Below are 140,783 nucleotides of genomic sequence, written 5' to 3'. Positions count from 1 at the left end.
AGGAAGAGAAATTATTGACTGGTTGCCTCTCACACACCTCCAACTGGGGACCTGGCTTGTGCCCTGACTGGGAATCGAACCAGTGACCTTTCAGTTCTGAGTTCAATGCTCAATCCACTGAGCCACACCAGCCAGGGCCCAAATTGTCTTAAACATGTCTTTATACCTCACTCCCCCCTGTTGTATAAGAGTCTTTGGAAAACTTACGGCAAATCCATCTGATCAAAATATTCCCCTTACCCTTCCTCTGTCTGGCTTGTGCTGGGGACACAGGGGTGACCAACAAGAGCCCCAGCCCTGCCCTCCAAGGGCTCACAGTCCAGTGGGGGAGACAAACCTGTCTCCAGACAGTGAGGGACTCGTGGCCAGAGGAGGACGGAACAGAGGGCGTCTCTCGTGTGAGGGGTCGTCAGTCTCTACCAGGCCCTGCCCTGCTCAGGGAGCTTCGAGGATCTTCGTCCTCCCCAGCATATTCTGCTGAGTCCCACAGCCAGGGTTGTCAGGCCGGCCTTATGCTCTCTGCTTGGAGTGGAAGGCCCCAGTCAGGTGCACAGGAAGCCAGAGAGGTGCAGGTTCGAATCCTAGCTTCCCTGCAAATGGGATCGATGGTTCCTGAGGCTCAGTGTTCTCATGTGTATAACGGGTTGATCATCTCTATTGCACGTGCCTGCTGTGAGGGTTAATTACAGATCAGACCACACCTCTTCTCAGAATCCCACAGTGCCTCCCTCTCTCCTCTCAGAATAAGCCAAGTGCCCCCAAGTGCCGGGTCCTGCCACGGCGGGTCTCAGGGTCCCCGAAGTATAGACGGTGCAGGCGAAGAATGCAGAGTCGGACACCCAGTGGGATGTCGGAGAGCAGCCAGCCCTCGGGGGTCTGACCGAACTCTCACAGTTTAATCAAGCTTTATTTTTATAGGGACTGTTACATGACGTCAAAGGAACAGGTGCATGACATGGTTTTTCAAGCAGAAAGGTCTATACAGAAATACCAAGAAAACGTACAGGAAGTTCTACAGATTAGAGCACGCTGAACAAAGGTTACTTAGACCAGCAGGGCCATCCATCAGACAACCACGAGTAACTACGTGTACAGCGTTTCAAAGGGCTATTGATCATTTGATGTCTAACAAAGTTTACAGAATTTGGCAAAGGTCAAAACGATATGCTAGACTAGACAGGGGTGCTGTAGGAACTATTAAAAGACCTTTGTGGTCGGATTGTCTAGCTTAATCATCTGTCTTCCTGTCTAGGTTCTTTCTTTACACACTTAGCGGGGAATGGTCTTTGTGTTTGTTCCCATGTACTCAAATCATAATACGTCACCCATTTCCCTTGCTTTTTTACCCATCTAGTTCCGTCAGTTGTTACTCCTGTCCAAGGTATAGAGGGGGTTGTCCTAAGGGGGACATCTAGTAAAATTTTTCTCCATTTTTCGGGCAGCTGGTCTGCCCATTGTCTAATATTAATCTTCCACTAGGAAGGGGAAGTAGGCTGCGGAGGGGTTATAAGGGACTTTCGTTCTATGGCCAAGAAGGCATTTTGTACAATTGCACTGGAATTCTGCAGATCAGTGGGCCCGAAATACAAGTGCTCAAAAATCCCCCCACCTAGTAATAGCAAAGACATGCATGCAAGAAGAGATAGACGGGAAGTCCAGCCACAGCTGCCTCTGCCGTGCAGACGCATCTCATCCATCCCAACTGTGTCAAGCAAGGGTCAGCTGCTGGTCGGCTCCCAACACCCGAGGCCCTAGAGAATCCAGCCTGTTTCCTCCCTGACCACGTGTCCCCCACCCCGCCCCTCCCTCACTCTGCACCAGCCACGCTGGCCTCCTTACTGCTCCTCAAACACCTCACAGTCGCCAGCCCCTGGGCCTTTGCACAGGCAAATTCCCTTTCCTCCACGTACCTGCAAGCCTCAGTCCCTCACTTCTTCCAGGTTTCCCTTCAAATGTCTCCTCCTCAGAGAGGGCTTCTCTGACCCCTGTTTCAGACATGCACTCTCGCCTCATTTTTCCTTCTTTAAACATTGTTTTACTTATTAATTTTAGAGAAAGGAAGGGGGGGAAGAGAGAAAGATTTGTTGTTCCACCTATCTATGCATTCACTGGTTGATTCCTGTGCGTGCCCTGACCTGGGATCGAACCCTTAACCTTGGTGACCTCTCTTACCAGAGTTATGTTTCATTTATGTATTCGTTGTTTATCTCCTCTGCTAGAGGCCACGGATTTTGTGTCTTTTCTTCACTGCTGTATCCACAGTGGTGTAACAGTGATTTTATACGATACGCATTAGTGTGCAGATACAACAATGCTGACGGCGGTGAAAGTAATAATTATTACAAGAGCCCCTTGCACATTCAAGCCGTCAGCCCCCTCCCTGAGTTCACCCCGCTGACTCTGGCCCTCGCTTCCCTGGGTCCCAGCATGCTCTGCAGCCAGGCCAACACGGCTTCTCCTAGAAGATGCCTGTTAATTGGCTCTTACCATCTGCTGATTCTTTAAGCTGGACCATCAGGGAGAGGAAATTCAAGAATCCACTGGGCAAGCTTGCCACGCTAAAAAGTGAATTTTCGTGGCAAGGCCTGATACAAGCAACGGAGTTTTTGAAAATGTGTGTGTGGGGTAGGAAGAAGGGGGTTGAGCCGTGAATACTCCAACCTTGATCTGACCAGGGAGACCCGAGCTTAGAGAGAGGAGGTAGAGAGTTCAGATTGACAAGTTTCCCTAGAACGGCCGCCCACAGGGTTTGTGGCCACGGGAGTGACTGGCCTCATTGACTGTTGCTGCGGGGAGACCCCTCCGAGGCAGGGGAGAGCGGGAGTTTTTTGTGTGGAGTTTACTATTTACATGTCTACACTGATGAATAAGGGCTCCTTCTGGCTCCCTTCCCAGCGCTGCCAACAGAAATGAATTTCTTGTTTCTTATTTCTTTAAAAGAGATTTTATTGATTTATATTTAGAGAGAGGGGAAGGGAGGGAGGAAGAGAGGGAGAGAAACATCAATGTGTGGTTGCCTCTCACACACCCTGCACTGGGGACCTGGCCCACAACCCAGGCGTGTGCCCTGACTGGGAATTGAACCAGTGGCCCTTTGGTTCGCAGGCTGGTACTCAATCCACTGAGCCAACGCAGCAGGGCTGATAGCCAGCGGGGCACAGGCTTGGGTTGCAGGTCGGGTCCCCAGTAGGGGGCGTGTGAGAGGCATCCACACATGGATGTTTCTCTCTCTCTTTCCCCCTTCCCCTCTCTCTAAAAATAAATAAATAAAATCTTAAAAAAAAAAGAGAGAGAGAGAGAGCCGTGATCCCTGACCACCCTATTAAAAGAAGAAGAATTTTAAAAATATATACACAGGAAGATAAATATAAACGCAAAGGTAAACCAGGGAGGAAGTAAGTGGAAAGGTAACCCTAAACCCAAAATGCGGAGTTGGGTGGAAGGATTGGGGCTGCCGGGTGTTGCTGTCATGGAAACCACAGCGCCATTCATTGTCATGGAAACCACAGCTGCTTCTATCAAGGATGCTTCTAAACTATTTTTAGATCTCCTGGTAATCAGGGCGGCTCCTTGCTGGGAGAGGGGCAGGCAGCTGCCTTCATGTAACACCCACACGTGCATACACACATGAACATATGTATGTACACACGTGCACATAAATGCACACACACCTAGAGTTGTCTATTTATAAGTGTGCATTTATAGATAAACAAACAAACATCTTAAAAGGCTCTCTTAAACATATATTTATCTCCTAAGTATTTTGGAATGCTTAATGAACACACAGGAATCTGCTTCTCTGGTGGAGCCCCGATTCATACACTCATGGGCACTGGTGCCGCGAAGAGCTCCCCAACAGGCCTGGGCTGTCCAAACCCTGCACGTTCCAAAGAAACGGCTCTTGGATAACCTCTAAGCCCCCAGAGCAACCTGTAACAGCAACACGATTGATGGTGGGGGCCTTGGGCCACATGGGGTTGGTTTGACCTGTGGGGGGGCGGGAGGCTGAGCAACTAGGGCAGCCAATCGGGTAGGTGCTCCACGCGTACTGTACGTGAGCCACCTGGGATCAAAAGCCTGTGCTAAGGAGCTGCCCGGGTGGGCAGCATCCATAGGCCTTGTCACGCGCTGTTGCTGGGAGGATTGCGCGCTGTCTTTGTGGCTCCGATGGGAGCGGACCACCGGAAGTTCGTGCCTGGTCTCTCCTGGGCCCTGTTCTCTGCACCTTTTCCCTTCGCTGATTTTAAACTGCATCTTTTTGCTGTGACAAATTATAACTGTGAGGCCGATCCTTTTTCTGAGTCCCATGAACTCTCCGAGCAAATCGTTGAACTTGAGGGTGGCCTTGGGCATCCTCAACACAGCATCTCAAAATCGACATGGCCTCGACTAATTTTTCATTTGCCCCGTCCTCTTTTCTCCAAATCTGTTCTCCATCAAACCCACTCCAGGTCACAATAAGTGACATCCTCTTCCTTTTAGTTCCTCGTTCCAAAAACCTAGGAGCCACAGTTGCTTAATTTCCGGTGCACCTCACAACCAATCCCATAGGGAATCAGCAAAGACTCTTAGTACAAGTTACTCACTTAAAGGTGCACGTATCACAGGCACGGAGCGTGCACTTTCACAGTCTGAACACCTGTAGCCAACACCCAAAACAAGAAGCAGAACGTTGCTAGCTCTCCCTTGCGCCTTGGACGTCCTGCGTTTCAAGTCATTCGACATTCCACAGGAAACCACGGTCCCAGCTGTTCACAGCGTGGGTTCATTTTGCCCGCTTTTGTTCTTCACATAAATGAAACCACACTGTGTGCGCTCTTGGGTGTCTGGTTTCTTTTGCTCAACACTGTGCACAATGCATTTATATTGTGTTGTTGTGGATCATTCAAATTATTTGGTATTTTATTGTGTGAACATGGCACAGTTTATCCTGGCACTTGGGCAGCTTCTAGCCCTTGAATATCAGTATCCATTGTGGATATTGCCGCGGTGAATATCCTTGCCGTGGCTTTGCGTGAACACACTTCTGTTGGGCACGTGCATCTGCATCGACGTACGCCCAGCAGTGGATTTCCTATGGTGTAGGGGTCGCATATGTTCTGCTTTAGTTGATACAACCAAAGAGTTTTCCCAAGTGGTTGCACTAATTTATGTTGCCACCTGCTGTGTACATGTATGAGAATTCTAGTCTTCATCAACACTTGGTGTCTTTTTTCACTTTTCTTCTTTAAAACGACTTTTATTGATTGATTTTAGAGAGAGGAAGAGAGGAGAGGGAGAGAGAGAGAAACATCGATTTGTTGCTCCACTTACTTATACACTCACTGGTTGCTTCTTGTATGCGCCCTGATGGGGGATAGAACCCACAACCTTGGTGTATCGGAACCATGCTCTAACCAACTGAGCCACCTGGCCAGGGCTTCACTTTTTCCCATTTTCTCCATTCTCAATCAGCAGATTTACAACAGCCCTGTGCTGGCGCTAGATTTTAGTACAAGTTGCCACAATCTTCTAACAAGAGCATCTCACTTGGTAGCAATTATACCATATCCTCTTGTTACTTTCCTGGACGCAGTGGTCCAACCATTGCAGAACCAGCTCGAGGCCACTGGAAAGGTGGTATAAGAATGCTGCTCAGCCCTGGCTGGTGTGGCTCAGTGGACTGAGTGCAGGCTGCAAACTAAGGGGTTGCTGGTTCGATTCCCAGTCAGAGCACATGCCTGGGTTGTCATCCAGGTCCCCGGAAGGGGGCGCTCGAGAGGCAACCACACATTGATGTTTCTCTCCCTCTCTTTCCCTCTCTCTAAAAATAAATGAATAAAATCTTTTCAAAAATGCTGCTCAGCAGTGGGAAGGCCCTCAGATCTCTTGCCTTTACAATCATAAGGCAAATTATAATCATAATCATAGCTGACTATGTGTCAGGACGCGTTTTGACAAAATATTGACTTGCTGAGTATTAGGTCACAGGCAAAATCACCATCATAGAAAAAATTTTAAGGAATAGAAGGATGTCTAAAGTTACATCAAACTTTTAAATTTTATCTCAATTAAAAAAAAGACTAGTAGCTAGTCTAATTTCATAGCACCGTCAGCTACTAGCGTGTTCCTCTGGCCACGCTACTGCCCGTTCGTGGTACTAAATGAGTCATGAAGGAAGACGAGATTTCGACCAGCTCCGCTGATGGGAACACGCCGCTAGACTCTTCCTTCCTTATTCAAAGTAACTGCCGAAAATAGAAGGTTTATCTCCTTTCCAACCCACAGGCTGGAAGAGCTGTTTGATGGTGACGAGGCGACTGCACTGAAAAAACTTCCATGAACTGAACCTTTGAGCACCTGCGAGAAAAAGCTGCTCTGGGGGGTCTTTTCAGAGGCGGACTAAAGCAGGCCGGTCATCTTCGATTACTGCCGCATTCTACCTTTGCAATGTCTTCACTTACCTGATGCTCCACAGTAAGCCACCCCAAAACTTGGTGGTGTAGAATAACAACTTTTTTTTTTTGTTATAGTCATTGGTTCTATGGGCCAGGAATTCACGCAGAGCAAAGCATTGATGGTTTGTTCTGTTACCTCATATCGGGGGCCCCAGCTGGGAAGATGTAAATGGTTGGGGAGTGACCCAAATGGTTGGGGGCTAGAATTATCTAGCAGATTCTTTAATCGCACATCTGGACTGAGATCATGTGAAGGCTGGGCTCAGCTGGGAACTGTGGACCAGAGCACACACGTGTGGCGTGGGCTTCTCCACAGCATGGCAGCCAGAGGACAGTTGAGCTTCTTACTTGGAGGCTTAGGGACCCAAGAAAGACTGTGTCCCAATGCACAAGGAAGAAGTTGCTTGGCTTTTCATAACCCAGCCTACAACATCACGTAGCTCGCTTCCAAAATGCTCTCTTGGCTCACTCATTTCCCTTCTACCTCACTCTCTGTTGGTGAAAGTGAAACCGGAAAAGACACCGGCGTTCGGGCTGCCTGTCACTACCAAACCCAATAAGCAATGACAGAGGTTGAATCTTTATGGACGCTTTATTCAGATGGCCAGCGATCTGAGAAGATGGAGGGTTCACACCCTAACAGACGGTCTTGTCTTATTCTTTCTAGGCCAAGGTCTTTATAGCAGGGAATAAGCAAGGTGCGGCGAGGGGTTTTGAAGTTAAGGGAGGATTGGGTGTAAGAAGCTGCAACGTTCCTGTCCTGGGCAGTTAGCTGTTCCCAGGGGCGGGTGGTCCTCGGTCTCTCCCTGGAACACAAAAGCCCAGATGCCTCCACTTGCCCCAGGTGGTAATCTTTAGCAGTGCCCCAGGAGGTTAGCTGTTTTCCCAGGAGCCAGGATAGGATGGGCCTTATCTCTAGTTTCTGAAACGAAAGCTTTAACATGTACATTACTTACTAGGCTTATAACTTTTCACCTTAAACTAAAATTTCCCAACTCTTGAGTCCTCTATCAAAAGCAGTTACAAGTCTGCTCAGATTCAAGAGGAGGGGACACAGATTCCCACCTCTCAACCAGAGCAGTGTCAAAAAACTTAGGGTTGTGTTTTAAAACCACTGCGTAAAGGTATAGGTTCACCCTTCAGCTGCTTGACAGAACTGCAACATAGAAATGGGCGCACGAGATAGAGGTGGGAGGAGCCAGATGATCTGATTCAAGTGCTTTTATTTGATGCTGCGGTTACGTGCAGGCTGAGTCCAGACCAACAGCAGCCCGGGGAGGCGGGGGGGGGGGGGGGGGGGGGGGGCAGGAATCGGGGTGTTAAAAGAAAAAGCGCGGGGCGGGGTTGCGCGGGGCGGGGGCGTGGGGGAGGGGTTAGTCTCTTATCGCCCCTGCGGGTGCCTCCGGGTGGCTGGAGCCAGCTGTCTATTGTGGGAGGTGGGAGAGTTTTGAATACGCTGCAGGCCTTCGAGCGAGTCTGGATAACTGAGTCGTGAGCAGGCCAGCGGGCTGGAACACTGGCCTGACCCTTTCATAAACAACGTGAAATTCTTAAACTCTCTTTATAGCTAAAGTGTTTAACATTTTGAATGACATTTTTTTCCCCATGAAATGTAACCAGAACTTGGGCAATCACACAAATATATCGGTTAAGCTCAAGTTCAGGGATGGCTGAGATGACCGTCAGAATGGGTATTCGGCAGGTGGGCCTTGCCAAGGCCGATTCCCAAACCAAAGTCCAAAGAACAGGTTCTGGTTGGAGACCCAGGCCAAAGCTGTGCTTCACGCATCTTTCCTACGTGGTCTCCCTGAATCTTCAAAACGTCCAGATCAGGGAGGTTTTTATTAATATTCCCATTGTGGGGAAGACGACGGGGCTCCGAGAGCGGAGAGGACTTGTCTGAGGCTGCACGGCCTGGAAGCGCATCGCCATGGGCAGGAGAGGCCCTGGCAGGAACCGGGGCAACTCAAACTGAGTCACTGTGTCTGATTAACAACTAACAAAGCTGTTGCCTGTGGGCTACAAGCTGAGGAAATCAAGGAGGAAAGATGAAAAATAATCCCCAAACTTTGGGGCTGGGGGAGCAAGAAGTTTCTATAAGTTTCTGGAAATGTCTGGAATCCAGGAATTGCAGTTTAAGAGAGCTCCTGTCAGGAGCTGCGGCTTTCATTAGAGGGTGCAGCGGGATTAAAGCCACTCTCCTTATCGCCCTCTGATTTCTGGGGTCTCCAGGAGTCACGACGACTGAACCCCGCAGGGTGGCAGAGGATCGGAGGGCTACATGGTGCAGCCGTCGAAGCCGGCCCCCCACCCCTGTACCCCGGGCCCACACTGAGCAGAGGGGGCGGAAATCGGAGAAGACGCGGCCCCGCGGCTGCGGGAAGAGCTGATTCCATCCAGTGCCGCCAAATGCTCAACATCTTTGAGGCTGAGGACACTTCTCACATTATATAGCAAGAGGGGAAAATATTCTAAAAAGTCGGCCGTCAGTTTCTGCCCTCTGAATAGACCACATTACCCCGTGGCCTGTGTAAGCGCGGAGGGGGTGGGGGGGGAGGGGGGACAGGCTCCCTGAGGTCATTGGTTTCCAAACTATCCTGAGGAGGCCCAAGGAGTGCTCAGAGATGTAATCAAATCTATTTTTTCACGTATTAAAAAAAGAAAAAGATTACCAACTTTACGTCACCAGCCAAACCCATCACATCGGAGACCATCAAAATATTACTTTTATCTCATAAATAACTTGTTTCTGTACAGGTTTCGAATGAATTGTTCTGCCGTTTATTTGCGTATAAATGATTTTTTTTTTTTGCAAGTGGGACAGATGAGTCAGTCTTGTCAATGTCACTGACGGTGCGCTCAGTCCCGCGCATGCGCCCTGCGCTAGAACTGATTCACATGTCCCGCAGCTGCGGTTTTCAGTTGTGTGAGAGCGAGTGAGTGCGCTCACGTGGTTCATAGTAATAATACTCTGTCAGGGAGAGGCCAGCCCTTTGCGTTTTCAGTCTCGCCATTGACTTCAATTTTTGTGATAAAGAATGTGGAGTTGTTAGTGATTCATCGTGGAAAACACGTGCCGTGACAATTCCTTTCAAATTCCTGCATGAGTCTTGCCAAAGAGGCAGGAAAAAAGAAAAAAAGCGGTTTCCACTTGCTACTCTCCATCGGCGCGCATCACGGTTTTCCTTGGCGTGTGAAGAATGCAACACAGGAGCGGACTGGACTCTCGGCGACGCAAGCCTGCCGCGTTCCAGCGCCTGATTTCAAAATCAGGTCCTTTTGGGCTTCATCGTGTGGACAAATTGACACCATAATCAGTAATTGTCCGTGTATATGTTATGAAATAAAGTTTAGCAAGTTAAATACGGAGTCTCTTGTAGGAGGAGGGGACATGGACTGTTTAATTTGGGAAAGGGTTCCCCCTGCTGGATAATGCACACTTGTCTTAGACTTCCAGCCAGGTGTCAGACCTGCATTTAAACTTCCATCTTGTAAGAGAAGAAACCTTTGAGGTGTCTCTCCTCTTTGCTCTATGCCTTCCGCCAACGGGAAAGGCTCTGCAACAGATCTTGGGCTTCTAGAAGTTTCTAGACCAGGTAACTGGTGATGTGAATTATCTGGAAATGTATTTTTAAAAGCAGCTGCATGATGAAAAATCGCCTCCCCTTCCCTCAGACGGAAGCCGAGGTCTTCAGCTAAAAACTTAAGTTTTCTCCAACTTCATCTCAGCGCCTGCTAGGGACTCCTGAACCAGGGTGGCCACTCCATCAGAGTCACCGGCTCTTTGCTAAATGCCATTTCTGGGCCCCACGTGCCGAGTCGTGATCCCTTGGGCATTGTAACTATATCCAAAACCTGTATCTTAATTTCTCCGGAGAATTCTATGCATCTGTCAGTGAGAGAGCTCCAGGTGGAGTAACTGACATTTGAGGAAGGGGACGGGTCCTGAGGGGCCAAGGCTGGGGTTCTGTGAAAGGTGAATAGAGGTTGTCAGGGAGGGAGGGCGTGTAGGAGACCAGAGGAAAGCTGGACGTGGAGGACGGCAAGCTAACGGGGCGCTGGAGTCCTCGCCGGTAAACCCAGGGAAAGGGTTCCTGACTGGGGCCTCCACCCTGCCCCCACTGTGGGAAAAGCCCTATTGGGTCCAGATCTTAAAGTCCCTTCCCGAGGTAGTCACTCCTTCTACTTACACCTAGCCTGTCCGTCCATCAACTCGGCAAGTCCCCCAGGGCCCCAGGTCGGGGGAGATCTGGGAATGGGACCAGATGAGGCACAGTTCTGCCCAAGCTTGACTTTTCCGTAAACAGGCCATCCTGCAAAAAAGGTGTGTGATCATCCCTTTGGTGAATACTTTTAAATGGAACTATGATACATTAATATCTTAATAAATGCACATAGATATATTTGTTTCAGGGAATTACAGGTATATACACATACACACCTATATATTTAATACATATTATAAATATATATATATTTTTTAAAGATTTTATTTATTTTTAGAGGGGAAGGGAGAGAAACATCAATGTGCAAGAGATACATCAATCAGTTGCCTCTGGCACACCCCCAACTGGGGACTTGGCCCTCAGCCCAGGCATGTGCCCTGACTGGGAATCGAACGGGCAAACCGATTCAAGCCGATTTCTTTTGGTTTCCTGTACTTTGTCAATTTCTAACTATGCACACACTGTTCTCATTTTTTTAAGTAGTAAATATTCGGCCATATAAAGCAACGAAGTTCCGATACCTGCCCTGATGTAACAAACCAGGCACAAAAGGCGAAGTACTGTAGGATTCTGCTTACATGAAGCTTCCAGAACAGGCGAACCCACAGAGACAGGAAGTGGACTGGTGGTTGCCAGGGTTGGGGGGGATGCAGAGTGAGTGCTGGTGGGTACATGGTTTCCTTTGGGGGTGATGGAAATGTTCTGGAACTGGACAGAGGTGGTCGTTGCACAGCATCGTGAATACACAAAATGTCCCTGAATTGTACACTTCAAAATAGTTCATTTTATGTTATGTGAATTTCAACTCAATTTTTAAAAAGTCTGCCAGCTGAATCATGCACCTGTTTTGAAGGAGTAGGTGAGGGTTTGTCGTGCTTTGCTGCATTAAAAAGGTCACCACGCCAAACACGCACGTTAGACGTGGAAACCACGCTACCTTCACGGCAGGTGAATTAGCGCTGCTGCAGACCTCGCGAGACCGCTCTCCCTGTCTTCCAGAGACTTGCGTTTGAATAAAATCTACCTGGTTTTGGGTAGCAGAATTTTGGCTTCCTAAGGACCAGTTTTTAACTTTCCAGCCTGTGGTCACCCATTCTGGCATAACTGGGGGAGCAAGGGCGCTGGGACAGTGTCCACATCTGGTCTGGGCCAGTAAAGCACAGCCCCGCGGCTTGGCCCGGCGGGAATGTTCTGGAACAACAGTGAATGTGTAGCTCATGCCAGCGACTGTAGTTTGCTTCCGTGCTTCAGGCGAGTTCTGAGTGACTCTCCTCTGACTTTCACCCTTAGGTAAGGAGTGTGAGCACCGACAGAATGTTCGAGATCACAACTCCTGAGCACGAATTCCCTGCTCCTGCTTTCGAGATTCTGGATGTGCTTAGCTGAGGCATTTTCTGTCAGTGCGAGGTGAGCTGTCAACGTGTGAGAATAGGGAGGAAAGGTTGAAATAAATAACCAGAAAATGGAGAGAGAGGTCAGTAATAAAGGATTGGCTCTGATAAATATTAAAATGTAACGCTGTGAACCTCAATAATGAAAACAGCTCAGTACTGACCGAAGAATGGGGGGGGGCGGGAATTGAGGCTGGAAACAGCTACATAAATATACGATTACAGTTTATGGTATAGACGGGTTTCAAATTGGCGTGAGAGATGAATTATTTAGAAAACGGTATTGGGACAACAAGCTAAACATTTGGGGAACCAGAAGCTACCCCCTTACATCAGAATTAATTCCAGAAAGGTGGTACACTTGTGAATGAAACTGTAAGAGGTGCAGAGGGAAAGATGGGTAGGTAATTGATCACCTTGGAGGGGAGGCAGCCTTCCAGAGCCGAGTGCACTTGCGTAGTGCAAAGGCCTGATCCCCTCACATCAAGGGAGGCCAAAGCTGGGGCCCAGGGCAGGGTCCACTCTCATGTAACCTGAAACCATCAAAGAAAACTGGCTACTCAGCCAGCCACTGTGACCAGAAAAGTTAATTGCTTAAAAAAAAAAGATTGTATGCATTCATTTCTAGAGAGAGAGGGGGAGGGAGGGAGAAAGAGAGGGAGAGAAACACTGATGTGCAAGAGAAACATCCATCAGCTGCCCCTTGTATGTGCCCCGACTCAGGACCGAACCACAACCCAGGCATGTGCCCTGACCGGGAATCGAACCTGTGGCCTTTCACTTTGCAGGATGACGTCCGACCAACTGAGCCACCCCAGTCAGGGTAAAAGTTAAAATTTTTTATATGAGAAAAGGCATCAAAACATAATGACACACTGGGAAAAAATAAAGGTTTCCTATCTTTTTAAAATTTTTAAATAGAAAGCTCATCTAGGTGTTCAAGAAAAAGAAGCAGCTGCTGAGAAAAATGTTTAAGGGACATGAATAGGAAATTAACAGAAAAACACAGATCAACGACATCGAAAGATGCCCGACTTCACACTTAATAAAGAAATGCACAGCAAAACAGTCGTGAGGAGGAAGGCCATGGATCAGCGGAGTGGAGCTGAGGTTCTAAAGACAGCCACGAGATGCCACTTATCTACGCAGCAGTTTGGCAAAAAGTTCTGAGAGCTGCGCATGCCCAGTGCTGGCGAGGCCGTGCTGAAACAATCCCACCCGCTGTGGTTGGCCATGGGCACTGGTCCCGGGGCAGTGTGTCAATAGCTGTCCAGTTTTCAAAGTCACTTCTGAGTTAGGTTCCCGGGAAGCTGCGACTAAAAGTTTTCTCTAACGATATACTCTCAAATACACGTGAATGCCGTACAAACGTTTGAGATTACAGGTGAGTGTTCGTAGGAGTGAAGAACGAAAGTAACGCAGGGTTCGTCAGCCTGGGACTGATTGCATGGACTGTGGTACAACTGGGGGAGGATGGAACAGCCTGTAGACATGGGAAAGAAAGGGTCAGATGTCTCTCACTGACCTGGAACAGCTTGGAAAACATTTTAAGTGAAACACACGGAGGGGCAGTAAGATGCAAGGAACCAGCTTTCTAAAGAGGAAAAGCAGCCCTGGCTGGTGTAGCTCAGTGGACTGAGCACCAGCCTGTGAACCAAAGGGTCGCTGGTTCAATTCCCAGTCAGGGCACATTCATGGGTTGCAGGCCAGGTCCCCAGTAGAGGGCGCGCGAGAGGCAACCACACATTGATGTTTCTCTCCCTCTCTTTCTCCTTCCCTTCCCCTGGCTCTAAAAATAAATAAAATAAAATCTTAAAAAATAACTATAACGTGTGGTGGGGGACAGAGTAAGCCCTATTACATCATAAAATGCATTATAAATGTGGACAGGATGAGACAGAAGTAGGTTTACAGCTGTGAGTACAGAAGCAGAGTTTAATCTTGTAGTATTATTTATGAATTATTATATTATTTTCCATGTGAACAACTGTAAACTGACTTTTTCCCCACCCTGTATATTCCTAACAATTTGGACCCCCCCCCCAACCACCCCGAGATTTTCGGCTTTGATGAAGGAAGTGGTGTGAGTCGGCGGGACCAAGGGATGAAACCGTTCTTTGGAGACTAAGGGGTTAAAAAGCTGGATTCCTGTGTTCCTTTCACCAAAATAAATTCCAGATGGGTCAAAAATTTAAACGCAAACCATGCAGCCATCAAGTGCCAAAAATTTGGGGGAGCGAATATATGCTCTCAGACATGGAAGAAATATTTTTCTAAGCAGGAAAAACTTAGCAGCTGTGAGGGGCAAGCTTGAATCATTGGAAATTGAAAGCTAGCATGTGACCAAAGAATCGTCAAAAAAGCTACGAAACCGCCGAACCGGGAATGCCTGCATTTGAAATCATTCCATTGATGTATTTTTTTCTCTGTTTCCAAAACGTTTTCCTTATTGTATTTTTCTGGGATATTTTAATGTTTCTTAAACATGCTTGGTCTCATTTCCTTTCCGATCGCGTCCTGGCTTGTGTGGCCCGGTGGTGGTTTTTAAAGAGCTGCCTGCTCTAACCTTGGTCACACAGGTCCAGAATAATCCACAGAAGAGGATTTAAAAAGCGATCTGAATGGAATTGTGACCCTCTCGTCCTTTTTTACCACGGATGAGAAAGCGCAAGGAAAATACCCTGAGTTGGCCAGCATGAAGCCATCTAGAATAGCAAGCCCTTGTGTCCGAACTCATCACACAACCATCTGTTTGTATAACGCTCTGTGTCACCGAGGCTGAAGGGATCCTTGACGCATGCTCCGTCATTTCTTGGAGCCTGAGGAACGTGGGCAGTGGCAGCTGCCGGGCTGCACAATCTCACACGTGAGGACGTGCCCGGCCCGGATTTCAGTAAGGGCTGAAAAGTGACTCCGTATTCAGTGACAGATTTACAAGAGCGATCAGGCCTGCGGGGAAAGGAAAACAAGAATCAGCGTGGCTGCGGCCTATACTGTGGGCGTGGCTTCTAACACGTGTTATTTTTAGGTCGTGGGAGTTGGTTTTGTTGAATAAGGATCCACATAAAGAAGAAAATAAGACAGGACCCGTAGTCCCACTGCCCAAGTCGCCCCTGGGGACATTTTTAAATAAGGTCTGCAGAGTGTTAGACATTCAAACAGAGCAGGATTGAAAATAGAACACGCCACCCCACCCCACTTCTTCTTTACCTGCCCCCAAAGCCAGGACAGGCTCTCATTTTTACTTCCGCAAGAGTAGAAATGCTTATGTGTGTGCCAGCGCACTGTCCTCTGTATGTGTACACACGCATGTCCATGTGCCTGCATGTTTGTGTAGAGACGCATGCAAATGCATGTACATGCTTCCACATGTGTGTATACATGCACACACATGTGCATGCATTTACATGGGCAGTTGTGTATATCTGTGTGCATTTGTGCATATATGTGTGCAGAGATGTGTGTGTTCGTGCATGTAAGTATGTATTTGTGTGTGTGATTGTGTATGTGTGTGTGGCAACAGCAGGAGCAACAGGTCCCTAAGACCTAGCCCCAGAAGTCACACTGAGACACGGTCAGTGCCACACAAGTTGGAGAATCGACCAGGCGTGTCGCTTGTGAACGAAACCGATGGATGAAGTGGCCCAGACAGAAACAAGTGTGTCAGTGATGAGAGCAAGGGCTTCACGAGTGACTGAACTCTCCGCATTGAGGTCCAAGATTCAAGAGAAAATTCCCTACTTCCTTTCATTCTTCATAATCTGGATCAATGATCATTTATCTTGGGTGTTAAGGTTGATCTTGGAGTATTTCCCCCAGATTCTGAAGTAACAAACTCGACATTCTGCCTCTCCTTTCTAATCATTTTTCCTGACTAAGTCGTGGCTTAAATGCAGTGAAAGGACTAAGCGTTAAATACAGTTGTTTTATTTTATTTTTATTTATTTTTAGAGAGAGGGCAAGAGAGGGAGAAAGGGAGGGGGAACATCGATGTGTGAGAGGTACATCAATCACTTGCCCCTCAACCCACATCCCAGGCATGCGTCCTGACAGGGAATCAAACCGGTGACCTTTTGCTTTTCCAGACAATGCCCAACCAGGTGAGCCACACTGGTCAGGGCTAGACACGGTTTTTAATAGTTATTTTATGTGACATTATAAATGTCAACACACTTGAGAATTCTAAGAGATTAAAATCATAATAAATTCAATAAAATCCAATCTCTATAGTTTATTCTTTTATTTTTTTTAAATATTTTATTCATTATGCTATTACAGTTGTCCCATTTCCTCCTCTTTATTCCCCCCTGCCCTGCACACCCCCCCTCACCTGCATTCCACCCCCTTGGTTCATGTCCATGGGTTGTACGTATAAGTTCTTTGGCTTCTACATTTCCTATACTATTCTTAACCTCCCCCTGTTTGTTTTTTACCTACCATTTATGTTACTTATTCCCTGTGCCTTTTCTCCCCTCCCCCTCCCCCGCTGATAACCCTCCATGTGATCTCCATTTCTGTGATTCTGTTTCAGTTCTAGTAACAACTGTTGATAGTTGTGAGTCTGTTGTCATTTTACTGTTCATAGTTTTGATCATCTTCTTTTTTCTAGAAAAGTCCCTTTAACATTTCATATAATAAGGGCTTGGTGATGATGAACTCCTTTAACTTGACCTTATCCAGGAAGCACTTTATCTGCCCTTCCATTCTAAATGAGAGCTTTGCTAGATAGAGTCATCTTGGATGTAGGTCCTTGCCTTTCATGACTTCAAATATTTCTTTCCCGTCCCTTCTTACCTATAAGGTTTCTTTTGAAAAATCAGCTGACAGTCTTATGGGAACTCCTTTGTAGGTAACTGTGTCCTTTTCTCTTGCTGCTTTTAAGATTCTCTCCTTACCTTTAAGGATGATGTGCCTTGGTGTGTTCTCCTTGAGTCCAACTTCTTTGGGACTCTCTGAGCATCCTGGACTTCCTGGAAGTCTATTTCCTTTGCCAGATTGGGGAAGTTCTCCTTCATTATGTTTTCAAATAAGTTTTCAATTTCCTCTTCTCCTTCCTCTTCTCCTTCTGGCACCCCTATGATTCAGATGTTGGAATGTTTAAAGTTGTCCCAAGGTTCCTAAGCCTCTCCTCATTGCTTTGTATTCTTTTCTCTTCATTCTGTTCTGGGTGGATGTTTCTTTCTTCCTTCTGGTCCACACCGTTGATCTGAATCCTGATTTCCTTCCCTTCACTGTTGGTTCCCTGTGCATTTTCCTTCATTTCACGTTTCATAGCCTTCACTTTTCCCTCTATTTTGTGAACACACTCTACCAATTCCATGAGCATCCTATTACCAGGGTTTTGAACTGTGCCTCTGATAGGCTGGCTATCTCCTCATTGCTTAGTTGTATTTTTTCTGGAGCTTTGATCTGTTCTTTCATTTGGGCCTTTTTGTTTGTTTGTTTGTTTCAGCACACCTGTTACGCAGTACGGGGCGGAGCCTTAGGCATTCCCCAGGGCAGGGCAACCCACGCAGCTGCGTTGTGACGCTGTATGGGGGGCGGAGGGGGGGGTCTGAGAGGGAACAATGCTGCTTGTTCAGCTCTCTGCCGGCTTTCAGTCACTTCCCCCACTCCCCACAAGCAAATTGGGCCTTTCTGGTGCTGATTCCTGGGTGGGTGAGTTTGTGTACTTTCTAGAAACCTGTGGGTCTCTCCAACAAACTCTTCTGTGAGGCTGGGACTTTCTCCCACTGCTGCAACCCCCACAGGTGTTTTCAGTCAGAGATTTGAGGCTTTATTTCCCTGCGCTGGAACCCTGGGTTGTGGGTCTGTCTCACTCCCCAGTTGTTCCTCCCGGTTTATCTGTGCGTGAATGTGGGACCACCTGCTCCTATAAAAGCAGGATCTTGTTCTAGGACACAGCCTCAAACAGGACAGCCTGCCCAGCGTGGTCTAGGTGTCCCTTATCCACTCTCAGAGCTCCTGGCACTACTCGTTTTATTTGTATTGCTGTCTGTAGGACTCCTGGACACAACCCCCGTGTTAGTACAGGACTTGGGCTAGAGCTTGGAACACAAACATAAATGTATGTTTAGACAGGATTAGTTGCTCAGGGCCCGCAAAAATATATATTCAGCCCTGGCTGGTGTGGCTCAGAGGATTGAGTGCCGCACTGCAAATCAGAGGGTCACCGGTTCGATTCCCATTCAGGGAACATGCCTGGGTCATGGGCCAGGTCCCCAGTAGGGGGTGCGTTAGAGGCAACCACCCATTTATGTTTCCCTCTCTTCTGACTCCCTTCCCCTCTCTAAAAATAAATAAATAAAATCTTTAAAAAATATGTATTCAGAAATCTGTGTCCTCCAACTACAGTACAGTCACCTGACTGGCAAGCTCCTATAAATGCTGGCCTTCAGTTATGTCATTAAACCTCCCCACCCTGCGGGTCCCATCCCAGCCAGACAAAAGTCCCAAGTTCCTGCCATGGGCTCAAAGTGCTTCAAGACCTGGCAATAACCTCCCCTGTCCCTCCACCTGCTCTTTCTCCAACTTTCTTCTGAACTCTCCCTCCTCCTCTCTGCCCCCCCCCCAAGTCACACCAGCATCCTTGTTGTTCCTCAAACACACCAGGCAGGCTCCAGCCTCAGGGCCTTTGCACTGGCTGCTCCTTCTGCCCGGGACACTGTTTCTAGTATTCACACGGTCACTCCCTCATCTCCTCCTAGTCTCGCTCCAACATCGCCCCGGTAGAGCCGCCCCGCCCCTCAGCACCCTGGGAAACTGCAACCCCGCAGGCGCACGGTTTCTCTCTACTCGCCTTTCCGGCTTTATTTTCCCTGTAACCAACCACTCACTATCACCATGTAGTGTATTACATGCCTTTCTCACTCACTGGTGTCTTCCTGCCTGCCCGATAGAGGGGCGGCTCTCAGGGGGCAGTAGAGTTTGCTGCGACCGTTGCCGTCTCTGCAGCCCCCAAACCCAGCTATCAAGGAACGCAGTTACGACACACGGTGCAGATAGTACGCTACCTTCTTTCATCTGTAAAGCTTTTAAAAAACATTTTATCTATTCATTTTTAGAGGAGAAGGGAAGGAGAAAGGGAAGGAGAGAAAAATCAATGTGTGGTTGCCTCTCACGCACCCCTTACTGGGGACCTGGCCTGCAGCCCAGGCATGTGCCCTGACTGGGAATAGAACCGGGGACCCCTTGCTTCGCTGATCGGCGCTCAATCCACTGAACCCCGCCAGCCAGGGCTCATTTGTAAAGCTTTCTTACTTCTCAGCAAAAACCAAACAGCACCCCCAATTTTTAAAAATTGGGTAAAAGATATGAACAGAAAACCACAGAAATATTAAATAAAAAATTTAAGAACTCGCTAGCTGTGTGACTCTAGGTAAGTGATTCAATCTCTCTGGTCCTCAGTATTCCTGGCTGTAAAATCCAGGAGCTGCTCCGTAATGTGTGTTGAGTGAATGAGCAACTGAATCAATACAGTAATATCAAATGCATGGAGTGTTATGAGAATCACGTGACTTAGTGCAGATGGGGGACTTGAAATATTGTCTGGCGTGTAGCATGCCCTATGTGAGTGATGCAAAGCCTGCTTTTAAAAATAGTACTACTGCCCTGGCCGGGTTGCTCAGGGGCTTGGAGTGTCGTTCTGTACACTGAAAGGTTGCTGGTTCGATTCCTGGTCAGGGGCACATACCTAGGTTGCAGGTTCAATCCCTGGTGAGGGAGCAACCGGGAGGCTACTGATTGATGTTTCCCTCTTATGTCAATGTTACTCTCTCTAAAATCATGGTTATTATATAACCTTCCTTCAAGATCCCTTCCAGTGTCACCTCCTCCAGGAAGTCTACCCTGGTGAGGCCAGATGGGATCAGATGCTCAAGGTCCCCAAAGCACTTTATGCAGTTCTCTGTTTAAACTTTGGCAAAGCAGGCCCTGGCTGGTGTGGCTCAGTGGATTGAGCGCCAGCCTGCGAATCGAAAGGTCCCTGGTTTGATTCTTAGCCAGGGCACACGCCTGGGTTGTGGGCTGGGTCTCCAGTTGAGGGTTTGCGAGAGGCATCAGATCCATGTATGTCTTGCACATTGCTGTTTCTCTCCCTCCCTTATCCTCTCTCTAAAAATAAATAAATAAAATATTAAAAAAAAAAACTTTGGCAAAACACGTTCCAATTAGCATATTCTGTATTCCAAACCCCACACCAAGGATGAGAACACACCTTCGTGATAATTATGAGGCTTCCCTCCCTGACTGTAAACAGGTCGGCCCAGCCTGCTGCAACCGCGGGGCCGAGCTCCTCAAAGCAGAGTCTGTTTTACTCACCCAGGCATGTCCAGCACATCTCCCGGAGCCTGGAACAAGGAACCGCCTCAGTCGAATTGGTGGGTCAAATAAATGCACCATTCTGCCGCCTGCTTCTCAGTTTGGACCAGCTCAGATGTGTGCAACGGAGCCCCAGGGCGTCATACACCCCTGGCAAGTTTTTAAAACACTCATCACCACCCTGAGCTACAAAGTTTTTTTCTTGTTTGAAGATCTACTCTCTTAGCAACCTTCAAATATGCAATGCAGTAATATTAGCTGTAGTCTCTGTACTGTACACTGTGTCCCTAGGGCCTGTGTATCTTGTACCCGGAAGTTTGTATCTTTTCACCACCTATGTCTCTCTCGCCCACTCCCTCCCTGCCTCCGGCAGCTGCCAGTCTGTTCTCTGTGTCTGTGAGTTTGGGTTTTTAAAAAAGGATCACACAGGCAAGTGAGACTGTATGGTATTCACCTTTCTCTGCCTGTCTCGTTTTGCTTAGCATAATGCCCTCAAGATCTGTTCATGTCGTTTCAAAGGACAGCATTTCTTTCTTTTTTGTTGCTGAATGATATTCCCTTGTGCAAACACACCACTTCTTTATCCACGTGCCCATCGGTGGACACTTAGCTTGTTTCCATGTCTTAGCTATTGTAAATAATGCTGCCGTGAACACTGGGATGGATACCTGTCTTCTCAAATCGGTGTTTCCCTTCCTTCAGATAAATCCCCCAAAGTGGAATTGTTGAATCATACGGGAGTCCTATTTTTAATTTTTTGAAGGACCCCCGTGTTGTTTTCCACAGTGGCCACACCAATGGCAAATATTCCCCATGGCAAATATACATATTCATGTATATATGTTTAATTCTCACCCAAGAATTCTCTTGCCACCTCCGACCTCAGTTCCACATGGGACCCGCAGGAGAAGCTGGTGTCACCCTCATGGAGCTTCCCAGGCGCCTGGCCCCAAATTCATGGAAGCTGGAAGAGGACAGCCAGCAAGTGCAGGTGGGGCTGAGGCCTGGTGCTGCCCCAAGCCAACAAGGGGGCCAGCAGGGTGGTGACAACACCCATGAACATTTGCAGTGCCTGGGCCCTCCACAGAGCTTCCCACCGTAATGGCGGCTGCTTCGTGCCTGCCTTCTAGGACTCATGTGAATTTCTCTTTTAGACAACTCTCAGCCAGAGCCGCCCGGGGAAGGGTATTCTAGAATACACAGGCCTGACTTAGCATGGAAGGAAGTGTGGCTGGGCCATTCACTTTTATATTTTGTGCTCTCTTTATTATGCATGTTGCATTTGAATTAAAAAGTTTTTTAAAAAATAAAGTTTCAGCTCTGGCTGGTGTGGCTAAGTGGATTGACCACCTGCCTGCGAACCAAAGGGCCGCTGGTTTGATTCCCAGTCAGGGCACATGCTGCAGTTGCAGGCCAGGTCCCCAGCAGGGGGCGCTCGAGAAGCAACTACACATTGTTTCTCTTCTTCTCTTTCTCCCTCCCTTCCCCCTGTCTAAAAATAAATAAATAAAATCTTAAAAAAAAAAAAAAAACGTTCAGAGGGCATAAGTGCCAGGTGTAGTTTGACCCGCAGGTTCGCAATGGCATCAGGAGGATGCCATGGTTTCTGATGACTCCCTGAGCTCAGCCTTCCTCAGGACGCAGAGCTCATCCTCAAAATGGATCCTCTCGTGGTTCCAAGATGGGCGTCTTCCTCATAACTAGTCACAAAAATCCTGAGCTTCATTCTTTTTTTTTTCCTCCTTTCCCTGAGCTTTATTCTAATTATGCTGAGTTCACAGTCCAGCTCTTAAGCAATCTCTTGACTAGGGAATAGAAGGCACCGATTGGCTTAGGCCCTGGTTACCTGGGTGACCATTTCTGACGCAGTCACTCAGCAGTGACTGGGGAAGTGGCTCAGAAGTGGCGAAGGGGAAGGGTCAGGTGGATTAATTTAAGTCACTCATCTCCGGAGCTAGGAATCCGGAGACTGTCTAAACCAAACTTTATGGCTTTTATTCCTGGCGCAGGGAGGGGAGGAATGGACGTTATGAAGACGGCCACATATACTACATTTAAAAAATCCCCACCCAGGATTTTATGCTTATTGATTTTAGCGAGGGGAAAGGAAGGAGAGAGGGAGGGAGAGAAACGTCGATCAGTTGCTTCTCGTATGCGCCCCAACCGGGGACCAAACCCACAATCTAAACATGTGCCCTGCCCAGGAATCCCGCCTGTGAGCTTTCCGGCTGCGGGAAGACACTCCAGCCACCTGAGCGATACCGGCCCGGACAAGACATTTCTTTTTTATTAAATTAAAAAAAAATCACAAACTTATAAGATAGTTGCAAGTATGGTACAAAGAACTCCCCCCCCCCTCTGAATCCATTTTGAGAGTAAATTGCCAATCTGGTGGATCATTCTGGATATTACCCTTGAATATCATAGTGGGTGTGTCTTGCCAACCAGGGCATTCCACCCTAAAGATACTTTTGTTCTTTTTGAGTCACAAGTTATATAGGAGATAATGTAACAACGCATTTTCCTCCAACAAATTTTGCATTCGTCCATCTACTTATATCCACAGTTATAAGTAAACTCTTGGATACGAGTATCCATGGATACGAGTATCCATGGGCTCATGGACACTTATTTTATTGAAAGGGTTATACCGTTACCCCCAATGTTAACGTTGTTGCTCCGAGTGTCTCAGATTTGTTCAGCGGGAGCCCTTCAAGCTAACTCAGTGTCTTTCCACCTGTTATCATTATTCTTTGAGCATTTCCTCTCTTTCTGACCCAAGAAGATGTTTCAGGCTCGTCTTGTATCTTCCCTGTCCCCTGTCCCTCGGAATCAGCCATTTCCACCCCCCCTCCCGAGGATAAAGGGGGTGGGTACTTCTGAAAGCTGGTGGCTGACCCCTCACCTCTGCATGACCCCCTCGGACTCTGATTTCAATGCGGCTGGGCCTGGCCAATGGCAGAGGCGAAGCTCTAGTGGTTGCCATGGAGACCTCTGGGCCGCAGCACCGAAGGAGGCAGTGACGTCACTGCGGGAGCAAGTGCAGCGACCACATCCCGCTCTTAGCCTGGTCCCGGGGCACCCAGGGCAGCCTGTGGGCCAGGCCTGACACCCCGGTGGCAACGACCCCAGGGAGCTCGGCCCCAGATCTGCTGAGACCTTTGGAGGCCACCACCAAGAAGGCGCACGCAGCATCTCCAGACCTTGCCTGGCTCAGCCTCGCCCAGGAGCCACGTGCCAGCCGGCAGACACCCCCCCGCTGCTTCCCGCGGCGTGAGCCCCTGGGAATTCCCACGAGGCCTCTCCCGGGGGTTGTCACCGGGGACTGAACACCGGGCAGCCCAGCGAGCAGCGCCCGGGGCACCCTTGACAGAGGCGGGCACACTGGGGCCTGTGAGGCCTCTCTGGAGCGTGGCCTTTGGGAAGGGATCGTGGCATCCTGGATCACTTCGTGGATCCCCGAGGCAGCGCCGGTGTGCAGCAGCGGGCATTCTGCTGCCTCCGAGAGCTGGGCAAGATGCTGTTCGGGGCGAAGGACCTCGCGCTGCTGGAACATGGGTGCAAGGCCCTGGAGGTGGACAGCTACAAGTCCCTGATGATCCTGGGTATCCCAGCGGACTGCAGCCACGAGGACTTCGAGGAGACCATCAGGGCCCCCCTGAAACCTCTGGGCAAGTTCGAAGTAGCGGGGAAGGCCTTCCTGGAAGAGGACAGGTCCAAGGCCGCCATCATCAGGCTGATGGAAGACATCGATTACTCCGCGATCCCAAGGGAGATCAAGGGCAAGGGCGGCGTGTGGAGAGTGGTCTACATGCCCCAGAAGCAGGACACTGAATTCCTGACCAAGCTGAACCTCTTCTTGCAGAGCGAGGGCAGGACGGTGGAGGACGTGGCCCGGGTCCTGAGGCAGGAGCTCTGCCCGACCGTGCCGGGCCCCAGAGAGCTGCCTGCCAGAAAGTGCGGTGCGCCCGGGCCGGGGGACAAACCGGGGGCTGGGGCCGCTGCCAGGCTGGACCGGGTGCCGCCTCTGGACTCCGCGGAGAAGGACGGGCAGGCTGGAGACCGCAAGAGGGGCAAGCGGAAGCCAAAGAAAAACCGCCGACGGCACCACGCATCTGACAAGCAGCTGTGAGGTGACATGGGGTGGGCGTGGGGGCAGATGAGTGGGTGTGGGTGACGCCTGGGGAGGGGGGTTCCATCTGAGTGAGTTTGGGGAACGCGAGTGGGTGTGGACCGTGGGGGTGAGGGTGGGCGTGGCATTTGCATCGGAGCTAACTCGTGGGCGACCTCGGAGGGAGCGTGGTTAACACCTAGTGGAGTGTGGGTCACTCATTCATCATCCGGCACACATTTGTTGCACACCTACTACGTCCCGGGCCCTGCTCTAGAGGCTGGGGACACGGAGGGAACAAGTCCCGCTTTCATCGCACGCATAGTAAGTGGGTGACATTTGAGTTCCTCGGGTACACTGAGTGGGCGTGGGCACCATTGGGGTAGATGCAGGAAGTGTATGGTTGAGTGCGGTCATTCATTCATTCAACAAACATTTCCCGAGTGTCCACAGTGTATCCGGCACTGTTCCAGGCACTGGGGACACAGCGGGGAACAAAACAGACCCAAACCCAATCCCCACGGCACTCATGTTAAATACTTGAGTAGATGCGGGTGGCGTCTGCGTTACTTGAACACGAGTGCGCGTGGGTACTGTGTGAGCGTGTGGGTAGCGTCTGCGCATGTGTAAGATAGGAGTCGAGTGGGTAATATTGGCGTAGTTGTGGGACTGACACGGGAGTGAGTGGGTGGGTGCTATTTGAGTGGGCGAAGATAACTTTTGAGTGAGGAAGGATCTCAAAGACCCGCAAACAACCGCTAACAACCCGCAGACCCCGCAGGACCGTCTGCGCAGTCGCAGTGGGAGCCCAGCAGCGCGTCAGACTGTTGCTATGGAGGCCGCGAGCCGTCCCCAGCACTCCTGAGGTCTGCAGGTGTTGGCTGGGAAATGGCAGGAGAGAAACCCGGTCCCGCACACCGAGGTTCTGCAGAAGGTCTGCTAATGGGGTTGAAGACAAGCCAAGCAGGAAGAACATGGCAGGGTGCGGGCTCGGCCGTCCCCTTCGCCACCCCCACCCCCCACCCGCCTGTGGCGTGCGTGATGTTGTGGACAGCACCTCTTGCTCAGTGTGTCCTGTGGGGAAGGAGGCACGGATCCCCTCCCTCTAGCTTTGATCCCGGCTGGAAGTCCTGCCATTGCAAAGCCTAGAGTCGTTTTTCGTCTTTTCAAAGGATGTATTTTGGACGTACCTATGGCACAGACTTGCCCGGAGTGGGCCACCCTGGTTTGCACATGACAAGCAGAAACCGTGCCTGCCTGCTCGCCTTGCCTGAGGACCTCACTGCTCTGTGTGTGACTGAACAGCTGTCGCTGTTCTCTATTGGCCGGGTCTGCCCTGCAGGGCTGGTCAGCGGGGGAGGGGCGAGGGGGGCACTTCTGCTGTGGCTGGAGCCTGAGGAGGATGGGGTTCTCTCCAAATTAAACCCCAGAAGCTCTGACTTGGGGGGAGGGGCACACTCCACTCCCTAAAGAACAAAAAGCGAGACTTCCAGGGAATGGTCCACAGGGAGGTAAATAATTGAGGTCACGTTCAAGAGTTATCCATTAACAATGTTAAGCCCGAGCCTCCAAGTCCCCTCTGATGATAAAGAACAAAAAAGAAAAGAAAAGAAAAGAAAAAACAAACTCATTCACATTAAATTCAAATGCCTGTGAGTAGACAGGGCTCTTGTTCAGGGCGTCTTACCTGAGAATTTGCGAACTTTCATCAGTTCAGGGATCTGCAAAGGTTTGAACTGATTTTCTTTTAAAAAATGTAACTTCCGCGTGCATGTTCAGAGTCTTACCTATCCAATTGTAACACTGGAGACCCCCAGTGTATTCCTGCGGTGGGTAATCATGTCTGTGAATTCCAGTGTCCACCCCCTGTTTTATTTCTGAGAGGCCACCCCATTCCCCCCACCCCCCAGCAGAGCCAACAGGTGGCGGTCTCATTCTACACCCCCACCTTGGCAGCCTGGGAGCCGATAAGGGACCACCCTCAGGCAGTTGGGAACTGCTCTGGGACCTTGGATTCCCAGCAGAGGGTCAAGACACAGAAGGAATGTTCAGAGTTCACTTGAGTTGAAATAACCTAAAACCCAGAAGACCGATTTCTGTCTATTCCCCAAGCTGACTCTCTACCCTCGAGCCTCGATACTTTTTCCTTTTGTGCAATGGGTGGGCCAGAGCTTTTCCTGCTGTCCCCACACCTCTGTTTGAACTTCTTGCGAAAGTAGAAGTTTACTAGTGTAGAAGTTTATAGCTCTCTACTGATCTTTTTATTTTGGGTAAATTTCTGGCCTGGCCACTCCCACTCATGGAACATTGTATCACTGTGGTCACTGTTTCCTCAGAATCGGGGGCTTGAATAACTGTAACACAACCTCAGGCATACTTGTTCATTGCATGCGGTTCTCCCATCAGGGTGTACTCATTGTATAGTAACGAGGGGCGGTGTGGCATTTCATATCATCATATTGCGGTACTAAGACTGTATTCGTGCTTATTGTGGGTTTTGGGTGCTTCCCACACACCACGTGAGTGGGTTCAATGTCACCCATAAAACCCAAGTCTCCTACCACTGCTCTTTGGAGTTTTCCTGGGCCAGCTGAAGAGTTTCCTGAGATTGCAATGCAAGCTGTTGTGCAGAATGGGGACCATATGAAGCCACTTATCTGTGTGAACCAAGACATCGCTGGTGTAGCAGATCCTAAGCAAAAATTCCCAAGTGCGTGCTGACGGAAGGCTGCAGCTGGCCTCTGCGAACCCCCGCTTCAGTTAACGTGGCTTCAGCTAAAACTCTTCATTGTCCTTGTGGTTGATGCTGTATTGTATCAACATAAAATAAATGTGAGCTAATGCAATTAGTCTGCTCTTTGATATGTTGGGGGAACCATGTTAAATTTAATTTGGAAAAACAATCTGGCTGCTAAGAAACGCTCTGAAAACCGCTTCATTGCATTGCATTATTTTAAAAAGGGGTGTCATCAGAAGAGCTCATGGCCAATAGAACGCACTATTCCGCGGGCTTCCAGCCCCTGGTAGGACAGGTGAAACCATTTACCTGGAATAAGAACCGTAGAGCTATCCTGTGTTCCGTGCAGCGCGCACGGCTCTCCACACCCATTCATTCATTAGAACTTCTTAACTGCAGAGGTGGCGCTCTGGGCCCAGAAATTCTTATCGGAAATCCTTGGGCCAGATGTGGTTTGGAATTCTGGGTTTTGGAAAAATGATAGAGTGACTGTACCTTAAATTGTGTAATTCTCCCCCCACCCCCCAGGGAGGTTTGGGCAGCTCCCATAATCAAACTCATTAGAATTCTGCAGGGAACTGTGGGATACTGACATTCGGTGACATAAATTAGGACTATACACAGCCTCACATCAGGCTACGTCATGCCTCCCCGAGCTTGGGGAGGGGGGGAGTTTGGGTGCAAAGCTTTCAACTTTTCGACTTTCAGAAGAGGAGATAAGCAGTTGCGAACGTGCGCTGCTAACGTGACAGTCATCTCGTTCCGTGGATGAGAAGGTGACACTGGGAAGGGCTCAGGGACTGGCCGAAGGCCACGCAGGAAAGCCCGAGAGGGGTCGAAATCTAGGTGATTCTGCAGATGACAGTCTGTGCTCCCAGACAAGGCTGGGGCTCTCAGGGGCTGGGGCGCATCACCGCTGCGCTCTCGGGAAGCAGTTGGGCAGAAATGCTTCAGGATTCCCCGAGAAACAAGCGGGAGACAGGCAGCCTCAGAGGGCCTGCCTGCTCCAGGCCTAAAGGCCGCCGTGGCTGGCGTGGCTCAGTGGACTGGGCGTCGTCCCGCAAACAGAAAGGTCGCGGGTTCCATTCCCAGTCTGGGTCACGGGCCAGGTCCCCAGTCGGGGGCGTGCGAGAGGCAACCTATGTCTCTCACGTGGATATTTCTCTCCGTCTCTTCCTCCCTCCCTGCCCCTCTCTCTAAAAAGAAATAAATAAAATCTTTTTAAAAAACCAATTACTGATATCACTAAGTGAAACAGCAAACCTCTCTCAAATCAATAAATAATTGAAAAAAAAGTGCGGGGGTTAAAAATCTGAGGAACCTAAGTGATTCAAAGCTCAGCTCTGCCACTTCCTAGCGGCGTGGCCTTCTTTGGCCTCAGTTTTCCTCATCTGGAAAATGGGAACAATACTTTCTCAGGAAGGGTTGAAAGGGTTAAAAGAGAGAGCACAGGGCCAGGGACAACGACGTGGGGGCTCCGTCAAAGCGAGTACTGCCAGGCTCCTGCCTTTCTGGGTCACAGAGGTGGAGGCTGTCACGAATAAAAGAAGCCGGGGTGCAGACCAAGACAGGCTAGTAAGTGCAAAAAAAAAGAGTAAGTTTTATAGAGATAGATCTAACGCAATCCATTTGTTCACTCCCTCAGTAATTATTCGGAGCACCTGCCGGGACCATTCCAGAGGCCGGGGGTTCAGCAGCGAACAGCCCGGACAGATACCTCTGTCTCCACGGGGCTGAAGGTCTAACACGGGGAGACAATAAGGAAATATATAAGAAAAGAAGAAGTGGCAAGTACCGTGGTGAAAATACCTTAGGAGACTGAAAATGCGCTAAGGGGAAAATCCTAAAATTACACAGATGTTAAAGTAAGCTTCCCCCGCCCCCCCCGAAAAGTACAGATATTTAACTGTGGTTACTCTGGAGGGAGCAAGGCTGGAGGCTTGCGCGGGGGCGAGGGTGGGGGGCGGCTTGTTTTTCATTTTACACCTTTCTGTAACTTTGGCGTTTTCTTAATGTGTGTGTGACTTTTAATATTACTCATTTGCAAATCATGGCCATTAAGTGAGGCTGAGTGGAGAGATTTGGGCCACGTTTTGTTTCCATCCCCCGTTCTTTTCTGATTTTTGCGTTTCTTTTCAACAAACACAAAACTGGAAGCTATAATTATCCTTTTTCCCTGGGGCGGCTGCAGGAGGATCTGGGCAATTAAACCACCCCCAGCGGAACTGCTCAGGGGCTCGCGAGGTTTGTAAGGATGTTGAGCACCTGAGGTTTTCATTTCTAGGATAACCCTCCCCTCCTTCCACCAAAAAACAAACAAAAGATAAAATTAAAAAACAACCCAAATGTCTCATCTGCAAAGTCATTTCTTGACTTCTTTGACTTGGATTTTTTTTAAAATAAAGATTTTATTTATTTTTAGAGAGAGGGGAAGGGAGAGAGAAAGAGGGAAACACCAATGTGTGGTTGCCTCTCACGCGCCCCCTGCTGGAAACCTGACCCCCACACCAGGCAGGCGCCCCAATTAGGAACTGAACCTGTGACTTTTTGGTTCACAAGCCGGTGCTCAATCCACTGAGCCATAGCAGCTGGGAGTTAGGTATGGATTTTTAAGCCGTTATTCCTCCTAGGGGTTTTTATCTTAGGTCCTCTACGAAGCAGTTTCCCAGGGAGGACGATTTAGGACGGGATGAGGAGCAGAGAAGAGGAGCTGCCCGTCCCTCACCCTGAGCCGGGGTCTCACCCCCTCAGAGGAGACTCGTGCTTCGGAACGCGTCTCCGCGTTGCCATGGAGACCACTGGGAGGCGGGGCGAGAAACCGAGCAGGAGGGGCGCAGTGGGGAGGTCTCGGGAGACCCAAACGCGGAGTCCCGGATGGAGCTGGTGAGGAGAAGGAGAAAATCCAGCGAAGCCTAACGATCCAGCTGTGCAAACGGGACACAACCGGAATGAGCCAGCAATTGTGCAAAGGCCTCGCGGAGACTCTAACCTTCCCCCAACCCCCACGCGTCTTCCTTCCCTCTTTCCCTGTTCTCCCTTTCCTTCCTTTAAGTTCTTTCTCCCTTCCCTCTTTCTCTAAACCTCTGCCTGCTTCCTTCAGGAGTTAAATAAAGTCGCACGTGTTCATTTTTATATCGTGTGTTAAAGTCATTACTTTACGGGGCTTTGTTTTGCTTTTGTTGCTGTTGTTGGAAATTCACTGTAATTGGTTTCCTTTGTAATCTCAGATGCAGTTCTGTGCACTGAAACATTTCATCTTGGAAAGGGTCGGTGGCCTGGAAAAGGTTAAGGATTCCGGGCTATGGAGGGGGGCGGGCAGAGGGAGATTGTCAGAGGAGGTGAAAGCTGAGCGGTTTGGGTGGCAGCAAGTGCAAAGGCCCTGAGGCCGGGGCGGGAGCACAGTGTGTTGGAGGAGCAGTAAAGAGCAGGCACATGTGGCGAAGTGGAGTGAAGAGAGGAAGAGAGAGGGAAGTGGGGGAGACCTGAGAGGGCTTTGTGGGCGGCGGTGAGGACTTTGATTGTACTCTGCCTGAGATGAAGACTTTATAAACACTAGAGGCAGATCTGACTTAAGTATTTAAAAGGTCCCTCCAGGTGCTAGCGTGGGAATAGATTGCAGGCAGTGAAGGTGGAAGAGGCGTTTTTGAGGATCCAGGCAACTAACTGATGAGGATCCGCTGTGTCTTCCGAGCCTGCCTGGCTGGTGACCCCAGAGCTTACGTTCACCTTAGAGCTGCGCAACATCAGGCCAGCCTCAGTTTCCCCATTTGTAAGAAGACAGCTCTGAGGACTCACAACGGCCTATTCATCACATAGCAAGGTGTCTGGTTTCAACAGAATCTTCCGCACAAATTTGCTGTTATTGTTACTAATTGTTGTTCGCCTATGGGTGCTGAGCCGCCTGCCTCAGCGACGCCTGGGAAACTGGAAATCCTGGCCCCCACGTCCCAGGTATCCCGACCCACTAGGTGTGTGGCCGAATCTGAGGACCTTTGGTTTAATTTAATTTAATTAACATTGTTGATTGCTGAAACCCCAAGGAATCCAAAAAGGATATGGATTGAAAGTGTCTGTCTCTGCCCCCTCCGTGGGTCCCCAGGCCCCTGCCCAGAAATAGCCCTTGTCAGTAGTGCTTGTAGGTGTACACACCTTGGCTTGCTCTCTCTCTCTCTCTCTCTCTCTCTCTCTCTCTCACACACACACACACACACACACACACACGCCAGAGTGTTTCAGATTCAAACCATCACCTCCTGGCCGTGCGAGTTGAGCAAGTGATTTTATTTCTTTGGCTATAAAACGGGAATGATTGTCATATTCTATTGCCTGTCTCATAATGTTATGGTGAGGACTTCATAAGAAAGCACTTAAGGTGGAGCCTCATCCTCAGGCACCGCCCCATAAAACTGGGCTACCCTTTCTTTATAGCTGCTCGGTATTTCACTGTGAGAGGGGACCCTAAAATTGAGTCAGTCCCCACTAGTGAACAATTAGGTTCATTCATTCACTTCACTCAAAAATATTTACTGCGCGCTTACTGCGAGCCAAGCCCGCGCTAGGGGCTGGTGCAGTAACGCCCGTACTGCCTCCTCCACCCACACGTCTGCTACCAGAAGTGACTGATGTCAAAGGAAAGTGGTGATACACGGGGTCAGGGGCTCTCAGGGGGCGGGCCCACTGGCACACCCACCTCCCGAGCTTGGTTGTTTAGGATGGCAGGTTTGGAAACTGCGGCCTTGCTCGGAGAAGGTGCTGACGTGGGCCTCCGCGCGCGTTCCGCTTGGAAGCGGTGGCCCCCGTGAGGCCCGGGGCGCGGCCACACCCCCGTGCGGGAGGGGAGTAAGGGCGCCACGGGAGGACTGGACAGCCCCCCTGTCAGTCTTCCCGTGTCAGGGAGTGTAAGATGAGAAGGGGGAGGTGGGTCTCATCCTGGGGGAGGGCGAGGAGAAACTTCCTGCCCCGGAGCTCCGAGGAACGGCGCGCGTGCTGGGCCAGGGGGACGGGAGGCGCGTCAAGGTCAGCCTGGACGTGGGTAGCAGCCTGCCGAGGAGCGGGAGACCCTCCCGGGGAGCTGGGCTGCCTCCTCCAAGCGCCTCGGCCATATTGAGTAGCCACGGCTGGGCCGTCTTTGTCTGCGAAGTCCTCTCCCAAGTTCCAGGCGTGCGTCCCTGGTGCTCGGGGCAGGAGGAATCCCGGGGAGCCCATGCGCCCCAACTTGGGGCCGAGACACCACGTTTTCAGCTTGCAGTGGGGTTTGAACCTCAGGACTGACCTCACCCCGGCTCACGAAAGCATCCTGAAAATTGATTCCCACCAGTCGTTGGAGGGAGCCGGCCTTGGTCCAGACGGAAACTTGTTGCAGACAGAGAGATTGGGAGTGTTGGCTCGTCCCTGCTGGAGAGGTGAGACTCTCTGGGCCGCCCTGCTGGGACGCCGCCCCAACTCCCACCCCTATAGTAGGGGCTTCTTGCAGTTTGGGCACGTTGGCCTCCCCACCCCAGATTTCACCCTGGAGATCTTAAAGACCCCTGAGAAAAGCCACGTGGGGGGCTGGCTCCCCTGGGGCTTCCTCCCGTCTCCCGACTGCCTGATCCTCTGGAGCGTCCCTGACGTCTGCAAAGATGTGGATTTGGATGTCCTCGTGGAAGCCTTGAAGCCTGTGGGGACCTTTAAGAAGATCGGCAAGGTGTTCCACAGGGAGGACTCCACCGTGGGGATGCTGCAGATTGGGGAGGACGTAGACTGTTTGCTTATCCCCCGCGAGGTCAGTCTGGCGGGGGGCGTCTGGAGGGTCATCTCCAAGCCTGCCACCAAGGAGGCGGAATTTCGGGAGCGCCTGACCCAATTTCTGGAGGAAGAAGGCCACACCCTGGAGGATGTTGCCCTCCTCATTGAGAAGAGCACCCCGCACCCACCCCAGCACCCCCCAAAGCCCAAGGAGTCCCAAGTGAAGACGAGAGTGCAGCAGATGGTGACCCCTCCTCCCCAGCTGGTCGTGGGCACCTGTGACGGCAGCAAGGCCAGCGACAGCGAGTTCAGCGACTTCGAGGCCTCCAGAGAGAAGGGTGAGAAGGGCCGCCAAGGCACCGGGCGTGGCAGGATGCCCGTCAGTAACCTGGGCAGCAAATTCCTGGGGAGCGACCTGGAGAGCAAGGACGAGGAGGAACTGGTGGAGGCCTTCCTCTGGCGCAGGGAGAAGAAGCCCAGTGTGCAGCCCGCCGGCCGCCCGGTGAACCTGCCGGTGCCCGTGTTTGAAGACAACCCGGGGCCCTCGCAGTCCAAAGGGGACAGGTGGCGAGAGTATGTCAGCCAGGTGTCCTGGGGGAAGCTGAAGCGGAGGGTGAAGGGTTGGGCGCCCAGGTCCAGCTCTGGGGTGGGTGAGGCCCAGCAGGACTCTGCCGGGGTGGACAGGGAGGGGGTGCCAGGTAGCACCAATCAGGGGCATAACGTGGGGAATGCAGGAGATGGGCTGGTGCCTGAGCCCCGCACAAGGCGGTGGAGGCCCAAGGTCAACTGGGCCTCATTTAGGCTGCGCCAGAGGGAGGAAGCAGCATCCACAGCTCAGGGGGTGCAGGCTGTGGATAACCAGAGGGCGGAGGCCATGGCTGACCAGGGGGCAGATGTGCATAATCAGAGGTCAGAGGCTGCGGATGATCAGAGGGTGGAGGCTGTGGATAACCAGAGGGTGGAGGCCAGAGCTGACCAGAGGGCAGAAGATCCACATCATCCAGGGGCAGAGGCCCCAGCCGTCCCGGACGCTGAAGCCTTAGCTTCTCGGGGAGCCCCAGGAGCAGCCCCAGGAGCTAGGGCCCGGAAACAGGTCAAGACAGTGAGGTTCCAGACCCCTGGGCGCTTTTTGTGGTTTCGCAAGTGCCGGAGAGCCTTCTGGCACACTCCCCGGTTGCCTGCCCTGCCCAAGAGAGTCCCCAGGGCAGGCGAGGCCAGGAGCCTCCGTGTGCTGAGGGCTGAGGCCAGAGCAGAAGCGGAGTGGGGAGAGCAGGAGCAAGGGGACCTGCTGTGAGGAGTGGGCACAGGAGCCTCGGAGCACCCTGCCACCTGCCACTTTATAAGCCACTCAGGGTGTGTCTCCCGCCCCCCCCCTTCTGCACTGGGGCACAGACGCTCTTTCTGCTCCACACCTGAAAGTGGAGTAGAGGGCCAGGCAGCACCCCGCACATCTCCACCGAACACCCCTCTTTCCTTGTTAAATTTTTCTTTCATGCATTGATTTTTAAAAAATACAGACTCTTTATAAGTAACCCAAGGAATGTAAAGAAAGAAACCCCGTACAACAGGGTCACATTAACTTCCTCAAGCACAGCTCTCGGCGCCCAGCTTGAAACCCGGAGCCAGGCTGGGGAGAGATTCCTCCCGACCCCCTGCCGCACCCCCTTTCTCCTGCACCTTGACAGTCTCCTGCAACTTACAACATGTAAATAAAAGTGTTTACAAACTTCTTGGCTTTGGACTTGGCAGCTGAAGAACGCTCCAGGGTGATTTCTTCACACACTTGTGTCTCCTCCACCTTCCGTGAGGGTGACCTGAGTTTATGTGACTTCGACTGCCATGCCCACACTGCTGGGTTCCTCAGGCCCCAGGGGTCCAGGACCTGCGCTTCCCACGCTTCACAAGGCACAGAAGGCTCCCCCGGGAAATGTGCGGGAATGCAGATTCTGGGGCCCTTCCTGCCAGAGCTGTGGGTTTGCCAGCACTGGCTGGGCGGCCCAGGAATCTGCTTTGATCAAGCTCCACGAACGTCTGGGGCAGCTTGACCGCTGGACAAATCATTGCAGTGGAAACAGGCCAAAACAGGGTGAGGGAGGGCACGGCAAGGAGTAGTGTGGAGTGTGCTGTGATTACATTTGGGAGAGACTGGGTGGCTCAGGGACATCTCTCTGTATCGTTTGTGTGTGTCCCTGCCCACCACCTCCCACCCGGAGAAAAGTAGGCAGCAGGGACCATGCAGGCCAGCTCTGTCCTCTTGACGCTGGCAGCTGCCTGGCCTGAGTTTCTCAGTTTTTCCCCTTCGAACTAAAGAACCATATGACTTCTCCCACCCCCTCCTCCGGAAGTGGCCACGTGGGTGCCACTTGCTGGTGGGGTGAGCACCCCTTGTACTGGGCGTAGTTCCCAGCTCATAGGCCCCAAGAAGGAGCCCCCAGCGGGCTTTCAGCGCCACTGGGCGGGGGGGGGGGGGGGGGGGGATGTGGGGACAGGGCGCAGAAGTGGAATAACTAAACTGGGTGGAGCTGTCTCTGAAGTGGCCAGTGAGGACTCTGGAAGCCAGCTTGGTGGTGGCAGTGGGGGCTGGCTGCGGCTACTGCCCATCTTGGGGAATAGCAGCCTCCGGCCTCCTTCCGGGGGTGGGGGAGGGGTCTGGCCTGTTTGGGATGCCGGAAGGTGAAAGGAGCTGGGAGCAGAGATGGTGAGAGGCACCCAGAGAGGCTCAGAGACTAGGCAAATCTGTACCCCCACCCTGCTGATTCTCAGTTTGTCCTTCCTGTCCCCAGCGTCTCCAGCAGGAGCATCCAGCCAGGCCTTGGAGGCGGAAGGACCCTTGAGTAACCTGAGATGGTACCAGGGCTTTTAGTATTATTTTCAACCCAAGGGGGTTTCAGATGGTGCCAGTGGAGGCCCAGCCCCCAAATGCAGCCTGTGGGTGCCTCCTGGGGTGGTTTCAAACGTGCTGGGATTTTCAGGGAGGAAGTCCGCAGAAAACTCCCCCCTACCCACAGCTCTGGAGCTGGGTAGAAGCCGCACCAGCCGCGGCGCCCACGGTGCCCACCAGAGGGCGCGCCAGGAGCTTTTTGTCTCCAAACCAGCCTTTCTCTGTGACCTCAGAGAAAACAATGGAACACGGACATTGAGATGCTTTCGCGCCACAGGCGGGGACTTTCTGGATCCCCCTTCCCAGGCCCCATGATGGAGTGACTGGAAGAGAGGAAATCGTTAGGGGGACGGAGTGAGGAGGGATTTGGAGTCAGGCTGCCCATCTCACCTCCAGCGCCCCCCCACCCTGCAAGCTCTGTGACCTTAGGCTGGTTACTTGACTTCTCTGTGCCTCCACATATTCATCTGAAAGAGCGAGCATCATAGAGGTTTCCTCCTAGGATGGCTGAGAGGGTTGAAGACCTGATGTGTTGGAGCTCAAGTCGGCCCCAACAGATGTCATCTCGTCTTCCTCCTGTTATATTAATATATCAAGGAGACATCTCAGCCCAGATTGGGACTTCTAGGGCAAGGGTTCCCATTCCTGGGTGCTGCAATGACCTGGGAGCTTTCAAACACGCATGCCCGGTCCGCACTCTCAGGTTCTCATGGAACTGGTCCGGGGTATGGCTGGGGCACCGAAAGCCCTAAAGCTTCCAGGGTGATTCCAATGTACCCTAGTCAGACCTGGTCGTGCATCAGAATCAGGATCACCTGAAGGAACTTTTAAAACACGAATTGCTGAATCCCAGCCCCAAATGGTTTCATAGGTCTACGGTGGACCCAATAACAGGCATTTCTATCAAGTCCCCAGGTGATGTTAATGCGACTGCTACCAGGACCTCACTTGAAGGAACGTTGCCCTCCAGGAATGTCCACTTTTCCCAACCTGGTGGTCAAAGGCCAGGTGGAGCCTCTGGCTCTGGGCCATTCCTTGGCTAAAGCGGATTTAACGGTCCTGGAGCGCCATCGGGTGGACGCCGCGGGCACTGCAGCTGGTGCGGGCTGTCTTCCCGGCTCCTAGGTGGCGAAGAGAAGGCGCTGTTCGCTGCCCCCGGATCCCCTGATCTTCCCTCTCAGTAGTTCCAGGACTTGACCACACTCGGGACTGTAGCGGTCGAGAGGCCGGGACAGAGTCGGCCGGGGGTGGGGGCGAGTTTGGGTAGGACATAGGGTTCTGATCCAAGGCACCCCGGTCGCTTGCTTTGGGACAGTTATGCGGTTTTGCGAGGGAGCCCTGGGGTAGGACAGGGACTGAGCGCCCTTCCCTGCCTCTTTGAGGCTCAGTTGCCTTTTCTGAGAAACAAGGGTGAAAGCCTGCCTTCACCCTATTTCCCCAAGCCTGTTCTAACCATAGAATCAAATAAAGACACCCCCCCCCCCGCCATCTGTTTATCCCAAAGACTCCACGGAGATGCAAGCCCAGCACGGAGGCCTGGCTCCGGAGGGGTCGGAGCCGACCCGTGCTAACCCCCAGCATCTCAGCCCTAGCTCCGGGCTGTCGCACCGGCTGTTCCCGCCCCTGGGCGCGCTTCCCTCGGGTGTCCGATGCCTCGCCCCGCACCCAATGTCACCTTCCCAGTGAGGGCTTCCCCCAATTGCAAACCCTCCCGCCCCACACCCGCAGGCCCCGCGCGCCTGCTTCCTCTCCCCGCGGGCACCGCGGTCTAACGCCGCACCCCACGCTGCTCTCGGAGGCTCAGTATCCGTCCGCCACGCCCCGCCCCACGCTCCGCAAGGGTCTGCCTGTGTCTGCCCTGCTTGCCGCAGCAGCCCAGCGCCCAGCGCGCACCGGTCCTCCGCCTCCTCTCCCGACACCGCCTCCTTCTCCCGCCCGAGGCGACCGCTCTCCACTCCGCCCTCCCCCGGGGCCCCGGCACCTCCCGGCCCCGCGGGGACAAACCCTCTGCTAAAGGGCCTGGGGGCTCCTCGGGCCGCCCCTGCGGGTGGGATCTTTACACGGCTGCCCCTGGGACCCAAAGCACTGCTCCTCACGCCCCAGGCTCCCTCCCGCCGGGCCCGAGCGTCCCCGCACCTGCCTCGCTGGGCGCATCTGGGTCGGGTTGGCCAAGCCCGCGCGGTCCACCCGGTCCGTCAGTCATTCAACAACCGAAAACAGCAGCCACCGTGTGCGGGCACCGGGCACCCTCCCTTCTGTCTAAGAATAAAGTATTTTTTCAAAAGGGTCAAGATGGTAAATTCTGTTATGTGTATTTCAATAAAAATTAAAAAAATAAATGTAAAAAATCAGCCCAAGTGCTTCAAACAGTCCTTGGAATATGGTAAGAACTACAGAAAAAATGTATTGTTATTTTTGTAATTAGTGTTGAATCTCAGCTCCTCACTTCAGAGCGGAATCAATCTGGGCAAGTTACTTAGTCCCGTGCACCTGAGCACCAGGAAAGCGCCCTCCACCGCGCGTCTCCAACCAGTGTTCCTGGAGCGCCCCCTGCTGGGCACCGCGTGCGCTGCGACTCGCGCGGGCTGACGCCACTGCAGCGATCTTTGCCTGCTGCGGGGGGCGGGCAGAGGCTGCTTTCTGTTCTCGGGGCCCTCGTCACCCCTCCGACTGTTGTAAGCGCTGGTCACACACGAGGGAGTCGGGGGGGGCACCCCTCACCATGCCTGAGCACGCCAAGAGGCCGTGACAGGGTCAGCCTCAAGGGGTGGTGTGTGTGCGGGGCTGGGGAGGTTAGGTCCAGGCGCGGGAGCAGCTCCGCGGCATCAGCCTCGGGGATCCGCTCTCCTCCTCCCGGGGGAATGGGGGCGGCGATGAGAGAGATCCTGAGGTCGGGCAGACCCGGTTCGAGCTCTTCTTCTCCACCTCCTGAGCCTCAATGTCCTCACCCGGGAAGTGAGGGAGAAAACCTGCCTTCGTCCTTTCCCCCAGTGTCAGCCCCGAAAAGGCGCCTGGCCTGGCTTCCGCTGGCGGGTGGGAAGGTGAAGCCGCGAGAAGGGAGCTGAGCTGGGAAGTAGGGTTTAGGTAAACCTACGTGGATTTCCTTTAAAAGAGTAGTTGTCCCTGAGATTATTTTCCATCCACTCTTGGCTTCCTTTCTCCACAGGGGTTTTGTTTTTATGTTTGTTTTCATTTGTTTTATGCCACAAGAGAGGTTCGTGACCTTGTACTTGGGAGGCCGCAATATGCAGGGATTATAGGGAGAGCAACACCCAAATTTTGGGACCCTGTTCAGGACGTGCAGACTCCCGGTGGCGACTTCTTTCAGGGATAAGAGCAGGTGTGGTAGTTTTAAGATGTGGAGTAGGCCCACGTCAGCCCATGTCACAGTCCCGTGAATGCACACTCACTGACACCCAGACACACGACACAATTACACACCCAGGCACACACACTCACACACCTTGCACACTCACACACACATCTGCTAAAATCCTCTCACAAATCCGCAAACCCCATCACCCACTCACACACACAGACCCAACTCCCTCCCACACTCATCTTTGTCGTGCGTGGGCGTGCACACGCACGCCCATTCTCCCCCTTCCCCGGTTGGTGCCAAACGTTTTTTTTTTCTTGTCACCCTTGGCAGATACGGGCCTGTTCCAAGGGCCAGGACTGCTGTGGGCACTGGGGAACCTGGACCCTCCTCCGGGCTGAGGGGGGTGCAGAGGGGAAGTCCAGGTGGGCCAGCCTCTGGGCAGGAGTGGGTGTGGCCTCAGACTGGAGACCGCCCCATTCTCCCTTAGACTGGGAGTGGCCTGGAGTCTTCCGTCTCTGGGGAGCCCTGGGCTTTACGCTGATACCCCCCTCTCTCCAGGTCCCCTCCTGTCCAGGTGTCCCCCCTCCCCATCAAACTTCACATCTGACCCGCCCTTCCTCTGCTCAGGTCTTACCATGGCTCCTCAGTGACTTCAAGAGAAAGCCCAGCGTCTCATCAAGGCCCAGGAGGTCCAGGAAGGTCTGGCCTGTCCTCTAGGTCTCACTCCAGTCTAAATGCCTGGCCTAGGTCAGGTGCCTCCTCTGCGCTGTGACTGTCTCCCCCTCTGAACTGTGAGCCCCGGGAGAGCGGGCCCAGAACTGTCCCGTCATAAATGGGTCCACAACACCACCCAGCACGAAGGGGCTCAAGGAAGTTGGTTGAACAACGGAATGAAACAATCGTCGGTTTAAACTTTGGGGCCCTATTCCTTTTCCCTGATCTGTGGCTCCTTGTGCCCATCAGAGGGCGCTCTGACCCAACAAATATTTAATTCAGGGCCTAGGCCATCTCGGCTTTGAGAAAGGAGTAATAGTAACACCAAGTGCTAATTCAGCCCTCCTGCCTGCTCCTGTGCCGCTAAGTGATCCACACCCAATCTACATCAACAGCTAGATGAGACCTAACCGAGGCAGACGAGGAAAGCAAAGCTCAGTGAGCTTGTTTAATTTTCCGACGTCACACATCTAAGCTGTCGATAAGCTTAGAGGCTGGAAGTCACAGGGCTGGACAATGTTATTAATATACCCACTTTATGCCCTGGCTGGTGTGGCTCAGTGGACTGAGTGTGGGCTGCGAACTCAATGGTTGCCAGTTCGATTCCCAGTCAGGGCACATGCCTGAGTTGCAGGCCAGGTCCCCAGTAGGGGGTGCGTGAGAGGCAACCACACATTGATGCTTCTCTCCCTCATTCTCCTTCCCTTCCCCTCTCTCTAAAAATAAATTCTTAAAAGAAAAGAAAAGAAACTTTAGCCCTGCCCTTTTAAAAAAAAAATACCTACTTCCCAGATGAGAAACTGCCAAGCCCACACAGCTGGGCAGTGGCAGGACAGGAAGCGAACACAGGTTTTCTCAGACTTCAAACCCTGGACTCCACAGCTACGTCAGGCAGCCTTTGGCAGCGGCACTCCAGCCATTCATTCATTCATTCATTCATTCATTTTTTTCCCCATCACTCCATCCATCCATCCAACTGAGCACCGGTCCCCGATGCATACAGTTGTGATCAAGACAGGTTCGGTCCCCCTGACGGTGTTAATCCCACAAACAGCTGTTTGACAGCTGCGTCAAATCTACAGTCTGTTGGGCCCCAGGGCACTGATCTGGCAAATGGGGAAAGAACAAGTTACGAGGAGAATGTGTCTAGTGCGGTCATTTGTTATCAATCAAGTACAGCCAACACCTGTCAATGACTTGCTAATCATTTTCGAACATGTATTTTAAAATATTCTCTATTATATAATAAAAATGTTTGGATGTGGTGGGGAAGATCATTTTTAATAAACACTGGTTTTAGGGGCATGAAAACAAAGTAAGTGTGAAGTCTACCATTTGAGGCGACCTGCATTTTCCGTGAATGTTCTTATTGAAAGTGGGACGGAAGCTCAGGACTGGGCCCTGAAAAGAAAGGAGGCCTCACGTGGGCCCAGCAGAAAAGCTTGATCTGAGGAGACACCTGTGAGGATTAAACCAAGGTCAAGGGAGGTGGAAAAAGCCGGGCTCGACCTTCCGAGCAAAGATACCCCTGGCTGTCTCTCGTGTGTCCTTCCAGGTGTGCACACGTGTACACACAAGTACGAGCCACATGCTACCACACAATGACATCGCGTTCTGCACACTCTTCTGCTCCTTGCATTTCCCCTTGACGGCATCTCAGAGTTGATTTCTTACCAAGACATTTAGAGCTATGTCTTGATCACACTAACTTTTCTTTTTAGAGAATTTCCCCTTCCCTTCCTTACTTTTTTTTGGGGGGGGTGGGCAATAACAGCTTTGAGATAATAATTCACATACAATTCTGTGGCTTCCAGTATATCCACAGACTTGTACATTACCACGATAAAGTTTTTAATATTTTCATGACACCCCCCCCCCCAAGAAACCCTATACTCATTAGTAGTCAATCCACATCCCTCCAAGCCAACGGCCAGTCTGCTCTCTATGGATTTGTCCGTTCAGGGCATTTCATAGAAATGACGTCACACAATATATGGCCATTTGTGTCTGGCTTCCTTCACTTAACACGATGTTTTCAAGGCTCATCCACATGGAAGCGTGTGCTAGAACTTCATGTCTATGGCCAAACCGCATTGCATTGTCCGGAGGCACCATTTTGTCTATTCATTCATCAGTTCGTGGATATTTGGGGTTGTTTCAGCTTTTTGACCATTATACATCCATGTACTAGATTTTGTGCAGACAGATGTTTTCGTTTCTCTCGGGCAGATACCGAGGAGCGGAATTGCTGGGCCATATGGTGCACTAGTCAGCTCAGGTTGCCACAACAAACACCATAGACTGGGTGGCTTAAACAACTGCAACTAATTGTCTCACAATTCTGGAGGCTGGAAGTCCAAGGTCAAGGGGTGGGCTTCGAACAGCAACGGTTATCACCACACAGTGTGTGTGTAGGGGTCACCGAGTGGTTCTGTTGTTCTCGCCTGTGGCCGAGGCTGGTGCCCAGGACACCAGGGTTGGTTCTCCAGGTGGCCTCTCTCCCTCCATGTGATCTTTCACTATTTGGTACCGAAGCTTGAGCTTCCTTGGAAAATGGCACCTGGCTTCCAAGAGAGCAAAAATGGGAGCTGCCTGGTCTGATAAGGCTTAGGCCCTAAATTGACTCAGCATCACTTCCACTGCATTCTATTGGTCAAAACAAGTCAATAGCCCACCTGGAGTCATGGGGAGGGGGGGTCGAGTGCCCCTAGTGGTGGGAGGAGTGACACGCATGGACAGGAAGCAGCTGTCTGGAGGCAACCAGTGTCTGGATTTTTAGGGCATCTGCACTGGTCAAGCACATTTCATAATGGAAAACGTATGTTCAAAATAGTATGGTGGATTTTGGGAAGATGTTAGCTTGAATACGAATCCATTGACAAGTAAGAGTTCTGCCCTGACCGGTGTGGCTCAGTTGATAGGCTTTCCTTCAGCAAAGCCAAAGGTCGCCTGTCCCATTCCCAGTCAGGGCACAGGCCTGGGTGGCAGGTTCGGTCCCCAATTCAGGGGGTGGGGTGTGTGAGAGGCAACCGATGGATGTTTCTCTCTCACATCGATGTTTCTCTCCCTCTCTTGCTCCCTGCCTTCCCCTCTCTGAAAATGAAATCTTAACTTAAAAAAAAAAAAAAAAAGAGTTCTGACTACAGGCCACGGTTGTAAGGTCGTTCTAATGAAAATCTGTGAATCTCCTGTGCACCGTGTTCGGTTCTGCAACTTCCTTTCACAGACAGCTGGAAACCAACGGATGTAACGGAGCGAAGGCGGCTTTGTTTAAAGCCTCCTGTTGATTCCATCCACCCAGGCCACTGTCTCTCATTACTGCAGCATCTCTCATCAAATTTTCATTTTATGATTCCCAGGCCACTCATTTAAAGTTTTGTGCAGAGAACATAATAAAGCGTCTGCTGACTGAAGCCGGAGGAAACCCAGGCCTGAGTCTCCTTGGGGCTGACAGAGTGCAGTACAGGGCGAGCCCCTCCGCGGGAAAACGAGTCTGTGCTCCAGGACCGTGAGCGCCTCGCCTGGGGGTGAGGGGGGCTCGCGCCGCAGTTTCACCGGAGGGGGGGAACTTACAAGGAGCTGAGTGAGCACCGCCTCACGGCCAGGCGGCTCACCAGGCCACAGCAGATGCTTTGTCGCTCCAATCTCCAAACACTTAAGTGTATTTGAATTTTTACAGGTATTTCAGACCCGTGGTGTCGGGCCACTCTTGTTACCTCTAATTTTTTACCTTCATTAGTTTCTCCAGCGACCATGTACTATTTCTTCATGTTGTTTGATTGCATTTTTAGTTTTATAGATTCCACATATTCCCCTGTCCCCTATTTAATACCTACATGCAAATGCACATCGTACCCAGGGCACAGTTATTCTGAAGCCTAAACATAAAATAGTCTAGAGACATGTAAGACCCCAATTCTTGAGTTTAGGTTTTTTTTTTTAATCCTCACCCAAGGACATCTTTTTTCATTTGCTCCTTTAGAGAGAGGGGAAGGGAGGAAGATGGATGTGAGAGAGGGATCAGTTGGTTGCCTGTGGACGCGCCCAGACTGGGGATCCGCACCGGACCAGGGATCACGCGCGTCCAGAGTGGGGGTCGCACTCACGTGTGTCCGGTCCGGGGATGAACCCGAAATCTAGGCACGTGCCCCAACAGGGAATTGAACCCACAACCCTTCAGTTATGGGATGACATTCCAACCACTGAGCCGCACCAGCCAGGGCTTGGATTTAGCTTTAATTGGGGTGAAGAGTTTGAGGTGAGGTGAGGCCAGGATGTTCCGGGGACTCTGCAAGGGTTGATCCTGTGGACGCTGTGGCCATGGGTTTGCCTAGAACAGGGGGAGGGCACCCTCAAGCCCGTCTGGAAAAGAAACCAGGGTGGCAGAGGCTGAGCCCCGCCCCCCTCCCGGGGCAAAGGTGGCAAAGATGGGAGGGTGGCTGCTTAGAGAGCTTTATGGGAGAGGGGGAGGGGGAGGGAGAGGCCAGGACAAGGCTGGGACCATGCATGTCCTGGGTGACGGAGAGGACAGGGCAGCCACCCCTGAGGTGGGGCAGGAGAGGAAGCTGGAATGAGAGGTTAGGTCAGTTTTAGATACAGTGAAGGTTTTCCTATATTCCTAAATATAGTAATAGATTTCTTACTTTTTGTCTCAAAAGTAATATACGCTCACTGAATTTTGATAACTATAAAATCATAAAAAATTAAAATAAGCTAAGAGTCTTTGGTCAGCAATAACTCCCATTGGTATTTGGTTGTATACTTACATGTCCACACCCCACTGGGACCTGCAACTGTGACCTCCTTTGGGAAAAAGACCTTTGCAAATGTTAATTAAGGATCTCAAATGCGGTCACCCTGGAAATCCAGTTGGGCTCTAAATTCAATGACTGGTGTCATCATGGGAGACGGAGAGGTCAGAGAAAGAAGGCCATGTACAGCTGCGGGAGCTAAGGAACACCGAGGGCCAGGAGAAACTAGGCAGCAAGAACCGCCCCCTGCCCCCCGCCCCGGGGCCCTGGATGGAGACCGCCGGCCTTGAGGGTTATGGAAGAAACATCTGTTGTTTCAAGCCATCCAGGTTGGGGCGGATTGTCCCGGCGACCCCGGGGGACTAACACGAACGTGGGCTGGGATCCGGATCTGGACCGGCTGTCAGCAGACAGGGGCTCAGACAAGGGCGCAGCTGCAGGTGTGGCTGCAGCTGCCCATGCAGATGGACGTGGGTGTATGAAGATGGGGTTACTGCTGCGGTTACACTGGAGCCGACCCGGTCTAAGGCCCCCGCAGGTCACTGAGCGTATGGGCCTGGGGACGCCGGAAGGGCAGCAGCAAGGGACAGACTCAGCACTGGGTGCCTGGGAATACCGCGGCTTCTCCCACAGCTCAATGCCCTCCGCAGGTCTGAAGGGCTCACAGCGCTTCCTCATGGGAAAGGAACGAGGCTGGCCCCCGGGACTCATGCTCTTTCCCTTAGGAGACTCTAAACCCTGTGCACAGCCCCAGGGGGGGCCCACACGTCCCGCAGCGCTGCCTTGCTTTAGAGAAGGACTCTGCCCGCAGAGTTCCCCTGAACGCCAACACAGAATTAGGACTGAGGTGGCTTCATTTCTGCCCCAGGGGAGGCAACTGGTGGGGACAGAGTACTCACCTGACTCCACCCTCTGTCCACTGCCATCTACCTGGAGACAACCCCTGGGTCTACGTCTCCCCAGAATAAGGTGGGTCCAGGAGCGCTCAAACTTGAAAATAGGAATAGTAGCAGAGGGCCCAGGGCCAGGCCGGGCAGACTGACTGGGAGTCAGAGTGACCTCTGATGGAGAACAGAGGGTGTGGTGGGAATACCTTCGAGCTTCCTCGTTGGGTGGAAATGTCTGCCTCGCAGTGTGATGTAAGAACCAAGGCCGGGCCTGCTGGGACAGGGGTCTGCCCCCCGAACTGTGAGAGGCCCAGGGCACAGTGGTGGCGCTCAGTGGCCTCAGGAAATACTTGCCGCCAGGCTGGCAGAGGAAAGCAGTTTCCTGCAGCTTCCTCCCTGACCGGCCTAGCGGGCCCACCCTTCACTGCGGTCTGTGTGTGCTGGTTCTGCCGGGTTCTCCGCCCCAGGCGGCAGAGCCCTCCCTGAACCTGGCTGGGTAGCTCCAGGGTGCCCCAGAGAGATGGGAGAGGAGGGGGTGGGGTTCTGCGGCTCCCTGGCTGCTAACGAAGCGGTCACCCTAATCCTAGCAGCTCTGGAGACTCTACCATCAGAGACAAGCTGACTTACAATAATGACTTTATTTTAACATATTTAATTACAGACATAAAATAGCTGGGGGAGGGGTGAGCCCCAGCCTAGCCCCACCCCAGGGCTGCCAGGAGGGGGTGCAGGCGAGGCCTCCCTGATGACCCTCCTTCCAGGGTCTTCCTATGGCGGGGCCCTATTGCTTTAGCAAGGGAGGGGCCATGCAAACAAAGGGGGCGGGGAAGCCTCTGGGCCCCTCCCCTCCCCACAGCTGGCCTCCCTCGGAAATGCCCAGGACAGCGCCCCAACCCAGCCTCTCCACCTCCCCCTTCTTTGTACAGGGAGCAGACCCTCTGGCCAGCCCCCCACCCCCTCTGCAAACCTAAAGGGGAATAAATACAAACTTTACAAAGTAAAAGGGGGTCCAAGGTTGCCCTGGGCGAAGCCTGGGGGCGGACGGGGCGTGGGACCCCTGCTGCGCGGGCCTCACATCATCCCTAGATGCAGCAGTGTGCTGGCGTAGGCCATGGGCTTGACGTCGGGATGAGGCTGTGAAGCAGACACACGTAGACAGGCAGAGTCAGGGGTGGGGCCACTTTAGGGGCAGCGTCCCTGGTGCCAGATGGGGACACCCACCTGCCCCCCCAGGCTGTTGCACTGCCCCTGTGACCCCTCCTGATCAGTCCTCAGCTGTTTCCTCCCCAGGCAGAGTGGGGACAGAGGGGCGACTCACCACTGCTGTGAACTGGTGGAACTGGGGCCGCAGGTCGGAGCCCCGGAGGTGGATGTAGGAGGCTTTGTTCCCCATCTGGTCACTGTGGGGACAGGGGCAGAGTGGCCAGTCAGGGGCTGCAAGGGGCTGGGGGGTAAAGCAGGGCTGGGAGAGGAAGTAGAGGGGGCAAAAACCGGTGGGGAGAGAAGACGGGTGGCTGGGCAGCAGAAAGGCTGGAGGGCAAAGGGGGAGGGTGGGACAGAGCCCATGCAGACACTGACGGAGACAGATGTTGAGAGATGGAGAGTCAAGGACACAGAGGACAGAGACAGCAGTGGGAAGGAGGAGTACAGACAAAAGGGGGGGGGCGCAGGGAGCTGGGTGGGGCACCCGCAGCCCCAGGAGACACAGGGGACAGACGGATGTGGTGACCGGCCCCCGAGACTGGAAGTGCCCTGGTCCAGAGTACAGGCACCCCAGCAGGACGAGGGGCCTGGTTTCTTCAACCAAAAACTGGCAGATGAATGCGGAGCTAAGGAGGCTGAAATGCAGCCCTTGTCTGGGCCCTGCTTGGAAGAAAGTAGCTGAAGACAAGTTTATGAGACGGGTTTATGGTACAAACTCTGGCCGGGGTTGGGTGACCTCTAACGAGGTTTCACAGCACTGCCAGGCGTGCGCAGAGGCGGCCGTTCAGAAACACGGCGCACCAGTGGGTGGGAGAGGTCACGCCCGGGTTTGCCCGGGGTACAACGGCCCGGGGTGGGGAGCGCTGGAGAGCGACCTGGGTTGGTGCAGTTGAGCCTGGTGATGTGGGGGTTCACTATACTATTTTATATGCTTCTGTGTATCTTTGGAATTTCCTGTCATTAAAAGTAAGAGACAGTGGGCTGGGGAGAGAGGCTTGGATGTGTGGGGGCGATGCGGACGCACCAGTAGTTGGGGGCAGAGAAGACAGTGACACAGCGGCCACCGTGTGCCACCTCGTAGCCCTCAGCTTTGACCTCGTGGCTGCGGATGATGTAGTCCAGGTTGTTCTCCTCCAGGAAGGCCTTGGTGACGTCGGGCCCAAACTGGCAGCTCACGCCCCGCTTACTGACCGAGCGCCCGTTCTAAAGACACAGGGAGCTTAGGGTGCCTGTCCACCCACCCAGCCCCTGCCCGCCCCCACCGGCCACAGCCCCAGGCAACTGACCTGCGGCTGTGGGTCTGACCAGAGCAGGTCACACATGGGGCCTGCGGGGAAGCAGAGGTGTAAGTCAGCGTCTGGCCCGCCTGCCCGTGTGCACTCACGGACCACTGCCGTGCCCACCCCACAGCAGTGCAAGGGGGCGTGGCACTCATAGGGTGGGATTGTGAGCTGGTTGCCAGCCTGTCTTCTTGCTGGGGCAGCACCCCAGCCTCCCTGATGAGCCCCCTCCCTCCAGACTCAGGTCAGTCCATTCAGGCCTTGCAGCCAGGAGGGGCTGACAGCGCCACTCCGCTCAGGACCCGCCCCGCCCACGGCCTTCCTCTGCCACCCCGGAAGGAAGGCCAAACTTCTTGCCCGGGCCTGAGGCTCCACAGGCTCCACAGGCTCCAGCCTGGTCAACCCCTCCAAAGAACCTCCCTGCTCTCCCCAAACCACTGGCCTCCCAGCTGCCCCTCCCACCTGCCAGGCCTGCCCCTGCCTTGGGAGCCCCGTGCTTGCCCGGGACGCTCTTCTGCAGGGCAGGTGCCCCCTCATCTTGTGTCAGCTGCAATGGGCATCGTCGGGGAGGCCCTTCTGACCACCTGTCACTCCACAAACCTTCCCAGAGTTGTGCGTGCGCACGGGTGTGACTGCTCTGCTGTCCCAGTCACGAGAGCGGGTGCCCTACTACATCACCACTCCGGGGCAGGGGCTGGATGCAGGAGTAAATAAACCCTGGGCCCCGGACATTGCTGCTCCCTCACCAGCGCAGCCCCTGGAGCAAGGTGCACCAACCCAAACTACAGTTAAGGAAACCGAGGCCCAGCCTTGCCATCCTGGCCAAGTGCACGAATGTCAGCGAGGGCAGGGCCCTGGTCACGGCAGCTCAGATCCGAGCCCAGGAGGCTCCTCTCTGCTGGAGACACTGAGGACCCCCTGGGGCGGGGCGGGGGAGGTGCTATCACCTGGCCCATCCAGTCACCTGAATCTGGAGGCTGCCGATTCCGCTCAATCTTCCTGATATCGTCCAGGGTGACGCCGTCTTCACTGAACAAGCCCCCGTGCATGATCTGGGGTTTAGGTTGGGGACAGCTGCGTGAGGGGGGAGGGCCAGCCACATCCCAGCCCTCCGATTCGCTTCGCCAACACACCTGCCCAGGTGGAGCCCCTATGGGTGGCGGGTGGGGGAGGAAGCCCGGGGGGGCCCGGCGGCCTTCCTCACCAGCACTTTGCCGTTGATGCACTGCGCCAGGGGGAGCCACTCGAACACCTCGCTGAAGAGCTCGTACATCTGGGCTGTGTACTTGGCCTTCACCTCGCCCTCGAAGCCGTAGATCTGGTTCATGTTGTCCGTCTCGTGGTTGCCTGGCCAACAGCAGGACAAAAAGAAGCCTCAGCTCCCCACCACTGGGGGCCTCAGCCGCCTGGGGGCCCAGGGAGACCTGTGTAGTGGCCTCACGCTGATGACATTCAGGCCGCAGCTCCTTGGCCCCTCACAGAAACCAACGAGGGGCAGACACGGTTCCCAGCTTGTTTTCTGGAGGAGCACGTGGGCCACGAAGTGCACAGGGGCATGTGGCCACAAGGCTGACACGTGCAGTAGTCGCCACGGGAGTGGCTGATGTGTCTTCTCAGCCACAGCCGAGCCATGTCCAGAGCCGGGCCTCTCATCCCCTGGCCCATACCCTGCTCTTTCCACCTGTCTCCCCTGTCCGTCCACGGCAGCCAGTGCTCCAGCCCTCACCCTGGAGCACCCCCGCTCCGGCCCGCCAGTGAACACTCCGGACTCCACCTTACAGAGAGCCCAACCCAGCCCCTGCCCGCCCCGGGCCCGCGCCAGCACATCCCCGTGCTCCTGTCCTTGGCCCTTGGTCTGTCCACCACAGGGAGGCCCAAGGGATCCTGGTACCACCCGAGTCAGCCCCTGGCCCTCCTCTGCTCAGGGCCCTCCCTCGACCAAAAGCCCCCAGAGCTCTGTTTGTGTGACGCCAGTGTGCAGCGCACAGCCCACCCGACCTCACAGGGCCACCCGAGCGTGCGCACAACAAATGCACGGCTGCCGCAGCACCCCTGCTTCCCAGGGGCGAAACCGGAGGCTCACCGAGGAGAAGGCCACTGCCCTGCCCAGGGCCCTCGCCGCCCCCGCCCCTGCTGCTTCCCGGCTGACCTCGGAGCAGGTGGAAGTGGTCTGGGTACAGGAGCTTGAAGCCGAATAGGGTGAGGATCACTTCTACGGAGAAGGAACCGCGGTCCACAAAGTCACCATTAAATATCTGCCCTGCTAAGGAAAACACAGGCAGGCGCCACTCTGTCCCAGCCTCCCCATACCCCACAGCCCCCGTCAGCGCCTCCCCAGGGAGGAGGGTGTCAGCAGTGCCCAGGGATCTGGGCTTTCGTCCCTCTCCTCACTGTGCGGCTCCGGCCCCGCCACTTGGCCTCTTGGAGCCTCAGTGGGATGCGCTGAGGTCCCCAGCCTCACATGTTTTGGGGGAAACTGATGACGGTAGGGCAGATACTAAATATTCAGGCTCCCTGACATACTGGCCCAGAGCCACAGAAGCAATGGGATGCCTGTCCCCACCCAACGCTGCCCGGGCCCGGTGGCCTAGAGTGGCCACTTATCAAGCCATCACCACATCAGCAAACACCCAGCACTGACTGCGGGCACTTCACACGCATTAACTCATTTACTCTCGATAACCCCACGAGGTGCGCCCTCTTATCACCCCCATTTTGCACATGAGGAAACTGAGGCCCCGACAGGTGAAGTAACCCGCTATGGTCACACAGCTGGGCAGTGGCAAAGCCAAGAGGGGCCCAGTGTGGGCAGTGGCAGATGTCGATGCACCTGATCTCGCAGCAGCCCCGTTTCACGATGAAGAGAAGCTGGCGTTCAGGGAGGCCGAGCACCTGCCTGGGTCACAGCATGGGGGACCGGCCTGCACTCCACCCACACCCTGGGGCCCGAGTAAGTGCTCCGGCCTCTCCTTTGCTAGGCTCAGGCCTTCTCCTCTGCTGAGGGCTCCTCTCCCACATCCAGGTTGGGTGGGGGGCGGTGATCTGCTCCTCTGAGGAAGGATACGTAGGGGTTGGTCTCTGAGGGTAAACCATTGAGTTCGAATATGTTGAGGAGGTCATAGAACTGGCCGTGCGTGTCCCCGCACACTGTAATCTTCTCTGTCTGGAAGGAAAGAGGCCGCCGGAGAGGGAGGGGCCAGAGAGAGACGTGGGGAGGGGGCAGGGGGGGAGGGAAGGGCAAGAGGTCACGGCAGACCGAGAAGAACCATGCAAAGACACAGGCAGGGGACACAGATACAAAGAGGGTGGGACAGAAGCCGAGAGGCCAGGAGAAGAGGGACATCGGGGGGGACAGACATGGGGTCAGGGAGAGAGGGAAGGCAGACCAAGCCAGGTGGGTCTGTGAGTTTCTGAGCTCCACGGCCCCTCCCCAGCCAGGGAGCCCCGCCCCCGGCCCGCCCACACCCCCGCCCCCGGCCACTCGCACCTCTTTCAGCGTGGTCTCCACCAGAGTGCTCAGCTTGGAGAGGACCTCCTTGACCTGTACCAGAATCTGGAAGGCAGGGCAGGCTGTGAGCGGGCCTGCCTCCCACCCTGGACTGACGGGGGGTGGGGGGGGTGGCGGAGATGAGAGGGATGGGCAGGGCAGGCCCAGGCAAGTGGGGTGCTGGCTAGGGCCGGAGGTGTGCCCCAAACTGTGACCCGAGTGGCCTATCTGGCATTTGAACATCAGAATCGAGATCCTTAGTTTCTCTTTAGAAAATCAGCGCCACGAAACACACGGGTGAATCCAGATGTGGAACACGGTATAGAACTGGCCTGGGCACATCTGTGCGTCAGGGCACTGAAGAGCACCGCCCCCCCCAAAAGGCACGAGGCTCTTCTCAGTGAAAGTAAGAAGGCAGGTCCCGTGCAACGCGCGATCCGCCAGTGGATTCTGGATTTTAAAGGAACAACTAAAAAGGATGTTTGTAAGAAAACCGGGAAAATTTAAGTGTCTGCCTAGAAATGTAGAAACATTAGTTTTTGCTACTTAAACACGGCCGTGACGACGTCACGTGTGTTTGACCGCGTCCCCACACTCCGCTGCCGGTCTGCGGACTGCCTGCATCCGTCAGGGGCGGCGTACCAAGGCCGCATTTCTGAGGCGCAGCAGCTGAACCGCAGTCATGCAGGAGGACGTCCTGTTTTTAGGAGGTACAGGTTCTCATGCAACTGATCCTCAAGTGGTTTGGAAAAAAGAAGGACCTTCACGGCTGGCGAATCTTGGTGAAGGGCACGTGGGAGTCAATTGCTCTTTTGGCTTCTCTGGAGGTTTGTCAATTCTCAAAATAAAAAGCTACGGAAATCGCTAAGTGTTAAAAGTAGATGTCCACTCTGGTCGGGGCGTATGAAGCTGTACAAGACTGTCACTCACGCCCTGATGGTAAGAACAAGTCAAAATCCCCACAAAATTTAGAAAACAGAAACCAAAACCAAAACACATCTGCAAGCCGAGGACACAAAGAAACCTAAGTTAGTCCAACGGCAGACAGTGCCGGGCCACCCTCGGGGGAGGAGACGGCATCGCTTTCACCCCGGGCACCCCGGCTGCGTGGCAGGAGGGCAAGTCCGCCACGGCTGAGTGAGGGGGCACCGCAGACTTCACGGGACAGATGGGAGCCCCAGAGAGCCCCAGCCACGGAAGGCCTCGGCCCTCGCCCGGAACTCTCTCGCAGCTGTCACCAAAGGCAAGGCGTAGGGCAGCGAGGTGAGGAGAGACTTCCTGAGGCACAAAAGTGGAGGGGACTGGCGAGCAGAGCACTCCCCAGCACCCAAAGCTCTGGCAGGGACCTGGAGATCAGAACGATCCCCGCTCCAAAAGCTGGCGAGTTGACGACACGAAGACCTCACTGGCTTCCCAGCCCTGGTGAAGGGAGACCCTGACTCCGCCATGGAAACAGGAAAGCCGGTGGTGGGCTCAGGCAGCCACAGCAGCCCCGAACTGCAGGCGGGACCCACAGCCCCTCACACCCCGGCCCGGCAGAGGGAGGTGTATCTCAGCCTCTCTTACACAGAATGTCCGCGGGCAATGAAAAACCAGGACACGTGGGAACAGACAGCAGAAGCAGATCCAGAGAGGACCCAGATGGTGGAATTACCACCCAGAGACTTCAAAATAACTCTGATAAATGCGTTAAAGGATCTAGTGGAAAAGGGAGACAACATGTGTGAACATATGGGGCAGAAGGATTAAAATGTTTAAAAAAGAAATGCTAAAAAAAAGTATCAGAAATAAGAGATTCGCAGTGCCCAGTGCACCGCTAGTTCTCCAAGTGTTAAGCTACTGTTGCTACTCTCCCCGCGACCTGCCCCTTGTGGCTGAGCTTCGGCACTGCCGGCGCTGTGCCGCTCTCCCGGGTCACAGGTGTGTGGCACTTAACAGACGTGTTACCTGGTAGGCGCATTTCCGGTGCAGTTTCTTCTGGTCCTTGTACCACTGCATGAGCTCCTTCATGAAGGTGATTGTCACCTTGCCGTCCTCCAGCTTGGGCCCGCTGTACTCGTCCTCGATAGCTGGTGTGGGAATGGGGGCTGCGTCAGGGGCAGAGGCATGTATTCGGGGGGACGGGGGTGGGAGAGCCTGGCTCCCAGGCACAGGGCAGGCGCAGCTCTGGGCTCGCGGGCTCTGACGGGGATGGCGGGAGAGAGGACTCCACTCTCAGCCAGGCCCTCCCACGGCCCACTCCTCCCACTCGGCAGGCTCTGAGGCCCCGAGGCCCCCCACACCCCTCCACCCCCGCCATGATTCTATAGCACTTCACACTGTGAATTCACTTCCTGACCAAGCATCTCTCTCCCCACTAGAACATCAGCCCATGGGGGCAGACTGCTTTGTTCACAGCTACATATACCCTCAGTGCCGAGAACAGTGCCTGGCATGTAGCAGGTGCTCAATAACTGACTGAGGGACAAATGGCTGGACTATCCGAGCGCCCAGAGGAACCGGAGGCTCAGGAAGCCCATGAGGGACGACACTACTGCTGGGGTGCTGCACTGGGGCAACAGGAGGGGCTCGCCCATGTCTCCCAAAATGGGCAACACAAACCCTGAATCTGGACAGGGACAAGAGGCCACCTAATCCCGCCCCCCCCCCCCACCCCCGCGGTGTGCACAGGGAACGGAGAGGCCCACGCAGGGATGGGGAGCATCCCGGGCTGGGGGAGGCGGGCCACCCAGGCCCGACTCACTCATGCTCTCGATGTCCAGCGAGTCCACGACGGAGCGCTTGTGCTCGTCGCCCGCGATGGCCCGCTCAAAGGCCTTCTGCTTCACGATCTTGTTGCACTCCTGGTACTTCATTTTAGCATCCTTGTCGTGGGGCTTCACCTTCATCACCTGGGCAGCAGGGGGCAGAGGGAGGAACGCAGAGGGGCATCAACGCTCAGAGTCAGACCGGGGAGGGGGCGGAGCAGGGAGGAGAAGACGGTCCAGGCCCTAGTGCCCTAGTGGTGTAACCCCAGACACCTCCCATCTCCAGGCCTTGGTCTCTGCACCCACAACCCAGACACACAGGGCTGCCATGAGGGGAAACACAGCAACCCACACTGGTGCGCTCTGCCCCCTTTAAAAAAAATCCTCACCCAAGGATGTGCTTAGAGCGGGGAAGGGAGAGAGAGGGAGAGAAACATCGATGGGTTGTCTTTCATATGTGCCTCGGCTGGGGATCAGACCTGGCAAGCTCTCGGTTTCCAAGACGACACTCCAACCAACTGGGCCCCATCCGTCAGCTGGGACCCACGTGGGCGCTCCTAATGAACCTCAGCTCGGACGATCATCAGAGTCGCACCGCCCCACCGAGGGGCGCATGTCCAGCCCAGGTCCCTTGTGGGCCCCAGGGTAGGTGGAAGCGCCTGTCACTGCCATCCTCACAATGCGTCCAAGCTCCGCGGGCGGGACTGACGGGAAAGGTGGGCTGGGTCTGAGGTCGTGATTAACAGCCCAGACTTATCCGGAGGGCCGGGGACTTGCTGGGTGACCCAGACCCCCTGACCCTCAGTGCCCTCTTCTGTGAAATGGGGAAGAAGATGGGCTCCACCTGCAGGGCTCAGTGCCCGTGTGCTCCTCGCTCCACCCGGGGCTTTTGGGGAGACTCAGGACAAATGGGTCCCCTCTCCTGAGGGGAAGTGGGCCACAGATCCAGGCTGCGTGGGTTCAAATCCCAGCTGACCAATCATCTGCTGAGTAACCTTGGGCAGGTGAGCCCGCCTCCCTGTGGCTCGGCTGCCTCCCCTGGAAGACGGGGCAGTGCTAGTGCCCGTCTCTGAGGGCTGAGGTGAGGACTAAAGGAGCAAGCACTTGGGCGGTGGGTGCAGCAGCGCCAGGTCAGAGCCAACCCCACGTAAGTGCCAGCTGCTCCTCAGGGCCCCTTCCACGAGCTGCCGGTGGTCAAACCAGCTCACACGCAGGAACACTGCTTCGCTTTGGGGCGCAGCATGTCCTCAGCAACAGGAGCCCCTCTCCTCCCTCCCCCCACCTTCTGTACGGCCTCCCACAGACTCGGGTCCCCCAAGCTCAGAGGCAAGAGACGGCTGGATGCAGATCCCGGCTCTGCCACTGGCTCACTGTGTGACCTTGGGCATGTGACACTGCTCCTCGGGGCCTCAGACAGTTTATCTATTTGCTGTGAGTGGCCCCCACAGCTCTTGTGCCCAGGTGTGGAGAGGGGCGGTGATGCCCCCCCCATACCATGGAAGGCCGGCAGAGGAGGTCAGAAGCCTGTGCCAAGGTGCACTCACTAGCCCCAGAGGGTCAGCATGGGTCATCCACCCCAGGAATGGCTGTGCGGCCCGTGTGCAGCAGAAACGGGGCTGTGGCTGGCTGGCAATGGCTTCTTCCCTGCCTGGGCAGGCCCGGGCTAGGGCACCCTGCCAGGCAGCTCCACCTGGGGTATAGGTGTGGTGCAAGGCTCGGGAGGCAGGCAGCACCAGACATCCCCTGGAGTCCTTCCCAGCAGGGAGGGGTGGTGAGTCCACACCCTGGGGAAAAGTGCAAACTACCACTTGGGCTGGCTCACGGGAACCCGCTTTCTGTTTGCCAGCACTGCCCGCCAGGCCAAACTCCCGAGTCCCCACATGCGCCACCGGCTCTCACCCCAGGCCGGTACAGCTGCCCCTGGCCCAGAACACCTCTTCCCACCTCCAAGTCTGTCTCGCTCCTCTCCTCCAGGTCCCTGTTGGCCCATCACTCAGGCTGGGTCAGGCAACCCCTCTGGGCTCCCTCAAGCCCCTGTATGGCCTGGCCAGCCCTGAGTGATGCTGGACAGGGGCTGTCTCCCAGTCTCCCGCCCAAAGGTGGCCCTTGAGGGCGGGGCTGCGGCAGGGTCACGTCAGGGAGTGTGTGCCCACTGGGCAAAGGGATGAGCCACCCAGCTTTCCCTCTGCACCAGCCTCTGTTCTCGTGTCACAGGCAGGGCGGGGGTGGAGGCAGGGGCGGGCCTACCCGACAAGGGGGGGGGGTTGCAGGGGAAGAGGAGCAGGAGCAACCCTGGGAGCAGAAGCGAGAGCGTGGCCAATTTTCTGAGCGCTCCCTGTGTACCTAACTTACTCTCCTTATCCCCAAAGCGGCTCTGGGTGGTGTTGCCCAATCCCGCCCGAGGGACGAGGAAACTGAGGCCCAGAGGGGTGTCGCTGACCCGAGAAGCCAGGGTTCCGTTCTCTCCCTGTGGAGTCTCCTGACTTCTGTCACACATGCTAAGACATTTCCCTCCCCTGCCCGATGCCACTGTCCCCTCGCACCCCGCATGCCCTCCAGGGAGACAGGGTGGGGGTCCTGAGCGCCTGCTCTGGGGTCAGGCCTCCAAGGGCGAGCAGCCCTACCTCCTGGTGTTCCCTCAGCTTCTAGAAAGTGGGGGCGGGGGGGGGCGCGGCAGCAGGCAGCAGCCCTGTGGCGGGAAGTGGGGGTGCTGAAAATTTAACAGCAGGCCCATCACAGGGCCTCGCAGTGAGCCAGGCCTCCCTCCAGGGACTGTTACCGCTTCTGGGGAAGGGGGAGTGGCCCTGCGAGGCTCCCGCTCTGGGAGGCCAGCGGCGCCTCAGGAGCCGAGGCCCGCTGGGTCAGGACTTAATGCTGGGTCCGTCTCTACAAAGCGGAGCTGGGCTGTACCCACGTCAGTCTCCTGGCTGTGGTAGTTACGTAGTCATGCAGTCATGCCAGACATGTCACTGGGGAGCCGGGGAGAGTGGGATCTTGGTATTACATCCCAAAGTAAGAAGCTGGTTTTACAGGTTCTGTGCTGGAGTCGGTGAGAGGACGGCACAGGCCCGCGGTCCCCCTGTGCAGCCGCGGGGGCTGCGTGGGTGCTGGGTGTCAGAAGGGAGACACGGCACCCCTAGAGCTCTGAGTGGTACCCGGTCATCACACACACTGCTGCTTCTGCAGCAGAACCTCTCGTCGCACTGCATGGGAACAATGAACACCATCAACGGCCTCTATTAGTTCAGGTGAGTTTGCCACCAAACTTACTAGAAAAACCGTGGTTTTCTGATCAGCTTGGGTTTGGAACTGGGGGTGAGGGACTACAGACCAGCAGCAGGAGCTAGGCCCCACTGCAAGTGCTCCTGACCTTAGGGGACCCACATGACAACATGTGATGGGTACTGTGATCGTCTATAACGACACAGTGACAGATACGGCCGGACAGCTGCCGGCCCGCCACGGCACAGACAGCCGGAGGGAAGCCAGGTTTCTCGGGCAGGCACTGCGCCGCGCCGGTCTTAGGTCTGACACTTGGGTCCTCACCCCACAGGCGGAGACGCTCTAGTGAACCGATCCAGCCAACATCCCTCTTATAATGACAGAGAGAGAGAGACCATAGAAGTGCACAGCCTGAGCTGGGGCAGGAACTGAGCCGAGGGCAAGAACTGAGCCCGGGGCAAACATGGTCAGGAGCCTGGCTCTGGCACCAGGCTGTCACCTCCGGGCTGTGGGGCCTGGGGGAGTGACCTACTCTCCGGGCCTCAGCTTCCTCATCTGTAAATCAGGGACAGTAACAGCCCCACTGCGCAGGGCGCTATGAAGATCACAGGAGCCATAGGACATGAAGGTCCCCGCCATGGTGGGCGCCTTACGAGGATCTGGCTGGGACCACCCCTGTGCTGTCACGTGTCCGTGCCTCAGGTGCACCGGTGCTGGTGCGGGCTCGCAAGGCAGACGCATTTCTAACCAACTGCGTTGGACTATGCTGTGAGAGACCCAAATGCAAACCACATTACAAACCAAACCCAACAAACCCTCCCAGAAGGGGTAGGGGAGTGCAGAAGGAGCCCCCCAGTTCCCGCCTGGGCCCACGAGACCAGCTGAGTTCCAACCACAGACAGAAGGAGCACAGGTGGGGTCTTCTGAGAAGAGGAGCCACTGGAGGGGCAGGGAATCATGAAGCAAGGATGGCCTGAAGGGGGTAACTTGGAGATGAGGGAGCATGGGGGTGGGGAGTCACCATGGACCCATGGAGAGGGAGCTCGGTTCCTGTGGAGGGCCTAGGGCTTGGCCCTGGAGAGGGGGCACACAGAGACACCCCAGCTCCCAGACCCTGACAAGGTCCTGCCCCCCTGACATAGCCAGTGCTTCCCCTGACACCCCCAGGAGTGCTCAGTAGGGGCGGGTCCCCCTCTAAATGTACTGATTGCCCTCGTCCTCACACGGACACCCTGGGGCAGGCCCCACCGGCCCCCTTTCACAGATGAGGGCGCTGAGCAGGAGAGCAAAGCCCTCAGAGCCACGCAGCTTGCGTGGGCGGGGCGTGCCGACCCTGGAGCCAGCGACCTGCACTCTCTGATCGCGACTCACAGCACGGAGTACATGCATTTTACATCACACCCAACACACATCTACATCCACGCAAACGACATCCTTTCACAAAATACATACATGATTTCCCCCGGATAACGACCTTTTTCCTTCTTCGCTGTATTTGATGGTGACGCAAGCGCTGCTCTCCAACCACTAAACCAGCTCCACAGCCCTCCAACAGTTGTGAGCACCAGCTCTGGGTTCAAGTCCCAGCTCTGCCACTTCCTGCTGAGCGACCTTGAAGGAGGGGATCCCCCTCTCCAGACCTATTTCCTTCCTGTTAAATGAACTGAACCCACGGATGTAAAGAGCTCAAAACAGAGCTCCAGCCCACGTGAGGATGCAGATGAGGAAACTGAGGCTGAGGAAGAAAGAGCCTTGGACTCGTTTGTTCAACCAAGGTCACAGCTCGGCTCCGCCTCCAAGGGTGTGCCCCAGCAAGTAGCAGGACGGCTCCACAGGTAAGAGGTGAAGCCTCTGCATGAGAAGCCACCCCAGGGCCCGGAGAGCCTGATGCAATGCATCAGAAGGGAGGAGGGCGAACAGCCTGTAGGCATGCGGGTGGCTGGCGATGGTGGGCCAGACCCACGTCCAGCTGGGCAAGGATCTCAGGCTCACATAGGGACTCCCCAGGGCTGCTGGCAGAGCCCCCACGGGGAAACGGGTCGTGACAATGAAATGTGGGCTGGTTTGAAAAAGGCTGTGGACCAACCCCCCGCCACCCCCACCAGCCCTCCAAGACACCTGCAAGGCCTGGGATGAAGTTCAGGTTTGGCACCCACACAAGATGGCTGGAAGGACCATCTCAGCCTCATGGGAGACTCAGGGTTAGGCCCCAGTCTGGGCCAGAGCCAGAAGATCCCTGATCTTCCCCCCAGGGAAAGGCTTCCTGGCCTGCAGCCTGGGTGGACAAAGACCCTGTGGCACACCTGTGCTCGGGTTGCACCTCAGTTTCAAATGCCCCCCTCCAGGACTCCCCAACCCGGTACCCTTTCAGAAAAGCCCCGCCCCCACCCAACCCCAACTGAACTTCTGGGTCACTCGTTACTGAGCCCTGCCACCCCACTGGCCGCTACTCACACCACTTCCGCAGAGCCCCACAGACACTCCGCTCGTGACCGTGCTCCAGAGGTGGACACCATGGACGGACGAGGGACGTCTGACAGAGCAACGGCTTCAGAGCCGAGCTTACAAGGACTCTGTTCTGCCGCTCCTCCCCCATCCTCCTGGGTGTTACCCCCACGTCCTCCCCCATGTTGCCCCTCAGTCTCTACATTACGCCCTCCGGCATGCCTCTGCCCCCACCCACGCAGGCCCGGGGCTTGCTTCAAGCTTTCCCTGGGCCTGCAAGGCCCCCTCCACCCAAGGCCAGCAGCCAGCTGCCAGCCCCAGCAGGTTGACCGGGTCCCTCCAGCTGCAGCCTGCGGCTCTCATTCGTTCCACAAACACTGACCAAGCCCCTCGGCGCACCCTCCCGACGAATGGAACAAACGAAACCCCGCCTCGCAGGGAGTCACCTCTCTGAAGTGGAGGAGACAGGGGCCACAGGGCCAGGCTGCCGGAGCTCAAACCCCAGCTCTCCGTCCTTCCAACTCACCGGCTGCATGTAGGCGGGCGGGTGACCTGACCCCTCTGGGCCTCAGTACCAAGTGTACGATGCAGTGACCTGTTCCCACCTCACAAGGCCACTGCAACAACTCATTCGGCTGGTCGACGTGAAGGCTGGAGGAGGTGTGTGGCGTGAAGGCATGAGCTCTGGACGCCCTCCCACTGCCACGATGATGCGCAAAGAGCAGCAGCAGCACTGGGAGCAGCAGATGGGTGAGGGGACTGGCAGGGCCTCGGCGCTCTCTGGGCCTCCTCTGTCGTTGCCTCAGCACAGCGCGTCCCCTGCTTGCTGTCCCCCCGAAGCACACCCGGGTCCCCTTTCCTCCCGGCTCTGCCCTCCTCTGCTCTGACTCTGTCCACCTGTTCAGTGACTTGGGGCTGGTTGCTGCTCTCCCCTGGACGAGTGGCTTCCGTCCACCGACCATGACCACCACAGAGACCCCACGGCTCATCGGCACGGAGCCCTGCCTGCTCCCAGAGCTGTGATTCACGTTCGGAAAGCGGAAACACTCATCCTTCACAGCAACCCGCACAGGCAGGTCTCGCTGCTCTCCCATTTCTCGGAGGGGGAAAAGGAAGTGCAGAGGGCCAGGTGACTCACCCAGGTGACCAAGTGAGTCACGGCTGAGGCGGATGTGAACCCAGGCGGTCAGTCTGCTACAGGCTAAGGGGCCTCCCGGGCATTTGCTGGAGGAGTAGGTGCTGAGTAACGGCCCCCCCTCCCCCCAGGCACAGGGAGGCTGTCCTTCCCCGCCCCGCCCCCTCGGCCCTCAGCATCCACCAGGCCCAGGGAGCAGGCCTAGTCCCCGAGGCCCGGCTCACCGGCTCACCGGCTCACCGTTTCGTAGTCACGCAGGGCGGCTCGGAACTTGCCCAGCGCCATGTTGCTGGCGGCCCGGCGGTAGTAGCCCTTAATGTACTTCTTGTCGATCTCGATGGCCCGCGTGGCATCAGCCAGCGCATAGCCGTAGCACTCGGTGCGCAGGTAGGCCAGGCTGCGGTTGCCATAGTAGATGGCATTGCTGGGGTTCAGCTCGATGGCCTGGCTGTAGAACTTGATGGCGTTCTCGTAGTCCTTGGCTGTGGAGACAGAGGAGGAGGAGGAGGAGGAGGTATGAGGCAGGGCTGCTGCCACCCAGCAAGAACAGGCCCTAGGCTGGGGGCTGACCCTGTCTCCCCATTTACAAATGGGGAAACTGAGGTCCAAAGCTGGGCTCATAAAGGTCTCTTCAGCCTGCACCTTTTCCCTGTCTGAACCATCCCACCTTAGCACAGGCCTTGTCTCTTCAGGTCCAAGTCCCCGGGCCCCAAGGTCACTGCCACACACCTGCCCACCAAACCAACCGTCACTCCTCCAGGCCCCAGGCTAGGTGACACTTACAGGACTTCAGGGGGGTCTCTCTGAGAGAGGACAGTTCCTGAGCTATAACCTAGCCAATCTGGGCCTGCCCTGAGCTCCCTGATTGTCTGGCCCCCAAACAAGGACACAAGTCCAAAGAGGGGGTCCAGAACAGGAAGCGGGGAAGGAGAAGGAACCGACTTAGGCCTCAAGAAGGAGACATCAGCCAAGATCCAAAGGCAGTCACAAACCGGACTGAAGAGCATCCCCGACAGGAGGAAAAGAAGGTGCAAAGGCGTGGGGGACGGGAGGGGGGGGCGGCGCAGGCGGGCAGGGCTTGAGAGGCTGGTGTGGCTGGGGCAGATGAGGAGGGGAGGCTGCCAGGCCACAGCCACAGGGGGTCTGGACAGTGATGTTCTAAGCGCAGAACGACAGGATGCTAACATCGGGTCAAGGGGAAGAGATCGATCTTATTTGAAACGAGCTATGGCTGTGCCCTGTACTTTATTTGTTCATTTTTATTTATTAATCTTTAGTGAGAGAGACAGAGAGGCACTGACCTGTTGTTTCACCCATCCATGCATTCACTGGTTAATGCTCAGAAGTGCCCTGTCTGGGGATCGAACCCACAACCTTGGCATGTCAGGAGGATGCTCCAACCAACTGAGTTACTTGGCCAGGGCTGTGCACTTTATTACCTGGACCTGTGGAATCCTCACGTTTCCACAGCATAATCACCGTCTGGTGCTCACTTTACAGCTGGGTCATTAGGTCTTGTTCAAGGTCAAACACCCAGTCTATATTCCCAGAGCCAGGCTCGAACCCCTCCCATGTGGCCATTCAACTGGCAGACGACCAAGGCTTGCCAGAAGTGAGGGACCATGATGCACTATGTGCCCTCCTGGTACACGGGCCCCTCACCGAACCCTCACACCGATCCCGAGGACAACCGCATTACCCCATTTATCAAGTGAGGGGACTGAGGCCCAGAGAGGCAAAGCCTGTAACTGAGGTCACACCAAAAGTGGCAGGTGGGAACTCGGGGCCAGGCCGAGACCCAATGCCCCCACTCTCTTTCACCCTCCACGCCTGGTAGGCTCTGGGGGAGCCTGGCACAGGGGCTGGAACAGACCCAGGCAGGCAGCCTGGGCCCCTGCCCGGCTCTGCCTCTCACCAGTCGGGTATCCCTGGGCAGCTGGCACCTGTCCTTGGGACGTGAGTTCCAGAGTCCTCCTAACACCTGGCTTACCATGGGAACGCCTACCCCAATTCCTGCTTTACTTCTCTCCAGCGTCATCTGGTAAACCTCCTGGGTTTTTGTTTGTTTTATTTATTTGCTTATAATCTATCTCCCCAATTTCAACCTAAGCCCCATGAGGGCAGGGGTCTTGCAGTCTTACTTCCTTTTGAGTCCCTGCCGTGTCTCAGGACACAGCAACCCCACCCTGGCCCTGCCCCTCCAGGGCTCACAGTCCAGTGGGGAATACGGAGGGGGGACGACACACAGACCCATCCCCATGAAGTGGGAGCCGAGTGCTGAGGGCTGGGGAGCCAGGGGGGATGTTGGAGCTGAGACCTGGAGGCTGAGAACGTGAGTCAGGTGAAGAAACAGAATGGAAGAGGGTTCTGGAAGGAAGGAAGGAAGGAAGGAAGGAAGGAAAAGAAACAGACAGATAAACCAACCCAACCCTAGAGCAAGAAGCCAGGTCCCAGGGAGATGGCCGGGAACAATACAATGGTTCCTTCTGCAGGCTAACATCCAGGAATCTTTCAAATGGCTTGGTGTCCCCTCCTTCGGGAAGCCTTCCTTGACCCCCAGGCAGGGTCAGGTACCCCTCTGGGTTTACCAGTCCCAGCTCTGCCCACTCTGGGTTGTCAGCATTCTGTGACGGGTGTGTCCCCCCAGGCCTGTGAGCCCCGGAGTGCAAGCCCAGGACTTCCCAGAAACAAGCACGGGCAGCACCAGGCAGCCCAGGTCTGACTGACCCTCCCCGGATGCCAGTGCCTCCGAGGACTCCTTCCAGCCTCCTGGCCGTGTTCCAGAGCTGGGATGGCCCACTCTCCCATTGGGTGAGATGCTACTGGAACGGCCGCCTGGTGTGGCGCTTTAAGCCTGGTGTCTGAGAGTCTGGCATCCGGCTCTGAGGTCCACGCGACCTCAGGCAAACAGCCGCCCCTCTCTGAAGCCTTGGTTTGATCGCCTGAAACGGGGAGTCACAAACGGCCCCGCCTCATGGGGTGGCTGTGAGGGCTAAATGAACTCACGTGTGAAACGTGGCCACAGCGGACACTTGTGTAAGGAACAAATGAATGACTACGCGAAGGGAAGAGAATGGAGCAGAGGAAATGGGAGGGGCCCTTCACACACACATCCCGAAGCACCACATCCTGTCCCTATTCCGTGTGTTTTACAAATAGGAGCGCACTGAATCATCAAGACAGTCCCCAGTGTAGAGATGAGAAACCGAGGCACAGAGAGGTTAAGTCATTTGCTCAGGAGTCACACAGCAGGGAAGAGGAAGAGACAAGATTTGAACCCAGGCAGACGGAGCTCTAAACCATGTCTACAAACTCTTAGACCTGAAGGCTTCCTTGGGAGTGAAACACCACCTCCCCCACTTTACAGAAGGGGGCTGATAAGGCCCAGAAAAACAGGGAAGAGAGCTGAACAACATCGGGGACCGGGCCTGAGCTCACAGAGGTGACCCAGCCTTGGGGGTGGGGGGTGGGAAAGGTGGGCAGGGGGTCTTCTGACCCCTGCAGGGAGCCAGGATGGTCAGGGAGAGAAGACTCTGCCTGTGGGAGCCACGCATGCGGTGAGGAAGGGGGATATCCGGCCCTGCGGCTCACACGCTCTGACCTTGGGCACGTGGTTTTGCTTCTCTGCACCTCAGCTTCCTCTATAAAACAAACAGGGCGGCTCCCACTTACCTCCCAGTGCCCCAGGGAGGATGAAACAAAGTGGTGTACCTGGCCGGCACAGGGGCTCAATTAAGGGAGCTGCAATTATTCTTGTTACTGCTATTCCAGAGCCTGTCACTGCCTGCCACACAGAGAGGGGCCGGGACCAGGAGGGGTGTTCTCCTCCATGCCAGCGCAATGCCAGGACCCCCGGCTGCTCGCCCAGCCCCGCGGCTCCTAGGAACTCAGATCCCAGGTCCTGGGGGACGAGGGGCCTCAGCATCAACCCCCACACTTGCTGCTTCACCCAAGCCCATTTGAGGGATGACCCCATCTGCCATGTCATCCGCAGCTGGAGACTGGGCCTGATGCTGGACACCACCGGCTCCCTCAGCCCCTGAAGCCAGGCGGCCATCATGTTCGGTCTAGACGGCCTTCTGCACACCTCTCAGATCTACTCATTTCCGTCCCTTCCGCCGCACCCTGCCCAGGTTCCTGCCCCTCCACAGGGGTCTTTCGAAAGCACAAACCCGACTCTGTCCTTTCCCAGAACCAGCCCCGGCTCCCCGGAGTCCTCAGCAGAAAGTGCAGGCTCCTCCCTGCAGCCTCACCAAACTAAGTCCTCTTGCCTCTAACACGCCAGCCCCGTTCCGTATGTCGGTGCCAGGCCTTTGGGCCTCTGCCATCAGTTCGTTTTGCCTGGAGTTCCCTCTTCCTTCTCTTCAGGCAGCCACTTGGAAACATTCCTTGAGTCCGTTTCTGTCTCTCCAGCCTGGCTGGCAGCACCACACCTTTCCCCTGCCCACTGTCAGTCTCCTTCCTGGTCCCCGCTCTGACCCTTGCGTCCAATCTCCACAAGGCAGCTGGGGGGTCTTTTTCAAACACTAATCAGACCATGGTTGCTCCTCTCTTAAAACCTCCCGTGGCTCCCTGCCACCCCAGGATGACATTCATTGTCCCTGACCTGGCCTTCACGGCCCTGTGTCCCCATCTCCCACCAGTGCCACCTCCCCCTGGCTGCCTCAGCCTGATCAAACTTTCCTACTCTTTGAACCTGCTTGTGCTCCCACCGAAGGCCAATTCTCTCTAGGGCTCCAGATTCATCCCACGCCTCACCCCTCGTCCAGGGCTTTGCCACTGCAAGTCTCTCCTCTCTCCCGTAGGATCAAGGCTCCCTCACATGCACCAGACTCTGGTCTCTTCCATCCTTAGGAAAAAGGCAGCTCCCTCCCCCATTTCTCCACTCCCCTTCAGAACCCAAATCCTCGCAACACTGTCAACAGTGGCTGTCTCCTCGTCCACACCTCCCATTCATTCTTCAGTGCCGCTGCCCCATCGCTCCCCGGAGACTGCTCTCGTCAAACTACCACCAACACTTGTGGAGCCGAATCCAAAGGTCAATGCCCCGTGACCCCCTTGGCAGAATTTGACCCAGGGCACAGCCGTCTCCTTCTAGAAGCATTCTCTTCTCTCACTTTTCCTGATTTTCTTTCTACTCACTGACCCCCCCCCCCCCACCTCCTCTGCCTCTGCCTCTTTTGTTCTAAATATTAGAATTCCTCAAGGTTCTGTCCTGGGCCCCTTCTCTTTCGAGATGACCTCATCCCTTCCCGGCCTGTTCTCTTCCATCTGTAGGCTGCTCATACCCAAATCCCTCTCCTGGGAGCTCCTAGCTGGCCTATGCATCTACTCAGTGTCTCCTCCTGGAGAGCTGAGTAAAATCCAAACTGGTCCTTGCAATGATGTATGAAATCCTACGTAGCCTGGCCCCTGTCCCAGACTTGTTTTTATCGGTCTCCCCACTAACTGTGCTGAAGTCCCAGGTCCACCAGTGTCCTTTCATTTCCTCCCTCCGCTCCTCTGCCCCTGAGGCTCCACCCACCTGGAGCACCCCTCCCCAATTCTCCTTCTCAACTTAAATGCCTCCTCCTCAGTAAGGCCTTCCTTGACTACCTACCTAAAGCAGCCTCCAACCCTTATTGTCTACTTCACACTCTGTAGGGTTTTTTTTTTTCTTTTTCAGAACACTCATCACAACTTCTGGGTATTTTATTAATTTGTGTAGTTACTCATTGCTTGAGTCTCCTGCTGCCGTTAGGAGCTGAATAAGGGCAGGGCTGCATCCTTCTCATTGGTTGTTGTATCTTCTGAGCCCAGCACAGCCCTTAGCAGGCGCTCAACAACCATGCTGAGTGAATCAATGAATGAGTGCCCCCACATCTTTCTCCTTCTCATGACCCAAAGTCACACTATTCTTGGGATTCCCTCACCTCTACTCGCAGGGCCTTCCACACATCCCTTTTCCTCGTGCAACCTCACGCTTCCTACTTCCTCACCCGCACGATTCCCTACTCTGTTGGAGCTGTCCACCCTAACCCCCACCGGGTGCCACCCACCCCGGGTCTCCCAACTGGGTAGAGCCATCACCCCCCCCCCGCCCCATGTCAAAACTTGGTAGCGTCCTCTTCAGGTCTCACCAAAAAGCTGGCACCTCTCGGGGGCTCACATTTGATGGAACCTTCATTCCCCTCCCCTCTCCCGCCCCCTCCTCATGATCCCCAGTTTGTAGCATCCGCTCCGTCCGCCAGTTCCAGGTACCACTTTTCCTCTCAGAAGCCCCCTTCTGTCGCCCCTGGGTAGCGCCAACCTAGTCCTCCCCACGCCTGGTCACTTGGTAGTGCCGGGCCCGCGCCCAGGCTGCCGCTCCGCGTTGCCATGGTTCCGCGCGGGCCCGGCACCCCCCGACCCCGGCAGCTGTCCACCCACCCTGGCCCCCTCCGGAGCGGGCGCACCTTTGAAGTAGTCGTTGGCCTGCGTCTTGAGCTCCTCTGCCCGCTTCAGAGCGCCATCAGCTGGAGGTTCGTCTTGGGGGGGCTCAGCACACTCAGCCCGTTCGCCCTCCGCCATCGCCATGCCGCAAAGCGACCCCCACCCTGGCAACGGCCGCCAGCGGCACCCGGCCGAATCGTCGCGAAGGAGTGCCGGCTTACAGCCGCCGCTGCTGCACAAGTGTCGTAAAGCGCGGGCCGCGAAGGCTGCCTTAGCGCGCCTGCGCAGGGCTCTTCTGCCCCAGACTGCGCGGTGGACAAGGTGACCAAGAAGGCCCGCAGTGTCCCCCTCCCTAGAACGAGCCCATGAAAAGGTGCAAACGGGCGCACTGGGGAAGAAAGGCCCCACATGGCCCCCGCTCTCAAAGTTGCCACGTCCGGAGACCGAAGATTCTTGGGGTTTAAAGTGGGATTTACCCGCCGTCTTGCGGGATTGGTGGCTACGTGTGGCTGCTCTGCAGGGCACACCAAGCCCAACGCGGGACCGGAGTCTAGCCCAAGTGTCAACTACCTGTATGACCTTGAACACATCTTCCTCTCCTCTCTAGGGTCTGTTATCCTTCTGAAAAATGGGTGGTTTCTCAAACCAGCAGAATAAATTTCCAACTCTGAGGCTCAGTGTTTCTGAGTTATTAACTCAAGGTCCCCTAAGGCTCAGACGCTGGCTGCACCGTCTTCTTCCTCACCGCCCCCCACCCCCACCGCAGTCTTCCATAGCTCCTCGTGCCTTTAGGAGAAAATTCGAGCTCTGAGGACCCGAGAGGCCCTGCATAGTGTAGCCTCACGCAAAAGGTCCCCCAGCCCCCGCACAAACGAACTTGCAGACCACCTTTTCCAAGTCTTCAACTGCTACTCATGCCGAACTGTAGCGCTAAACCCTTTAGGGCTCTTCTTGCGGCAGTCTGACACCCGCTCCCCACAACCACAGCCAACCGTCACCCTGGGAGATCTAGTGTCATCTCTGCTTTACAAATGACACAGATGTGCAGAGGTCAGTGCACTCGCTCAAGGTCATACAAGAAGAACTGGCAGAGTGAGGACTCGGCCCTATGCTGCCTAACCCCGGGGCCCTTATTCCTACTCTGCTGTCTAGTGCCCACCTTTTGGGACAAACTTTTGAGGTTATTTTGGTGTGCGGGGGGAAGGCTGACCTAATGGATTTGGATTCTGGATTGATGAAGCTAATCGTCATGCCTAGTGTGTAGGATTAGAGGAGTTTGATAAGCCCACCAGTAAAGTGTTTGGCAGAGGGCCTGACACAGTATGTACTTTCTACAGTCACTCCATTACAAATACTCAGACAGAGGACCTAGAGCTGTGATGGGGACAGGGGGGCTCTCAGGAGGCTGAGGATCTCACCCAGCTGGGACAAGCAGGGAAGACTCTGTGGAGGAGGGAGTCTCGGAACCTACATGTAAAGTGTGTGTAGGAGATAAACGAGTGAGGAGAGCGTGGAAGAGAGAAAGGCATTGAAGGCAGAGGGAGCAGCAAATGCCAAGTCTGGAAAGTGGTTTTTGTTCTTTGAAAAGATCCCTAGGTGGGTCGCAGGAGAGGGGTTATCAGGGTGATACACAGAGACCGGAGAGAAGAGGCACAGCCATCCGAACATAAAGTTGTAGACACACCACATCTCTCTCTCACACACACACTGAAGTGCAGAGAATCATATCACACAGACATCAGTGCACAGAATTATGGTGTCAAACAGTTCTACACATGTACATAGCATCTCAACACCACACACACACACACGGACCAAAAAATAAATAACAACCAAACAAACCACAATACCTCCCCTAATCAGGAACACAGAAACCCAAAGTAACCAGAGACATATTGGGCAGAAGCACTTCACTCAGGTACTAACACACACGGGGGAATTACAACCTCTCCACAGGTTCACAGAATTATGTCCAAGACACATATATATATACAGAATGACAATATCACCAGACATACATGTCACATAGACCCACACAGGAAGACAGAATCCCATTATTATGCATAGAATCACAAAGTACCATGGACAACTGCCACCCAGGGCACCCACACATCCTGAAGCGACCCCACAGATGAGTTGACACAGAGTTCTGGTGCCTATCAAGGCGAGGTCTTTATGGTGGTATAGAGACTAGTGGGTTTCAGAGCCAGCATGGCTGGCCGTGTCCCTTCCCGTCCCCCAGCCCAGCACAGTTCTCTTTACTGAGGGCCCAGGTCATCCCCTGAGGGAAGGAGGGATGAGCTCCTTTTCCTCCCATAGAACCAATCTGGACAGGCAATTCCCTCCAAAAAACAAAAACAAAAACCACAACAGTGAAAAGTCCCTTTTGGAAAGGGAGTGAATTGGATTAAGAGAGGAAGACGTTTTTCTGTGGGAGACCAGGTATAGCACCATCGTAGAAAGGGGGCTGGGGACATATGGGTGGTGGCAGAGAACTGAGGAGTCTTAGCCTCTCTCCCCAACTCCTGATAGGTGGATAGGGCTGTGCGTGTGCCTGTGCGGCTGGGGAAGTCTCCTGCATTGTGAACCCCCCAAAGGGGGTGAGGGAGTCCCAGGTTCCCCAGGTACCTGGGGTCAAGGTAAGTGCATATCTGGAGGGCTGAGGTGGGGAGTGGAGGGGGTTCTAGGACCGAGAAATTTTAGGGATATGAGATTGACAATGGAGAGGGTGTTTGAGCATGAAGTCCATGAACAGCGAAACCTGGAGGTTAGGAATCTGGAATGGGAAGACTTAAGAAAGAGAGGAGGAATTGGGATAAGTTGAGCAGAGTGGGAAGGCCAGAATAGACTTTGGGGGTTGGATTCTGGAAGCAGGGAGTCAGGAGTTGTAAGATTCAGAACCAAAGGAATCTATAGGGTGAGGTTCAGATTCTAGAACCAGAAGCATCTGGAGGCTGAGTTCCAGAACCAGAAAGATTTGGATCTGAAATCAGAGGCAGTTGGCAGCTGTGAGGCCTAGAACCAGAGGGATGTATAGAGTAAGGACTAGAATTAGAAAAAGCCTGAAGACTGAGTTCTAGAGGGATTTTGGAGTCCTATGAATCAAGAGTTGGGAGTTGTAAGGTCTAGAATCAGGTAAATTCCTAACGCAAGGTCTGTGATCAGAAGATCTTTGAAGGCTGACTTCTAAACCCATGGTAACTTGGAGTCATACGATTGGCAATGAGGGAGAATTAGAGACTGTCTAGGACCAAGGGAATGTATAGTATGAGGTCTGGAATCAGATAGCTTTAAGACCAAGTTCTAGAACCAGAGAAAAGAGAGATAATCATATTTAGAGTCAGAGGGCCCTGGAAGTTGCAAAGTCTAGAAGCCATATTATCTGGAGCCAGTGAATCATAGAGGTTGTGAGGTCTGGAACAAAGGACTGGAACATGATGTCCTGTTCTGGAGGTACTGGTTATAAGATCAAAACATACAACTCACTTTACTTCTTTTTGATGGGAAAAGCAAATCTTGAGTGCAGAAAGTTAGAAGGGATTAGCTGAGAATCATTAAGATTTAGAGATTAAGAAGCTGGATTTGAAACCAACTGAGTTACAGATTGGGAAGACTAGAGCCAATAGGAAGCTCAGGGTTGTGGGGTCCAGAATCAGATAAAATAATCAGTTGTAAGACCTGGAATCAGCAGAAATTGGGAAGTGTGACATTGAGAACAAAGGTGTTTACGGGGAGAGGTCTAGAACCAGGGGAAGTCAGGGAGTGAGTTCTAGAACCAGAGAATTCTGATGGTCAGAGGCTCTAGAGCCAGAGAGAGTTGGAGGTTGTGAGGCCTAGAACCAGACAACTTCGGAGACCGCGAAATGTGAAAATGGAGCTGGAGGCTGTGAGATCCAGAATGAGAAAGAGCCAAAGATTGTGAGGTCTGGAATCAGAGGGGTTTGGAGGCCACCAGGTCTACACTAGAACATGTGGGAGGTGTGTGCAGTCTAGAAACAAAAAAGGCAGAGAGTTGTGCAGTCCAGAACCAGGAAGGTCTGAGCTTGTGCAGTCCAGAACCAGAGACAGCCTGAAGTTGTATGGTCTAGAACTATACAAAGGAAGATTGGAGGTTGTATCATCTGGAAGCAGAGGGAGTTGAAGGCCACACCTGAAATAGGAAATCTACAAACAAATTCCATATCCAGGCAAGGCTGGGGACAGCAGAGACCCAGAATGGAGGGGGAAGGCAGGTGGGTAGAGCTGGGTGGCGGTTTGGGAGGCCAAGAAATCAATCAGAAGTCACTGGGTAGCGGGGAGGTCTGGGCCAGAGGCTTCCCTCCCCATTGACACCTGAGTGGGGGTGGTGAAGGTTGAAGTCCCACATTCTTATGGACTCTGGGCAATTCATAGCTATTGAAAACATATCATGAGAACAAAATTTAAAATGATACTAAAAGAAAGACAGATGGGGAGAAATGTGATTACGACTATCAATATGCCCCAGAGCCTAGAAACACAGGTCTGAACCCCAACCTCCCCGACCCCTAATTACCCAAGTTAAAGCCAAGAGAGTTGGAGGAAGGGATGAGGTAAGCAGTAACAAGAACCCCAAGGGAAGTCCTGAGAGAAGGGGGGGCAGCGACCCCCACCAGAGGTCACTGAGCTGAGACCACCACAAAGAACCCCCAGATGGGGGAGGGGCAGAGGGGTGAGAACTGAGTAGGCCTGAGGTGGACAGGGGCTGCTGAGAGGAGAGGGGGAACCCCTCTTCCGGCTCCCCCATCCTACGCATTGGCTGCCAGCTTGGAGTGTGGTCGAGGTCCTTTCTGGGAAGGCGATGAAAGATGGGAAGAGAGGCTGGCTCAGTCGGCCTGGGCCAAGCTTGCTGCTGGCTGGAAGTGGCTCTTGGGTTGGGTGGTGTCCTCGTCCGGGTAGAGACCTAGCAGTGAAGGGCCCAGGCCTGTGGGGGAAGACAGAAGGTAAACCAGTGAGGAATTATGGCCCCGACCCGTCTGCCCCTCTTGACGATCGAAAGTGGGTGATGAGGCGGGCACACCTGTATTCAAACCGCAGTGAAATCTTGGGCGAGTTCTGCTCTCTGAACCTCAGGCATCCAGGATGTTTAGAACAGTAAGCAAGAAGCCTGCAGTCAGGCTCTGCCTGAGTTGGAATCCAGACTCTGCTATGTATTTGCTGTGTGACCTGGGGCAGGTGACTTTACCTCTCTGAGCCTCAGTTACCACACGTATAAAATGGGCTAATAATAGTGCCTCTCTCCCAGGAGGAGTAAATGAATGAATCCACATAAAGGGCTTTGAACAATAACTAGTGCTGTTGCTACCTGGTAAACAGAGGTACTTATATCTACCTCATTTATTGAGCACCTACTGTGTGCCACGCACTGGGGACACAGCAGTGAATGGGGAGGATGGAACGCCATGACCTCACGGGGCTGGCATTCAGTTAGGGGAGTCAATGAGGTCATGTATATAAATTTAGCTCGAGGCTTGGCAGAGTGAGCGTTAGATAAACGTTAGCTCCTCATTTACAAATGTATACTGAGGATCTGCTCTGTGCCCGGCCACTGGCCGGCACCCCCAGCCCCCCACGGCAGAGAGCAGTAGTGACCGAGACAGGCCTGCCCCTGCCCCCGCAGGCCTCACACCCCCAGGGAGACAACAGCCAATAATCAAATAACTACACAAACATCTCTGTAAATAAGGTGTGTGATGAGTGTTAGGAGCCTTGAGCTTAGGAAGTTAGGGAGGGCTTCATGGAAGGAGTCCTATTTGAGCAGAGATCTAAAGGATGCAGTCGTTAGACAAAGAATATATGGAAAAGTATTTCAGGTACATGGATCAGCATATGCAAAGGCCCTGAGGCAGCCTCCTCAAGCAAAATGACTTCAAAGTCATTGCAATGCCCTCCAGAGGCCCGATGTAATCTGCCCTATACCGCTCTCCCCTCCTCTGTCTGCTCTCGCCACACTGACCTCGTTTTTCCCCAAATAAGACAGACACACTCCCCCCACCCCAGGACCTTTGTATTTGCTGTTCCCTCCACCTGGAATGCTCTTCCCCCCGAAATTGCCATGGCTCACTCCCTCACTCCTTCCGGTCTTTGCTCAGATGCCACCTTCTCAATGAGACCGCCAAGCCTACTCGTACTTACAACTGAAATTGCGCCACCCCAGAACTCCCTTTCCCTTTCCCCAGCATTTTCTCCAGGGGCTCTTTCCTCTCTCACACTCTTTCCTGTCTTTGCTCCTTTGTTCTCCACTCACTAGAATGTCAGTCCCGCAAGGGCAGGGGTTTCTGTGTGTGTTGGTCAGTTTTGTCTGCAGTTCCCAGGATGGTGTCCGGCATTTACTGTGTGTTCTATGTGGATTTGTTACACGGGTAATGGACAGAATGAATCAAAAAGCAGTGACTGTGGCTGAAACGGAGGATGTGAAGCAGTGTGTGGTCTGAGATGACACAGCAATCGGGCCCCGGAGGCTTGAGTCCAAGGTGAGAAGCTTAATCTCTCTCTGAAGGGCGTAGGGAGCCAAGGAAGGATTTTGAGCAGAGGCAGGCCAGGGTCAGGTTCAAGCTTTCAAAAGGCCCCTCTGGCTGATGCCCGGAGGTTCCAAGTGGAGCTACAGCTACTGACAGTCGCGCTGGAAGGTGATGACGATAGTAACACAGACGAGAGCGCGCTTTGCCTGGCACTCCCGCGGAGGAGCTGTGCAAGCAGCGTGGCACCCAGGCAGGTCTTTTTCCTTTCTTTCTTTTTCCTTTTCTTCCTTTTTTTCTATCTTTCTATCTTTCTCTCTCTCTCTTTCTTTCTTTCTTAAAGATTTTATTTATTTTTAGGGAGAGGGGAAAAGAGGGAGAAAGAGAGAGAGAGAACCATACAACGCGTGAGAGACACTCTCACTCATGTGTGAGTGATACAGTGACTGGTTGCCTCTCCTGCGCCCCCTACTGGGGACCGGGCCTGCAACCCAGGCCTGTGCCCTGACTGGGAATGGAACCAGCGACTTTTTGGTTCATAGGCCGGCACTCAATCCATTGAGCCACACCAGCCAGGGCCCACCTGCCCTCCTGCCCTCCCTGCCTCCCTTCCTTCCATATTTAGGGGTGAAGTGTCTTTTTAAAAATTATTTATTTATTTACTTTTTAGAGGGAGGGGAAGGGAAAGTGAAAGAGAAGGAGAGAAACATCGATCAGTTGCCCTTCTCACATGCCCTGACTGGGCACTGAACCCACAACCTAGGTATGTGCCCTGACTGGGAATCAACTGAGTAACCCTTTGCTTTGTGGGACGACGCCCAACCGACTGAGCCACACTGGTCAGGGCAGGGCAAGCATTTCCTGATCATTTATTATAAAACAGGCCTTGTGCTAAGCTCTCCCTGTGCACCATCTTCGCAGGTCCTCAAACACCTCCTTAACGTAAGAACAATTACAACAGGCTCTAACTGATGGGGTGGGGTGTGGGAACCGAGGTGGAACTCAGCCCCAAAGTATAATCAGACACAGGCTTCAAGAGCTCTAGGCTTGGGGCTGGGCCCAGCTCCCATGCCTCCCTCAGGGCCTCTCTTTCCCCCCACAGAGCCCCTGAAAGGAGGGAGGGGCTGCACATTTCCACCTAGGTCACCTCCAGGCTCTGACAGCCCCCCACCACCTTTAGGATTGCCCACCCCTCTCTCAGCCATCAGGCCCCTCCCCTCCTGGGAGGGGCCAGGGCCTCTGCATACCTAGGTTGCTACTCCCTCAGGGGCTCATTCAGTTGCAGGAGGTGGCTGCTGGGGTCTGCTGACTCACTGGGGCTGGTGCTCCTGTCAGGAGGAGACTCTGCGGGCAGAGACAAAGCTGTCACCACCATCACCATCACCAGGACCCATATCCGAGGAGGCAGGATGGCGCAGTGGTTGAGGGCACTGTGGGGGTTCAGTGGCTGCTGTGGGACTTTGGGTCAGTCCCCGTCCCAGACATCCTCCACATGTCCCTCCAGAGCCTTGTCCTCCCCTTCTGCTGTGCCCCAGCAGGCTGTGTGTGCGGACCCCACCCATGTGCACACTCACTCTGAGTGTCCCTATTAGGTTTGTGTAACGGCAGATGCCAGCAGGTGGGATGAAGAGAAGGAGGGGTGTTTGATCTTCCAGCTGCTGGGTGGTCGTGGGGTGGCTGTGTCTCTCCTCAGAAGGTTTCAGCCCTTACGAGGTAGACCCTCCTTTCTGCAAGATCTGGTGACCATCCCCTGTCCTGTGCCTTCAGGCTAGGGATGGTGCCAGCTCCCCTCACTGTGGGGCCTTGGCTGCTGCACCAGCCCTTGTTGATTCTGCCCATACCTTTGCCAACAGTCCTGTTATTAAATTCTCCTCAACACCCCATTTAAGCCCTGGCTGGTGTGGCTCAGTGGATTGAGCATCGGCCTGCGAACCAAAGGGTTCCAGGTTTGATTCCCAGTCAGGGCATATGCCCGGGTTGCAGGCTGGGTCCCCAGTGGTGGGTGCGCGAGAGGCAACCACACATTGATGTTTCTCTCCCTCTCTTTCTCTCTCCCTTCCCATCTGTCTAAAAATAAATAATAAAATCTTTGAAAACAACACCCCATTTCAGTGTGCTATCTCCTGCCTACACTCTAATGGATGCGGTTGCCTAAACTCTCGTGTGTAAATGTGGACGATGATGAAGATAACAATAATAACATAATTATTACTCAGGAATGGTCATGGAGGTTGAGTAATTTAATCATGTGAGGAATTAGTGCAGTCAGCAGCTGGCACGTGGTAGGCACTCATAGATATAAGCTGTTGATATTGTCAATCCCTCATGTCATGAGCATGAGGGGTTTGAACACCCCTCATGTTCAAACAGCTCTGTTGGGTAAGGAGCCAGGGAGATCTTCTGTGGGCAGTAGAGAGCCATGGGAGGTCCCAGGGGGAGGCCCTGTGGAAGTCACTCAGTCTAGACTGGCTTTCAGAAAGGGTGTTCTGGTTGCTGTTGTGCAGAACTGGCAGCCAAGGCAAGACTGGAGGCGGGGAGGCTGCGGGGGAACGGATGCTGTTTTAGTTTGGTCTGTTTTTATGCCCCCACATATCTACAGTCTGCTGAGGATCAGGGAAGGGCCTGATTTCAAAGGCTTCTCGTGGCAGTCCTGTGACACGTGGCAACCGAGGGTCAGATGTTTCTGGATGAGGAAACTCAGGCTCAGAGTGTTGACATCGCCTGCCTAAGGTCTCAGTTACTAGGTGGCTGACCTTGGACTTGAACCCAAGTCAGACTGACTCCAGTGTCTGTTCTCTTAACACCACACTAATCATCCAAGGCCAAGACCTGTTCCAGGTTTGGAACGGGGCCCATGGGAGCAGAGGAGATTCCTACAGATACCAGCCCTTGGCATTTCCTCCCTTCCCTTGCTAAATTTTCTTCTTAGCACTTCCTACCAGCTTACGTAAATATGCCATGCCCTTTCATACCCACTACCTGAGCTAGAACAGCAAGGTCCTGGCTTCAATATGACCTCACTTCTAAGTGGAATCTAATGAACAAAATAAACTAACGAGAAAAATAGAACCAGAGACATGGAAACATGGAAAAGACTGATTAGGAGGAGAGGAGTGAGGGAGGAATGGTAAAAGGAGGGGGAAGGGACCAGTCAAAGAACATGTATGGCCCTGGCTGGTGTGGCTCAGTGGATTGAGTGCTAGCCTGTGAGCCAAAAGGTCGCTGGTTCAATTCCCAGTCAGGGCACATGCCTGGGTTGCAGGCCAGGTCCCCAGTAGAGGGCATGTGAGAGGCAACCACACACTGATGCTTCTGTCCCTCTCTTTCTCCCTCCATTCCCCTCTTTAAAGATAAATAAATAAATTTTTTTTTTTTTTTAATAAAGAACATGTATGAGTGACCCATGGACAACAGAGGGGGGATTGACTGTGGGAAAGAGGGTGGGCTAGGTGGAGGGGGGCAAAAGAGGAAAAAAATGGGACAACTGTAATAGAATAAACAATACAATAGAGAAAAAGGAAAAAAAGTTTCTAGCTTCAGCTGGATTAGTGACCTTGCATTTGACCATCAGCCAGCCCCTGTCCCCTCTGGTCTTCCCACCCATAGACTGGTAAGCTTAAACCTGCCGGGTTCTGAGGGCCAGAGAACCCTACAAACCTCTACACATACCAGGCTAAGAGGAGGCAGTAGGAAGCGTTCAGGTTCTCGGCTGGGGCACCGTTTGGGGGGTCTCACTCCCAGCAGCTCCACCCCTTCGGCCTCATCCTCTGACCTCTGGGCCAGGGTCCTAGAGGAAAACAGATAATAACCTCAGAACATAGCAAATGTGGGTGGGGTGGGCACCAGTGTAAGCAGATGATGAGCATCCATTCACTCCCCCAAGCACCTATTTATCTACTCATCCACCCACCAGTCCATCTTCCCATTCATCCATCCATTTATCAGTCCATCTTCCCATTCATCAGTCCATCTTCCCATTCATCCATCCATTCATCAGTCCATCTTCCCATTCATCCATCCAATGACCCACCACCCAACCACCCACACAATCTCCATCCATCCACCCTTCCATTCGTTCACGTTTCTATCCATCCGCTCACTCACCTGCTTGCCTTCCATCCATCATCTACCCATCCCGCCACATACTGCAGTCATGAATTTCCCCCCTCTCTCATTTAACAAATCTTTATTAGGCACCCACTGTATACCCAGCAGAAATCTGGGAGCCTTGGAGAATACTGAGATATATGCATAAAGCCTCATAAAGATAGTAGAGACGGCTCTGGAGACTAAATGGGCACGTGCCCACAAGTTGGAGAGTAAAAATTGAAGTGTTAGGAATCTAACATTTTTGGAAGAGGGACACGGACCCTCTGAAATGATGTGCAAACTGTGTGTCTCTAGGTGTGCATAAACTTTCTTGGGAAAGAGTCTATAGTTTTCAACAGATTCTCAAAGGTATTAGGAAACTTAGTTCTAGACAGTTTCTCTGACATTGTGGCAATGTCCTTGCAACGATGACAAATGGTCACGAGGCCAGATATCAATAACTTCCAAAAGAGAGGGCCCTGGTTGACTGGAGGATTTGGGGAAACAATGAGAACAGTGAAAGGCAGGCCAAAAGGAGGGCACAGCCTAGGCAAAGACAAAAAGCATAGAGGTTAGGCCCTGGCTGGTGTGGCTCAGTGGACTGGGTGTCTGTCTGCGAACCAAAGGATTGCCAGTTCCATTCCCAGTCAGGGCACATGCCTGGGTTGTGGGCCAGGTTCCTGGTAGGGGGCGTGTGAGAGGCAACCACACATTGACGTTTCTCTCCCTCTCTTTCTCCCTCCCTTCCCCTCTCTCTAAAAAATAAAATAAAAGTAAAAATGTGTTTAAAAAAAACATAGAGGTTGGAACAAAGATGCCATGTGCAGGAGACATTGAGGGCCTGGCTGGGGTGGATCAGAAGGACGAGGCTGAAGGAGGAGGCAGGAGCAAGACAGGAAGCCAGGGACCCTCTCTAACCTCCCTTTACACCCATCCTCCCTGTACTGTGGCTCACCTCTTCCGGGCCCCAACCATGGATGGGGCTGAGGGGTCCCCTCTGGAAGGGCTGGAGAAGCTCAGCCGGGGGTCGCTCCCCCAGCGGGGCAGCAGGGTGGGCTCAGGAGGTGGAGGTGACAGGCCGTGGAAGCTCCGTGCTCGGGGCCGGGGGGCAGCCCCTGGAGGCCTGTGGTAGGCCCTGGGCAGGTGCTCGCTGGAGTTGAGCTGGAAGTCGTCATCCATGGAGATGTAGGGGGCTAGCATCTCCAAATCCAGGGCATCGACATCCTGCGGAGGGCAGGAAGGAGTTCAGAGCATGAGCCTCTCAGCCTTGGGTGGGCCTGGGCTAGTGTCCCAGCTCCACTGCTTCCGAGTTGTGTGCCTAAGTTCTGAGCTTCAGTTTTCTCATCTGTCAAATGGGCGTGAGGACTCTGTGGTAACCAGTTGCCAGCACGGCCCCCAAGGATCCTCTCCTCTTGGTAGTCACACCCTAGCACAGTCCCTGACTACAGCGACAAGGGCTGCCTCGGCAACGATAGGACATCAATGAGATGATGGTGCGTGACGTCCTTCAACATTAGGTTATAAAGATGCTGTGGCTATTGTTTTTGTTGCGCTCTCGCACACTTTCCCTCTCTCTCTCTCTCTCTCTCTCTCTCTCTCTCTCTCTCTCTCATCACGTGCTCAGGGGAAAGCCAAGTTGTGAGCAGCCGTATGGAGAGGCCCGCAGGGCAAGAAACAGACCTCTTGCCAACAGCCAAGTGAGTGACCTTGGAAGTGAATCTTCCAGTCCCAGTCAAGCCATCAGATGATTGCCACCCTGAATGACAATTTGACGGCAACCTCATGAAAGACCCTGAGCCAAAGCCACCCAGCTCCATGGCTCCCAGACCCTTGACCCTCAGAAATTATGTCAGGTAATACATGACTGCTGTTTTAACCTTCTCAGTTTTTAAAAAGATTTTTTAAATTTATTTTTAGAGAGAGGGGACAGGAAGGAGAAAGAGGGAGAGAAACATCAATGTGTGGTTGCCTCTCACACATCCCCTACTGGGGACCTGGCCTGCAACCCAGGCATGTGTCCTGACTGGGAATTGAACTGGCGACCCTTTGGTTCGCAGGCCGGTGCTCAATCCACTGAGCCACACCAGCTGGGGCAGAAAGGGGATTGTTGATGTGTGGTGGCTGGAAGTTTAGCCACACTGCCACCTGCAGGTGTGTGGAAAGCAGAAAATGAAACTAGCGAACTGGGTGATCTAGCTAAGGAGAGTTCTAGCCAGATTGTCAAAGAGGAAATACGGCATCTATTAAACTTCAGGGCACTCAGTCATCTCAGCAGAAGCACGAGGCAGTCAAGGATATATCTCAGTGGGATTTGTGGCATGACTTTTGTTTGATGGTGTGAATGCCAAAGAGATTCACATAAGACCCCCAAAATTTTTTAAAGAAAATTACATGAGTAGAAACATTGCCAGTTTGGGCTGAAAGGGACAGAGATGATACAAAATGAGAAGAGACCTTTGGGCCACCAAAGTTCTGTGAGGAAGCCAGTTAAGAGAACCACTCACCTGGGGATACATGTAACATTTTATGGAAAAGGAAGGAGGACTGACTGAGAGTGAGGAGCCCAGAGCCCAGAGGGCAGATCCAAGAACCATTAAGAAAAACTCCTGGGAAGTAGTAGAAATGGGTTCTGATCAAGGAACTTTCGGTATTTGCCCAACTGGATTTCAAAACTGCTATGGACCAGTGACACCCGTGTGTTTTCCTTTCACCTTTTGGGAACAGGCATCCGTACAGCAGTTGCTCTCTGCCTCTCCCACCACTGCATGTTGGGTATGTGGGGGCAGATAATTTGTCTCTTCAGTTCACAGGCCAACAGATTGGGATGGATTGTATTGTAGGAACTTCACTGCACCCAGATCTGATCCAGGTGAGGAGATTCTGGAATTCAGGCTGATACTATAAGAGGAAGAGACTTGGTAATGGACTCTGAGACTTGGATCCTTGCATTCTGGTATTCACACCTGTATGTGGTTGCCTTTCACACTGTGCTAGGGTTGGTCTGTATGACTAACACTATACAGCAGAAGTGTCGGTATGTTGCTTCGAAGATTAGGTTATAAAAGACAGCATCTTCTGCCCTAGCTGGTGTGGCTCAGTGGATTGAGTGCTGGCCTGAGAACCAAAGGGTCGGCGGTTTGATTCCCAGTCAGGGCACATGCCTGGGTGGTGGGCCAGGTTCCTAGTAAGGGGGTGCTTGAGAGGCAACCACACATTGATGATTCTCTCCCTCTTTCTCCTTCCCTTCCCCTGTCTCTAAAAATAAATAAATAAAATCTTAAAAAAAAAAAAAAAGACAGCATCTTCTGTCTTGGACCCACTCTGTCTCTTGGATTATGTGCGTTGGGGGAATATCTGCCCTGTTGTGAGGACACATAGGCAGCCTACGCGGGGGCCCATGTGGTGAGGAACTGAGGCCTCCAGCCAGAGCCAGTGAGGGAGTGAGTCCTGCCAACAACTGGGTACGTAAATTTGGACGTGAATCCTCTGTAGCCCCAGATAACTGTAACCGTGACTGAGAGCTTGACTTCAGCCTCATGAGAAACTCGGAGCAAAAACCATCCAGCTAAGCTGCTCCCAGATTTCCGATTCTCAGAAATTGTGACATAATAAATGTGAGTTGTTTTAAGGTGCTGAGTTTTGGGGGAACTTGTTATGCAGCAATCAGTAATTAATACGTCATGCCACTGCCATTTATCTATCCACTCAGCCAATGATCCAGGTATTACCCATCCATCTACCATCCGCCCAATGAACCGATGGTCTGTCTACCTGACAACCCGCCCAAACACTGCACCCGCCCATCCATCTACCCAGACATCTGTCCACACATCACCCACCTACTGAATGAAATGGTCCACCCATCTACCCTTCCACGCATCCTTTTAACCATCTCCCCTTCCTCTAAAGTCCACATACGTCAGCCCTCACACCGGCCCTTACCTGCGCTATATCTAGATCTGTCTCAGCCGCCTCAAGGTCTTTCCGAGAGACTTTTCCCAAGACTTTGTGTGCGTTCTCCACGTCTCCAAGTAGCTCATCTGGGAGATCAGCCTGTGAGGAGACAGAGTAAGGAAACCTTGAGCCTGGGAGATGCCAACAGTTTAGACGGTCTAGACATTTGAGCTCAGGGGTATACGTGAGGGTCAAACAGCGGGATGCCAAGGGAGTCAAATAGCAAATGCAAATGTAGTTCTAAATGCAGCTGTTCAAAGAGTGCTGGCTGTAGATCAACACGAAAAACACAAAGGTCTGAAAGACCAGAGCCAGAGGCCAAGACACTGAAGGCCTCCTGGGGTTAAAGGTCTTGGAGTCTGGGGGGAAAACCATGCTGAGTCCAGCTGTCCCAGGGGTAAAGAGTGAGGTCAAAGGTCACAGCCTAGTTCTCCGGTGGAGGGGAGATGGGGGGGGGGCATAGGAAAGTCAGCCTCGATAATATGGGCCCGAGTCAAACGTCAGACTATCTGGACTCTTACGTAAAAATAGTAAGTGCTATGGTCTGTGGAACACCTACTAGGTGTCAGGCTCCTACTAAGGTCTTCCCGTGAATAATCTCATTGAACCTTTACAACAACCAACGAGGCAGCTATTTGCCATTATCCTAACTTTACAGGTGAAGAAACGGAGGCCCCACTTGTCCAGGGCAACACAGCCAAAAGCGGTAGGTTCAGGATGTGGATGTAGGTTTGTGTGATTTAAGACATTAGACGTTCCTGACTCGTTGAGGTCAAAGTTCAGAGAGCCTGGGTGCTTGGTCACAAGCCAGGAGGGGCTCACCCAAGCCAATCCCGAACATCCCAGGTTTTGGTCCAGATAATGGTTGAACAGTCTGGAATCTAGATCTTAAAGGAACCCCAGGCCCCATCTCACCGCAACCTTCCTGCTACACAGATGGAGAGACCAAGGCCCAGAGAACAGCAAGGTTCAAGTCAAAGGACAAAGCAGCCCGGATCCCGAGGGCTCAAGTGTGAGCCACTGCTTACCGGGAGGGGGCTCCGGGGGCGCCGAGTGACTCGGGGTGCGCTGGGGGTGGCAGCTACTGAAGTCCCATCTAGGATAGGTGCCAGGAGGCGACGGAGGTCAGGGCTACAGAAACGGCGGGGATCAGCAGCCAGGGTGGCTTCGCTCAGGGCAGGGGGGTGTAGGAAGGCCAGGATCCGGGGACCAGAAGCGTCTGCAGGACACATTGAGATGAGGAGATCGCAGGATGGTCGCCCAGGGCTGAGGGGCGGAGCCCTCCACGCCAACCCCAGGGTAAAGGACCCCCCCCCCCCCCCCCCGCTGGGCCAGGTGCTACCCCCGCCCCTTGGTTGTCAGATTAAGGCATGTCCCTAGAGAATTCTATGGGAAGGGACAACATGGGGCGGGGGCACATAGTAGGCTTGAGACAGTAGCAATTGCCCAGCAGTGAGGAAGTGTTTTAATATTGAAAATCGATGTGGCTGGATCAGGGCACACAACTGACCGGATTCTCCAGCAGCACAGAACAGCATTTGGCCATTCGGCTGAGGGGGGCTTGAATGTTAGAAAAGCCTGGCCCAAGGCCCTCAAGGAGGGCCTAAATTCCCTGCAGGTCAAGACGTGGCCCGAGCCAGTTCTGAGCCAGAAAGGAAAAGGCACCACACCCAGGAGCATGGACTGCCAGCAACAGCTTGGAGAAGGTGAGGCCTTGAAGAACAAACAGGGAGGGAAGCTCATCCAGGATTAGGGGGACGTGGGGGGTGGGCCAAGGAGGAAGAGGTAGTAAGGAGCCAGACTGGGGAGGGTCAAGGTTACTGGAAGCCAAAGAGCAATGAGGGGGGAAGAAGGGAACAAACTGAAGGGCAGGGGCAATGGGGAGCCACAGCAGGATTCGAAGCAGAGAGCAAACAAGACTGAAGCAATCGTCCGTCTTGGGGACACAAGAGAAGAGAGGGAAGAGAGGAGAGCATTCTGGGCAGAGGAAACTGCATGTGCAAAGGCCCTGAGGCAGGAGAGAGTCTGGCATATTCCAAGAGCTCCAAGGAAGCTGGTGTGGCTCAGGGTGGGTAAATAAAGGAAGGAGGCAGAAGGTGGGTCACACAGGGTGAGCCACGTTAGGGCACTTGGGCTTTCTCCTAAGCATCCTGGGGCCACAACCCCTCCCAGCCCCAGCTCTGCCCCATACCAAGGCTGTCCCCAGGATTACGGGTGTCCTTCTGAGAGTGGGTGGCCCGCTGAATGGGTCTGCGAGAGTGTCGCTCTGTTTGCTCCAGGGACAGCACCACTCCAGTCTCTTCCACCCGGCTGGGGTACAGGGCAGAAAGGGAAGCGGGAATCAGGGGGATCCTTGGCCCTGCCCAGGCAGCCCCCTCAGACGGTGTCCTGTTATGGGGGGCAATCCCATCCAGGGGCAGGAGGGCACCGTGCAGAAAATAATTTGTCCCATTTACTTGTTTCTTTTACGAATTTAATGTTTCTTGAATGCTTTTTATTATAATAGCATTAAGAAAGTTAAGTGTGTCTTCCCAAGCTCCTTCTGTGGAAGGAAAGCAGAAAAAAGAGTTGGCATTTAGCACAGCTTGGGCAGAGAAGGGAGGCTGAGGGGGGTGGGGAACTGAGAGGCAGAGAGGGGGGAGAGTAAAAGGTATAAAAACCAAATATTCTCTTTATAGATATTTACTTATAAACATTCATAAAAATGTATTAATGAATATATATTAACATTCCTATGTTAGCAGATATGAAGAATCCATAGGGTTATATTTTAATGCATAAGATTGTATTTCTGAAGATTCTATTAATAGACCTTCAAGGGAATGGATTTATAAATACATCCCTCCTCTGTGTCCCCCGCCCCTCCCCTCCCCTCCCCACGGTGTCTAGCTGCAGAGACAATCCAAATGTTCGCTGAGCAAACTGGATCTTGGAGAATTGGTCTGGGGTTGAGGACCAGACCCTCATTTGCATCTCATTTGCATAGCGCTCTCCAGGACAGAATGTGGGTGGTCTCCTGCCAGCTCTTAGAGAAGCTAGGATCCTTGACCACCCTTCCTAAAACCCCTTCTGGGCTGGAAACACCCCAATTTAGGCTGGACCAAAGCTACCCCATCCCCTTTGAAAACACAAGCATCCACAGTACACACGCTCACACACTTGGTACACACAGACACGAACGTCAACACTCACATGTGCCCGTGGATATACACGGACAGTTCAGTGCGCATGCTCCATTCACTCAGTCGGGCACAAGGAGTTCTCACTCAATCATTCATTCCACAAGCATTTCCCAGACAATCCATAGGGCTTAGCAGCTAAGAGCAAGGGCTCTGCAGCCAGTACGGCCTGGGTTCAAATCCCAGCTCTGCCACCTATGAGTTGTGTGACCTTGAGCCTGTGGCGGAACCTCTGTGGGCCTCATTTCCTCCTCTGTAAAAAAGGAATAATAATAGTAACTCCACCCCAGGTTGCTAGGAGGCTTAAGTGAGTTAATATCTGTATGAAATCCCAGGGCCTGGCCATAAAAAGGCAAATCTTCATAATGAATAAAAGCAGTTTCCAAAAGAGGTGGGGCAGGCCCCCTGTCCTTCACTGTCTGTAAGTTATTCAAAGATCCTGAATTGGAAAGGGGTTGAAGTGAGAACGTTCAACAGAACACCAGTTTGTTTTCTTGTGTGACAGAAAGATGCATGTGAACACTTGTGTTACCACCTCCTGTGTTCTGGTAGAATCTCTCCTTGATTAAAAAGACCTGGGAAGATTCCTAACCCTTTAGAGCAGGGGTGTCAAGCTCATTTTCACTGGGGGCCATGTCCGCCTTGCAGTTGCCTTCAAAGGGCAGAACGTAGTTTCAACTCCTTAACAGTTAAGGAGTAGTTACACTGATACAGTCCTAAAGTTATTTCAGCCCTTTAAATGAGTTTGACACCCCTGCTTTAGAAATTGGTGCCATGTCCTAGAAGGTAATCTTCAAAGAAAAGTTGTAATTCTCTCTGTTTTGTGTGATAATTTGTTGTCTTCATCACCCCGTTGTTTATGGTGGAGAACTTCAAAGATACACAGTGGGGTGGGGGCTCTGGTTTACCGTTACACTTCCATTAGAACGGCTAAACTTAAAGCCCAACAAGACAAAAAGAGACACTGCAAAATGCTGTCAAAGATCCATCTGGAGCCTTCGTACGCTGCTGATGGGAATGTGCCGTGGTACGGCCACTTCGGGAAACCAGTCGGGCAGTCTGATGGAGTTAAGTATGCACTGCCCATATGACCCAATCATTCCACTCCTAGGCGTTTACAGAAAGGAAATGAAAACACATGGCTTCACAAAGTCCTGTATGAGAATGTTTACAGTAGCTTTTTTCGTGATCACCCGAAATAGGAAACAGCCCAAAAGTCCTCCGACGGGTGAGTGGATAAACAAACCGGAGGCCACTCAGATTCAAACCACAGAATACTACTCAGCATCAAAAAGGAAGCAGGGATATACACCACAATATAAATTTAAATACATTACACTGAGTCAAAGAAGCCAGGCCCAAAAGGCTGTTACCTATTGTAGAATTCCACGTACACGGCATCGTGGAAAAGGCAAACTTCTAGAGTCAGAGAGCAGGTGGGTGGTTGCCAGGGACTGGGGGTGGGGAGGGATTCACTATGATAGAATTTGGGGGGCAATGGAACTACTCTATAGCTTGATTGCGCAATTCCATGCGCTCGTCAAAACTCACAGAACCCTGTGCCAAAAAGGATGAGTTTTCTCAATGCAAATTACACCTCAAGATTTTTAAAAAGTGGAACAGCTCCCCAGGAATCTGCTAGATTTCTTATTTTAACTTGAATACAGTCCTTCTAATTTAAATGAACAGAAATTCATATGCACACACAGATTCATGTGCTCTCTCTCTCTCTCTCTCTCTCTCACACACACACACATACACACACACACATCTGTCCACGCACAAGCAGCCTAGACCCAGGCACACAGTCGCTCCATCCCCTCCCGCTTACCTGATCAGGAAGTGGACGCAGATGATACTCTCAGACTGGGGGCCCCGGCCCCCTGACACCACTGTGGCCTGGGTCTGGGTCCACAGGTAGCCACCACTCCGTGCCAGGAAGCGATACCGCCCTGTTACTGCCTGTCCCTTGCTCAGCACTGAGGAGGGGGACGGGTCGGCTCAGGGCCACAGAAGGGGCAAATGGAGAGAGAAGGCTCTTGGGGAGAGGGGCTGGGCATGAAGGGGCCAGGGAAGATCGGGTTCCTGGGGGATCGGGGAATAGGGAGCTCGCTGGAATTGGCTAGGGCCACACAGGGGAGGATCAGGCCCAGGGAAACAGAACTGGAACACATACGGGTGTGGATGCTCTGGCCCACTGCATCCGAGTCCAGCGCGTGGATGTACTCGTAAGCAGAACAGCCAATCAGATCGTCGGGGCTGTAGCCAGCGACCTCAGCTATCCTGCGGGTGGGTGGAGCCTGGTCAGTTCAACTGGCTGAGGTAGAGGGTGGGGGGAAGGAAGCGGCTTAGGGACCCAGGGACCAAGCCAGCACGACGTACAGAGACAGGGTTGTAACAGAGAGACAGGGAGAGAATAAGAAATAGAAAAAGAGGAGTGCGGTAGGCCCAATAGTGACCCCCAAAGAGGTCCTGTGCTAATTCCCAAACCTGTAAATATGTGACCTTATGTGGCAAAAGGAACTTTGCAGGTGTGATTAGGTTGAGGGTGTTGAGATGGGGAGATGCCTAACTTTTCTATGTGTAGTCACAGGGGTTCTTGTGAGAGGGAGGCAGGAGGTCAGAGGGAGCTTAGGAGATGCGATGGTGGAGGAAGATGTTGGAATGAGGTGCTTTGGAGATGGAGGAAAGGGCCGCAAGCCAAGGAATGTAGGACGTCTTCAGAAGCTGGAAAAGGCAAGGAGACAGAGGATTCCCTGGAGCCTCCAGTGGGAACACAGCCCTTGATTTTAGCTCCCTGAGACGGACTGCAGACTTTTCACCTCCAGAACTCTGAGGGAAGGAATTTGTGTTGTTTGGAGATACTGCATTTGTGATGATGTTACAGCAACCACAGGAAAGGAATACAAGCAGAGAGAAAGGGTGGAAAGGGGACGAGCGAAGAAAAGAAAGGGAAAAGTGAGAGCGTGAAAGAAAAAGGAGAAGGGGGAAAAGGGGGGAAAAAGCACAAAAAGAAAGATCAGACAGAATGAAGAGAAATAGAAAGTAATAACGATGATAATGATTTTAGAAATATATACGTCTACAGTGCTTTGTACCAGGAAGCCTACTGAGTGTTCAGAACAAGTGCTCACAGCAGGCTCTGTCACGACTCCGTAGGACAGACAGGGAACGTGTGGCACAGGGAGGTGAAATCATTTGGCCAACGACACACAGCCAGGATTTGAACCCAAACTGTCTGCACCCGGCGTCGCCATTCCAAAGTACAACTCCAAGGCCAGGGAGAGAGGGAAGATGCAGAAAAATGAAAGGAGGAAGGAAGGAAATGTAGAGCAGAGGGGAGAGACGAAGAGAAAAAAGATAAACAGAGAGAGAGAATTACTAACGAGTTTGTTGAGTGCCTCCTGTCTGTCGGTACTGGTACTGTTTTTCATGGATTGACCCGTTTTAGGAAAGCGGTAGGACAAGGAGGGAGAAACAAAGAAAGACTACAAGAGACAGACAGACAGAGAGAATCAAAGATGAAAAGATCCACAGAAAATTCAGCGCACTTGGGCAGAGAGAAAGAGGAGGAGCTGCAAGCGCGGCACCTGCGCACCTCTCGTCGCAGTAGGTGAACTTCATGTCCAGGCTGTGGCGGCTGAGGAAGGTGCCCCGGCCCAGCGGGGGCTCCAGGCTGCCCGGGTGGGGGATGGCTTCACAAATGAGCACCAGGCATTGCAGGGGAGGCTCTAAGTTGGGGCTCCTGGCTGGGGACGTCTGTGCGGGGGGCTTGTAGACCCTCAGGTGCCCAGAGCAGTGTAGCACCTGGTGAAGGAGGGGCGAGGCATAAGCGAAGGGCCTAGGGAAACCACGGGGCTGGGAGGTATGTCTCTGTGGGCCCTACAGAAGAAGAGATCCCTGAGGACTGTGTGCGCCCAGCTCAGAAATCCCTAAGGCCCCCCAGTCCCCCACCTCCAGAGAGACCCAACCTAAGGAGGTTCTGGAGATCTCCAGATTTTAAGACTCAGGGAGGTCTGAGGACCCCGGATATAAACCCCATGGAGACTCCAGACCCAGGAGGCTCAGACCCCCAGGCCCACAGAGACCCGACTAAGAAAGGGTACAAGGACACCCAACCCCCCAACTCCACGGACACCCAACCTCCTAGATACCCGAAGGACCCACCAGATCCCACCCTGAGAGAGCCCCACAGGAAACCCCTGGAGTCCCCCCCACTGCAAGCCTTCCTCCAGGCCTGGCCCTGCCCACCTTCCAGGTGGCCGCCTTGAGGTTGAGGGTGCGCCCGCGGTTGGTGAGGGTGCTCTTCATTCGCAAGGAGAAGCACCGCCCCGTGGGGGCCTCCGGCTTCTTTTTGGACAGGCCTAGGGAGGGCCATGGTGGGGCAGGGGAGAAGCAGGTTACTGGGGCAGCTTTGGACAGGGCCCAGTTCCCTCCAGCATCCTGGTCACTAAAGTCTCCCCATGCCCAAAACTGAGACCTGGCCCCAGAGAGGGTCCCCCACAGGGTGGGTTATGCTCCTTCAGACCCACCCTCCCAGGGCAGAGCCACATTCTCCTCTTCTCTCTTTTTTTTTCTTTCCAGTGTAAAAATGGAAGAGGAGATACGCTGAGGGCAGGGTGAAGCCTCAGTTTCTGTAATTTGGGGACAGAGGCCTCCAGGGAACTCACTCTGCTGGGGGGTCAGGGCATCCTGAAGCTCCTCTTGGTCACAGGGATGGATGAAATCAAAGATACTGTGTCCAATGAGCTCAAGCTGTCAGGCAGGGGAGGAGGGGGCTGTCTTGGAGGGAACGCAATTCACCAAGGCCTCTGGCCCACCTCCTCCTTCCTAGCTTCAGCACCCAGCCTTAATTCAGGAACCTGGGTTATGTCAGCGATCACCTTATTCATTCATTCATTCATTCACTCACTCATCATTCATTCATTCCTTTCTCCAGCATACTATTTGCCAGGCCCTCGTGTAGATGGAATGGACACAGCAGTGACCATAGAGATAAAGTCCCTGCCTCCCAGAGCATACTGGACCCGGCCACTTTCTAGCTTTGGGGCTGTGGGACATGCACCTCTCCAAGCCCAAGAGCTCCAGCTGAAGGACAAATTGGTACCTGGGGTGAGGACACAAGGCAGAGAAAAGGAAGAGATGTAACTTGGAGCCCCTTTAGGAAAAATAATAGTAACTCTCTCACAGGGTTTGCTAAAAGGATTAGCTGGAATTAGTTCTACTCCCTAAGTGCCTCTTGCTTGTCTTCCATCCTCAGCAGCCCCTGCATCCACTTCTCTAAGGGTCTCCCCATGCAGCCCCCTCAAGGAATCTCTGAAATGTAAATCTGATTCTACCTCTCCTCTGCTCAAAATCCCTCCCCAGTGCCCTGAAGATAAACTTTCTAATTTGACCCTACTTCTCTACTAGCCCCTGCTGGCCTCTCTCGCCCCTTTTTCTCTCTCACCTTCTCCCATTGTACTTTGAACCTAACCAGGATAAATGTCTTTATTTTCCCAAAACACTGTTTTAGCCCACCTCTGAGTCTTGGCATATTCTGTTCCCTCAGTTATCTATATTCCTAGCCTTTGCCGGTCCCATTTATTCTCCCATTTGATGGGCCAGGTCCTTCAGGTTTCAGCTCGGATGTCTTCTCCTCCCAGGAGCCCTCGATTCCCCCCAGTTTGGGTTCGGTATCCTATCCACGGTCCCCCTGGCTCACACAGACCCCTTGGCTGTCCCATCCAAGCCCTAAGCATTCTGAACCTTCCTGTCTGGTGACACGCCTGCCTCCCCGTGTACTGGGAACCCTGTAAAGGTGGGGCTAAGTTGGTCCTGGTCACCCCTGCAACCCAGCATCACCTGCCCACACTAGGCACAAAGCAGGCAGCTCATCTCACCTGACTGAGGCCCAGGTGTTTGCTGACATTCTCCGACAGGTAAGCCATGTCTCCCTCGGCAGTGAGCACCATGACGAAACCCTCCAGGGCCTTCAGGTAGCAGGCATCCAGCTGTTCACCCCCTGTTCCCACCTGGTTCCACTCCCCTGGTGTCCACACCAGGGTGGGTGGGGCATTTCAGTCAGCCTCGGGCCCCACTGGCTAGCTCCCCTCTGCCTTTCCTCACTCAGAGGAAATGACAGGCACCTCCCAGAAGACAGAACGCAAAGGCAGCAGGGGCCTCCCAAGGGCCTAGAACTCTTAGGAGGACAGAATTCTAAGGCGATGAGATTCCCAGTGGTCAAAATTCTAAGGGACCAGGGCTTAGGGGGAGTCAGAACTCCAAGGGGGCCAGGCCTCCCAGGGGTTCCGAATTCTTGGGGCAGGACATTCCAGATGGGCAGAATTCTAAAGAAGCAGAGACTCCCAGGTGACAGAATTCGAAGGGGGCAGGGCCTCCCAGACAAGCAAAATCCTACGGGGCAGAGGTCTGACAGAGCCTGAAAGAGGATGACTCCACTTTCCATGTAATATAATCTTTTCAAGGGTCCTGGGATTCCAAGGCGCATGCGTGCGCGTGTGTAAATGTGTGTGTGAGAGAGAAAGCCTCCTGCAGAGCGGAATTCTAACTGGGTGGGAATTCAAAGGGATTGCTGCTTACCGGGACCAGAAATAGAACTAGGGAGCTGGGGAAGGGAAGGAGGACTTTCTAAGTAATTAAAACTTGGGCAGAGAAGTCTCCCAGGGATATTTATTATAAGGGGACCAGGCCTAGTCGAGGTCTCCCAGGGGACCAAATCCTAAGAATTGAGGCGCTTTAGGGAGTTAGCGGGCCTCCAAAGACAGGGAGGCTTCCCTGGGGTGCATTCCAAGGGGCAGGGCCTCACAAGTGATAGACGTCTAAAGGGGCAGGCTCCGACTGCTGGGAATTATAGCGGGGCGTGTCCTCACCGGGGAAGTGGATTCCAAGGGGGATTGGGGCTCCACAGGGAAGGCATCAGGGGGCAGGGCCTTGTCGGGATTCGAATTCCCTGAAGAGGGGCCTCCCTGGGGTGTGACCTCGCCAAGGTGCGAATTCCCAGGAGCGGGGCTCACCTGCTGCGCAGAGGCGGTGCATTCGCAGGTAGCTGATGGTGAGGCGCATGATGGAGGCTTTGTCCAGGTGCGCGCTGACCCCGCGCGCGAAGGGCAGTGTGTGCGCCAGCTGATAGAGCACCTCCGTCTCCTGGCTGCGACGGCTTCTAGCCGCATCCCGGGATTTTTCCTTGCGGAGTTCGGTGCTTGACCTGCGGGCATGGGCAGCGTTCACTGGCGGCCCTTCGGGAAGGCAAAGAGGTGGGCGGAACAAGCACGTGGGACGCTGTTGCCACATGGGGCCCGGGCTCGCTGTGTGGCCCTGGTGAGGTCCCTGAGCACTCTGGGCCCGGTAAGGTTTATACTCTGCAGTTGCTCCTAGCCTCGGGTTTTATCTGTTCCTGCGCCAGCGCATGCTGCCCTCCTGTGCCTCGCAGGGATGTTCTGTCCCCTCCCTGACTTATCTGTCATTTATTTCCCGGCTTGGGACGCCTGGGGGTGAGGGAGGCCTCTTGCTGGGAGGGGGCTGGCTGAGCTGGCCCAGAGCTGGCCGGGAGCCAGGGAAGGGAAGGAGCATGGAGAAGATGCCTGCAGCCTCCCAGGCCCCCTGCCCTGCAGCCTCCCAGAATCCCCTCTCCTGACCTCCCCCCTCCTCAGATGAGCTGAGTCCTCAAAATCTTGGAGCATAAATCTCAAAGTCCAAGGACCCACCAACAGGGGCCCCACCGGGGTGACCCAGCAAACCAACCCCCCGGGGTTCTGTCTGGCCAACGGCTAAACTCTCACCCCTGCCCTTTAATCCACTTCAAATGTCTGAATTCTGTGAGTGGGGTTGGAGTAGAAGGACGAGTATCTTTTTGTCAGAAATATATGTCATTTATTCAGCTTCTACCATTGTGTCAGTTCCTACGCTGTGTGTGTGGCACCTTAACTCATTTCGAGCTCAGACGACCCTAGAAGGAAAGGAATTATCCCCATTGAACAGATGAGTAAACCGAGGCACGGAACGGGGAAGCCAGGGTTTGAGCACTTCTATTTTCTCTGTCTCCCTGGCTCTGAGTTTATATCCAGGTGTTGGTGCTTCTCCCTGTTTCTACCACTGTCTTCAAAGTCGAACTCCAGGCCTGTGTGAATCTGCCTTCTATAGTTTTTGAGAACACTTTATACAGTATATTGCATGTAGCATATATAATCTTATCTATATTCACAATATTGGTAAAACCATTCATGATAAGCAGCTCCAATTTGCTAAGCATTTATGTGTCTGGCACGGTACTAAGTACTCTGCCTGTGTGTACTTATTCAATCCTCGGAGAGCTCTAGGAAGGAGGCTGTTTAAGGCTCCATTTCACACCGGGAAACTGAGGATCTGAAAGGTTAAGTCCTTTGCTCAAGAAGTCACAAAGCCAGTAACTGGCAGAGCTGGGATTTGAACTCACTGAGAAAATGAGGTTCCAAAGCCTTCCTACTTCTAATTCCTGCCTTGTGACCCACCCCAGGGAAGCAGGACTCTAAGAGGGTAGGCTGTCCCTTGCTAGAAACCAGAGGCCACTTCTGGGGGTGGCATCAACCTCATTCCCAAATGGCCCCACCCACAGACGTGGCGGGGAGTGGGGAGGAGACTGTCCCGTCCAGCTGCAGAGGGAAAAGACTCCTCTGGCTGGGTGGAGGGTGGAGGGAGTGGGCGATCGCCCCCCATCCCTTCCCTTCTGGCTGGTGGGGGGTGCGGGGGCCTCCAGTCCTGCTCTGCCCAGAGGACATTCCGTCCTGTCCTGCTCTGGTTCTGTTCCAGCCCTGTTTGTCATCCTGCTGAGGGCAGGGGTGGGCGGGCCTCACGGAGCCGGAGGCCTGGGAGGAGGCCACGGGAGTGGGACCCGGAACAGGGGTGGGGCCGGCCCGCATCTCTCAGGCAGCTGAGCTCTGTAATCTTCTCTGTGGCTGACTTCTCCCTCTACAGAAGGAGTCAGCTGGTGGCTGCCGCAGGCCCTCCTCCCAGCTCCCAGCCTGTTCTGACAGGAAGTGTGGGCCTCTCGTTGACTTCACCAACAGCCAAGGTCCCTGGCCTTTCCCATTAAACCCGGTGGGGGGCCAGTTCCTCTGGTTCAGGGTTCCAGTCTTGGTTCCATTACTAATGAGCTGTGTGACTTTGGATAAGTTGCACAGCCTCCCTGAGCAAAATAACAACACCTACCTCCCAGGGTTGTTTGAAAGATTAAATGAGTTAATATATACCGAAGGCTTAGAAGAGGACCTGGCAATTGCCAGCGCTCTCTCTATAATTCCCCCCTTGTCTGCATCAGGGATGGAAGGTTTGGGAGCCTCTTGGGCACTGGAGAAACTGGGCCTTCAGTGGTAATTCCGTGGTGTGTGCGGTTACCTACGTGACTTTTACACAAGCACTTTGGGAAGAAGTTTAATCAATAGTGACAGTAATAACGATGACAGCCTTGGTGTGTCGGGCACTCATGGAGCTACAGACCCCAGTAAGTCCTTCCCAAAGCCCTGTGAGGCAGGCAAAGCGACCTCCCTGCCACAGCGGCATCAGGAGCCCAGCGAACCCAGCTGCTAATCCCAGACCCTCCAGCAACTCCCAGCCTCAAGCAAGGCGTCTCAGTCAGTGTGACCTTGTAGTTGCTAATGTTCCCCCACCCCACCCTACCCCAGTGTTCCTGAAAAGGAAGCCAATCCAGGGAGATGATGGAACTTGCCTGAGGCCACACAGCTTTTAGCAGCAGCGCCAAATTAAGAACCAGGTCTGTCTGTTTCCCCCCAGAGCTCTGTCTGAGTCAAACGCAGTTTACTGCATACCAGTGGGGTGTCCTGCTCCCAAAGAGCTGTTCCCTCCCTGCTCTTCAACTTGACATGGTATGGGGGACAGGAGGCACAACGGGCACTTTCCCAGGCTATGAATCCGAAGCTCAGAGAAGCAGCCCCTGGCTCAAGGCCACACAGCCAGGACGTGGCTGAGCTGGGATTTGAACCCTGACTTTAGGGGCCTGTGCTCTTAAATGCCATGCTTTGGCAGGTGTGCCCAGCCGAGGAAACCCTGCCCTGTCCCTCCTTTGCCCAGCGGCCTCAGCACCTTCCCTTTGTACCCCCCTTACTGTCTCCGGATTTCCCCAGCTGGACAGTCTCCCCAGCTGGCCCCTTGCCCAGCCTTGGTCCAGCCCCCTGGCACTCTGCCCAGCTCGGGACGTGCAGCTGGAACCCTGCCACCCTTCCTCTGTTCCAGCAGAGAACAGGGGGTGGGGCCAGGGCCTGGAGGCCCCAGGGTGAGGCCTGAAAATGGGGACTGGAGCCGGGTAACCCCTTAACCAGAAGAGGGAGAAGCCCACGTCTCCCCTGTCCTAAATAACTGGCCACCAGTAAGCAAAGGCCTAGGGAAAGTGGGGAGACCCTGGCTCACATTCGGGGCTGCTCCTGGGCCTCTCTTCTGACACCAAGCTGGCTATTGGGGGTCTTACAAAAGAGTGTAGAGGACGTAGGGGCCTCAGGCTGTATCTGGGTGGGGCCCTCTTGGCACTGCCCAGAGGTGGCCTGAGAGACCGGAGTCAGGGTTTGGATTTGAGAAGGAAGCTGGGGTGTGGGCCAGGAGGAGTCTTCTTGCTCCCCACTTGCTCATTCCCAAGGTCATGATAATCCAGTGGGGTGACCTTACCAAAAGTCCTGTCTTCCCTGCGAGCCCTCTAACCTGGGCAGCATGCCCATCAGGGATTTCCCAACAACATCCCTGGGTGGGCTAGCAGTAAGCCCAAGCTGGAAGAAAGGAAGGGGGTGAGGGGATATGGGGAGCCCACTCACCATCGCCAAGGCCCCCTTTGGCCCAAGTGCCATCCTAGGGGTGCAGGAGGGGATGGAGCGCAGCCGGGATCCGGGTGCGAGTTAGTGAGTGGTGTGCGGTTCTGGGATGACACCACAGGAAAGGGCTGGCCTTGGGTGGGGAGGGGAGAGCACCCCAGCTCTGCCAAGAGGGGTCCCCACCCACCCAGGGGGGCACTGGGAGGGGTTGGGCTGGGACTGGCCCAGAAGGGATGGGATGGAGTTCCCTGGTGGGCCCAGAGCCAGAGGCTGGAGTAGATTTGGGGGGAGAGGGATGGTTTGGCGGGGGGAGTGAAAAACATGGGTGTGTGGATGGATCCAATCAGACCTGGGAAGCCAGGGAGGAGGGGAGGGGGTGAGGCTTCCTGGACAGCTCAGATTGGGCAGAGGAAACCAAGGGCCTGGGGCAGTTCCTGGGGTCCCCATGCAAGCACAGCATGATAGGACCCTTGGCAGTGAACCCAGGACACAGGTTCCCCATTGCCCCAGCACCTGCACCTGCTGGGAGCTGAACACAGAGCCCTCCCTCCGCCCAGGATGGCCCAGCTGGGCACTGCTGCGACAGGCTCCTGATATGGTTTGCACTGAACCGAGCACAGCACCCTCCTTCAGCCCTTCCCCCTAAAAGGCTAGGTGCCCTCCTGCCCGAGGCTACAGGGGTGGGGTGGAGGAGGGATCTACGGCCCTAGACTTTGGCAAGTGGGTCGGGCTGTTGTCCTGGTATCAGGGGGTGACCCTACCTTTCAAAAGGACACAAAAAGGCTCCTGAGAAGGGTCCCAGGTCGCTTTTGAAAGGTGATCCTCTCTGTGGGTTTCTAGGAATCCCAAGTTCAGGAGACTGTGTCAGGAAAGGCCCAATTAAAAGGGCTCTCTCTTCTCTTGAACTCAGGAGCTGACTCCCCATTTCAGGGGACTGCTTATATCTGGGAAGGCTCATTTTGGGTGGATCCCATGTCCCTTAGGATCTCAGGAGTCTGGGGACAAAGAACAACCTCAATTTGGGAGGGATTCAGAGGCCAGAGGGTCAAGATGTGGAGGGAGAATGCCTCCTGGAGAAGCCCGGGAGCCGCTGAAACGCAACACCCCCAATTCCATAGGGACCCTGAGTTTCACCCCCAACCAGGAGGGGAAGCGAATCCGGAACAGCAAGAAATCGGGGATCATGACTCTGAAGTCGCTCTTGGCAAGAGAGGCGGGGCAGCCGGAGACTTGGGGAAACCTTGCACCCCTGCAACCCTCTAGGGTGGAGGGTGGGGCAGAGACGTGCCCCCAACTGCCGGTTCCAGGGCCTCCTTGGCTTGCACCCACGCATCCCCCACCCGGGTCAGGGGTCCCTAGAAGGACAGCCCCCCAATTTCAATCATTCTTGCCCTTGAACCCCAGTACCTTGCGCGCTGCAGCCCCAGCGCCATGGCTCGCGCGTCGCGGCTCAGAAGCCCTTGGAGGCCCCTAGCCCCCTCCCCTGCCCGGCGAGCCCCCTCCCCAGCTCCTCCCCCGCCGCGTTATTGGCTGCTCTGCGCCCGGCCCTCGGCTCTGATTGGCCTGACGGTCTGTCACTTCCGACAGAGAGGCGGGATCAGAGACAGAGACTTGGAAGGCCAGGGTGGAGGAAGGGGGAGAGTACGGTGGAACACACACCCCCTCCCGCCACGCCCCTTGCCGCCTACTTTCTCAGCGGTGTCGCCAGCCCGGTCAGCGGCCGCGCCTCCTGGCCCAGCCTCTCTAGCGACGTTCCGACACCCATACTTTTCTGATCCACCCAGTTAACTCTGTTCCTTACACTCGAGCCCGGACTCGTTAACCCCCACCCCCACTCACCTCGCCAGTTCCTATCCCTAGTGGGGCCCCTCCGACATCCAGTCCCACGCACTCGAGCCCAGTCGCCCCGCTCTGCCTCCTCTCTCTCCTCTTCCTCATCCACCGACTCCCCACTTCTCCCGGACACCCTACAACTCCCCCTCCAGCTCTACGAACTCTTCCCTCTGTACCTCACCGCTGCCTCTCAGTCCTCAGGAGTTCCCTTCCGCCCTCATTCCTCCATCCTGCCCCCCCCGTGACCCCAGCCCTACCTGCCTGCCTCTCTATCACCCTTTTCAGGTTCCCCTGCTGAATGTCAAGTCTATGTAAAGTAAATATGTAAAATTCAATCACGCCCACTTTTGAAAAGAGCAGCGAAAGGGGATCCATCTACAAGTGCAGTAAGGAGGGAGAGGTACAAGGTCAGCAAGGACTGGGGAAAGCCTTACGAGTGGATAAGGAACAGTGTGTGTGTGTGTGTTTGTGTGTGTGTGTGTGTGTGGTAATCTACAGCTCACCAACATTCTGGATGCAGGTTTGAGCGGGGAAGGAGACACTATAGCAGAAGTGTGTGGGTTTTGCCCACCCAGGACCCCACTTGGTTTTCTTCTGGAAAAACACTTCTCTCCCCTCTCAGTCTATTCAATTTGAATAGGATTGGTTATAACCCCACCAGCTCCAGGGATTTAGGATCCAGACCCAGCCAATCAGCTTTTTCTGTTTCTCTGGGCAAGGTGATTGGCTCAGGGAAGGCACGTGTCCTAACCTAGCCCAGCAAGAGCCAACCCTGAGACATTTGATGCAACTATCAAAAAAAGAGATTTTCTATTTCTGCGGGTGGGAAGTGAGCCAGAGCTGACGAGGCTCACCCTGCCAACAAGAAAGGAGAGGATTTATGAGATGAAAATTAACACAGAGGAAAGCAGAAATGAAAGGTTATGAAGGACGTTCTTGACACCAGCTCTTGGGTGCTTGGATTCAGCCATACCTGAACTCTGATTTAATTCTTTGAACCTTAATGAGGTGTTTTTTTTTTTTTTTTTTTGGTCACGGCTGTTGTTGTTTTAAAGATTTTATTTATTTTTAGAGAGACAGGAAGGGAAGGAGAAATAGAGGGAGAGAAACATCAATGTGTCATTGCCTCTTGTGCACCCCCTACTGGGGACCTGGCCTGCAATCCAGGCATGTGCCCTGACTGGGAATCGAACCATCGACCCTTTGGTTCGCAGGCCAGCACTCAATCCACTGAACCACACCAGCCAGGACTGCTGTTGTTGTTAAATATGGCTTTATTTATTTACTCTGTGCTTTGATCAGTTTGAGTTGATTTTAGCTGCTGGTGCCCAAAAGAATCAAGGTATAAACAGAGAAAATATCTCCCAAGCCTCCGAGTGGAGGCTTGTGGAGGGTGAGAAAATGAGGCCCAAATTAGAAAGGGCTGCAGGGAAAGCAGTGTGCTATTCTGAGACGCAGGGGCTATCCAAGTTGTGGCAGGTAGCCAGTCGGAGGGATTTACAGTGCCCAGGGAAAACTGGCACTTGTTACACAAACATTAAAGCAGAACTAGAACCAAATGCTCCAGACATCTACGATCTGGGAGAGCATTAGCCTTCGCCCTGAAGGAGATGGGGGCGTAGGAGACTTTTGAGCAGGGAAGCTTGAATCAGAGCTAGGTGTGAATGAAGTCCTCTGTCCCCTCGGGTGGGAAGGAACAGGAAGCTGTCTGGTTTACAGAACAAACCACCCCAGTGAGGAGATTTTTCTTGCTCACGAACCTGCAATCTGGGCAGAGCTCAGTGAGGTCAGCGTGTCTCTGCCCCGCTTGGCATTTGCTGGAGCAGCTTGAAGGCTGTGGGCTGCAATGATCTGACGTTTCCTCGCTCACCTGCCTGGCGGCTGATGCTGCCTGGCAGCTGGGACCTCCCTGGAGGCTGAGGTTGGAACATCTGCATGTACCCTGTCCATGTGGTTCCTTGAGCTTCCTCACAGCATGGAGGCTGGGTCCCAAGGGAGAGAGAAAGGGAGCAAGGAGACAGACAGAAGCCATGTCTCCTTGGTGACCTAGCCCCGGAAGTGGTGCTGTGTCACTTTCGTTTTTGTCCTAAAAGAAAATCACAAAGTCCTGCCCAGCTTTCAGGGGGAGGAAAACAGACTTGACTTCTTGATGGGGAGAAGTAAGCTTCGACAGGAAGAACAGGTGAGACTGGAAATATTACTATGGCCGTGTTGGCGAAACATCTGCCACACTCTTGATAGGACAATATCTTGGAGCTCTGCCTATGAGCAGCTCCGTGGGGGTGGGTCTTTGGCCTCGGGATACTGGAGAGGAAACACGTGTCTTATTTACAGGGAAAGAGGTGCCAGCAACAAAGACCCAGAACCACTCACACACTGAATTCTGACAAGTCGGTGTCTCTGGGTACTGTCCCTGGGACAGCTGCGCAGACGTTGAACTTGCTGATGTTCCCCTCTGTATGACTCACCCCCCTCTAGCCCAAGGCTGGGGAAATCGCTATAGCTCCCTCACAATCTGATTTGTATCTTCACTCTCCCTTCCCCTGACTCTGTCTCCTCGTAATACCCGTTTATAAAGGCCAGCTGGCATCCTGGGAGCCCTGCCAGGGGCAGAAAGTCCCTCCAAACTCAAGCCAAGGCCAACCTGGAACTAGGTGATGGAAATAAACAGCTTGAGTCCTAAGCAGCATGCTTGGGTCCTGCGCCAAGTGCTGTACGAAGCCCTTCGCATTCCTGCTCTTACTGGAGTAGCAGGACAGCCTGTCGGCTGGGGGTGGGGGGTGCTTCGAAGTTTCCCCGTGGGTGGCGGTTTCCAGCCAGGGCTCTGGGGCCGGCCTGCTGGGGTTCAAATCGTGGCTCCATCACTTGCCAGTTGTGTGACCTTGGGCAAGTTACTTAACTTCTCTGTGACTCAGAGAGCCATTTCTGAAAAATGCATTCAATACAAAAAAAATCCCTGTAGTGTATTGGATTAGTGTTTCCAAATCTCCATTCCCTCCGTGGTATGGAACTATATACATCCATGGCTTTACCTTGTGACTTTAGAGGCCCCACTAAGTCAGATAAATTCCCTGGCCCATGGATTTTGGACTTGGTCATGTGACTTCCTTTGACCAATGAGATGAGGAAGATGCTGTTATCACACGCACGCACGTATGCGCGCAAACGCACACACACAGGAGACAACCAAGCCCTTTTGGTCTGATGTGCCCTCAGGGAGGACACAACACCTATGAAGTATTTTCACCCAAATGATTGAACCTGAATCTGATTAAGCTTCCAGGTGTAACTACTAGTTTACAGAAAAGACAGTGAATAGAGGAACAGGTTCAACAACACCATAAAAAAACAATCAGCCAGCTATGGACTGTAGGAAAGGCTAGACCAGCATCGTCCAATAGAACGTTCTATGATGATTCAAATGCTCTGTGTCTTTTTTGTCCAGCCCAGTAGCCACTGGCCACATGTGGCTACTGAACAGCTGAAATGTGCCCAGTGTGACTGAGGAACTGCACTTTTTATTTTTGTGTTTTGAAATAGCGATCTTTTTTCTTGAGGTCAAACCCATAACATAAAAATAGCCATTTGACAAGTGTAGAATTCAGTGACGTTCAGTCCATTCATGATGCTGTGCAACCACCACCTGTACCTGGTTCCAAATCATTTTCATCACCTCGCACCAAAAAGCCCTGTCTCTCCCACCACCCCCAGCCCCGTCCCCTCCAGCCCCTGGCAACCACCAGCCTACAGTTTTGTGTATATGGATTTACCTGTTTTAGATGTTTTACGTAAATGAAACCATACCCTGTGTGGTATGTTCTTCTTACACTCAGCATGTTTGCAAGGTTCCTGCACCAGCCCGCCCTGTGCCTGTGATCAGCACTTCGTTTCTCTCGGTGGCTGCACATCATCCCAATGTATGGTCATACCGCACTCTGCTGTGTGTCCCTCAGTTGCTGGACATCTGGGTCGTTCCCATCCTGTGGGTGCTGTGAATGGCGCTGCTGTGAACATTCGCGCACACTTACTTATTGCAACACTTGTTTTCAATTCCTCTGGGTATATGCCTAGGAGTGGGATTGCTAGATCGTCCGGTAATTATTAACTGCTTGAGGAACTGCCAAACTATTTCCACAGTGGCTGCACCAGCTGTGAACGAGGGTTGCACTGTCTCTACGTCCCCACTAATAGAGCGGGAGAAGGACCCCTCTACTCCTCTTCCCTGGAGTTAAGCGTCCACATGACAACCTCCTCCCCCGCCCCCAGTTCACGGGGTCAGGAGTTACCACTTCTTACAGAATTTCTCAGCCTCAGAGAAATTCTAGAGCCTGGGAGCGTCTCTACCTCTTTCCTCCTCTTTGAATTGGCAAGAAGAGGCTGCCTTCTGTTGTTCTAGCTGGCTGAGTGCCTGCCCGGGCAGCATGGCGGTGTGTCCCAGGAATTGGGGGAGGGGATTATCCCATCACGGTTAGGATGGGCCAGAGGTTAAAAATGCTCGTTGTGAAGCTGGGGAGACCTGGGTCAAAGCCAGGCTCTGCCCTTTACAAGTTGTACGGCTGAGGGAAAGTTACACAGTATCCCGAGGACCCAGGTTTTCTCGTCTTTACAGAGGGTATCGCAATCGCCCTTCCATCACAGAGGCCGTGGTGTGGGTTTAACCAGATCAGGTCTGTGAGCGTTACCCAGCACCTCACGGGCTCAGAATACTGGTTGCCATTCACTTGTTCGCTCATTAATTCATTTTTAACTCTTAAAAAGATTTCAGTTACAGTGGACATTCCATATTATATTAGTTTCAAGTGCGCAGCATGGTGGTTAGACATTTGTATCGCTTACTAAGTGGTCCCCTGATAAGTCTGGTACCCACCGGGCACCGTACAGAGTTGCACCAATATTACTGACTACATTCCCTGTGCTGCACTCTACATCCTGGCGATTATTTCGTTCCTGGCAATTTGTACTTCATTCCTTCACCTTTTTTACCCAGTTCCCCTAACACCCCTCCCATCTGGCAGCTAGCAGTCTGTTCTCTGTATCTATGAGTTTGTTTCTGTTTCGATTGTTAGTTGATTTTGTTATTTAGATTCCATATATAAGTGAAATCGTATGCTACTTGTCTTTCTCTGTCTGGCTTATTTCACTTAGCGTAGGGCCTCTAGGTCCATCCACGCTGTTGCGAACGGTAAGATTTCACTTTTTATGGCCGAGTCATATTCCATTGCACATATGTACCACATCTCTTTTATCCAGGTGTCTGTCAATGAACATTTCACTGCTTCTGTCTCTAGGCTATTGTTTGTGAAATATCCTTTCTTGTCTCTTGTTATGGGCTTTGTCGTTGATTCATTTATTCACTCATTCGGTTGCTCATTCCTTCCAGCATGTAGGATGCATCTCTACTCTGCCCGATGGCGGGGACATAGAGCTTCATTAGAACTTCCCCTGCCGGTCCAGGGGCTCCAGCCTCGAGGGAGGACCGACAAGGCTCAGACAGGCACTTCCACTACCCCCACGTCCACATGCATACATGTCAGTGTGTATGTCAATGTCACACACATAGGTGTCAGAAAACAGGCTGTTGCTAACACGCAAGTCAGAAGCAGCCCACGTAGATTCTGACAACACACGTGGTATCAAGACCTATGTCTTAGCCTTAGACACGCCGCCTTCCCAATAGCACGTGGAAGCTGACACGTGGATGCATGTCGGTTGCACTGATGGAGACACAGGTGCATACCTGGGTTCTGCAGATAAGGCACCTGTCATCAATGAAACATGCGAAAGCTCACGGTCATGTCTATGGTCACGTGCATGTAAAATTCTCATGTGTGTCGTGCTTCCCTGTGCGGGTGCTGATGTGCATGTTGGTGTTGGTGCAGATAGCTGCGCCCACAGCGGGTTTGGTGGGCACTGTGGCTGGAGGCCCCTGCACACGTCCTCAGAGCTCTGGCGCCCCCTACAGGAGAATCTCTCACTCAACTCTGGAGGCAAGGGCGTCCATCCTAGAGCCCTGAGCGGCCCCCCTCTGGTGCACGCACCTCTCTCAGAGCTCAGCGAGCACGTCTCAGTGGCCAGGGCAGCTGGCGGAGGTGTATGGAAATCTGTCAGACTTCTGGCGATGGCAGCCAGGCCAGGGACTCCAGACTCCTTGTGATGCACTGCACGGCCCAGAGAATCTAGCTGGCTCCTCTGATCTGGCTTCTCTTGTAATCTGCATAGTCACATGAATGTACTCACTTAGGCCTTATTTCAAAATGTCAACTATAAAGAAAAAGAGATACTTGACTGATTTTTTTTAGAGAGGGGAAGAGAGGGCCAGAAACATCAGTGTGAGAGAAACATGCCTCTCACACGTGCCTCACCTTGGGACAGTACCCACAACCCACGTGTATGTCCTGACTGGGAATTGAACCGGGCACCCTTCGCTTTGCCTGATGACGCCCAACCAACTGGGCTGCACCGGTCAGAGCCGAGTGCATATTGTCTTACTCACCTTAAACCCGAAGTCCTAATTCATCAGAAGCAGGAACATTGGGCTCTGTTATATCTGTGAGCACTGACCGAATGAAACTTGTGTATTATAAACTACATAGCCACCATCAGCACCGGCAATGCCAAGTCCAAATAACTGCAGAAGAGAGCTTGTTGTCTAACTTGCCTGATGGCACCGCCTGACCCGACAAAGCTCGTCTGGTAATCCGCACTAATCCCAGTTCGGTGTGGGTAGCTCAGGTCTCACTGTGGAAACAGGAAAGCGTTTGATTCCAGCAGCCGCCCTGACTCCAGCTGGGCTGGTGTGTCTGTCGTATACGCCACACACACGTGTCCCCTTTCTATTAAAGGAGGGCATTTTTTCGGTGCTGTTAGAGAGACAGGAAGGGGGAGGGAGGGAGGGAGGAAGGGAGGGAGAGGGAGAGAGAGAGAGAGAGAGAGAGAGAGAGAGAGAGAGAGAGAGAGAAACACCGACTGGCTGCCTTCTTGCACACACCCCAACCGGGTATGAAACCCACAGCTTGGGCATGTGTCCTGAATGGGAATTGAACCTTGACCTTTTAGTCTAGGAGACAATGAGCCACACGGGCCAGGGCACGTGCTACCTTCCTAAGTCCAACCACCTCCTCGGTGCTTACCCACTCATGTCCGGTAAAGGACTGTAGACTGTATTTTCTTTTGTTTCTTTCCTATGTTGCAGATAATGTACTGCGATGATTTTTCACATGAGAGATTGTATACAGTAGAAGAAAGTTTCACTGTGGATGCATTTCATTTCATAACAATAAAAGAATATTGTTAAACATTGATTTGTTAAAGGGGGGACACTGGATGGAACAGAGTTAAGAACAGAAAGTCTGAGTCAGTGGTTCCGGAAGTGTGGTCCGCCCCCCCCCCCCCCGGGGGCCGCTGAGGTCCTTTCATGGGCCCACAAGCTGAGAACCAGTCTCCTAATGATGGTAAGAGGTGAGTTTCCTTACTGCTTCTCCCAGTGTGACATCTTCCAGGGCCACGTGATCTGTGATGATGTCATTGCTCTGATAGTAACAGGTGATGGATTTAGTCTTGCTATTTTAAGTAGATAAATACATCTTTAAACATTTGCTCAGTTTGAATTTACATAAGGTAAATAGGGATAGCTACCCAGTGGTGTGCTGGTGCTGACCCCTACTGGCCACAGAGAGCCAAACGGTCAAGTTTTAGGCAGGTGAGCTGGTTGGTAAACCTTTGGTAGCTTGAAATGGGATGTGGTGGGAGTCTTCACGCCGCAGCAACACGGTAGCTGGGGTTGTTTTCCCTCAGAGAGCTGGTTCACAAGGACACCGTGTTGTATGTAACCCACACAAACAAAAACTGCGGAGATCCTTGGTAATTTTTTGAAGTATATATTACTTATTATGCTATTACAGTTGTCCCAATTTTCTCCGTTCCCCCCCTCTGCCTGGTACCCCCTTTCCTCCGGCAATACCCCCGTTAGTTCATGTCCACCAGTTGTGCATACAAGTTCTTTGTCTTCTCCATTTCCTATACTATTCTTACCCTCCCCCTGTCTATTTTGTACCTACCAATTATGCTTCTTATTCCCTGTACTTTTCCCCCCATTTTCCCCCTTCCCCTCCCCACTGATAATCCTCCAAATGATCTCCATACCTACGATTCTGTTCTTGTTCTAGTTGTTTGCTAAGTTTTTGTTTTTAGATTCAGTTGTTGGTGGTTGTGAGTTTGTTGTCATTTTACTGTTCATAGTATTGATCTTCTTTTTCTTAGCTAAGTCCCTTTAACACTTCATCTAATAAGAGCTTGGTGATGATGAACTCCTTTAACTTGACCTTATCTGGGAAGCACTATATCTGCCCTTCTATTTTGAATGATAGCTTTGCTGGCTTTGCTGGATAGAGTCATCTTGGATGTAGGTCCTTGCCTTTCATGACTTGGAATACTTCTCTCCAGCCTCTTCTTGCCTGTAAAGTTTCTTTTGAGAAATCAGCTGATAGTCTAATGGGAACTCCTTTGTAGGTAACTGTCTGCTTTTCTCTTGCTGCTTTTAAGATTCTCTCTTTATCTTTAACCTTTGATGTTTTAGTTGTGATGTGTCTTGGTGTGGTCCTCTTGGGTCCAACTTGTTTGGGATTCTCTGTGCTTCCTGGACTTGTATGTCTGTTTCCTTCACCAAATTAGGGAACACGTTTTTTTTTTTTTTCAAATAATTTCTTCCTCTTTTTAGACAGAGGGGAAGGGAGAGAGAAAGAGAGGGAGAGAAACATCAATGTGTGGTTGCCTCTCATGTAGCCCCCTACTGGGGACCTGGCTTGCAACCCAGACATGTGTCCTGACTGGGAATCGAACTGGCAACCCTTTGGTTCGCAGGCCAGAGCTTAATCCACTGAGCCACACCAGCCAGAGCTAATCTGCAATAATTTTTAAGAGTATGAAGGAGTTCTACTACCAAAACATGTGAGAACCACTGGTCTCTTCAAACTATCAGTCAAGCCCTAAACCTAAGCCTGAGGCGCCCTCTGGTGGTAGAAATTAGGATGGATGCGATGATGTACACACAAACATACACACCTAAAAACGTGTGTGTTTGCTTGTGAAGAAATAGCAACATACAGATAAAGGTCACATTGGTTACATACTTTTAGTGTCGATTTTACATCATAACATCTCCAATTTATTGAAAGATTACGTGTCAAGAACTGTTATAAGTTTTCACATCGTACAATTTAATCCTCACCTCTATCCTATGAGATAATTATTATTACCTCGCTTTTGTTTCCCAAACGAAAGAAAGTGGCCAACATAACGCCTCGTCACCTCACCGTTTAATACTTCTGTGTGTAACTGCAGCACCTCCCCTGCAAAACCAAATCCAAGGTCAGCAAATCAACATAATGCATCAGAGCCATCTAATCGTCAGAGCTCCTTCAGCTTTTGCCAGTTGTTGCAAAGCTGCCTTTGTAACAAAGAGGCCAAATTCACATCACATTTCATTGTCGCCTCGTACTTTCACTTTCACGGCCGGCTCTCAGAGCTCTGTCGTCCTCTCTGCATTGGTTTCTTAGTAAACCCAGCAGAGCTAGGGATTGCATAGAGGGCGGGGTCCCTGCCTGCCTGGAGGCCTGGGCCCTGCGTGCGCAAGCGCCCGAGTTTGGGCGGGAAGCCGGAGGTAGGATCTGAAGTGCAAGAATTTCAGATGCAGATGTGGGACAGCCCCAAGTTGGTAGAGGCTCTGGGTGTCTTCCAGATGCTTGTCACAGATAAAGTCATTCTCAGATGGGCGGGATTCGCCCAGAAGCACAGGGCGCATGCACAAGGTTGGGGACCCGCTGCTGCCGTTGGCGCTCTTGCCCGGGTTTCTGGGCTGGCCCTGTTCTCGTCGGAGAGTAGAGTGGGGAGGACCCGGCGCAGTGCGCGGGTCGCTGGCAGCGCGCGGCAGGTGGCGCTCAGGCTTCCTCCGCAGGGAAACCCACAGTCCGCGGGACTCGGCCAGCGGGAGGACACTCCGGGGGCCCCCAGGGCCTCTGTCCAGGGTCCTGGGCGTCCACGCCCCCCGCCCGGGCGCCCACGGCCCAACCCTCCCCCCCCCCCCCCCCAGGCTCTGGGACGTCTTTTCCTCCGGGCCCCTGGGGTCCTCCCTCAGCCCCATCCCTCTTTCGGAAGTCGGGCCTCTGGCGTCCCAGAGCCTGTCGGCCGGTGACCGCGGTTCCTTCCCCGTGAGTTGTAGCTGGGAGAGTCCAGGACCTGGGAAGGGGTTCCACTACTGTTCGGGATGAAGGTGGACAAGTGGAAACGTCCTCAGTTAGGGGGCATGAAGGTGGGGGGCAGGGCTGCGGTGGGACCCGGCGGGAACACGGATTTGCTGGTGCGGAGGGCGGGCTTGGCCCGCGTCCTTGGGTAAACGGGGTGCGTAGCATTTAGGGATCATCAGAGGGAGGTTTCGGGGTTTGGTTTCTGAATCAGATTATATGTACACTTCTCGGAGTGGGCACAGGAAATGCTTGGAAGTATGACCTCGAAGATGTCAAACTACTTTTCAGTTGGGGAAACACTGGGTTTTGCACCCAACTGACTTCCATTCATGTGCATACTTTTTTACACGCTAGAAATTTTTCCAGTGAAAATATTTCAAAAATATTTTTAAATCTTCTCACGAAATATTTAGTAAAAGCGTTTAACCGTAGAAATCCAAAGTCAGTACTGATTGGAGACTCGGTGAGCAGAGTAATTTGCTCTTTATGGGTTTTTCTCCAGCTGTCATTTGATTTTTCCTTTTCGTCATCGATGATGGAAACACAAAGGTTGGTTTAAGGGTGTTTGTTATTCTTGTGTAATCATTAGTAATTAATGTAGATATAAAGATTAATTTTTAATCTTTGAATGTTTCTAGTCTTTCCATATTGGAATTGCTGATGATTCCCATTACTTTATTTTGGGTTTATATTGATTTCATATATAAGACGAGCACATTGTAAATATAAGCAGCTTGGGAATAAATGAAATGTAAAGCAAAGCTCCTCCCCATCCTTAACCCTTGTCTTCCTTCCCTCAAGAAACACACTATTGACAGTGCCTTATCTGACCTTCCAGAAGGTTCTGCACTGACATGATGGGAGGTAGCAGGGGCTGGGGGAGCAGGGACTGTGCTCTGGGGTGCCCAGGTCAGACCCCACCCTGCTATTAGTTGTGTGACCTGAGTGAGTGACGATGCCTCCGTGCCTCAGTTTCCTGAACTGGAAAGCGGTGATGAAAACCAGGTAAAGTGAATTATAATAGTAAAGGGTTTCCACCTGTGCCTGGAGCATATCAAACATTGTGTGAGTGCGTATTGAAACAGAAATGGTTTTTGTTTGTTTTAAATGTACACATGTATATCTTTCACTCTTTTGCCCTTTAGATGCAATGTGAAAATATTTTTTTTCCCCCTGGGGACCCATGCATTCATGTCAGGCTTTTTTTTTTTTTTTTTAAGATTTTATTTATTTATTTTTAGAGAGAGGGGAAGGGAGGAAGATAGAGAGGGGGAGAAACATCAGTGCATGGTTGCTTCTCACATGCCCCCCCTCCCCACTGGGAATTGAACCTGCAACCCTGTGCTTCACAGGCGCAATCAATTCACTGAGCCACACCAGCCAGGGCTCATCATTTCTTTTTGTTGTCAGTGATACCCCACTGCACGGATATACAACCTCTTATTTACCATTCATCAGTTGATGGAAATTGGGGTTTTCAGTTTCCACTGGTGACTGTTAAGAAGAATGCTGCTATGCAAAATGAGTGAACACACACACAGGAACAGACTCGCCAATACAAAGAACAGAGCGATGGTTACCAGGTGCGGGGGGCAGTTGAGGGGATTGGGGGGAAAAGGTGAAGGGAGTAACAGGTACAAATTGGTAGTCACCAAATAACTATGGGCACGTAAAGTACAGCATTGGGAACATATATAGTCAATAATGTAGTAACTGTGTATGGCCCCAGGTGGGCATTTTAAATAGTAGGGGGGGCAGTATGTAAAGTACGTGCTGGTCTGCCCAGGAAGCTGCACCCCTGACACCAACACAAAATAGCACTGAGTGGAAACCGTACCTGATGCTCGTGTGGACATCTGCTTGCAAGTGGTGTGCGGTGGCATTGCGTTTTTCATTACGATTTCCCTATTTACTAAAAATGCTGAGCATCTCATGCTCTTATTGGTCATTTTTACATTTTCTTTAGAGACATGTGTTTGTATCCTTCAATTCTTCTATATTTTACTTTTGGTTGTTGACTATTATTGTAGTCTAGATGAAATTCTTTTATCAGGCATGGGATTTGCAAATATCTCCTCCCACGGAGTGAGCTGCCTTTCACTTGCCTGATGAAGCCCTCTCAAGTTTTTCATTTTGATGAAATCTAATTTTTCTATTTTTACTTTTTCCTCTCCTGCCTTTGTTGCCATCTAAGAAACCACGAATCTACTCTTTTAGGTCACGGAGATTTACTCCTACTTCCTTGAAGAATTTGGTGGTGTTAGACTTTGCATTTAGTCTGCGATCATTTTGAGGGGAGTTTGTGTGCGGGGCGAGAGACCAGTCCCACTTCGTTCCTTTGCAGGCTCACGTCTGTTGTCCCAGCACCACTGGCTGTAACTGCGATCCTTATGTCATGGAATTATCTTGGCACCTTGTCAAAAGTCACTGACTATTCGCGTGGGGGCGTATCCGTGGGATCTCCATCCTATTCAGTTGTTGTCACCATTATGCCAGTCCACACTGCTCTCAGCACGACGGCTTTACAGTGGGTGGTGAAATTGGGACACTTAGGTTCTCCAGCCGCTTCTTCTTTGTCAAGCTTGTGTTGGCTGCTCTGGGTCCCCTACATTTCCTTACGAATTAGCATCAGGTTGCAGTTTCTGCACAATAGGTAGCTGTGTTTTGATAGGACTTATGTTAAATCTGTAGATCAACTTGGAACTACGTCCATTTTAACAATACTGAATCATCTGATCCATGAACATGGCAAAATAGTTTTATTTCATAAAATATGTCGCATGACATTATTTAAGTTGCCGTTTGTGCTGTAAGAGTAACAAACTATTCCGACTTTTATTTTTCTGTCATAGTCAAGAAGGTATTGATAGGTAACTGCATTGGGGACATAAATTAGCTTGTCCACCATAGTCGTGTCATCTGTCCTTGAGACTTCACTCTACACTCTCTATGCTCTACACTCTCTTCCAATCCACTCTGAGTTCAGGAAGCTCTTGGGATCACCTCCCCCGAGATAACCCTGGAATCCAGAGGTTGGGTTGAGGTCTAGACGCGGGGCTATTCCTTGTCCAGGTAGCATGACTCCACTCTCCCAGCTTACCTACAGGCTTGAGAGGATTTGGGGTGAAATGTTCAAGGTCACTGTCTGCCTGTGTTCTTCTGTATCACTGTCACCTCCTACTTGTATTTCCTATGTCCCTGTAGGAGGAAGGAGGTGGGCCCTCTCTTTGGACAGACCCAGGCTGAGTTCAGGTTATAGTACAAATGGGGATCACCTGAATCTGAGCATCATGTGGCCGCTTCCAAGACACGTACCCAAGGACGGGACACCCAGTCACCCCAGTGCCCCCACCTGGGGCATCCATCACACCTGCTGCCTAATGGTGGTTTCCCCATCCACGTGGCCAGGTGAGATGACTCACGTCCTTGAGTACTTCTATGGTTTTACTGGATAGGATCCAATTATTTAAGTGAAAAATGTTAAATCTTCCCAGTTGGACAGTGTCGTACTCGGGCACATCCAGAGTCTCAGCGTGGAGCAGGTCCAGCCCTGCCAGAGAATTTATGGGCCCCTCATCCCCCGTACTTTCAAAGCCCCCTCTGCTGATATTGGGTTGAGTGGTTTCCGTTTGCTGCCCTGAGCATTGGAAGCAGGGAGAGGACCTGGTGTGCACACCCAGGTGGGGATCCTGTAAAGCTGTTGCAGGCACCTGGAAACAGGCCTGACACCTGAAGAATGCAGGTGGAGCAAAGAGCAGCCGGCCCATCCAGTCAGCAAGCAGAGGGCAGCACCTGGGGCACTGGGGAGTGCCTGACCTGCATACCGACATTCCTGGAGCACAGGCGAAATTCCTCTACAATCTCGCCTGTCCCCAGGGAGGGGTTCCCTGCAGCCAGGTGGAAATAACAGCCCAGAGCTGCCAGCAGGGAGAGTCAGCCTATTTAGCTGCTGGGCCACAGAAAGCCAGGGGGGAAGCCTATGACAGGCAGAAATCCCAATTTCCCTCTCTGTTTCACATTCCGGAAGCACCATCTGCCAGCACCACCTGGGCGAACGTCTTCCTTGGGGTTTGTCCAGCAGTGCCTAACCCTGGGGCCTGCTCTCCCTTTGGGAGGGGCTGGGTCAGACTGATGGAGACCCCAAGTCTGTAACCTGCAGACGGGCCTCGTACCAAAGTCTTCCTCACACTCAGGAAACTGGGCAGAGAGAGTAAAGCCAAAGGCGTTTCAATATCTCTTATTTCCCACGAGAACCTGAGTGTCCCCTGATCTCTGGAAGATACAGCATCCCCAACAACTGGGCACCTGTCTGTGGCCCTGGCAGCACTTGTCCTGACATCACGGAGCTTTAAGTCCAGTAGAGGTGGCACCTGGCCCTGACAGCGGCCACTGAGACTGGGCCGTGCAGAGGAAGCTGCTCTAGGACTTCTGTTGCTGGCGTTGGTGGTTTTGGGTGCCTAGGGATGCTGGCTGGATACAGGGCAGCCCCTCAGGCAGGAATTTATAGGGATGTCAGGAGGAATGACACACGGCACAAATGTATATAAAATAAAGCTTACAATGCACATGGGAGAGAATAGGGTACCCAAGGGGAAAGGCTCAGGTTTCGTCCAGGGTGGAGTCAGGGGGAAGTGGGGTAGCCACAGCTTTCATTTTGGCCTGGACTGGAGCAGGTCTTGCTCTTTGTGGTCTGACCTTCCCTTAGGGGTGAGGGGCGGAGCCCCAGGCCTTTTTTTAAAGAGCTGGACAGGGGTAGGGCTGAAGGGGAGGCATGGGACTTGGAAGCTGTCAGTCAAACATCAGAGAGGGAGTCTTCCTCTTCATTACAGGAGGTTGGAAGGGGCTCTGTGAAGGGTGCTGGTTTCCTTGGTGTCATGTCTCTGTGGGTGAAATTCTGGCAGGTATTTCTCAATAAAGTCTTTTTAGATTTGTTAAGTCCGTTTTAATGATCCCTTTTCATTTTTCACGGTTTTTATCCTTTTTTTCACAGCAAAGTTGCCTTAAGGCCAGTTAGTTGTGGGGCAAAACTATTTGGGGCAAAAATCCTTGCAGCAAGATATCTGGGGTGAAAATACCAGGCACGGTTTTTTTGAACCTTGGGAAGAGGCAGAGGTGGGAGTGAAGCTGACCTGTCTGCCCCTAAAGCCTCAAGTGGTTGAGTTAGAGGCTCTCAGTGTCCACGCCTGCGGGGGCACACCACCGCCCTCCAACCATCACAGCCTCCCAGACCCCCTGTGCTGTCCTGATCTGTCCCAATCTCCCTCCTCTCTCCTGCCCAGAGTCTGACTCAGCTGCTCAGGGAGAGCGGCTCTGGGCTCAGGAGGATGGACTGGGTCCCGGCTCAGAAACTCCAGTTGAACTCTGGCTTTGGAACATGCTCTTCTCAGCCTGACTCCCTGCTCGACCTCGCCCTCTTCCCTGCAGAGACAGCCAGGCCGGGTGCCAAGCCTGTCTTCAGCCTCCCCAGAGGAGCTGGCAGGCTGTTTGAGCCCAGCGTTTCCAGCATCTCATTCACTGTCGATTCTGAACCAACGGGCTGTCTGCACGGACTCTGGTTACTGCCAGATGGCGTCAGTATCCCCGTGTGTTTGGGATCCCTCGTTTTAGTTCTGCTAACGTTGCTGTATGTGCACTATTGTAAAGCTTTGTCATCGGAGCAGAGGGATTTAGGGTGGGGGTATCTCCCTATGGCCCGGGCCTCCCTGCATCTCTGATGAAGCCTTTGTGGGAAAGCCCGTCCGCGAGCAGCAGAGCCACACCCGCCTTCTCTGGCTAGACTTTGCATTTCTATCGTTTTTCCGGCCTTTCCATTTAGTGTAAGTCTTTATGTTAAAAATGTGATGCTTATAAACAGCATCATTTGCTTCCATGTTTTAAAAGACACATTTGATAAAGTTTTTAGTCTGCTGACATCCATATAATTAGTCATATATTTGGGTTTATATCCACCACCTCACGTTACATTTTCTATTTAGCCAATCTGTCTGTTCCCTTCTTTCTCCTTTCTTTCCTTCTTTTGGATATCTAGCTTTCTCAATACTCCACTCTTTTTCTTCTATTTAATTTGTTAATTATTCTTATTCTCTTCACAGTGTTCCTTTCAGAGATTACACTATGTATCGGCATTTTAGCCAAGTACTAACTGTTACTTGTAACAGTTCCCAAGTATTGCTAGCCCTTTAGAGTCCACTTACCGCTTCCAACTCTCACATCATTACGGTTGTCACTGTTTGGTTGTACACACACTTTACGTTCCACAGTCCACCTACTCCGCGCCTTCCACATTCGCTGTGTCTGCTCCACAGCTGCCCTGTGATGCCGGCTTCTCTCCCGCCTGCACTTCCTGTTCCACTCTCGGGTCGCACTCCCTCTGCCTGGAGACCCTCCCTTCAGTGTCGATGCGCTGGCAGGGACCGTGCACACTGTTTTTCATTTTGGTTGTTTTAGATCGTGTTTATTTTGCCCTTTTTTGAAGTATTTTCTCAGGTAATGACCTCTTTTTATTTATTTATTTATTCATTTTTACAGAGAGGGGAAGGGAGGGAGACAGAGAGGGAGAAACACATCAATGTGTAGTTGCCTCCTGCGCACCCCCACTGGGGACCTGGACCCAGGCATGTACCCCGACCTGGAATTGAACCGGCGACCCCCTGGTTCATAGGCCAGCACTGAATCCACTGAGCCACACCAGCCAGGACAAGTCATTTCTTTTATTTCAGCACCTGAAAGGTGTCATCTCACTGTGCTCTGCCGTCCATCACTCTGTTGAGAAGTAGGCTCTCCCAGACTTACAAATATTCCCTAAACGTCTTCTTATCTCGTTTTTATTTTCAACGTTTCTCTTTGTTGTGGTCGTTGTATCCTCTGGGTGCCGCCTGATATGGCTTCAGGACAGGGATCCCGGGCACCAGGATACCTTTGGGGATGGACTCTACCAGACCTGGGTGGCCACTCGGAACATCCGTGAACAGGAGCAGAACTTTACCTGCCACGTGGGACACCAGGCTCTTGTCCTCTTAGGTGGGGAGCCAGGAGAACCCTCGGGGTCCGGGACTCTGGACGCGGTCTGTGTAGGAGCCTCATCTGAAGAAGGGCCCGCTGGGTATGGGGACAACGCGTGTCACTGTGGCCTCCGGGGCATGAAGCTCGGAGGTGGCCCCTCTGGCTGTGTCTGCTCTGGCGGTGTGTTGTGTGAGTGACCAAGTCCTAGACGAGGAAGGAACAGAGGATGGAAGAGCCCGCTGGGACGCGCATGGGCAGTGGGAGGGGCGGATCTGATTTTCCTCTGGGCCGTGATGCGGACCACGCTCGTGTTAAAAACAGGAAACAAGCCTGATAGGACATAGGCCCCTTTCTCAGGCCCTCTTTCCCGGAGCTGGCCGGACCCTCAAAGCGTGACTGACCCCGTTTTATGAGCCTTTACCCTCAGGACTAGAAAATACCTGCAAGCGCCCTGAAGGTGCAGAGGCTCGGGGACCTGGGCACTTAGGAAACAGGACAGACCAGACCCCAAAGACCACCGGACCCTGCACCCAACACAACACAGAAACAAGCTGCAGCCCAACCGCAACGTCCTGCGCTACAACCACCCCATTGCCCGACAGAAACTCTCAGCCCTGACCCCTCAGGGCCGGTGCGGGTGCTGGTGCACTTCTCCACACCCAGCCCTTTCCCTCTCTTGGGAAAGTAAAAAGAAAAAGACTTTGTTCTCTGCACTTTCTCTTCTTTGTGAATTCTTTCACAGCCCGCATCACCGACTCTCCTAACAGCCCCCAAATGGAGTCACTTCTGCTAAGCCCCATGTCACCAAAGCAATATACTTAATGATTACCTGGGCTCTCCCAGAAATAGCATCTTTTTTTTAAAAATGGTTTTTAAATTTTATTTATTTATTTTTAGAGAGGGGAACAAAGAGAGGGAGAGAAACATCAATGTGTGGTTGGCTCTCGTGCACCCCCTACTGCGGATGGAGGACCTGGCCCACCACCCAGGCCTGTGCCCCAGACTGGGAATTGAATTGGCCACCCTTTGGTTCACAGGCCGGTGCTCCATCCACTGAGTCACACCAGCCAGGGTCAGGAATCACCTGATGGGCACTAGTCAGTCATGTGCCTGACAGACCCCGGCCGTCCCCTAAGGGAAAGTAGCCTGACAATAACCAGTTCACCTCTCTTCGCTCTGTAACTCCCTTCTTCCTATTCCCTTCTACCGATAAGATCTCTTGCCTTGTAGAGGCCTTTGGAGCTCCTTTCTATCTGCTAGACTGGATGCTGCCCGATTATGTATCATTGAATGAAGCCAATAATATCTTTACTATTTTTAAAGATTTTACTTATTTATTTTTAGAGAGAGGGAAAAGGCGGGAGAAAGAGAAGGAGAGAAACATCAATTGGTGGCCTCTCACACGCCCCCTACTGGGGACCTGGCCTGCAACCCAGGCACGTGCCCTGACTGGGAATGAACCAGTGACCCTTCGGGTCGCAGGCTGGCAACTCCATCCACTGAGCCACCCCAGCCAGGGCAGCTAATAATACCTTTAAAGTTGCCTTTTGTTGTCTAACACTTCTTTCCTCCAGGAACAGGAAAGGAATAAACAAGACTTCACCCTGCTTACAACATTTATTACCAGTATTTTATAAACTGGTGATAGATAGATAGATAGATCGATCGATAGATCCCTGGCTGGTGTGGCTCAATGGGTTGAGTGCCTGCCTGTGAACCAAAGGGTTGCCGGTTCTATTCCCAGTCAGGGCACATGCCTGGGGTGCAGGCCAGGTCCCCAGTAGGGGGCACGCAAGAGGCAACCACACATTGATGTTTCTCTCCCTCTCATTCTCCCTCCCTTCCCCTCCCTCTAAAAATAAATACAATCTTTTTTTAAGAAAGAAAGTGAAAAGGCAATTCCCTCTATGAAAGCAAATATTGGCAAATCCCAAGCCTCATAAGGAAATTGTATCCAGAAAGTAAGAAGCATGCTTGCTGGTCAACAATAAAAAGCCAAACAACCAAATAAGTTGACAAAGGATTTTAAGACATTTCTCCGAAGATGATATGCAAGTAGCCACTAAGCCCATGAAAGCAGGACCAGCATGTGAAGTCATTAGGGAAATGCGAATCCAAACCACAAATCCTCTTCACACCCACTTGTACAAGTATATTCACAGCAGAATTCTCATAATAGCCTTCAATTGGAAGCTACCCAAAAGCCTTCCATCTGATGAATGGTGTTGTGTGGGTCTCTGCTCGTTCACAGCGATGCTCAGGGTGGAATGCCCGGGGCCCTGCCTGGGCCACTTTCCCTTGTGGTGACGCCCACAGGCATTTTCCTGGTCGCAGTCACGCTGTGGCTGGACCAGCCCCTGTAGTTGTTACTATGATTGCAGCATGCGTGTCAGCAGAAACCATGGGAGACCTGTAAGCACAAGATTTATTACTCACAGCCCTCACCAGTGTGGCTCTGTGGGTTGGGCGTCATCCAGCAAAGTGAAAGTTCGCCTGTTCCCTGGTCAGGGCGCATGCCTGGGTTGCAGGTTCAGCCCCAGGTCAGGGTATGTACAAGCGGATGGTAGATGTTTCTCTCCTTCTCTTTGCCCTCCCTTCTCCTCTCTCTAAAAATAAGTAAAATCTTTTTTAAAAGATGCATTTCTCACAGATCCTGGAGGGTACACAGCATGCCAGAGGGTCTCCCCCCCAAGAGTACAGGGAGGGTAAGGAGGTAAGGACAGGGGGCTCCACCTTTATTAGGGTCCAGGGGTGGGGTGTCTAGGGTTGGAGGCTTCGCTCTTTATTGGCGAATGTAAAGCCTAGGGCTCCAGAAAGGGGAACGTCATGGGGCCAGCTGCCTGCTCCTCATCTGCTTGTTTTGCCAGCAGCTCCATCAGATCAGGTGTTTGGTTTACTGGAGTTGGTTGTCCTGGGTTTAGATGACTCATGGCAGGTAATTCCTTTATATCAAAGCTTCAGTCAGGCCCTTTACCACAACAAATAGACAAAATGTGGTGTGTCCATAGAAGGGAACATTATTTTCACTAAAAAGAAGTGGAACTTGGATACACAGTACAACATGGGTGAGCCCTGAAAACCTTACATGAAATGAAAGACACAAATGACCACATAGGGTGCGATTCCATTTATAGGAAATGTCCAAATAGGCAAATGCACACAGACAGAAAGCGGATCAGTGGGCGTGAAGGGTGGGGGAAAGGGGAATTGGGGTGACTGCTAGTCGGTGCGGGCTTTCTCAGTGGGCTCATGGAAATGTTTGGGGATTAGTGGTGAATGTTGCACAACATTCTAAATACACACACACGCGCACACAATTTAAAACCCACCAATTACATCAGAAATTCTATGTTATGTGAATTTTACTTAAAATAATAAAATATAAAAACTCAGCACTGAAAGAAGAACAGCCGTTGATGTGTTGCTACACGGCTGTCGTCCGAGTAGCACGCAGCCAGGCAGCCTCCGCTCTCCGCCGGCCCTAAAGGAAACCTAAGGCTCCGGGAGCGCAGGGGCGCAGGGGCGCAGGTTCTCAAAACCCGAGCTACTGCTCCAGGCAGTTATGCATCTTAGGGTTTTTTCCCTTTAACAGTATGTTGTGAACATTTCCAAAGTCATCCGAAAGTCTTTGGAATAAATTTAAAAAACAAAAGACTTTGGATTAAAAATCTTCATATATTCAGACAGTGCAGCATTTTCTGGCATTGGAAAGTTGGAGATGAACCTATGGCTACTCACACAGAAATAGTTCTAACCTTTTTCTTATGTTAAAAAGGCAAAATAATGAAAGTTATTTATAGTGTTAAAACAGAGAAGAAAATGTTTATTTTTCAACATGCACTGATGCATTTAATATATTCCAGGCACTGTTTGAAATCCTTACAGATATTGATTCATTTTACCTGCTTTCCATCATCATTTTACAGATGAGGAAACCGAGGCACAGAGGCCATCATCACTCCCAGAACCACACAGTGAATAGCAAGACAGGGTCTCACCTGGGCCCTGCAGCTGCAGAGTTCCTGCTCCCCCAACACCTGCTGCTTCCATCGTGCCTGTGCAGAGATGCACAGAACCTTCTGGAAGGTCACACTGACACTGTCCATAGTGTGCTTTGGAGCTGAGGATGACAAGGGCTGAGGATGGGGAGGAGCTTTGCTTTTTTATTTGACCTGCATGCATAGGCTTCTGCGAAGTGACAGGTGTGGGCTTAGTGACTCGAAGTAGAGACAAAGGTCCGACTGGACAATCCCCAGGGCTCTGGGCCTCCTCCTCAGGGGAGGGACTGACTCTCAGGGCCCCCCTCAGCCAGTGGCAGTGGGCGGGGCATCTAACAAGGGGAAGGTTGAACCATTTCAGCTCAGGCCCCTCAGTCTGGGCTGCACCCACGACACCAACATTTCCGGAAGGTCTGGAATACAACATGGGGGAGGGAGGGGCCTGCCCGAATGAGACCCGTTTCGGGACACCTCACTGCAGTGACCCAGAAGCCCCTGACTTTTCTGTCCAATTTTCATATGATGATTTAAAGGTAAAATACATAAAAGTAGCTTTAATTTATTTCACTATTTAAAAAGTGTCTGGAGAAGACAGGAGTCATTTGCAACCTGTGTTCAAGGTCTGCCCACTCCCCTCCGTCCTGTCCTGTCCCCTTGGCCTGGTGTGATCCTCACATCCCTCCTGTCAGCTGGGTCTCTCTTTCGGAAGTGTCGCACATGCCCCAGCAGCTTAAGGCTATGCTGTGTTGCGTGCTGCTCCATAAAGGGAAAAATGCCTCCTAAGATGGGCCCCCAACCCTCACAGGCATGGCTCTTCCTGGAAGATAAAGACCTTGGGATTCTTTGCCTGCTTCATCTCCTACTCCACCTGAACAAAAGGAAACGCCGGAGTAGAGTATGTTGATCTTTTGGGAAGCAGTATCCTAATCAGAAATGGCCATCTGTGACAACTAGGCAGGATTCTATAAAATGACTTCCAAGACAAGTGAAGGAATGGCAGGTATTCTTCACGTGGTCTCCAACGTCAGTCAGTGTAACTGCGTGGTTTGGAGCTGCCGCTTTACATATGGTTTGGTGATGAAAGATGTTGTTACTGCCTCCAATCAGAAGGGCGGGGGGGGGGGGGGGGGGAGGAGGGGGGGAGGGGCTTGCTGCTTACCCAGAACATTTCCAAAGACAGAGTTCACTGGGAAAGAAAGGAATCTCTTATTAATGGCAAGTTTCTGCCTAAATTTTCTGGGTAACAAAAGGGGAAAGAAAAAGTCGGTGTATGACATCAGAAAGTCTCGTCACAATTGCTACGTACGTTCAAGAACGGAAAAAAACACAAGAACAAAAATCTGTTCACGGTGCCATTACTGCCAAGTCTTTGGAAATAGTGGCAAGCGTCTGCCTCAAAACCTGTTCCCTCCAAGACACTGAAAGAAAAATTAGCCTGTCACCCTCTGCCAGTTCAGTTCAAGGTTGTGCCAGGAACTGTTCCCACCCAAAGGTATCATAAATGTAGGTGGTTTAGCTGGTCTCTAGTTGCCGTTCAGATTCTGGCATCGTTCAGAATCAGCGCCCCCATGCCTCATGGGGCGCACGGGCCACTGTTGGCAGGCTTGCTGGTGTCCACTGACATGCTTACCCACTGAGGGGGAGGAAGGAACCAACGGTCTTTGTGTTTTCAAGTACATTTTATTCAAAAGTCCTCTCCCAGAATCCCATGTGCATCACAAGCCAGTGGGAATGTCCAGCCTTCCAAGGGATGAAGGCCAGTGTCAGCTATATTGGCCTTTGTCCCTTTCCTGGCCGCCTTGTAGTAAGGGGGCAAAGCGTCCAGTCACACAGGAACAATTCAAACCCCTCCCCCATTTCCTGGCCAGTGTGCCTGCCATTACAATATGAAATAGGAAAGTACTCGTTGAAGAAAAAAATGAAAATAATTTGTTCTGAAGGTGGTAATTTTGGAATGAGCGAAGAAGAAACAAAGTAAAAGTCCCGTGTAAGTCGCAGATGGTTTACAATAAGATCTTGAAATTATATAGAGAAGTTTAAAAATGAATTAAAATGAATCTAAATTTCAAAAGTAAGCTAACACAAAATATGTTTGGTTCTATTTCAGTATGTTAAAGGGGAAAAATGTTTCTTATACATTCCTAGAAACATAAGATTGTTTTATTAAAACATTTGTGTAACATTGTGTTAATCAGATACTTGAATGAATTTTAAGGTGAAGTATGTTTGACAAGCTTTCCAGACTTTAAATTTTAAGGCTTTTTCTTGACCTAGAAATGTCTTTGAGATATTTCAATGGGCCCCTGAAATATCTCAAGGATTTTCCTTTCTTTCTACAAAAGAGAAATCTTGGAGGAATTAGGCCTATTTCATTCACTTAAAGTACATGAGAAGCTTTGCTAATTAAAGAGACAGTAACTAGGTTCTACTTGTACACACAAATTTTTATTAGTAAAGTGAATATTCTAGAGGGTATGTAAAACTCTCCAAGAACCTACACAGTGCAGACACACGTTCATCTACATTAGGAAGGTGACTGGGATGCGGTGTCGTGTGCAAAGGAGGGGGAACCGTGAGAATCGCATTGGGATCAGACCTGTGAGCAGGTCATTCATTTTTTGTCATCTAAAGACAGTCGCCATTTTGTTCTGATCCGTTTACAAATAAGTCTCACTGTTTACAAATCCACGGAAGAGCCCTGACCTATTCCAAATTCCAAATTTCTAAAAATAAAATTTCAGATCATACCGTTGAACAGGACAAGTTTATAAAACTCTAAGCAATGACTGAACGGGCCCTGCATCTGCTGCCAGTCCTGGCACAGGGAGCCTCAGTCATCAGCTGCACCCCCCAGGCAAAACAGACACGAAATGGGCAGCGCCAAAGCATCCCCTGAGATTCCCCCACCCTAGGGTGTCTCCTTGACAATTGGTCCAACCTAAGGGCGAGGATCAGGAGAAAAAATGCCTCATTTTCCTTTGCAATGTCACTGGCCTCAATATAAACTCAAGGACAAAAAGTCAGGCCTGTAATTGGATTTCTGATTTGTAACACTAATCTCCAACTAGATTTGTTTTGCAAAAAGGAAGGCAATGGAAGAAATACCTTATACTCAGATGTCCATGGCCCTTCACAAGACAGGGATTAAGGAAGTCTTGTAGAATGTGTGTTGCCACAAAGAGAGATGACTGAGAGAACACCTTGCTCGCAGCCCTGGTATGAGACCGGCCTATGTCTCTAGAGGATCAAACAAAACCCATGGCGAGTGCAGACAGCCTGCTACCCGGGTCACTCCCCTGCTGCTCCCCAAACAGCAGCAGCAACTGTTTAATTTCTGCTCCTCTGAAGCAGATCTGTCCATGCCTGCCCCTGTTTACAGACCTGCCACTCCAGGAGCAGAAATCATTATCACCCAAACCCTAACATGTCACCTCTGAGGGAAGCAGCAAATGGGGTGCTGGGTAAAGAATTACTCAGGTATATGTTCCTTTTTCAATGTAGTAAGAAGCTAGGAAAATTCCAGAGCCAGTAGAATAGGAAAACTGAGACAAGAAAATGAAACAGTCAAACTGTCTGAGCAACTTACAGCCAGCGGGTGAACCAGAAGACCCCATCTCCCCTTAACCAAGGACACGTGAGCACAAATGGTTCACATCTCTGCTCCCTGACCAGACGATACATGCCTTGAATCACGCTGGTCATGAAAATAGAGAACAGAGATCCAATTAACGCCATTTGTACCAGCTAACCCAAGAAGGATGAAGTCAGGGGGACAAATAACCAAAACCCCCATTAAAGCCAGCCACACTCAAGATAAAAGTAAAACACTAGAGCACAGCAAAAAAATATTCCCAAACTTCCCTCTAAGACTGTCACAGACCAAATAGAAATAAAAAGCTCTCAGGACAGAGAAAGGTGCGGGGCAGGCTGGCTCTGGAGCACATCCTTGCCCCTTCCCTGCCATGAACTTTGTACTTCCTCCTAAACTCTACGTGTCCACGTGAGACTTGCAGCTAGTGGAATGTTGACCCTGACTTACCCTCTGAACCCAACTGCAAGGCTTCCTTTTCTTTGACTTCCTTGCGAGCTAAAAGCAGCCCTGCCATGGCTCTCTCCTTTCTTACAACTTTTCTAAAGAGCCAAAGCAGAGCACAGCCTAGTCTCTCACCTGTTACTTCCTCTACCCTAAGTCCTTCCTTGGTTGCACTGTCCTCAGCCTTCATAAACATACTCTGAAAGTCACCCGGACTCATGTTGTGAAATCTTTCCTGCACAAAGTCAAAGCCCCACACACTACAGGCTGCCTGAGGAGGACCCGCTCTATGTGGGTTCCCTCCTGTAACAAGGTGACTGTGGGTACCATTTGAGAATCAGGGATTCAAATGCAAGGTGCCTCACCCGGGCCATGGGAAGTCTGATCACTGCCCACCTGTTTCACTGTGCACTGAGTGGACAGATTCCAAAACACCCTGTCCATCCTGATGCCATCAGGTCTCCTTCAGAAACCTGTTCCATCCAAAGAGCCCCCACGATAGGAGACCAGAAAGATGGGATTACATCACACTGCAAAACAAGGGCTGATTGCTTTATCAAATGACTGGACTCTTTACACTGATAAAGAATGTTAATACTGGAGGCTAAAATGAAAAGTGTCCAGTGCATTGTAAAAGTATAGAATAAGAATATTAAAACATGATTCCAATTAATTTAACTTATTTAATAGAGCAAAAAAGGCCAGAAATAAGTGAAATTCCATCATGCATCTTTGTGGTCTCTCTGTGCTTTTGTTATAAAAAAACTGCCAATACTCCTTTCAGATTCCCATAAGGATATCAGCTGATTTCTCAAAACAAACCTTGTAGACAAGGAGGAGCTGGAAAGAAGCATTCAAAGTCATGAAAGGCAAGCACCTATTTCCAAGACTACTCCATCCAGCAAAGCTATCATGTAGAATGGAAAGGCAGACAAAATGCTTCTCAGATAAGGTCAAGTTAAAGGAGTTCATCATCACCAGGCCCTTGTTATATGAAATATTAAAGTGACTTATCTAAGCAAAAGATCAAGACTAGGAACAACAGAATGACAACAGACTCACAACGATCACTACATGATCCTAAAAACAAAAACAAACTAAGCAAAGTAGAACAGGAACAGAATCACAGAAATGGAGATCACATGGAGGGTTATCAGCAGAGAGAAGGAAGTAGAATGGGGGGTAGGTACAGGGAACAAGAAGGATAAATGCTAGGTACAAAAGACAAGACAGAGGGAGGCTAAGAATAGTGTAGGAAATGGAGAAGCCAAAGACCTTATATGTACAACCCATGGCCATGAACTAAGGGGAAGGGTGAATTCTGGGGATACAGGGCAGAGGGGGATAAAGGGGAGAAAAAAACAGGACAACTGTAATAGCATAATCAATAAAATATACTTAAAAAAAGAATTATTTCTCAGCAAAAACAGATGAGTCACTAATATATCATTAAATCTCCAAACATATATGCAATGTATATGAAAGCACAAGAAATAATGTTATTTGCATCACCTAAATTTAAGATATTGCAAAGTTATCTGTTAGAATGGAACGTAAATCATTGTTTACTTCCAGAGCAGGGAGGGGCGGAGAGATTAAAATGGCCACGAGGTAAATTCCCGGTGACGGTAGTGGTCAGTACTATGACAATGGTGATGGTTTCAGTGTCATGTGTAAGTGAAGACTGATCAATTACTATACTTGAAATATGATGTTTACTAATTTTAACATTTTAAAAGTGGATCAAGATTTTTAAAATGTGTACATGCAACTCATTCTGAAAATAGGTTTAGCAACTCTATGTTCCATCCACGTTCTCATGTGCTCTGGGTGATGCTTTGCCTCCGTAACAGTAAATAAAGAAAAAAATTTAAAAACTCACTGAAGGCAGCAGCACTGCTGCGTCAAAGTACCTGCATTCCTGAATACAGATTCACTTTTTCTTCGTTTTTCTTTCTACCAGGGCACCAGGGGCTCTGACACGAACATCTCAGAGGTGCCAGAAATCCACAAACTTTTTAAATTTTTAAACATTTTAGAATGAGAAATGCGGTAGAGAGGGACAGAGAGAAAAGAGGCGGACAGAGACAGTGAGGGAGGGAGGGGGAGAAAAAGACATCTGGATTTGTAGTCCCCCTTACACGTGCATTCATTTGTTGCTTCTTGTACGGGTCTGGACCAAGAATTGAAATCAGAACCTTGGCTTATCAAGACAATACTCTAACCAACTGAGCTACCTGGCCAGGGCCACAAACCCTTTTGATTACATTCAACGACAATGACTGAATCAACAGAGATAAATATTCCTGCAGATCCTGCAAAGTCTGTACACACCAATCCTGCGGTCTTTTCCCCAGAAATGTGTCTGGACGCACGCTGAGAAAATGCACATTCCGTCTAGTTGCCTCAGTCTCCTCCAGCACCTGTCACAGCAGCGTTTCTCTTGCAATCAGTTTCCCTCCCCTCTAGGGTGCTACCACTTGACCATCCCCCAGGGAATTGCAGACATTATGGCACATGGCCCTTTGCAAGGCCTGGGCCAGAGATTCCCTGCAAAAATACTGCCATCCTTTACAAGAAAAAAATTCATGCTGCTCCCAGACATACTGAGGTTGTCATAGCGACCCCTTCCTTGCAGTGATCTCCATGTCTGCTGACACTCACAGCATTGAAGCTTCTCATAACAACTGCAAAGCCCACGGTCCTGCCTGGGGGACACGAGCAGGAATGCAAGTCTGGCAAACAACACTGAGTTGATTTCTGCACCAAACTGTCCCCACGAAGGCAGAGAAAGTTGACACACACATAAAAGTTCTTCATGTCTTTGTGCCTGTGGGGTCCCAAACTGCTTATTAACTCCTCCCACATAGTAGGTAGAGCACCCAAGATAAAAAAGACTAGGGAAAAAGTCCTCCATTATTTTACCAACCCAAGGAAGATCAGCTTGGCAATTCTAGCATTGGTGATTTGGACACTTAAAAATGATCACTAGTTATGTAAAGAAAGCATGTCCTTCAAAAATGCAGTCCTCCTACAAGCTGACATCTGAATTCAGATGATGTTTTCTGGGACAAAACTGAGTCACGTCACTGAGCCAATAGTGAGAGCACAAGGATAAAAGACCTAAACAGCTAGGCTACTCCTAATTTTCTCCAACAAATCACAGAAGTTACCTTTTCTGAGCAGATCAAGCAAGATGACTCATGGAATCTCCTGAAACCTTACAGCTGGTACAGGGGAAATAGCTTCAACAGAAATGTGCAGCGACATTGATGTTGAAAAACACCTGGGTAAATTAAGTAGGAAAGGACACACGTGCTCACATATGAAAAGTAATCATGGGAACCTCCTTACTATTGATGCTTGGCTGTATGAGATTTGATTCAGACCAGGCTTCACAGAATTCCCTGTTATGGTTAACACGAAAGAAAAATCCTGTATATGTCCTATCATCTAAGACCTTCTGCATGTTCACTGTACTAGTAAGGCCTTTCTCTTCTGTGAAATCTCTCATGAGCGCGCAGGCTAATTTTACTGCGATAAGATTTGCCACATTCACTGCACTCATAAGGCTTTTCTCCTGTGTGATAATACTGATGATAATGTAGGCTAGCACGACTGAGGTAAGATTTCCCACATTTACTGCATTCATAAGGCCTTTCTCCTGTGTGAAGTCTCTGATGACAACGCAGGCCACTACTACTGCGGTAAGATTTGCCACATTCACGGCACTCATAGGGCCTTTCTCCAGTGTGAAGTCTCTGATGACAATCAAGGGCATTCTTTCGGAAGAAAGATTTCCCACATTCACTGCATTCATAAGGCCTTTCTCCAGTGTGAAGTCTCTGATGACAATTAAGGGCATTCTTTCGGAAGAAAGATTTCCCACATTTGCTGCACTCATAAGGCCTCTCTCCAGTGTGAAGTTTCTGATGAGAAAGAAGGTGATCGTTTCTGGTAAAAGATTTCCCACATTCACTGCACGCATAAGGCCTTTCCCCGGTGTGAACTCTCTGATGATAATGGAAGCGAGTGCTATTGGTGAAACATTTCCCACATTCACTGCATTCGTAAGATCCTTCTCCAGTGTGAATTTTCTCATGAAAATAAAGGCTACTTCTTGCTTTAAAAGATTTCCCACACTCACTGCACTGAAAGGGCCTTTCTCCAGTGTGAACTGTCTGATGACAACGAAGTTGATCCGATTTTTTAAAAGATTTCCCACACTCAGTGCACTGATGTGGCTTTTCTCCACTGGAAAATCTCTGATGATAACGGAGACGAGTCCTACTGGTGAAAGATTTCCCACATTCACTACATTCATAAGACCTTTCTCCAGTGTGAATTTTCTCATGTAAATACACGCTACTTCTTGTTCTAAAAGACTTCCCACATACGCGGCATTGATAGGGCCTCTCTCCAGTGTGAACTGTCTGATGACAACGAAGTTGAGACAGTTTTTTAAAAGATTTCCCACATTCACTGCACTGATGTGGCCTTTCTCCACTGGGAACTCTCTGACAATAATAACAGCTAGAAACTCTGGAGAAATGGTTTCCACCACCACGGCACACAAAACACTGTCTTCCAGTATGCACACCCAGCTTTTGAACATATGTGTGGTTGCAGCCAATGGCATTTTTACATTCACTCAGGGTGAAATAAATTTCTCTGCTTTGAATAGTCTCTCCAGATTGTGAGATCTCATTTGGCCTGTCCCTGGTGTGAGTAGCCTCTCGTTGGAGATGTTCTGACCTGGTAAGGATGTCTGGTCCAACCTCCCCGCAGGTAAAAAGCTCCTGGGATGCACTGACATTGCAGCCCTCAGCAAGTAGGATCCTGTCCACACCTCTTCTGAAAGGCTTCTCTCTCACGTGGTGCTCTTGCTGCTGATGACACTTCGTACTGAAGTAAAATCGTTTTGCACATGCCCCACACCGCAACAGTGTCTGGCTGTGTTGTGTTTCCTGCTCCTCAGTCAAGTGGAAAATGAATCTCAGCACTGGCCCACACCTCTCACACGGGTGGCTCTTCCGGGAACACAAAGCCACCTTGGAATTCTTTGCCTGTACCACTCTTACAGAAATGTTTTGTTCAATCAGTTCTTCCGCGTTCTCTGTTCCACAGCAGCAACCTGAATGAAAGGAAAACACTGGTGAAGTATATGTTGGCCTTAGGAAGAAGGAATATCCTCATCATAAATGGCCAGCTCTCACAGCTAGGCATGATGCTATGAAGTCATTTTCAAGAGATGTGAGGTACACACTGAAGAAGTGGCTGTTATACATTACTTGGCCAAAAAGTACGGCAGTGTTGGTGACCTCACCAAGGAAGAGACATGAGCGTAGGATGAAACGCAAAGTAGATAGCCAGGGACTACTGCTATTCTTCCACAAATGGCTTCCTATAGGATCTTTCCCGCTGGTGAGGTGAGGCTGTGCAGAATAATTTGAATGAGCTCAACCTCACCAAGATCAATTGTACTAGATCCTGTGATGTTCAAGGTCAATGTAATGATATGTGTGCAATCCAGGGTCTGTAAGCATGGACCAAAGTTAGAGTGAAGTAAAAAATAAAACAAAGCCTGTAATAGAAAGAGTTGAGGCCCTGGCCGGTGTGGCTCAATGTATTGAGTGACAGCTTGCAAACAGAAAGGTTGCAGGTTTGATTCCTAGTCAGGGCACATGCCTGCATTGTGGGTAGGCCCCCAGTTAGGGGCGCACGAGAGGCAACCGATGGATGTACCTGTCACACGTAACATGTTTCTTTCCCTCTCTTTCTCCCTCCTTTCCCCTCTCTCTAAAAATAAACACAATCTTTAAGAAAAAAGAAATGGTTGAGGAGTGAAGTTTAGATAGGTGAAGATTTCCTGTGGGCTGGAAATCTGAATAGAAATGATAACTCAGAACTGAATAGTTGACACTTTGTCAACAATAAACAAGCATGAGTAGAATGGGGTGAGGAAGTGGCAATGGTAACACAATACTAATCAAAAAAATGGGTTCCCAGTTATGACTTTAACAAAGCCCATGCACCAACCACTCTCCAACACCGCTTCACCAAAATTCAATACCTTCTGTATCCACCCTGTCATGGACAGAATTACGTTTCTCCTGGAATGCAAAATTGAAATATCCCCTTAAATCCCAGTGGAGTCATTACATGCAATATAGAAGACATAACTTCAGAGAGAAAAACTGAAGAGATGGATGGGCAACATTGTGGTAGAACAACAAAGCACAAGAGACCACAGAGAAAAGGTTTACGCGAGTGACTTCAGCAGGATGGACGAATAAGAAATGGGAGAATTCTCCCTTCTTCCACAACAAGTAGATGGCTATCCACAACCAAAATCACCCTGGAAGAGGGGAGTATAAATTTAATTAAGACAAACAGAAAATTAGTCTTGACCAGATTTCTCAGTTGCTTAGAGCAGTGGTTTCGAACCCCAGCCATGGAACCTCAGACTGTTACACACTGGACTGCAAGTGAAGCTCCCCCGAAGGAGAGGGGTCCTCCTGTCTCCTCCTGGACCATTCCACAGTGGGTGAGCAAGAAGCTCACTTGAGCTGCACCTCCCAGTTCTCCTCCCCTCAACCTCCTACACTCCCAATGCACCCACCACACCTTCCAGTAAAAAGGTTCCCGGTGCCAAAAAGGTTGGAGACTGCTGGGTTGCTGCATCAACCTGCTAACCTAGATTGTGGGTTCGATTCCTGGTCAAAGCACATACAAGCAGCCAACAAGGAATACACATATAATTGGAACAACAAAGTGCTGATTTTCTCTCTTTTTCCCTTTCCCTGTCTCTCTAAAATCAATAAACAAGCACACATACAAACAAATAAAGACAAGCAGCAAAGCAACTAGCAAAAAACATAGAAGAGCACAGAAAAGAACACAGGGAGGATGGGTCACCAAACAAGTTTGAAGATAGCAAGGGTCAAAAACAAGGGTCACAGTTACCTCTGTCTACTACTGTGATTGCACCAGGTTGGCCTTAGTGGACTGTTCTGTGAAAGACACTGGAAATTTTTGTTTTGAAGAACCAGAGAAGCCTCTGCAACATCTGTGAACTCCCCATGTTTACAAATCAGAGGACCCTACAAAGTTTCTCAGCATGAAACCCAAAACACATCCCTTTGTCCACAACCTAGTCCAGGAAGAACCAAAAAATCAACACCACTAAAGACTTCAAAACCTTCGACTGTCCTTGAAAAGAAATGTTGCCAAAGCAACTGCTGACCTGCACATTTTTTTGATACTCTGACCTCAGTTCATGTAGCACCAAGGAGACTAGGTTGGTGGCACTTGTCTAACACTGAGACACAACACTGCCTCAACCAACCCCGAAATCCACATGTAGATGAATCTATCTCTCTAGCCAGAATTGGTCCATAAAATTGAGGAATTACTGCTTCATCAAATGCACAGACATTAATAGAGGATTAAAGGAAATGCTAAAAACAAGGACATGACCAAGAGAACATAATAATTTCACAATAATTGGTAAGAAACAAATGGATTTCAATGTACAGCTTGATAAGGAATCTAAAATACTTACTTTCAAAAATATCCATGAGCCACCAGAGGATGCAAGGGAACCAACTTAATAAAGAAACTGGCATGAGAACAATAGGAGAATATCAGGTAGACAGAAAAATTTAAATAATAAAACAGCACTGATGAGTGTGGCTCAGTGGATTGAGGGCCAGCCTGTGGACCAAACATTTGTCAGTTCGATTCCTAGTCAGGGCACATGCCTGGGTTGAAGGTCAGGTCCCCAATGGGGGCCATGTGAGAGGCAACCACACATTGATGTTTCTGTGCCTTTCGTCCTCCCTTCCCCTCTCTCTGAAAACAAATAAATAAAATCTTTAATTGAAAAAAGTTAAAAAGAAATGAAGAGTCATAACCAACAGGTGGGTCTCAGTCAGTTGGAGCATTATCCCGAACATCCAAAAAATTGTGGGTTTCATTCCAGGTCAGAATACACAAGTAGGTTGCTGGCTGGGTTCCAGTTTGGGGCGTATATAGGACGCAACCAAGTGATTTTTCTCTCACATCCATGATTGTCTCCCCCCACACCCTAAAATCAATATAACTATCCTCAGGTCAGAATTAAAAAGTAAACAAAGGAATGAAGAAGGCAGACCACTTTACAATAGCATCAAAATCAAAATATGTACGAATAAATTCAACCAATAGGGAGAAATGGATGCACATGAACACTATGAAACAGTCATAAAAGAAAAGGAAGAAAAGTCCCATGAGTGCAAAGACAGTCAGTGTTCTTGGATTTTAAATTTAATATCTTAACATGTCTGTACGACCCAAATCGATCTACAGATAAAATGCAATGTTGGTGAGAATTCCAATTGCATTTTACACAGAAATAACAAAAGAATCTTGAAATGTATATGACCATCAAAAGACCTCAAACAGCAAAAACAAATTGCAGTGGCATCACACTTCCTGGCTTCAATCTACAACAAAGCCACAGCCACCAAACCGTGTGTCATTAAAATGAACACAGACCAATTGAACACAGTAGGAAACACAGAACTAAACACAGCCAGTGCTGTTCAACTAATCTTTGACCAAAAAACACAGGACATATGAGAAAGGAAAAGCAGTGTGCTTAGTAAAAAGTGTTGGGGAAAATAGACATTCACATATAAAACAACAAAACTGGATACCACTGTTGAAAATGAGCTCAAACTTCATGAAAAATTCAATGTTAGTCCTCAAACTTAAAACTCCTTCAGACAACCTAGAGAAGTTTTAGACATTTGCTTTTTAAAAAATCTATTTAATTATATTTTAAAAGATTTGTACTTACTTTCCTTCTTAAAAGAAGGGAAGAGAGAGAGAAAAACCAATGTGAGAAAGAAAAATCAATCTGTGGCCTCCCACACGCAAACAGCTGGGATCCCGGACTGCAACCCAGCATGTCCCCTGACCTCGAATCCAACAGGCAGCCTTCCAGTTTGCAGGACTCAGCCACAGCAGTCAGGGCTGAAGATTTGTTTTTGAAATAGTCTTCTGAATGTGACACCCACTACCACCCAAAAAAGCAAAGATAAAGAGACCGGACTAAGACAAGTGAAATAGCTTCTTCACAGAATAGCACTTAACATAATGAAATGAAAAGGCAGCCCTGACCAGTGTGGCTCAGGGGGTTGGGCATCGTCCTCAAAGCTAAAGGTGGCCTGTTGGATTCCCTGCCAGGGCACACAACTGGATTGAGGGTTCAGTCCCCGATGGGGGCAGGAGAGAGAGGGGAGGGGCAATGTTTCTCTCTCACATCACTGTTTTTCTCCCTCCCTTCTCCTCTATCTAAAAATAAAAATATAATATAAAAATAATAATCAAATCTCATGATGAGAGAAGATACTTGCAAACCATATAAAACTATGGCCTGGATATATTGTGGGCTCAAGTCAGAAAAAGTCCCACAAACCTATGAAGGCTATTAACACAGTAACACCTTACTATTAAAAAAGAAAAAAACAAACAAACAAGGAAAACCCTCTACATAACTTAATTGTAGAGACACTTTTCCAAAATATGTATATATAAATGACCAACAGGAAGAGAAAAAATACTTTTTGTCACGAATCAAGGTGGTATTTATTAGTGTCCGTGTGACATTACAAACCACAAATCCCCCCCTGTGCCTTCAGTACAACAGGTACAGGTTTTGCAGCGGGAGATAAAAGTGCTGCAAAGAAACCAGCCCTACCACGGAAAGCCACTGCTCAGGAAGCTGGGAAATCCAGCAGAGCTTACAGTCCACGTGTGAGGAGAGAGCCCCCCCCACAGAACAGGGGGCATGAGGAAATGCAAAGCCTGCTCCACACCACGGGCAGAGTGAAGGCATTACCCAGTGAAGATACAAGTTCAAAGTTCTGCAGCATCACATCCAGGTACAGGCGTCTCTGAGCTTCATCAAGGAGACGCCATTCTTCCCTGGAGAAGTACAGGGCAATGTCCGCAAAGGCCACACCGACCTGTCACAATGGAGACAAATGAATGAAGAGCTGTCTATCTGAGAACTGCGATATTACTTCTTACAAATCTTTCCCTCCCTGTATTTCCTCCAGGGATCCCCAGTTAAGTGTGGACATCCGGCCCTAAGGCCAGCGCTGGCTGCTCTCTCTTCACAGTCCCACTAATTACTGTTAGCTCGGTCAGTGACAGGAATGTGGGGAATCACGAACAAAGGTCATGGAAGCCCTGGGCCATGACTACAGGTTCCCATCCTTCCTGCCAGTCTCCCAGATCAGGCCTCCGAGGCACAGCCAAACATGAGCTTATGATTCCCCCCCATATCCTGCCACCACGGCCCAGGATCTCCAGCTCACACTCCCTCTAGCTGTGCACACCCTTGTGGAATGTCTGCCTCCTTCACATCACAGACCCCAGGTCCACTCCCTCAGTTCTGCCACCTTCCGGCTGCACACAACACGGGCATCTCTCTGGACCCACCCATGAACCAGGCACACGGCAGCCAAGGAGTGCTTGTTATGTTCCAGCAGGATCCAGCACAACCCCGAATGATTGGCGCTTAAGTCCACCCTGCGTCCCCTTTGCTCTTTGCTTCAACAGGCACCACCCGGATCCGCGTGGGAGTTTCAGATACGAATTAGCCCTGTCCACGCTGCACTGTACCGGCTGCGCCCGCAGAAACCGGAGCATTCCTGTCTCCAGTGAGCCTTCATCTCGGACCCACCCGCGAAGCTGGGCTGCAGGGCGTCGGCACAGGAATGCGGGGTTCGGGGTGGTGAGGCGCTTGAGGTGGGCGGAGGTGTGAGGGGACGCGCACTCACCTCAGCCGGGCGCCTCCGGGACGCCGCCAACGCACTCCGAGCTCCAGGCCGGGCGGTAGCAGCCGGAGAGGAGGCCGCCCCCGCCATGGTGACCCCAGTCTCGGCCCTGGCGCGGGCCACCCGGGCTCTCTCCTCTCGGGAGAGCTTTGTGGACCGCGATTCTGGCGCCTTCCGCGCTCCGGCGTCTCCACGAACACCCAGCGACCTGGACCTTCAGAGCGCGTAACTAAGCGGATCCTGGCTGAAGCAAATTACCCGCCACGAGGAGGACGCCGGAAGTCCCGCCTCTGCAAGTGTGTCCTAACGGAAATGAGTCCTATGACCCCGCCCCCCTAACTGGGTAGGCGGGGGCGTATTTCGTGCACTGGATCCTGAGACACCAAAGCGGTGACCAGGGGTTGTCGCACGTCACTGCAGTAGAAATGACCAATACCCATCGCTAAAGGGCCTGGGAAATGTCGGGTTCCCATGAAGAACTCTTCTTGAATATGGCTAAAGAAAGTCATCTTTTCCTGGTGCAGGGGCTTGAGCCCTTGTTAATTAAACAAATTATCTGTTATCCCAACACAGGGAGTCATAATACAAAAGGTATGCTTGTATTACAGAGTCCTGAAAATATTTACACAAATGACCTACTTACACCACCATACATGTATGTACAAGTATAACACACGACTGTAGCACAAGCCTTTGAAAGAAAAAAGACTAATAATATAAACAGTAAATGGAATCCTATTGTTCAGTTTTAACTTGAAAATCATTGATCAATTAAGGTATATAATTCAAGTGTGAGAATTGAGTTGTGACAGTGATTGGTGTCTTTGTTAATGTGTAAATGCATTTGTATTTATCATAGTGAGACAAAATTCGTTTTTTACCGGCAGATTTAAGACATGAGGTGAAATGACATCTCACACATTCTCAATGTCTCAGATGACAAACCTGTGTACATTACAGTTAGGGTAAAAGAAGCATATATTTCTAATGATACTTGATCTACCTATAGCTCAGACACTTCAAAAATCACGTGAACCATTATAAGTAACAAGTAATTATGGGTATGCATATGTGCAATAGACATTAAATTTCATTATAATTAGGTAAGAAGAATTTCCTATTGAAAATTTCACAGCAGCCTTAGCTGGTGTGGCTCAGTGGATTGAGTGCCAGGCTGTGAACAAAAGGGTGGCCAGTTCAATTGCTAGTCAGGGCACATGCCTGGGGTGACAGCCAGGTCCCCAGTTGGGGATGTGCAAGAGGCAATCACACGCTGATGTTTCTCTCCCTCTCTTTCTTCCTCCCTTCGCCTCTCTCTAAAAATAATTTAAAAAATCTGTTTTAAAAAAAAGTAAATTTCAGGGCAAATATCACACTGAAATAGAAAATAAAATGTGAAAAAATTGATCTAAGTAATGTACCAGATTTGAGAAAAATCGAAAAACTTACCAGAAATGATAAACGTCACTTGTACATGAACATAATCCCCAGCACCCTGGAAATGGCACAGTGAGCACAGGAGTGGCCTGACACTGCTGGCGAATGACTGGCATGGGAGACTCTACAGTGTTTTCTCGGACGTGAAACACCTTTCCCGTTAAATCAAATCCCTTTCCCTCCTTTCAATGTGTGCTCTTAAACTCCTCAGGGTCCACATGCTCCTCACTCCTGAGTGCTGGTCAGTTTATGTGTCCCCATAATAGATCAGCTAACATGTATTATACCATGGAAGATTTTCTTTTTGAATTGTGGGCTGCTCCTTCAATAAAGCCTTGGAACAACCCTGGTTGTGATCACATTTCTTTAATCGCTGCTGTATCACACACACCCAGTTCAGCCTCTGAAGCAGTGAGATCATTAGTAAGTGATTATTAAAGCAATGAAACATAGTGCCATGGCTATTTTCCACAATTCCAAGTTTGCTTCATCACACTTTACTGTGTCTTTCTCACCTCACTTTTCCTCCCTCAAATTCTAATGAATAGAAAGGACTCACACTTTGTAGAAATGAGACTTTCATGGTAGCCAAGTTTCAAGCAAACACTCCTACCTCTTAGAACTCACTGTCCATCAATGACCACCCCCTGAGACTTACCTGTTCACAGGCTTCAGAGCTTGTTGACTTCTACCTATTTTAAAAATTCTCATTAGAGGCGCTGGGTATAAGGGGGTTAAATAACAATGCAAAAAGTCAATACAATTTGAAAAAATATTTCAAAGAAGGAAAAAGTCTTTAGAGATTTGGCATAAATTGATCAAAACCTTTCAGAATAGGAAAAATAAAGACTACCGAAAGGTGAGAAATTGAAAAAATGAAAAATGCTGATTTTATAATTCTGCTAATCATCATTCATACCCTTCTGCAGTGCTCTCACCCTAACTTTTATGCCAGAGAGAATCTCCAGGCCCATGGAGACACTGTCACTGCATTAACCGGTCTGTCATCATTTACCAGCAAGGAGTGAAATCCTGAAGTGAAAAACGTTTCTCTCAGATTCAGATGCCCATATTCCCAAACCACACAGATGCCAACACTGCAGCCATCCTGGCACTGAATATAAATTTGGTACATTGTCCTTGCTTCCAGTTACATGTCATACTCTTAGATTTTTGGAATAGTCCTCGTCTAGAAAATTCAATGAGAAATGCCATATGCAAATACAGATGAAATGATCATTATTTCCTGGAAAAGAAATGAGATCTTTGGATCCAAAACCTTTTTCTTAGAGTCAGATGCCCACTGTCAACACCTTCATAAATGACAACCTTTGGTAGCAAATGTAAATTTGCTAAAGGACTGTACTCCCAGATATACGTTCTATTCTTAGAAAATACAAACCACATCCCCAAAATACATTAAGACATGTTATGGAGGAAAACAAATATTTTCTGGTGTTGCAAAACAAATACCAAGGAAGACCCAGATGGGATATAGGACCTGCAGGTCACCTTCAGCCAGATGAGATTCAGGGAGCTCTAGCGAGTCACCAGGAGACAGATTCCCAGTTGATACCCCACACAGAGGCCTCAGTGCCCACAGCACCTGCCTCCCTGCACGTGGGTCAGAGGGTTGTTTCAAGCCTGATTACATTCACAAACACACTGCAAAACAAAGGTGCTTGTGAGTACTGGGGGAGTGAGGGGTCCGTGTCCTGGGAATAATTCTGCAGGCTGAGGTGGGAGTTGCCTGATCTGGGCAGGCTGCAGGCACATCCACAGCCCTGCGAATGCGAACCTCAGCACTTGACCTCCAACAGCCTAGAAATAAAACATTCCTTGTACTCACTTTACAGACGAGAAAACTAAAGCCCAGAACAAGCAAAGAGTTCATTTTGTGAAAGAACAGGGAGAAGCCAGGAAAATTTCCGGGCTGGAGAAATGGGGAAACAGACAAAAAAAATGAAACAAGGCCAGACAGTTTGAGCAAGTTATAGCCAGCTGGTGAATCACAAGAACTTATCTCCCCTAACCAAGGACACTCAGAAGAAATGGTTTATGCCTCTCCTCCTTAACCAGAGAATCCATGGTTTGAGTCAACGTAGTCTGGGAAATAGAGATCAGAGACATAAGTAATGTCATTTGTGCCAGCTTATACAAGGACAGATAAAATCAGGAGAACAAATAACAAAAACCCTTTTATAAGCCAGACAGACCCATGATGAAAGTGAAACAGTAGACTGAAGAATATTCCCTGACAACCCCATGAACTCATTTTGATGCATCAGCATATTAACAATGCAAGTGGAAAGCTAGTGAATATTCTGCTCAAACCCTCCCCTAAGATTCTTACCCACAGAAGAGAGATAAACTACCCACAGTTTAATGAGGTACAGAGCTAGAGATCCCCCCAAATCCCAAAGCCCCCACAGCAATTGCTTGGGGGATGGAGAAAGCAGAGAGGGCCATTGAGAGTTACTACGCATAGCTGAAGTACTTGGCCAGTGTTTTAGTAATGTTAAAGGCTGTGCCAGCTCAGAACCAGGGCGACGGGCCTGACTCTAACCCCTGATTCAATGTAGCTGGAGGGGCTTGCTGTACTTGGGAGAGTGCGGGAAGGTTGTTAGCTCCAATTCACAAGGCCTTGCTTGCCCACACTAACAATGGCAGCCAAGAAAGGCAGAAGGGACGAGACTGCTGGCAGGTGTAACCCTTTGTAGGAGGAGTCGGAAATAGAGTTACTGAGGAAGATCCGCACCAAGATTTAAACCTAGGTGCAGTGGCAGCCAGAAGTTTGTGTGCTCTCCCTGTCTCTCTCTCCCCCTCCTCCTCCCTCCGTCCCTCCCACCCTCTCTGCCGAGCTACAGCTCTGGACCATGTGGAAAGGAGAGTAAGACAGCCATGAGAGGCTGTCCCTTGTGTGTGCTCTTAACCATGAGTCTTGGGAGCAGAGAAGGGAATTTGGGCCACATGGTTTGAAAGGATGCAGGATTCCCAGGGCCTATCATGAGCATGTGGTTTTGGATTAAGAGCAGGAGCCTGGTCAAGCATGGACAACTCTACAAAGCTGGAATACAGACAGGAATCTCCTCAGCTAAGGTACAGATGGTCTCTTTTCCTAAGAGACCATGCCTTGGACTAGCCAGGTTTGGATCGGGGTGGCGGGGGTGGGGCAGAACTATGTATTTCTGGGTTTCTTTGTTTCATAAGGAATTGACGCTCCTACCTGAGTGGGGTGAATCCATCCCTAGGGCATCTAGACATTGTCCCGGTTGATGGGAAAACCACTTTCAGGGCACGACTTAGACAGGTCCATGAGACTACCACGCACTTTCTCTTTGTATTTCTTTATCTGCCAGTGTGGGGTTGAGTCCTCCGTCTGAGTGGGGTATATCATCCCCAGATAATCTAGCCAAGGTCATTGGTGAGGCCACCTGAGGGCACGGGGTAGCCACGCCCACAGCACATCTCTCTACTTGTTCTATAACTCATGGCCCTCTAGCTAAAGTGTTTATTACACCAATTTTGACAACCTCATTCCACTCACGACACATCTCATCTCCTGTTACTGGGTTTCTCTTTCTCTCACTTGAACGCTTTTGGGGAGGTGATATGCGTAAGTTCTTAAATTAGGCCAAGACTTTGTTTCCACAACTCATTCATGGCCTTTAAAACTTTCATTGAGAGTCTAACAAATCTTCCTACTGGGCAATTAAAATAAAAAAAATATAGTGAGTCTTTTAGAAACACCCAAAACCTGGCCAGGCTTGGAAACAACAGAAGTGATTGGCCCTCCCCGTCCCAATATGAGTTAAAAAAATGATAATTTTTAAAACTAAAGCAGCTGAAATCCTCCCAAGCCTGATACTTCCACCACTTCCTTCATCTCCAGCCTCCTTAAAGTTGTCAAGGAGAGATAAAAAGGAAACAAATAGCCTTCTTTTCTCTAAATCAATAATACTGTTAATGTGTATGGCAAAGAATAGAGACTATCTCAAATATTTTTTTCATGACCCTGTGGTCTGGGAAAATATTTTATATTAAACCTGGTTTAAGTTTGGCTAATATCTTTCAAAGTTATTACCATAAAATATAGAAACATTAATGACTAGGCAAGTCTTCAGTTCACCTACTTTTAACATTTTATTACAGAGAAGGTAGAAAATAAGTCTGCGGCTGCTAATCAATGTCTTCTTCTGTATTAGAAATATGTCTCTGCCCTGGCCGGTGTGGCTCAGTGGATTGAGTGCCAGCCTGGATCCCCAGTCAGGGCACACATATGCCTCGGTTGTGGGGCAGGCCTCCAGTACGGAGCCCGTGAGAGGCAACCACACAATGGTGTTTAGCTCCCCCTCTTTCTCCCTCCCTTACCCTCTCTCTAAAATAAATCTTTAAAAAAGCAAAATGTCTCAAAATTATAAATGTTTTTACCAATGGAGGTACCTGAGTTTCTACAAGTTCTGAAATATATTTGCCAACCTAAAGAATGCTTGTTTACACAACACAGCACTCACTTTAGAAGCCTGTCTGCAGCTCCACCTCCTGAAGTGAGACTCAATCGTTTGGCTGAATGCACTTGTCACAACAAGATGGTTGGGCTGGACACAAAAATTCCCTATCAAGGTGATGGTGCTTTGGGGATTCCAGCCTACCCCTCCTTTGGGAAAATCAGCTAACAGCCGCTCTGTTCCAGTCTCAGATCCCATTCCCTTGTCTCTCTTCCATCAGGCAGGGAGACTTCAGTGCCCTACACAGGTAGGGACCTGGTTTCTCGGTCAAAATCTTGTGCATTGTCTGGTCAGGGAAAGACAAAAGCCATGTCCTCCTTGGCTTTCTCAGCCTCTGCCTTCTTCTGCTCCTCTTGGGGTATAGCTGGTACTGTACTTGTAGGAGGTGGATTCAACACACCAATGCTCTCCCCACCCAGGGACTTCTCCTCCAAAGCAACTAATGCAAAGATTGTGAGGTGGAGGGGTAATGTCTGTGTGGTGTGTGGGGTAGCTCAAGATATGGACCCTTCACCTCAGAGAAGAGGAGGCTGCCTGGCCAGCACCATGGCTGGAAGCAGGGTAAAACCCGTCTTGCAACAATCTTCCGCCATCGGTGAGCTCCCCTGTAATGTGAGTAACAAATGTCATGTCCACAGCACGTTCACCTGTGCTGCTCCTCCGGGTGGCTTTTTTCAGAATATCATAAACACAAGCGCGGTGTAGCTGCCTGGTTGGACTCCTGAGTAACATATGATTTGGCAATAAAAGATACAAAATGTGAAAATATTTGTTGGAGAAAGAATTTGTTCTAAAGTTGGTTATTTCTCGATGACTTAAGAAGAAACACAGCAAAAGGACTGTGTAAGTGGAACGTGGTTTATATAAGTTCAAGGTTTATAAAGAGATCTGGAAATTATATACATAAGCTTAATAATGAATTCAATTAGGTAAATGAATCTAAAAATCAAAAGTAAGCAAACACAGAATTTATATGGC

General features: G+C 51.6%; 5 protein-coding genes across 6 annotated transcripts; 2 read left to right on the top strand and 3 right to left on the bottom strand.

The window, feature by feature from the left end:
* The first annotated feature begins 23,777 nt into the window (after nt 1-23,777).
* Nucleotides 23,778-25,773, top strand: LOC123480656 (paraneoplastic antigen-like protein 8C). Its single transcript, XM_045202953.3, has 2 exons — nt 23,778-24,506; nt 25,257-25,773. The coding sequence occupies exon 1, from the start codon at nt 23,891-23,893 to the stop codon at nt 24,503-24,505; it is 615 nt and encodes a 204-aa protein (XP_045058888.2). The 5' UTR covers nt 23,778-23,890; the 3' UTR covers nt 24,506; nt 25,257-25,773.
* Nucleotides 25,774-32,183: 6,410 nt separating this feature from the next.
* On the top strand, nt 32,184-34,634 carry CCDC8 (coiled-coil domain containing 8). Its single transcript, XM_024569381.3, has one exon. It carries the CDS (start codon nt 32,425-32,427, stop codon nt 34,240-34,242), a length of 1,818 nt encoding a protein of 605 aa, XP_024425149.3. The 5' UTR covers nt 32,184-32,424; the 3' UTR covers nt 34,243-34,634.
* Nucleotides 34,635-46,122: 11,488 nt separating this feature from the next.
* PPP5C (protein phosphatase 5 catalytic subunit) lies at nt 46,123-67,655 on the bottom strand. The gene is made up of 13 exons (XM_024569453.3): nt 67,457-67,655; nt 61,263-61,504; nt 54,217-54,364; nt 53,421-53,542; nt 51,474-51,539; nt 51,051-51,149; nt 50,136-50,241; nt 49,191-49,333; nt 48,951-49,038; nt 47,993-48,033; nt 47,731-47,909; nt 46,822-46,903; nt 46,123-46,637 (listed from the first exon to the last, which is right to left on the bottom strand). The coding sequence occupies exons 1-13, from the start codon at nt 67,575-67,577 to the stop codon at nt 46,575-46,577; spliced, it is 1,500 nt and encodes a 499-aa protein (XP_024425221.1). The 5' UTR covers nt 67,578-67,655; the 3' UTR covers nt 46,123-46,574.
* Nucleotides 67,656-69,602: 1,947 nt separating this feature from the next.
* Nucleotides 69,603-97,377, bottom strand: HIF3A (hypoxia inducible factor 3 subunit alpha). Of its 2 annotated transcripts, XM_045202973.2 has the most exons (15): nt 97,332-97,377; nt 92,148-92,338; nt 91,014-91,159; nt 89,802-89,886; nt 89,383-89,495; nt 88,730-88,938; nt 87,308-87,414; nt 86,963-87,110; nt 84,144-84,262; nt 82,981-83,171; nt 81,941-82,051; nt 78,954-79,222; nt 77,579-77,696; nt 75,157-75,253; nt 69,603-72,375 (listed from the first exon to the last, which is right to left on the bottom strand). In XM_045202973.2, exons 1-14 carry the CDS (start codon nt 97,355-97,357, stop codon nt 75,185-75,187), a joined length of 1,902 nt encoding a protein of 633 aa, XP_045058908.2. In that variant the 5' UTR covers nt 97,358-97,377; the 3' UTR covers nt 69,603-72,375; nt 75,157-75,184. The 2 variants fall into 2 exon arrangements, with proteins under 2 accessions (XP_045058908.2, XP_045058909.3); XM_045202974.3 differs by lacking the exons at nt 91,014-91,159; nt 97,332-97,377 and having other exon boundaries at nt 69,603-72,392; nt 75,189-75,253; nt 92,148-92,355.
* A 24,058-nt stretch (nt 97,378-121,435) lies between these two features.
* On the bottom strand, nt 121,436-134,112 carry LOC128779796 (zinc finger protein 256-like). The gene is made up of 3 exons (XM_053916208.2): nt 133,864-134,112; nt 132,918-133,044; nt 121,436-128,165 (listed from the first exon to the last, which is right to left on the bottom strand). The coding sequence occupies exons 1-3, from the start codon at nt 133,948-133,950 to the stop codon at nt 126,511-126,513; spliced, it is 1,869 nt and encodes a 622-aa protein (XP_053772183.1). The 5' UTR covers nt 133,951-134,112; the 3' UTR covers nt 121,436-126,510.
* Nucleotides 134,113-140,783: the final 6,671 nt, after the last annotated feature.

This window comes from Desmodus rotundus, chromosome 12 (assembly GCF_022682495.2).
Source record: "Desmodus rotundus isolate HL8 chromosome 12, HLdesRot8A.1, whole genome shotgun sequence".
In the NCBI taxonomy this organism is placed as follows: Eukaryota; Metazoa; Chordata; class Mammalia; order Chiroptera; family Phyllostomidae; genus Desmodus; species Desmodus rotundus.
This window is presented reverse-complemented; position numbering and strand designations above follow the sequence as displayed.

Bases quoted from the DNA above. Each gene is read 5' to 3' on its own strand.
- LOC123480656 (XM_045202953.3), top strand. From the start codon at position 23,891: ATGCTGTTCGGGGCGAAGGACCTCGCGCTGCTGGAACATGGGTGCAAG.
- CCDC8 (XM_024569381.3), top strand. From the start codon at position 32,425: ATGCGCCCCAACTTGGGGCCGAGACACCACGTTTTCAGCTTGCAGTGG.
- PPP5C (XM_024569453.3), bottom strand. From the start codon at position 67,577: ATGGCGATGGCGGAGGGCGAACGGGCTGAGTGTGCTGAGCCCCCCCAA. The intron at 53,543-54,216 runs GTGAGTCGGGCC...TTCCCACACCAG, and splicing joins GCTGGACATCGAGAGCATGA to CTATCGAGGACGAGTACAGC. The intron at 46,904-47,730 runs GTGCGTCCGCAT...CTGTCCCCACAG, and splicing joins TTCTCTGCCCCCAACTACTG to TGACCAGATGGGGAACAAAG.
- HIF3A (XM_045202973.2), bottom strand. From the start codon at position 97,357: ATGGCGCTGGGGCTGCAGCGCGCAAG. The intron at 91,160-92,147 runs GTGAGCCCCGCT...TGTGGACACCAG, and splicing joins GCACCGCCTCTGCGCAGCAG to GGGAGTGGAACCAGGTGGGA. The intron at 75,254-77,578 runs GTATGTGTAGAG...CTCTGCCCGCAG, and splicing joins TACTGCCTCCTCTTAGCCTG to AGTCTCCTCCTGACAGGAGC.
- LOC128779796 (XM_053916208.2), bottom strand. From the start codon at position 133,950: ATGGCGGGGGCGGCCTCCTCTCCGGCTGCTACCGCCCGGCCTGGAGCT. The intron at 133,045-133,863 runs GTGAGTGCGCGT...CCATTGTGACAG, and splicing joins CCCGGAGGCGCCCGGCTGAG to GTCGGTGTGGCCTTTGCGGA. The intron at 128,166-132,917 runs GTAATGCCTTCA...CCTTTCATTCAG, and splicing joins TGAACTTGTATCTTCACTGG to GTTGCTGCTGTGGAACAGAG.